The sequence below is a fragment of the Martes martes genome, assembly GCF_963455335.1.
Source record: "Martes martes genome assembly, chromosome: 12".
In the NCBI taxonomy this organism is placed as follows: domain Eukaryota; kingdom Metazoa; phylum Chordata; class Mammalia; order Carnivora; family Mustelidae; genus Martes; species Martes martes.
Genome location: NC_137900.1, coordinates 94895461 through 95033881, shown reverse-complemented (window position 1 = coordinate 95033881; position 138421 = coordinate 94895461). Strand labels below are relative to the sequence as shown.

Here is a 138421-nt window from a genome sequence, read left to right as displayed (position 1 = left end):
CGGGGCTAGACTAAATCTCAAACACGTGCTCCTTACACCCTCCTTCCGGATTTTTGATGTTCTCCCCAACCTAGGAAAAAATATGGGAACATTAATGGAAATCCCATATAAGGAGGCTGGGAGGGGGGGAGAATGTGAGAGATGCAAACCAGCCAGCCAATCGATGCCCTAGGAGTCAGCTTAGAAATCCTTTAAATTGACATTTTCTGTCAAAATCCCGATTATGACAACCGAGCCACTTTTTTTTTTTTTTTTTGATTTCAGGACTGCTTAGATCCTGGCAAACGTGTGTCAAGAATTTTAAAAGGAGCATCACTGCCAAATCCTCTTTACCAACCAGCTCCAGTGCCCCTCTTCCCACGTCTGCTTTCCATGCACACGCCGCAGAATTCCCCAGCTGTGGTCTGGGTGGCTAGAGACCTCCGGAGCTCCTGACCCCATGAGGCACTGATTTCTTTCCCATGCTCTGCAGAGGTGGGCTCCGGGGGCTTGTGATGATGCCATTGGAGCCCGTTTTACTTAATCCAGGATGGAAAACACAACATATAAATTAGGTAGCCTTCTTACCCTCACTTTACCGGTGGTCACCGAGGCATGAAGTAGCTAACCACTCGTCCCACGGGCGACAAGGGGGTGGCTGCATTGAACGGATTTCCTTTGGAGAACGATGTTCCAAGGTCACCACCAAACTCACTCTTCGTGTGACTGAACCATGGCCTGGTTTAAGGAAAAACCCTGTTTCCAAAAATAAAAATGGGGGGAAAGTGAGGAGTCACTGGTCTGACTTGATGGAAACAATCCACTGTCAGGATTCCTTAAACAGCCAGTTCTCCTGGTGCTGGCAACAATAGGATTTGAGCTACACATAGTTCTTTCAGGTTGGCCAAAAACAGTCCTGGGGGTGGGAGGAAGGGCTCCGTGCCACCCCGCCCCCTCCCCGGTGCTCCTTCCACTACCATATGCTTTCTGTTGCATGGCAACTTCTGTCGATGGCGGCTACCATGGCCCCATCACCAGAATCTTTCCCCAGCACAGAGCTCCATGGACAACACTCAGATCCAACAGATGGCCGAGTTGGTTAAAAAGCCCCGACCCATTTGAACACGTGTGGCTGTTTACAAGGGTTCATTTTCCATTGGGGCCAAATGGGGCTTTGTATGATCATCCCTGTGCTCTAAAGACAAGACCTTTGTGTCCATCCACTTTCTTGGGGGGCCAGGGTGGATAGCTTGTAGGGGAGGGGCCGTGAGGGCCAATGCCCGTTTCTCTCCGGGGCTCCGCACTCCCTGACTTGACGTCTAGGAGTAAATCATGCCGGTGACTGCAGGTGCGGGGGCTTCTCATCATAGCCGCACACGGAAGATGGTCACGTGTCAACTCAGACGGAGGAAATTACGTTCTTGGAGGAAAAGGGTATGCATGCAGCTGCTGCTTCTGACCTGAGTCTCATCTGGTGGAGACTCAGGGGAGCCAAGTTCTTGAGGCGTCATGATTCGGCCCGGATATGAAGAATGGCCCAGAGCTGTTCCAATTCCCTTTCTGGGAATCCTCACGAGGGAGTGAGTTCACCATCGCTAGACGTGTCCAAGCAGCAGCTGGCTGTCCGCTCATAGCAGACGAGCTGGCTGAGCTGGCCCCCAGGGGACCCCTCCGGTCTAGGAAGTCCCTGAGGTTTCAGAAGGGTGGCTGATGGCAGCTCAGCGGGGGCGCCCCACTGCCCGGCCCCCATTTCATCTGCCCAGCGGCTCTCAGGCCACCAAAGGGGGCCCCATGTGGAGTCTTCCAAGTTCTTCTGTCCCCAAATAGGCACTGGGCCAAATGACCCAAGTGGCTGCTGTTTCCACCAGCACGTAGTTCTGGAAATTGCTGGTGCCTTTGGGCAATTACTAAATGAACCTTTGTTTGGTCTTTGAATTGTTTTCTTTTCCCCGTCCGCACTCCTGGCCCTCCTGAGGGGTTATGCCGTTGATCGAATGGGCTCTGTGTCACTTATGTCACTGAACCTGTGTCCACCCAATTCCAAAATATCCATCCAGGCCAAGCCCATTTAGAGAGTAGATTTTTGGGGGGAGGCGGTGAGGGGAGCTGAGCAACGCCATGACATTGTGATTATTTGGTGATGTTGGCGAGGCAAGGTACACGCAGGGTCCGGATCAAGGGCTTTGGGCTGGGCGTCTCTTGGGTGTGACGGGGAGGATAACAAGGCAAGCAGGAGAGGGCAAGAGGGTGAGGGTTAGACACCGGGCCTGCAGGGGGACGGGAACGGGCCGGCTGGGGGTGCCAGTGGGGGCTCGGGCGCACACGGCGTGCGCGGTGTTTCCATTGCTTTGGTTTGAAAAGACAGCCTGTCTGTTTGAACAGAAATTACTGGTGGTTTTCAATTACTGCAACATTGTACAACGTTGTGACAGCGAGCTTGATAGCTCATTCTTTAGGAATCTGCGAGGATGATGGATGCAGGCGAGGGGGCGCCAGCAGTCAGAGGTCCCCCGGGGCTCCTTGGGTGAATCACAGTTCATCGTGACACGTCCTGCCGAGGGTGGGGCGTGAGGCAGGGGCTACGGGAGAGTCTTCCGTCTCCTCCATTTCTGGGAATGTTTCTCCCGAGGAGCGTTCCCAAGAGCTCTGCTGATCTCATCTTCGCTTCCCAGCCCACTCGCCACAGCTTGAGCAAATCCAGGCAGCGCGTGCCCGGACTCGTTCATTCATTCACGTGCGGCGCACTGTGGGTGCGGAGACGGAGCTGGAGGCCCCGCAGCGGGGAGCTCGGAGTGGGCGAGGTTTCCGAGGGCTGAGGAGACGGGGCTCCCTGGGTCGGGTGGCATGGGCCCCGGGACAGTACTACACACGGTTGACATGTGGGGTGCCATGCAGCCCTGAGTCTCTCCTGCTGAAAAACAGGAGATAAAAATAAGACATTGCCTATTTGGACTGTGGGATCCTAAAATTAAAGCGATCTCCCCATAACCTGTCTGCTTCTGTTAGCACAGGCTTCTGGAGGAGGCAGAATGCTGCTCATTTGAACAGAAGGGCGAAGGTGATGTGACGTGGGCAGACGTCACACGTGCCGATACAGTGTCATGGGAGGTGGGGAGAGCAGGGCCTTCCCGTGGGACAGTCTCTGAGGGGCCACGGCAGTCATGCCACCCAGGGCCCTAGAGCACTTGACTGTCTCTGGGGCACAAAGATCGAAAACAAGGGCTTGGCCATCGCTGTCTTATCAGACCCATCCCTGCCACCAGTCCCTGCTGCCATGACTGACAGTGACAGGTTTGGACTGGGGGCCAGGAGGAGGGAGGCTGTGGGAGCAGAGGAAGAGGGGGGAGCCATCGGGTTAAGGTGGGGAAGCAGAATGAGCACAACAGACCAAGGGCAGGGACTAAGCCGGTGCTCTGCAGTCAAAAGGGGCAGGGTGAGGTGTGGGATGCCGAGGCGCCCTCCTGCCCACGCCTGGCTGCCCCCCACCCCCGTGTCTGGGTGGCCTGGGGAGGCTCAGGAGCCTCACATAGGGTCCCTACACAGTAACATGCCCTGGAGATGCCCACGGCCCTCTCGTAACCTCCCAGAGGAGCGCGGAGGATGAATTCATCCTCAGGAGCCCCCGCCTCGCCCCTCTCCATCCAGCCCCTGTGCACACTGTTCGTGGTCCTGATTCCAGGCACGGTCTCAGCCGTGGGCTGCCTCGTCCCCTGTCCATCTGCTCCGGGCTGGAAGAGCCATGAGGACAGAGTTTTGCCTTTTCAGTTCTCCACTGTCTCCCAGCGCCAGCCTCGGTGGGAAGGCAGGAGCCGGAGGCTCCGCGCTGGTCCTGGATTTTCTGCACCCCTGACACAGGGTGACCAGAAGCACACTGTCCCTCCGCTCCTCACACCCCCGCTGGGGACCACTGGCCCCTGAGACTGTTCACGCTGGACTGATGAGGAAGTGCAAGTGACCAGCCAGGCTACAGAGGTCCTGAGCAACTCAGGGATGACTCGTGCCCAGAGCCCCCTGTCCCCGTCCCGGGGCCTCCCAGGAAGAAGGGGCAGAGCCCGTCTGAGTCCATTAGCTCTGGGGACTCTTGGCCCAGCATGAGACCCCTCAGCAGAGCTTCTGTGCCCCTGAATCTGTCCTACACACGTCCCAGGGCCCCGGCGCATCAGGAAGCAGCCAGACTGCTCCCCGTGGTTCCCCAGACGGGGGGCAACCTCAGCTCTCCGCGCTGGCCCGGCCCACCATCCCTCCCCAGGCCCAGCCCTGCCCTCTCGGAACCAATGTTCTAATGCGTCTGCTGCCGCCTCCTCCAGGCCCGCTCCCAGGCTCAGCCCTCAGTCTGGGCTGGTCCCAAACTTGGACCTAAGGATGCAAATCTGGTGGTGGTCATACCGCCAAGCTCTGCACTGCAGTGGGGCAGGGCCACGGAGAGACAAGGGCTTAGAGGCGGGAGGGACCGGGCCAGATCCTGGCCCTGCTCCTGGGGTGGGTGAGTGCCCCCCCTCCACTCAGCTGCCTTTGAGGCTCAGTTTCTCCGGGCGTGGCTCTGAGCTGCACAGATCCGCGAACCACCCCGGGTGAGGGCGAGGGGAGCCTCGGCTTGCCTAGGCTGGGCTGGGCCCTACCAGCACGGATGCGGCCATCCTCGCAGCAAACGCTGTGCCGAGCACCAAATCCCCCGTCTCTTCTGGACTGGAGCCTCGGTGCTGGTGTCCGGGGTCCTGGTCCTGGGGGCTTCCTCCTTCCCGGGGCGGGGGGTGGATGGGGGCCTCGGCGAGATGGCCTCCTTAGCTCTGATGGAGCCGGGGGTGGGGTGCTGGCATGTTCCTGTGGCCCCTGCTCGTGGCCGCTTCCCACTGGCCGCCCCGGGGACGCCACAGCCCTGCCTGGCGGGCCTCCCTCACCCCCGGGCTCCGGAGAGGGCGCGGCATTCTTGTCTTTCCCTTGGCAACACTCTGCTGCGCTCGAGGCTCTGGGGAGAACATCTGGAGACACGTCAGCGTGGGCCTCCGAACCGGGCCGGTGGAGGCTCTGCCCCAGACCTGGCCAGTCGCCAGGCCACTGATCGGCTCTGCGAATCGCAGCCGGAACCGTGGCAGGAAGGGGAGGCCCCGGCCGCAAACCCCGCCCTCCACGCGCCCTCCACCACCGTCCCTGGTCTTGTCGTTGACCCCTGGCACCCCAAACCGGACCCCTCCCCACAGCTGAGGGTGCAGTGTGGCTCCTGGGTGGGGAAAGGGCCTGGACCACTGTCCTCATTATGAAACTGTCATCACACACGAGTGCATCTGCCCTTCTCCGGAGCCGGCCTGGCCTCTCCCGCTGCACCATTTTCCTTTTGCTCTGTTTTTTGTTTTGTTTTAAGATTTTACTTATTTATTTGAGAGAGAGAGAGAGACAGAGATAGAGGAGAGGGAGAAGCAGGCTCCCCACTGAGCAGGAGCCCGACACAGGACTCGGTCCCAGGACCCTGAGAGCATGGCCCGAGCGGAAGGCAGACGCTTAACTGACTGAGCCACCCAGGCATACCTTGCTCTGGTTTGTTTTGGTGAGAAGCTGGGGTATTCACACCGCCAAGAGACCAGGAGACCCATGGCTAGCGTTCCCCATAGGCAACTTTTCGAGAGACTCATGTTTGAGAGATTTACATTTCCCGTCCCTCCACAGGGAGCCTTCTCCGGGGCTGCTCGGGCGAACTGTGCTTTCTTCCCCTGAAACGTGGGGTTGAGGACCCCCTGCCCCCGCATGTGGTGACGCGTGGCTCTTACAAGGGGCTTGAGCCGGGCACCTGGGTGGCTCAGTCCTTACGCGTCTGCCTTCGGCTCAGGTCATGATCCCAGGGTCCTGGGATCAAATCCTACCTGGGTTCTCTGCTCGGTGGGAAGCCTGCTTCTCCCTCTCCCACTCCCTCTGCTTGTGTTCCCTCTCTTACTGTCTCTCTCCGTCAAAACAATAAATAAAATCTTTTTTTTTTTTTAAGGGGGGCCCGAGGGCTGTGTGTCAGAGGCGGGTGGTGGGGGCTTTTCATGGGGCACTGCTTTGCCGCTTCCCGGCTGGCGCGGCCCAGATGGGGAGAGAGGTGGGGCGTCCTCAGGGCTGTGGCTCCTTCACTCTAGGGCCAGTGCCAGGCGGCGTTGTGTCTGTCCGTGCCACACACCAGCTCCTCTACCCCTTTCTCACTGCCCACTTCTCACAAACTGCTTTCTGAGGCTTCCTCAAGCATTCTCGTCCCAGGGCCCCTGCCGGATGTGCCCTCCCCTCCGCCGTGCTGGACAGGGCCTGTCTCTCACATCCTCACCAATACGGGGTGTCAGTAATCCGGGCTGTTTCTTCCTACTTGTCGGCAGAAAGCGCTCTCACGCTGGCTGACTTAGCGTCAGCCTGACGGTGAGGTTGAGAACCTTCCACACGTCTGCTCCGATCACCTGCCCGCTTCTCCATTCTCGAGTCCTCGGGCCCCACGCCGATGTGCACACGCTCCTTACACGCTCAGGACAGGAATCCCGCACCTGCCTGACGGGACACAACTCTCTCCTCCCAGGCGGGTGTTCGTTTTCCCCCGGGTTCAGGGTCTGCCATGGAGGTGAGGCCGCCAGCTCTCCCGGGCGCTGTCTGCTAGGCTTGCTGGGAGGCTCGTGAAAGTAAACGGCATTTTCCTTACCGTTTGAGCCATTCTGAGCTGGTGTTTGGTTTTTAACCCACATAAGATTTTCGTGGATATGAGCTAGAAGTTTACCTGGTCTCGTTTGTGTTTTGTTTTGATGCACAAAGAGCCAGGTGTCACCGATTCCCTACTGAAGCAGAAATTGCGTCCATCCAGACACGCAGGGGTCTGGTCCCGGAGCCTCTATTGCCCTACGACCCCCGCGCCTGTGTGTTCGCCGGCACACGACACGTGCAACTTTCACAGGACCACGGAGCCACAGTTCCGTGGAGGCTTGTTGATATCCTCTTACTCTGCTTCACGGTTTTTCTCCTCTGTATAATCAACCTGTGAGGTTGGGAGCCCTGTAGGAGCCCTAATTAAGCCTGGATTGAACTGCAGATCGGCTGGAAGAAACCCTACATCCGGAGAAATGGAGCAAGAGCGGCCAGGGTGCTCGGACCAAACAGCCTCGTCCAAGCCCCAGGTCTGCTGCTGCCCGCTGTGTGCCTTTGGAGAAGTCGCTTGACTTCTCTGGGCTTCGGCTTCTTCCGCTGTAAAATGGGGTCATAATGACACCAATACTGCTCCAAGGGTTGGTATAAAAAGTAAATGAGCTATCGTACGGAAAGCATGTGTGGAAATCAGACAGCATCTCTGTTAAGGTACAGAGTTACTGCGTTCACTACTAGGAAGGGAAACAAAACGCGGCCAGTTCTGCCGTGACACGCCCTTGACTGTACAGTCTATCTCCGTTTATTAGAATCAATATGCTAGAGCTTCGTCTTTGCAACAAGACAGCTCCCACCAGGAGGACACGGTTTTATCTTCGCTTACGTAGGTTTTCCTTTTTATCCCGCAGTAAAACTTGGAAACCTATGTTCTTCATGTAGGCTGTTACGGTCTTCAGAAATTTTTAGGAGCATAAAGGGATCTCGAGGCCTGAAGGTTTGAGAAGCACAGCTCTGCCTTCTCAGAAAGGCAGGGAAAGCTTGGGATAACCTGAGTAGAGGCTGGAGGGCGGCGAACATAGTCAGAGGCTCTTGCTGATTGAAAAGGAAAGGAGAGAGTCTTGCTAACCTGCGGAAGGGTGTGGACGTGGGTCAGCAGCAGGGGTCCTACGTGCTGGGAAGCCTGGGAAAACACCGAAGCTGCCTGTCCCTGGTCTCCACACAGTTGCGTCCCCGAGGCCAGGAGGGCTGGCGAGAACGCGGGACAGAAATACAAGACACAGACACCGCGCCAGGAGATGCCGCGCTGTGACGATTCCCTGACAAGCGGAAAATTCCACTTTGTAAATTCAAGCGAATCCAGCGGAGATTTATCAAGACAATTACGAGTCTAACAAGGTGGCCGGTTACAAAATGAACACTTTAAAAAAAATCAATATTTTTGTGCCTATTACTTTAACCCAATTAGCTATGTGCTGAGAAATGGCTTTGATGTGAGGGGAGGTCAGGCGGCTTAACCGAACCTGGGATGGGTGTTAATTTTATAAAAGCAAAGCAAACGTAGCCCAACAGTCACACAGGCGGTCTGAGCGGTGGGCACACGAGTCTTTGTAATCTCACTCTCTGCATGTTTCTCGTGTTTGAACCCTGTCCTAACACAACGACAAGGAGAGGTGCTGATAACAACAAAACCACGCAGACTTCGCTCCGAGTTCTGTTCGATTTTATCTCCCCATCGATTCCTGCGTCCTGCCCTCCTCTTCCTCGGGTGAAGATGTCTGTGTTGTCAGATCGAGTCGTTGGACGTAACGCTGCCAGAAAGGGTGGTGGTAACATCCCCCAGTCCTTGAACGTCTGACTTCTTTAGTTCTCAAACCAGAACGCTGGGCTTGGGAGGCCGGGTTGGGTGACATCCTCTCTCCGAATGTGGAAGGAGGAAACTGCGTCTTCTGCCGCCTGGTGCCGCCCGTAGGAGAAGGGACAGGGACCCGCTCCCACGCCTCCCCGGGTGCGTCCCTGCCTTCCTCACCGCGGCTCGGGGCGCCTGCGCCAGGCTCTCTCCGGGAACACGGGAACCTTCGCTCCGCTCCCGCCCACCTGGAAACGGGCTGCGCGTCTGGATCGGGCCTGGTTCATTGGTCTGGGTCTGGCGGGTTCTTGGAGTGGAACGTGGGCATCTCTCTGCGGCTCTGCGTCTTTCTGTGGCCCGCTTCTCCCCTCTGTCCTCAATGTGTCACTTGGGGAACATCTATCAGATGGCCGAGGGGCGTCTGGCGCCGTCCCCAAGGTCCCGACTTCTGCCTCGTCTTTCCGTGACTTTGCCCTTTAGGACGAGTTCCTGGCGCGGCACCTGGCCTGGTCTCCAGCCCATTTGCTCCTCAGATGTCTCCTTTCCGCTTCCAGCCCATCTATTTTAAATTCCAAGATCTCTAATTAGTTCTTTTATATAAAAGCCCATGCTTGCTTCATGGATCTGATAACCCCTCTTATCTCTCTAAAGGTAGTAATTACGCGTATTTTAAATTCTCCTTCTGTTGACTCAATCGGTTTGCTCCCCTGGGCGTCAGGGGTTCTGTCTCGGAGGCGGCGGGTCTCTTCCGCGGGGCTGCTTGCCTCGCGTGCTCGGTCGCGTGGGCCACCGCCTGGTCCGGCGTTAGCTTCCCCGCGGATCTCGCTGCCGCTGCTGCGTCTGTCTTGAAGCCTCTGATGGAAGCCCGGGAGGTCCGCGCACCCAGGCAAGGCGGGCGGGGAACTGCTCCCTCGGACTGGGGGTCCCTCGCTTCACCGCGGTCTGTGGTTTCCTGGTCACTGTCCTTCTATGGTGACCACCCTCTGCTTTAATCCGGGGACTCGGGGGCTCCCTGCCGTCCACGCCGGTGGGCAGGGAGCACGCAGCCCGTCGCCCCCATCCCACCCCTGTGTCCCACCTCCCCGACTCCTGATGGGGGGCGCTCCAGCTGTGCCGGCAACTGCCCAATCTGGGCATCTTGTGGAACGTGGTTCCCTCCGATTTTTTTTTTTTTTTTTTGGTATCTTTCTGTGATTCCTACAGAATTCTGATCCCCTGAATCAAAGACTCCTTTGTTCAAACTAATTTTATCTAGATTTTTTTCTTTTATTTATTTTTCGAAATTTTTTTCTTTTAAAAACATTTTTCTGACCCTTAGTAGGGCTGGGGGGGCATGTTTAGCTCCTCGTGCGACCGAAGGCCCCCGACTACTATTAATCAGCCTGTGGAGAGCGTGTTGGCCCCGCACGCCCAGCGGGCCCCTGGCCGGAGCCGGGGAGGCGCCGCGGGTCCCGCATGCAGGCCAGCCCCCAAAGCACACGGCGTCTCTTTTCCGCAGAGGATATCGTCAGGCTGAGACTAAAATGGGGGTCTGCCCGGCATTCTTAGACGGCACAATGGAGAATAACCAAGACGCAAAAACCACACAACTCATCGGTGACTCCTGGGGCCTTCCTCCGAGCGAGGGATGTTCCTCTGCTCCCCGACGGAGATGCTGGCCTCCCCGGGGTTCCACTGCCCCTTCGTGTCAGTTGACGACTCGGTTTTTCTTTTCTTTTCTAAGATTATTTATTTATTTAATTGACACAGAGAGAGATCACAAGTAGGCAGAGAGGCAGGCAGAGAGAGAGGGGGAAGCAGGCTCCCCGCGGAGCAGAGAGCCCGATGCGGGACTCGATCCCAGGACCCTGAGATCATGACCTGAGCCGAAGGCAGAGGCTCAACCCCCTGAGCTACCCAGGCACCCTGACGACTCGGTTTTTAAAAGACCGGCCTCCGTGCTGAGATGTTGTCAGGGACAGCAAACCACCAGGAGACTGATGCAAAGGACTTGGCGAGATGTGGTCCTCCAAGGCTCTGGGATGGATCTAGAGGCCTTAGCAGTGACCACACGGTGACAGATGTCCCACTCCTGCTGTCCGGGGACGGGGGTCGCAAGCTTTCTGCAGTGTGACACTCAGACACTCAGCCCTTCCGAGACAACCTGTTGCTCCAGATGCCGACCAAGTGCCTCCAGAAAGACGCCCCACCCGCCTGTCCTCCAGCTCCCGCCACACCCTCACCTGCGTGCGGCAGATCTGTGCCGTTTTAATTCACCTCCGCGCCCCCCAGCCCCCGCCTCCGGTGCGCTACTGGACGCGTCTCTCCCTAACTTGATCAGTTGCGGGAAAATTGAATCAGGGTGGGCAGATCGCTGGGCAGATCGCTGTCCCGTTCTTACCACGTGAATGTCAGAGGCCCCCGGGCGTGGGGACCTGCTCATTTCTACAGCTTCCTCTTTGAAAAGCAGATGGCGAGCCTTGGGCTTTATTGAATTTGTGTTTATGTCTGTGATGCATTTGACCATAGCCGGAGGGCGGCTGCCTGGTCCAATAGCAAATTTGGCCCATCAACGAGGTTGAAACCTACTTACCTGTAAGCAGCGGTTTGTTCTGGGGACGCGGCTTTGTCTTTGGGGGTGGCAGGGACAAGCCAGCGGTTGGACGAGCTCCTCCATCAAGGCCTTTGCGCCTTGGAAACGATTGCGGTCAGGGAGCCCGGCTGCCTTTGCGCCCATCCCCCTCCCCACACCCCAAATTCCACTTTCAGGGATTCATCCCGAGAGAACATAGGCCCAAGCACGAAGGACAGCCGTGCACGAGCGTTCAGCGCACCACGGCCCCTGCTACTTTAATTAAAAAGCAAACCCAAATATTTGCCAGTGGGGAGCTGGGCACATCGATCGGAGCCCCGCTGTGCTGGAACCCTTGAGAACTGGCCGAGGGGACAAGGCTGGACAGGTGTGCAAACAGCTGCTGTGCATCCACACGGAGGTGGAAAGGGCCAGAGTGAGAGTGAGAAGCACTGACCCATCCCCGAGAACACTGGGTTCCTGGGGGAGCCGGCAGCCCCGTTTCCGTCAGGAGCCTCTGAGAACCCCTGGCGACCGGGACTGGAGCTGGTGTTTGCCCCTCAGGGCCCAAAGCCCCAAAGCGGCACCTTCCCGACCACCGAGTGTCCGTCCGCGGATGATGGGCCAACAAAGCCGGGTCTGTCCACAGCACGGAATGTCACTCAGCCTCCGAAAGGAAGGGCACGGTGACACCAGCTACAGCGTGGGCCAGCCTCATCACGAGGCAGAGTGAAATAAGGCAGCTACGAAAGGGCAAATCCCGTAGGATTCTGAGGACCCCAGAGTGGTCGGATCCATGGAGATGGAGAGTACAGCGAGGGGGAGGGGAGGGGTCTGCGTTCCACGGGGACGGCGGGGTTCGGTTTAGGAAGATGGAAAGTTCTGAAGACCGGCAGGGGGGACCGCTGCACAAGAGTGGGAATGTGCCTCACGTCCCCGCACTGTGCACTTGTAAATGGTCACGACGGTGAATGTTATGTCACGTAATACACATACTAGACAAATAAACAATAAATAATGAACGGAAGTTAGAAGTATATTGTGAAAAGGGATGTTGAGAAAGGATTCATGGAACTGTTAATAGTAGTTATGTTCTTTGTTTAAAGATTTTATTTATTTGACACACAGAGAGAGAGAGAGAGAGCGTGCGAGTGAGCTCAAGCGGGGCATAAGCGGGGCATGGCAGGCAGAGGGAGGGAGCCTGAAGCGGGGCTGGATCCCAGGACCCTGGGATCACGACCTGAGCCAAAGGCAGACGCTTAACCCACTGAGCCACCCAGGCGTCCACATCCAATAGTGATTATTTTTTGAGGAGGGGATTCTGGGGGCTTTTACTTGCCCTCTGACCCATTGGGGCTCCTTTGCCTTTGAAAAGGAGGCTGTCCCAGCAGCCCGGCCCCTCCTGTGACCTTGACTCCATCACCGCCATCCCCCGGCACTCCCAGCCCAAAGTGAGATAAGCAAACAGGTGCAGAGAGGTTAAGTCTTGTGTTCCTGCCTCTCTCCCTCTGTCACTCTCACTGGGGTGAAACCCCGTTCCCGCGGGTAACGCTCATCTAACTGCCAAGGGACAGCACTCCCCCACCATGTCCCCAATGTCCCCCAGACACAGATGCGGCCGCTGTGCGTCACCTTCGCCTGGGGCAGGACCTCCGATGCGGTTTGCACTGAGCCTGTGAGGGGCCACCGTGCAGCCTCCCTGAGCTGATTTCCAAATGTGCCTGAGCCCGAGTGGGCAGGGGCCAGGGGGCTGGGGGGTGGGCCGCTCCAAACCTGCGGCCGGAGCTGTGTTTGTTTGGCTGAGGCATAAGGAGTGAGCGCCAGGCCAGAGGGACCCTGGCTGGGTGCTCCAGCCGTCTCCTGCGTCACACGGGGTGTGGCAGCCCCGAGCTGCTCAGGACCAGGGAGGGGCGTGAGGGGTGTGTCCCCCAGAGGTGACACCAGCCCCCAGTCTGCCCTCCACAGCCCGGTGTCCTGCTTCTTCCCCCAGCTAGAAGGCTGGATTGTCCCTTCCCAAGCCGAAGGGGCACAGCCTGCAGCCACCCTGTGGTCCCTGCGGAGTGGCCCAACCTGACCTGGCCCACGGGGCTTACGGCCACCCCCGCCCCTGCTTCCGTTCCCCCCACTTGCTACAACCCGGGGGCCAGGGCGCTAGCCAGGGTGGGCCTCACGTGGCAGAGCCATGGGGGATTACAGGCAGAGGGTGACAGTGTCGGAGAGATGCGGAAAAGCAAAGGGCTTATTAAAACGCTGAAATTGGTTCCAAATGAGGTCAGCCATCGAAGCGCCTTGGAGGGGAGCCAGGCGCTGAGCCGTGAGCTATGTTTATTTCCTGACAGGGTGCCGGTGATGCCCTGGGTGCCACCCCCAATCCCCCCACTTCTGGAGGGCAAATGGGACCCAAACACCAGGGCTGAGCCCGGCGGGCAAGGGAGCAGGGGTCAGAGGGCACGCGGGAGGGAGCTGCGAGGCCCAGCATTTGCTGCGTCTGCCGGGCACCCGGGGAGGGCAGGTGGGTCACGGGTTGCAGACCGGGGCTGGAGGACCGCTGAGCGCGGCTTCCTCACCCCGGCTCAAATTGCTGGTTTGTAAAAATCCATTAATGCAGGGAACCGCACGTCGCGGCAGAGGCCCTGCGATTGGCCCGGGTCCCTCCCACCCCCCGTGGGGCACAGAGCCTCCCAGCTTTTCTCCCTGGTTGCATTTCTTCCTTCCTCCTGACTCCAGCGGAATGTCCCTGACCTTGGCCGCCTCCCAGGGCAGCACCCTCCCCACCCCCGCCACCCCTTGCTAGAAGTGCACTTTGGGGTCCTTGACCTGGTACTTGGTCTGGCCCGGCCCCAGGGGCAGGCTGTTAACCTCTCCGAGGCCCGGTGTCCTGATATCTGAGGGCAGTCATGGTTCCGGCCCTGAGACTGGGGCGGGGGGGTGGGGGTGACCCAGAAGGAAGCTGGCGGCAGGCTGGGCGTGGACGCGCTTTCTAGCGCTTGCTGATTCTTAGTGCTCGGTAATTATGATTTCTGCCACCGGCTGCCTCAGCCTTGTCAACTGCGAGGGGAACGCCGGCACTCCAGCCCAGCTCCGAGCTGGAGAGAGACAGTGCCTTCGGAATCCTGTTAAAAATAAACGTGCGTACATAGGACACTGCTGTTTACTAAGAGCGGCACGGGTCTTCCCTCCTTCAGGAGGAGCAGCTCCGAGCATCTGCGGATCTCCCCGTAACCAGAGAGAAACGGAGGTGTGCTTGGCGGCCCGAGGCCCTGCTCGGGGCTGACACTGCCTCCCAGGAGCTCCTGACCCCCCGCGGGGCCCTTGCTCCCAGGCCGCAGGGGTGAAGCCGGCCAGAAGGTTAATAGTTATTGTGTCCCAGTCCTCTGGTGATCGGGGTGGAGAAGGGCTTCCCCAAGGATGCCTGGCTGGGATCCGGCAGGATTCGAACCCAGAACTCTGACATCCAGGTCAGTGCACCGTGGAGGCCTTGGGGTTTCAGCGCCCCAGAGTGTGAAGCCTCTGTTCCTTCCGCCTGTCTTCCAGCTGCAGTCACCAAGGCCCCCGAGAGGCTCACTCACAGCCAGGAACCCCATACTTGGCCTGTGCTGATGCCTGGGCCCCCTGCAAGGAGCCAGCCAGCCCCGCCCACTTGCCGTGGCCACTCCCTGATCCCGGTGGGGAGTGTCTAGAGCACAACTTGACCTCGAATGACAGACTTCTGCTTACAGGGCAGTTTGGAGAAGGTGGGCTGCCCCCTCTCCGGGGAGACCTTCAGGGGGGCGCCCCTCTTCTGTGCAAGGCGGCTCTGCCCGAAGGCCTCTGGTCCTGAAGCCAGACACCCCCTGGTGCCCCCTGACCACCAGCACGTCGTCCTCCCAGGCGCCGCGTCCCTCCGAAGCCTCCAGCAGGCTTGTCTGTCGCCCCGGGCCCGGGGCCTCCCGGGCTCCAACTTCTCCCTGTGCTCGGCATCTGTGGGTGACAGATTCTCGAGACGGTGCGCCCCAGGGCCTCCAGGGCCCAGCTTCCCCCTGCCCAGGCCTGCAGGCGGACCTGCCGTAGACGGGAACGGTCCATGGCCTCCGCGTGGCTTCCTCCCGCCTGGTTTGGCTTCGTAGGGCAGCCCGGTTCCCACGAGGCAGGAAGCACCCCGCCAGGGCCCCGGGGGCCTGGGATGATCCCTTGGTTCCATCTTCAGGCAGATACACTGGTTCCTTCCTAAGGAACAGGCTTCAGAGCCGACCTGGGCCCGGCACGACCTGGTCCGGGCTGGCCTCTGCAGATACCTGCGGACTAAACGTCATGCCAGCTGGTGACACCCCCGTGCGCCTGTGGTTGGGTTCTGGGTTTCTCCAAAGAGGGGAGGAAGAGGAGGAGGAGGAAGAAGGAACGGAGAGCGGGAGAGAGGGAGCCAGGAGACTGGAGGGAGGGACCAGAAGTGAGAGCAGAGGGCAATCAGGGAGAACTTCCTGGAGGTAGCAGCATAAGTAGTCCACTCTGCAGAGGAAGATGGGTGGGGCTGGGGTGTTGCACCAGGGCTGTGAGCCCCAATGGATCTGTGCAAAGGCCCTGTGGTAGGTGTTGGAGAAACAGGGCTATAGGCCAGCTGGCCTGGGAGGGTTCACGTTCAGGTTGGGCCCACTCTAGGCTAAGGGATGTCCTAGGTCTGGGAGTTTTGGTGCTAGGGAAGCAGGCCTGTTGCTTGCACCCTTTTCTTTGTCCCCCACAAATGCACCCTGTGCCATCTGGCCCCGCCCCCCTAGCGACGCACCCACTCCTGTTGGAGCAGCCGTGGCACCAGCTGGAGCGTGTGAGGAAATAGACAGGCGACCAGAGTGGGAACAGCAGGCCATGGAGAGAGTGTCTAAACACAGGGACTATGTGGGGACTGTCTTTTATTTTTAGCCTGAAATTGGTCCACCCTCTAGCCTCGTAGAAATGGCTCACTGGGCCAGGCCCGCAGCAGCAAAGTCTCGTTACTCACCGGTCACCTCGGCCAGGAGCTCTTGTGGTCTCGGTCTCGGTCTGCCTGTCCGTGGACTGAGTGGCAGGGGGCCCATCCTGCCGGCTGCTCCGGGACAGGACCAGACCTGCCGGCCTGGTGGTCAGCTTGGTGCCTGGCCGGAGGCATCTGGAAGGCCTTCTGGCTGAAGGAGGGGCCCCTCTGCAGACAGCACTTTAGAGACGACAGGAGGGAAGCAAATCAGCCAGTCGGCTCCAATTCCCACTGATGGTGCCCATGTGTCATTAGGGCCAATTAGGAGAGCGAGGGAGGCAAGGGTTTGCCCCAGGGCACGGGCTGGTGGGCGGGTCACCGGGACAATTGAATTCCCCACCAGACAAATGTGATTAGCAGTGCAGCCTGGGCCCACCCCCCCGAGGGCCGGGACATAAATGTCCCAGTGGGGCAGCCGAGCTCACCGCGCAATGCAGGTCCCCGGCCCCAGCGCGCGCGAGGCGGCCTCCATGTACGGCACGGCGGTGGCTGTCTTCCTGGTCATCCTGGTGGCCGTGCTGCAGGGCTCGGGACCCCCCGAGAGTCCCTTCCCCTACCGAGTACCCCTGGACCCCGAGGGGTCCCTGGAGCTCTCCTGGAATGTCAGCTACACGCAGGAGATGGTCTACTTCCAGCTCCTGGTGCGGGAGCTCAAGGCCGGGGTCCTGTTCGGGATGTCGAACCGCGGGGAGCTGGAGAACGCTGACCTGGTCGTGCTCTGGACCGACGGGGACAGTGCCTACTTTGGGGTGAGTTGTTCCCTACCCCCGCGCTCCTGACCTCGTGCAGACCCAGCCCCCACCCAGCCTTCATCCCGCGCTTACCCCACCTCAACCCAGCAGAGGAAGTTCTCCTGCCTCTCCGTTCCCGTTCCCTCTGGTCTTAGCCAAGTCCATGTTCCAACCTTGGGCGCCTCAGGGCTGCCCATCTGAGGACAAAACGGCAGACAGACGCCCGCCCTGGTGTCTGAGCACACACCCCGAAACAGAAGGCCTTGCTTCGGAAGCGTGCACACCAGGGACACACACACCACGTAAATGAAGGGACCGACTGCCCCCACCCTCATGGGGGTGGACCCCATGTCCCCCCACTGGTGCCAACACCACCCAGGACCCCTGAGCCTCGTGGTCACACGTGGTCGGGCGCCACACCGAGCGGGCACACCCAGTGCCCAGGACGCAGCCCTCGCAGCCCTAGCGCGCACACGAGGGGGAAGTGAGCAGGTGCGGACGCTCCCCCCGCCCCCACCCGGTGGCGGAACAAATCTACCCAGCGGACCTGAGATAGGGTGTGCTTTTGACTCCTGGCCTCCAAACTGCACCCCTCTTCCTCCTGGAAAGCGCAGAGGAAGGGGAATTTTCCCTGCAAACCGGAGATAGAGAGGTTTTGGGGCGCATTGCAAGTGATGGGGGGCGCAGGGGGCGGGGCCACCAGAGCCTCCGTGGGGAGGAAGCACCCACCTCTCCCCACCAGAGTAGACGTGGGAGGGTTAAACTTTTTTTTTTTTTTAAACTCAGGAGGCACTTTCTGTATCTGTAAGCAGAGGGGTTTCCTTACTTCACTCGAACGGGGGAACCTGCAGGAGCCGTGCAACCAGCTCCTGGCCGCAGGGCTCGGTTTCCCTATCTGAGGAGCGGGGACAGTATCACTCCCCACAGTTCTAGGTTGTGTGATCTCAGGCGAGCTGGCAGCGGCTGACATTTCTGGAGCCCAGCGGTGCTCCGCCAGCCCCCACGGAAACTCAGCCGGTGCGGCTGGAGGCCGAGCAAGCTGGGGACAAATGCTTGGGGCCCCCCGGATGGGACGGGTGGAGGTGCTGGGTGGGGGCCCGGATCTGGCCGGCCGGGCTGCACTGCTCTGTGTCTCATGCCGGGGGTGGGGGGGGTGCGTCACAGCCAAGAGACCTGGGGCAGCCCCAGCTGGGCACCCTCGGCCCTTCCCAGCGGAGTCCCCGGGCCCCCGAATCAGGAGCTCTAGCTCCTCTGGGGACGGCTTTTCCCGGCTGCCCCGGAGCTGGGGTGACTTCGCCCTCCCCCACACTGCAAGATTAATTTGCACAACAAATTCCTGTGCAAACAAATGTCAGACTTGTTTTTCCTCCGTGGCCCATATGTTCAACAAACAGATTCTAGATTTCCAGCCGAAGATCAAACTAACTTTCTACCTCTACAAAATGAGTCTGCGACTGAGCAGTGTCCCTTAGCGGGAGCTGCGTGCTGCTGTTTTCCTCCAGGGGAAATCTTGCAAACTCTTTTGCAGGTTTCTCTTTTTTCTCAAGGAAATGAAGACAGCCCGCTTTAGGTCTGGGGACAGGGTTAAGAAGAATCCTAAGGCCAATGGCTTGTGGTGCTTCGGAATGGGAACAGATCCCGTGGCCGGGGCCTGGGGGGTGGGGGGCTCTTCCCTCCCTCTGAGCATCCCCTGTGGGTGGCTTCTTTCCCTGCACTGGCCTGAAGGGCCCTGGGCGGCTGGACCTCACAGCCAGGGGCACAGGAGTCGGGGGGTGGGGGGGGCAGGTCAAGGTCAGCCAGATCCACCACCTACTAACGTCCCAGCAAAACGCAGCAGGCCCACTTCCTCCCTGGGCTTCAGTTCACTCTCTCCAGGCAGAGCTAGGGCTGGGCGAGGGGAGCAAGATGCCTGGGGCACGGTGTTTAAGGTGAGCTCGGTCTCGGGGGTGTGCGAGTTCCGTGTGGGCCCTGGGGAAAGACAGCCACCTCGAACCCCCCGCACTGGTTTCTCCCTTGCTTCCCGCATCTGGCCCAGCCTCCAAGCATCCCCTTTCTAAGGCTCCAGGTGCTGTCGGGACCCTCGGCAGACCAGGGGAGTGGTATGTGTCAAGGCACCCGTTTGCTGTCACGGCAGCTTCTTGGTGCTCAGAGGTCTGGGCACCTGCTCGGGGATGGCTTCTCCAGGCACACCGTCCTGGCGTGCTGGGATGTCCAAGGCCCGAGTCCCCACGTGGGGTCTCAGGCGTGCGGGGAGATGTCCCTGTCCCTGCCTACCCCCCGAGAATCCTGGCTGGCATCTGAGAGCCCTGCTTCTACGAGCAGAGGAAGAGAGTGGGATTTGAGCTTGATTCTGCCATTTCCAGGCAGATACAGAAAGAGGGAGTGACGCCCCCCAACACCAGGAGCACTCCCAGGACCCACGGGGCTTGAGCTCCGGCCCTGCTGCTTGGCTCTGGTGTGGACGGTTGCTTGTCCCCGCAGGATGCCTGGAGTGACGAGCAGGGGCAGATCCACCTAGATTCCCAGCAGGATTACCAGCTGCTGCAGGCTCAGAGGACCCCGGAAGGCCTGTGCCTGCTCTTCAAGCGGCCCTTTGGCACCTGTGACCCCAAGGACTACCTCATTGAGGTGGGTGGGGGCCCCGTGTGCCCAGGAGATCGTGGCGTACCCCCACGACCTAAGGCAGCGCCCTTGGTCCCGTTATGTAGACAGAAAGCCAGGGAGGGATCTCAGAGGCCCTTGGTGAGGACAAGGGACCAGCTCTGCCATCAGCCTCTGGTCCCTTCCGGAGGTCCTCCTGATTGACACGGAGCTGAGATATTTCTAGATGTGGGTCCTGCCCTGAAGCCACCAGGATCTTGCTCCCAACTCTCTTTCCTTCGGGTTCATCACCTCCAGATGGAATTCTGGAAAGAGCCCAGGAGACCTGGTTTCGCAAACTGCCCTTTTGCCGATGGGCTGCAAGGCTTGGGATAGGTCTCTTCCCCCTCCAGGCCTCATCGGTTGACCTGCCTGTAAAGTGCTGGAGAAGCAGGGCGACCGGCAAGGCCCTGGCAGTCCGGGAGTCTGGGAGTCCGGGAGCCCGGCAGTCCGGCAGTCCGGAGCCATCGGGGATCCGAAAAACCATAGGCTTCCCACACTGCTCCAACACACCCACGAGGGGAAAACTGCCCATCTTGGCCTTGGGGACAAAATTCTTTTAGGTTTTCCAGCACACGTTGGCCACGGTCACTGTGTGTCATCCTTCCACCTGGCCTCAGTGGCTACGTGTGCCAGAAAAGGAGACCGAGTTCCGATGGGAAGGACTGGCTCAGGGACCCACAACTGGGGACAGAGCTGGACCCAAAGCGTCCTTCCAGCACGCCGTGGAGTCCTCACAGTCCTGACCCACCTTCCCCACGGACGAGGCAAGGAGGGAGAGGCGGAGGACCCCCGGCAAGGACTTTGCACGGGGCGCAGCCCCAGCACACGTGCACGCCGCTAAGAGCCTCGGGGTGCAGGGGACGGGAGCCTTCACGGCAGGGCCAGGTTTCTGTAAACTCAGAGAGCAAAGGGGCTGCCCACCCCATACACACACACACACACACACACACACACACACACACACACACACACACTCTGGTGCCCGGAACACCCACAAGGCGTTTCAGGCCCGCATCCTAGCCGCAAACCCAGGCTTACGGTCTCGGCGGCACAGCAGGGGAAAGCCAAGCCCAGACTCTCACCTCCTTGGGTCTCTCTGTGACCTCTAGCCCAGGGCCGACTAGAACTTTCTGTGTCTGCCCTATCCGGCACTAGCTGGACGGCACAGACCTCCGAGCTCAGCGGGACTGTTGAGAAGCCCCGGTCTGGTGTTTTTCCTTCACATGGTTATTGGCTCCTCACGCCCAGTTGTCATTGGACCAGAGGGGACGACCCACACTGGGTCCCCTGTGGCCCTGGGGATGGTGGATATCTGAGGTGGGGTCAGCCGGCCTGGCTCATGGTGCGGCCCAGCAGTGGCTAGAGGAACGGACGTTTCGCGAGTGTAGATAGATTGTGTTTGCAAAGAAAACATGTAATTGGCACCTGGTGCCTGCTGCGGGCTGGGGATGATTGGCTAGGGACAGAATCTCAGCCGGGTCCGCGGGGAGCCTCGAAGACCCCCCTTCTTCACAGAGACAAGAGCCGGGCGGGTCACCTGCCGGGTCAGGTGGCAGGGATCTGGCAGTGCCTGGTTATGGGAGCCCACTTGGTGGGGGGGGGGGTCTGTGTGTCTCGGCTGCAGGATGGCACCGTCCACCTGGTGTACGGGGTCTTGGAGGAGCCTTTCGAGTCTCTGGAGGCCATCAATACGTCGGGGCTGCAGATCGGGCTACAGAGGGTCCAGCTGCTGAAACCCAACATCTCCGTCCCGGCCTTGCCCTCGGACTTGCGCACCATGGAGATCCGCGCCCCGGACGTCCTGATCCCCGGCAAGAAGACCACGTACTGGTGCCACATCACCGAGCTTCCAGATGGCTTCTCTCGGCACCACATCGTCATGGTACCTGGGGGGAGGTGGATCCCAGGGTCTCTTCCCGTCTCTGCTTCCCCCTGGCGCCTCCGAGGCTGCTGGAGAGACGTCCCTGTCCTGGAAAGCCGTCCGTGGTTCGGCTGGCCCCAGGGGTCCTCTCATTGCCTGAACCCAAGCCACCTGTCACCTGCTCACCCCCCACCCTCCCAGGGCGGCTGTCCTCCGTGCCCCTGCTGCCCAGACTGGACCAAAGGACGCTGATGTTTTGATTTCTGGGTCTTCCCCTGGGATTGGAAGGGCCATCTGTCTATCAGGTCATATCGCCTCCTGCAAAAAGGCAGCTCACCTCACAACTCAGTTGTTCTCAACACCCACCCAGAGACACCACATGAGGGCAACAGCTGTTGACTGCCCCGTGTCCCTGGCCCTGGGGGAGGGGAGGGGAAACTCACTCCATCCCCCCAGTAGCACACTCTCCGTGGAGAAAGTGCAGCCCAGAGAGGTTGTGTGAGTGCCCGAAGTCACACGGGAGCGGCCAGCCTGTTCCCCTGGGCTCAGGCTCAGCCTCAGGGAAGCCTCTATGTCCTGGCCCAGCCACGGCCACGTTCACAAGAGGACAGCTGCCTTCCTGTCCCCGCCTTATCGGGCAATGGCTGGCCGGGGTCCTCACGCCCTCGGCTCTGGAGCTCTCCGTGGGCTTTGTTTAGGGTTGGTGGCTCCCCCTTCAAAGCCCTGGGCCCCAGAAGCACCCCCGGAAATTCCTTCCCTTAACCGTCCCATTTTACAGACGGGCAAGCGGAGGCCCATGGGGGGGGCGTGGCTGCGGGCGAGCGGGCGGGCGATCGCGGCCCCAGGCTCAGTGCCCTCTCGCCCCCCAGTACGAGCCCATCGTCACCAAGGGCAACGAGGCCCTGGTCCACCACATGGAGGTTTTCCAGTGCTCCGCCCAGTTCGAGAGCGTCCCCCCGTTCAGCGGGCCCTGCGACTCCAAGATGAAGCCTGATCAGCTCAACTACTGTCGCCACGTGCTGGCCGCCTGGGCGCTGGGCGCCAAGGTGCGCCGCCCCTCCCCGGGACCCTCCCCACCTCGGCCCCCGCGCCCCGGAGAGCCTCCGAGCAGGCACTCCAGAAGGTGCTGGTGAGGCCTCCAGAGACCCCGCCCCGCACGGCCCCCACCCCCAATGTTGTCTCTCGTCCACCCCTTTGGGCCACAAAGGCTTTTTCCAGCCTTTGTGGCATTTCTATAGAAACAAAATTTGAGCGTCGGTCCTTGGTGGGAATCGATCTTGTTTCTCCACTGGACTTGGGGGTTTGTGCACCTGGTGGTCCTGGCAGGCAGCTGCCAGGGCCAGATGCCACGGCATTTCTATAGAAACAAAATTTGAGCGTCGGTCCTTGGTGGGAATCGATCTTGTTTCTCCACTGGACTTGGGGGTTTGTGCACCTGGTGGTCCTGGCAGGCAGCTGCCAGGGCCAGATGCCACGGCCTCCGCCGGCTGCACCCACGGGGTTCCCACCAGTGGCTCCCACCGAGGCAGAGGAGGGCGAGGCCAGGGTCATGCGGAGGGCCTGGGGGGTTAGGCTCGCCCCCGGGACACCAGCTCCCTCTACTCCCTGACCTCGCGAGTCTAATAGGGGTATCTGGGTGGACTGGTAGTGAGCTGCCTGTCAGTGGGAGAACATGGTTCTAATCCCACTGCCCCGCCAACACCCCCCACCGCAGCTCAGGCCGCAACAGCGGGGTGGAACCCTTGTGAAACGCGCCAGTGTGCCTGGGTCCGATGCCCTCCCCCACCCGCCCTCCGCAGGCCTTTTACTATCCGGAGGAAGTGGGCCTTGCCTTTGGGGGCGCCGGGTCCTCCCGATTTCTCCGTCTAGAAGTTCACTACCACAACCCGCTGGAGATCCAAGGTAGGGAGTTCTCAGCATGTGTTTCTACCTCTGCTTCTGTCCTCCCTCGGGAGTCCTCGGGCTTGAACGTGCCTGGTCTGGGAGGTGACTGGGGGGTCTGCCCAGCACGGAAGCCCCCTCCCCGCGGTGCAGTCTCCTCATCACCCACTGGGGCAGGTGTCCCTCTTACGCCTTTCCCTTGTTCCTCTCCTGAGACTCTAGTGGGCTCCCTGGGCTGGGACTCCTTCCTGCTGGCTCACTGTTGTACCCCACACGGTGGGGGCACCGCACCCCATCTTTCTCACAAGCACCCGTTGCCAGGTACCGCCCTCCGGAAAAGTCAGGCACAGACTTCTTGCGTGTCCATCTGCAGATGAAGAAATTAAGGCCCAGGGCTCAAGGGACCCCCACTGGGGCCACGAAGTGAGTAGGCGGGGTCAGGAGATCTGGGTCTAGGCCGACCATGACCTCAGTCATACAGCCGTGGCTGAACGGCCCTGGAACCAGCAAGGTTGGTCGGACCCTAGAGCTGGAAGGAATCACTTAGCTACTGGTCTGCTCCGAGTCCACATGGCCCACCTTCCTCCCCACACTGCTTCCTTGCTCAGTAGTGGGGTTAAGAGGTTCCAGGTCCGTGAGGAGAGGTCCCAGACCAGAGCACTATCCCCTGTTTCCCGGGATGTCCCACTTCTCTGAGGCTGCTCAGACCAGTAGCTGCCTCTCGTCCCCAACTGCCCCTTCCCAACGGGGTGACCGCCGGGACCCAGGCACAGCATCTCTGCCCCCTCCCCACAACAGGCTGGGCTGCCCCGCGGCACCTGACAGGACGGCAGGGGCAGGCCATTCCAGAGCCAGCGAGGCCCCTGCCTGGAATTCCCCCTCCGATGGCCTGGCACCTGGGAGGCACTGCCCCTGGGATTATCTTCAGGTCAAGGGAAGAGCCCTGGCTCACCCGGGGGCAGTGCTGGCTGGGTGCCCTGCCCCCACCTCTCAAAACACATCCCAGCAGAGCAAACCTACACTTGCATCTGACCCCCCATCTGGGATTTTCAAATCCGTGCTTTCGGGGCAACGGTGGCAAACAGGCTTTGCTGGTGGGCTCTTCTATGGGACCCTCCGCAGTGGCACGGGGCTCCTTGTCGGAGAGGCATCTGAGGCTGCCCGGGGCCCAGCAGGGCCGTGCTGTGCGTGTTTAGGGAGGTAGGTCTGCTCTGCACAGCGCTAGCCGCTCGATCGCCCCGTGCCTGCAGGTGCACAGCGGGAGGCGATCTTTTGGATGGTGATGCCAGTTGTTATGGGGTCAGAAACCGAAACGTTTCTGTCACCAGCACCAGCCCCTTCCACCACACGTGACCACATAGCCCTCTCCCTCTCCCTCTCCCTCTCTCTTTCTTTAAAAGGACGTTTATTTTCATTTGTGGAAATGAGGGGCAGAAATAGCCCGAGAGAGGAGAGCGGGGGAGCTCCAGCCTGGGTCCCACCGTGTCCCTCTCGAGCCTTGTGACCCCTACAGCTGTCCTGAGGCTGGGAGAGCTCCCACACCCAGCTCCCGGCTGCATGTGGGCACCGGGGCGTGCTCTGCCAACGGCTGCCGGCGAACTTCCCGCTGGAGGCGTAACTAATATTTTCTACCACTGCTGGAATTATCTGCAGCGCGCGGAGAAGGGCCTAAGTCAGCTGGGGCTTTCGCATGATATGGGATTTATTGCTCATTGAAAACCTGAGAGCAAATGGATTTTTGAAAACTCCTTAAGCGTCGGGGAGGTCTGTCTCTTCCTGATTATCTGGTTATATTTATGGATCCTTTGCCAAATATAAGGACGCTCTGTCACTTCACAAATCTGGAGACGGGCCGCTCGGCTATAAATATCAAAATGCCACAATTATTTCATTATTTAATCCCCATCTGAATTTTAACCAATTGCCTCTCTTTTTTATTATTATCCTCTGATGTAACCGGCCCAGAGACACAGCAGCTGAGTTTGGACATTGCGGGGGTCGGGGGGGGGGGGTCGGGGTGGGGGGCGCCAGAGCAGGGAAGGGGGAGGCAGAGGCAAGAGGGGGCGTTCTTGGATCCACCTTGGGGTGGACGAGCAAGGAGACCGCTGGGCCCCTGGCAACGCTCTGGGCTCAGATCCCAGCTCTGCCACTTTCCAGACCCGCGATCTCGGGCAGGGTCTTCTGCTCAGGCTGCGAGACTCAGTTTCCGCATCTGTAAATTGGGGAGGATGACCCTTCAGTTGCGTGGGCTCCCCTGCCTGTGTCCCAGCTGTCTCGTACATGCTGAGAGGTTGGGCCCGTGGCCAGGGCCCTGAAGTACTCGGGGACTCAGCTGACCAATTTCAGGCAGGGGCAGAGCAGGGGCCACTGGAGGCCACGTGGTTGTGTGGCTGTGCCCGTGGCTTCCGGCGTCCGTGACCTCTGACCATCAGCTTCGTGTGAGCACCAGGAGGCCTGCCCAGGGAGCTTCACAGACTCTCCCATTAGCAAACCACAAGAACCAGCAGGTGTGACCGGACAGTGCTGGGCAGAAGCACAGCGTTCTCCTTTGGAAGAGGCTCTTGACTTTGATCCCAGAGAGGCCCAGAGAGGGGCAGTGACGTGTCCGAGAGCACACAGCACCCTGTTGTTGACCAGGTGGAGCCTGGGGCTGTGCACGAGCCAGGAGCTGGAACAGCGGACACCGGCCCTGCTCTAAGGCTCCAGGCTCCTGCTCGATGTCCTGTGATGTCGTCAGATGCGTCCCCTGGGTGCGCCTTGAACTTCTGGTGGTCATCAAAGGAGTAAAGTGGGAGGCTGCGAGAAGGCTGCATCTTAGGTGCCTCCTGTCGGCTTCCGTACGCAGACTCGAGCGCTGCCCCCCGACCCCGGCCAGGGCACCGAGACTCAGCCGAGAGACGGGGCAGCCGTGGTTTCCTGCCCTCCCGTTTGCACAGATGCCCCACAGGTGGTCCTGCGGCCAGATTCCCGTCCAGATTCCTTTGCACGTGGGGAGGAACGTGGAGTCTTTGCAAAGCCAGCTGAGGAACCGCCGGCTTCCCAGATGTCCCCGATAACCCGCAGGCTGCTCAGCCCCAAGGACCGCAGACGCTGGGTTTTAGTCACCCGCCTTCATCCAGACTTTCCAAAGCATCCACTTAGTTTTCATAGAAACAATGTTTCTTTCTCTCCACGTGGGTGTCTCACGGGGCGTGTGAATGCCTGGCACAAACAGGTGTGGCAGCCCAGGCAGCTGGTTTCTGGGGCGCGCCACAGGTGGGAGCAGCTGCGGGGCGCCGGCGGGGCCGAGGGGGCCGGGGGGCGTGCTGGAGCCCAAGCACTGGGGCGAGGGCACCTCCGCCCACCTCCACCCTCTTCCTCCCAGGCCGGCGGGACTCCTCCGGCATCCGCCTGTATTACACGGCCGCGCTCCGGCGCTTCGACGCGGGGATCATGGAGCTGGGGCTGGTGTACACGCCCCTGATGGCCATCCCCCCGCAGGAGACGGCCTTCGTCCTCACCGGCTACTGCACCGACAAGTGCACCCAGATGGTGAGTGGGGCGGGGCGGGCTCCTGCCGCTCTGTAGCCCCGGCTCCCCGGCCGGCCGAGGTCCTGTGGGTGGTGAGGGCGGCTTCGGGGCTTTGGTTCCGCAGCCCTGCAATTTCCCCGCGGTCCTCCCTCCCCTGTGCACGCCAAGGAGCCTCTCTGTGGGCCTCCCTCTCCAGCAACAGCCTGCCCACCCCGGGCCCGGTCATGAGCCCGCCGCCTTGAAACGATGTGAGTAAAATCGTCGTGCCTTCCGGCTCCCAGGGTAGGCGGGCGGCCTGCTAGACCCCCCTGAGCTGCAGGGCCCCCTCCCCTCCCCCCAGACAGTCAGACGATACAGTGTTATATGCTCTCGTATGTGGTATCTGAGAGCAAACCAGCAGAACAGGAAAACCTCCGTCTTCTAACTTGCCTTTCGGCGGCTGCGTGCCCTTGCCCTGCATGGTTTCACGGGGCACCTCCCCAGGGTTGGACCGCTGAGCCCAGGGGGCATCATTCTCAGGGCTGTGGGAGGGTAGATGGGGCGCAGACCCCCGAGCAAACACTCCCCAGGTGCGGCAGAGACACCCCGATTCTGCACCCTCGGTGCTCCCCTGCCTCACCCAGCCCCACCTGTGCTGACCTGCCCCCGGGGTCACCAGCGTGCATCTGCCAACTTCTCACCTGTGGCAAGAGGCTAAAGGGAGGTCCTTGTATGCCAGGGACACGTTTTACCAGGTAGATCCCATAAATTGTCATGCACAGAGGACATGAGCTTAAATAAATCTCACAAAAACGCCGTCCAGAAAGTGCCCCCAAAACTTCTTCCCACACACGGCCCCGGTGGGCGCCCGGGTCCCACACCTGCCCAGCCCCCACGTTATCCATATTTCTAAATACTCCCTTTCATTCTAGTTCGGTGTGAGTTCCCCCGACTAAATTGTAGAGTTGAGGATCTTTTCCTCCGTCTCTTGGTGGATGTTCTTTCCTGTGAATTACCTCTTCGTAACCTTTGTCCGGTGTTCCTGGTGGGTCTTGTCTCGCTATTGGCTTCTGGGTTCTTTTTTATGATATCTGCGAATGCGCCGACACTTTCTGCCACACTGTACTTCCGCGTCCCACAGCACGCTGCTAGGGACGTGCTGTCACCCCCTCTTCCGGCAGGGGACATGAGTGGGGCTCACTGGGGCCAGAGTCCCGGCAGGTGCAGGGCGTGGAGCCGAGCGCGGCTCTGTCTGACCTCCAGAGCTCTGCCTACCGCAGCAGGCTGCAGGGGTGAGGTGTAGCGTGCATGTGCCTCTCCAGGGGACTCTGGGCTCCTCGTGGGCTCCCTGAGCTTGCCTTCCTGCCGTTAGGAGAGCAGACCGTCCGGACCCACAGAGAGACAGAGCTATTAGCTGTACAGGAGAGGAGCTCCTTTTGTCCGAGACCAGCACCTGGAGCTCTTTCCCGTGTCCCCAGAGCGCCCATCAGTGGGACACCTCCTGCCATGGGAAAGGCTCCGTGGCCTGGACCTGGAGGTGGGGGGGGTGACCTACTCAGGGTGCCCCAGGGAAAGGGGCCCCAGGACGCTGTGAGCCGTGCCCTAGAGAGCGCATCTAGGGAGGCCCACAGACCCGCCAGCTCTTGCCGGTCTCCAGACACTTCATGGCGGGGAACGGACTTACTCTTCTTCCCCTAAAGACAGTACGTTCTTGAAAATTGCGTCACGTGGGCTGCTCGTGGAAGGGACCCCACGGAGTCTGGCCTTGCCTCTCCTTTAGTAGATCCCCGAGGGGCATAAACTCGGCAATCAAAATGCTGGCGTAGCCGAGAGCAGTCGAGATACCCTTATCGAAATGGACCAGCCAAGGGGAAGTACAGCTTTGGGGACCTCAGGCCATGGGACGGCACCTTTCTGTGCAGTCACCAGGCTCCCGCATCTCCGGGCGAACAGCCAGCCTCCGGGAGTGAAACCCGGGGCCCCGCGAGCCCGCAGGGGTTCATAGGCCCCACTTCTAACTGTCACATGTGTGGCCACATGGTTCCCTGGTCCTCAAATCATTGCAAGGGGTCCCTCAGTTTCCCTAATGCCGAGGCAGGCAGCAGCGGGTGGAGGGCACGAGGGAAGGCAGACAGAGAAATCAGCCCGTGTGCGGAAGGCACCGCCCTCCGGGATCACCCAGTGACAGAGCCTCAGCCGAGGGGGCGCCCTGAGCTGCCGACAGCATGGACGGCAGCTAGCGGAGCACCGTCCTGTGCGGTCAGGGAGATGACAGGTGGTTGGAGAGTGCGCTTCAAGTGGGTGATCCACTTAGGAAATGTTCGGTCTCAACAAAGCTCACCTCAAGTTCACGAAAGCGGCATTTCCCTGGAAAATCTCCTTAGGCGTTAATGGTGAACCATGGCGTCTCGAAGGGACATGGTCAGTCCACGGCCATGAGACAGGAGGAGGTGCCCCGGGGGCTGTGCAGGGCAGCCAGAGGGCCTGCTGGCATCACCCCCTGGCGGGTGCTGCATGGGACAGCCTTGTCCCAGACCTGACCCTGTGGAGCAAGGAGGTCACACCGTGCTCGTCTTGGTGGCCCCCTGCCTGGGGTGGGCTCCCCTGAAAGTCTGTTGAGTAAAAGGAGAGTGGACTGAGCAAGCTTCAGGGGTTCCAGAGAGAAGGAAGCAAGCCGTCCACCCCCTACCCCAAGGCTCCAGGGGCTCCTGGCCAGGCAGCAGCTTTGGAAGCCCAGGGCGGTGACAATGACTTTGCCCTGTCGGCAACTCAAGCCTACTGAGTTTCCAGAGGGACCCTGGCCGTCCAGGGAGAAAGACGTTGGGCCCCATGGCCTGTGGTCGATGCCCGGAGCCAGTGGGAGGGCTGGGGCCAGGGTCCCCTGCGTGCTGGGCCCTAACACTGCCATCCCCTGCCCCGTAGGCCCTGCCACCCTCAGGGATCCACATCTTTGCCTCCCAGCTCCACACACACCTGACCGGGAGAAAGGTGGTCACCGTGCTGGCCCGGAATGGCCAAGAGAGGGAGATCGTGAACCGGGATGACCACTACAGCCCTCACTTCCAGGTAGGGGCTGCTTGGGGTCTGGTGGGGGAGCTGGCGGCTTCTTCTCTCTTCCGCGGCCATAGGAACACCCCGGTAGCGGGTCCCCTCTCCTGGGTCAGGCCCCAACACCCCAGAGCACACAGCAGCCAGCCCTTCCCTTTTGCGGATTCAATCCGGGGGAGGGCTCTGATGGTAGGTTCTGGCATGTGGCTGGTTGCAGATTTGAGGGGCCCTGGGCAGCCCGATGGTAAAGTCTGTCCTGGGTAATTACCTTCCTGATCTCATCCTTCCTGGCTGGAGGCCGCACTTAGCCAGTCCTCCTTCCCCCCGAGGGGCTGGGAGCACAGCCCCGGAGAGCCGGGGAGGACAGGGGGCTGGGAGCTGGGTCTGAAGTCTCCCTTTTGCCCATCCAGGAGATACGCATGTTGAAGAAGGTCGTGTCTGTGCACCCGGTGAGTGCCCAGTCAGGAATGGTGAGGCTGGGAGGGCTGGGAGCGCCCCCCAGAGGAGAGACAGAAGGGGGTGGGGGACGGCAGAGGCCTTGTGAAGGTCTTCTAGGACCGCATCCATGCAGGGCAGGGGCTGGGCTCATCCCGCAGTGAGACTCGCCAGGACGTCACAGGGAGGCCTCAGAGGGGCCCGGAGGAGGCAGCACCCAGGGTGACCTGAGTCCCCCTGCCTGACCACCTGGCCACAGACCCCGAGAGGTGCAGGGAGAGACAAGGGCATGGGGGTGACTGGTGGGGCCCCGGATGGCGCAGAAGAATGCCAGGTCAGGGACAAGGTGGCCCAGGTTCACCCATGGGCTGTGAAACCGCCCACCAGTCTGCTCTGCTGGGATCGGGGCACGGCAGCCGACAGGTAGTCAGTCCCTGGGGACACCCAGATTTTGACCCGCACATGTGGGGGCCCAGAGGACACCACAGGGCTCCTTAGTAATAGGCTGATGACCACGTCACATGACATAGCCAATAGCTCGGTCAAACGTGGGACAGGCCCCAGGTGTTACCCCCAGCTGGGCAGGTGTTGACGAACATCTATTGGCTTGGTTCCCCAGGGGGATGTGCTCATCACTTCCTGTACCTACAACACAGGGGACAGGGACCTGGCCACTGTGGTGAGTCACCTGACCTTTCCCTGCTGCCTGCTCACGGAATGTGTGAGGTCTGGGGTGGGGGTGGGGCCCCCATTCAGGGCTTTCTGTGATTTCATGAGGACAAGTCTTAAGTCCTCTCCTCGAGCACCGGTGGTCGGGGGACAGGGGGTGACCTCCCCCATTCATTCAGTAAACCGGTGGTTCTCAGGGCGTGGTCCCTGGCCAGTGGCGCAGCTTCTCCCAGGGAACTTGGTGGAAACACAAGCTCACAGGCTCCACTCCAGACCTTGAGTCAGAATGTGGGTGGGGACACGTGGCCATCTGGGGTTGAAGGAGCTCCCCAAGTGACCCTGACACCTGGTGGAGTTGGAGAGCTCCTGCCGTAAATGTGTCCGCCCTGTGTGTAGAGGCCGGGACGAGGGACACATGGTCTATCTCTGTCCTGGGGAGCTCCGCCCACTGGGGGAGCGGGGGGTGGGCGGGGGGGCAGGTGACAGGCAGAGTTAGAATAAACGCCGCTGGGGCAGGGGCCAGGGGGGAAGGGGGGAAGGTGGTCAGGTGGGGGTGGGGGAAGGCGACTGAGTGCCCCGGGCAGAGGGAAAGCTGCAGGGAGGCCCCCAGGACCCTCCGAGACCAAGTCCGCAGACTGTGGATGGTGAAGGTGAGCGGGCTGTGGAAACACCGGTCTTCACACCATTCTCCCCCACCCCCACTTTGGGGCTCCTGGCAACGACCAGACCGTGCAGGGGTGCGGCTGACTCTGCTCGGCAGGGGTGTGAACTGAGTGCATTTGGGCTGTGCTGTGGGTAGCCCAGGAGGGGGGTCCATCCGGGAGACACTGTGTCCCCCTGAGGCTAACTGTGCGGGCAGGTGGCTGCAGGCCGTCAGCCAGCCGACGCGCTCCGGAGAGGGAAAGGTCGTGCTGTTTGTGTCGACGCGTGGTCCGCAGACACCAGCCCGGGCTGGCCAGGCAAAGTGACCGCCTGCTGACAGATGCCAGTCATCTTGTTCGTCCCCGAGACCCCCCAGTTATCCTATGAACCAGGAGGCTCCCGGTGGAACAGACCTGGGGCTACAGTCCCTGGGACTCTGGTCGACCCCATGGCAGCCCACTTTTGGCTTTCATTCAGTGGTTTTTCCAATGGCTTCTCGAGATATAACCCAGGTACCCAGTAATTCACCCCCGAGTGTGCAGCTCAATGGCGTTTTAGTCTGTGTGCCTGTGTGTGCAACCATCCACACGGTCAAGTTCAGAACACAACAGGCTGTCTTTCCAAATGAAACCGACCTTTTGCCGCCACCACCCCCCAGCTCCCGGCAGGCGCTGTCCCTCCCTCCGTCTCTGTGGGTTTTGCCCCTCCTGGACCTTCAGCTGCAGGAGTCCTAGGCCCTGTGCTCTCTCAGGATGAGCGTCTTGCCCTCAGCATCTGTCACCAGGGTTCACCCAGGTTGTCATGAGAACTTCCCACCTTTTCACGGCTGAGTGACGTCCCTGTGTCTGGACGGACCACGGTCGGGGACCCATTCTCTGGGGATGAACATTCAAGTTGTTTCACCCCAAGCTTCAAGGTACGAGTCTCTGTGTTTTCACAGGTGACAGGAGGCTCAGAGAGGGAAGACACATGCCAGAGGTCACACAGCCTATAACGGGCAGAGCAGGGGTTTAACGCAGGGCCGTGCGTCTGCAAGGCTCTTGCCACACTGATCCTCCCTCCCTCTGGATCTGGGAGGGGGACAACAACTCTGCACCCATGGGCATAACCTCGGGGAGCAGGAGAGCTTTGCAGGTGCACTGCCCTGACCTAAACCCCGTGCCCCTTCTTCTACCTCAAGAGGGGTCCGTCCGTATAACAGGTGTTGGAGGGCAGTGCTTCTTCCACGCGCTGGGGCTTAGTCTAACGGCTCACCCCACCCAAGCTCAGGGACCCTCGAAGCCTCGCCAGGACCCCGTGAGGCAGGTGTCCTTGGGACGCAGTGAGATGGAACCACCAAGGGCCCTCGGCTAGCAGGGGCAGGGCTGGTCCAGGTGCCAAGGGCTCTGAGCTCTTGTGCCAAGACTCTTGGCAGGATGGCCACGTCTCCCCATTCTGCACGTTCTGCAGGTGAGCCCACTGAGGCCGAGGGTGGGAGCGGGGGACTTGCCCGAGCAGTGAGGGGGACCCCCAGGCACACACCTCCCACACTACTTCTGCGAGGGCCCTGGTCCCTGCCCACCCTCCCCCCACAACCACCTCCTCGAGGGAAGCTGGTGGCCCATCCCAGGATGTCCAGGCCCCGTGAGCACCCCGAGGTCTCCGACTGCCCCGGCTGCCCCACAGCCCCCTCCCAGGGGCCCCTGTGTCACTGCTGGGACCGAGGAGGGGGACGGCGGGCTTCCCACAGTGTGACCACCCTCGCACCTGAGAGACAGGGGTTTCGCGATGTGCTTTCCCCGCGGAGGTGGAGAGGGAGGGACGGCTCCCAGGAGCAGTCTTTCCCAGCTCGGGACTCTGTCTCGAGCGCTGAGGTGGGGAGCTGTGGGAGTCTGCAGGGTTGGAGGAGAGAGGTGACCCCCCCATCGCGGAGGCCGGGCAGTATGGCGTGTGGGGCCCTGGCACCCTAGGAAACCAGAGGACGGTACAGGGACACCAATCCACAGGGGCCCCGTAGGAGAGTTCCCGTCTGGACGGCCGACCTCGAGCAGCATCTACGAGGACCGGGGGCTGAAGCAAGCCCTCAGCTGCGCTCCTCGCTGTCTTTCTTTCTGCTGCCAGGGAGCAGATGCTGCTCTCCCCTCGGAAGGTGCCGGCAGCCAAACGCCTAGCCCCCATCATCGTTCACAAGCAGCGCGGAGCCTGGGACGTGGCACGGGGTGGGGGTGGGGGGGCAGGAGGCACTCAGTTAACTTGCTGGGGTCCCAGTTGGCTGTTCTCTCATCTGTCTCTGCAGAGTGCGGCGCGTTCCTCCGCCCCTCGCGATCCCCTCCCCCCTCCTCCCGCTGCCTCTATCCCACTCCTGCCGACACTAGGCTCCAGGAACAGGGACCAGGCCAGGGGCCAGGAGCCCAAGGTGGCAGGGAATGCCCACTCTGCCCCGTGCCACACGACAAAGCTGCAGGGTTGCCCTGCGAGGCTGCTGTGTGGTCCTCTAGCCACCGTCCCCGCTCCCGGAGCCCCTCCTCCCCTTAGAGCCGAGTTCTGGAAATGTCTGGCGGACAGTGCTGTGCCCGCGGTGTGAGGGGAGACCTTCCCTGCTGTCCCTGCCTCCAGACTCCCATCGGATGCCGAAGGGACCCCTCTTCGGCCAAGGTGGAGAGGCTCCGTCCACTCAGGCCTTGCTCCTTAGCTTCCCCGGACTCAGTTTCTGTATCCATAAAATGGGCACACTCGTTCCCACTCTCCTCGCCCTATGGTCGTTCTCTGGCTCACACGTGTGGCCCCGGAGACGCAGCTGCCGGCTGACTGGGTCGTGGTCTGACTTTCCTGCCGAGGGAGGCAGACTTCCGAGCAGACAGCGTCCTGCTCACTGAGAACTTGCCGAACCGGTGCGCGCACAGTCGGCGAAGGAGCGCAGGGTGCGCGCGTGAAGCGCGGGTCCTGACGGGCGCCCTCCCCCTCCCGCAGGGGGGCTTCGGGATCCTGGAGGAGATGTGCGTCAACTACGTGCACTACTACCCCCGCACGCAGCTGGAGCTCTGCAAGAGTGCGGTGGACCCCGGCTTCCTGCGGAAGTATTTCCACACGGTGAACAGGTGCCGGTCCCCGGGCGGGCGCAGTGGAGGAAGCCCGACACGGGCAGGGTCGGCCCCGGGGGAAGTGAGGACTCCAGGCCAGGTGCTGGGAGCAGGAGAAACAGCCAAGTGGCAGCGGCGCCTCCACTCCCCTCCGAGGGGCCCGCAGTAGACGTCGCTAGCCCGTCCCCATACGCTTCTGCTGAGCTTGGACTTGGCCCGAGAAGCCCCCTTCGGCCCAACCCTGGAGCAGCTGTTCCCAGCCCATCCAAGGCGGGGGGAGGCAGAGCCCGGACAGCTGGGGGGGGGCGGGGACATGTCACCCCCGGCCACCCCACTGACCCCCTCCCCAGCCTGGGCCTTGTCCCCTGCCCCACCAGGTTCAATGCGGAAGAAGTATGCACCTGCCCTCAGGCCTCTGTCCCTGAGCAGTTTGCTTCCGTTCCCTGGAACTCCTTCAGTCGAGACATGCTCAAGGCCGTGTATGGCTTCGCCCCCATCTCCGTGCACTGCAACAAGTCCACGGCCGTCCGCTTCCCGGTATGCAAGCCCCGTGGGGACTGGCCCCTCTGCACCCCGGGCCCCGCCAAGGACCCCAGCATGGAGTGACGGGGCTCCAATCCAAGGAGTGCTCATGCAAAACAGCTGGAGAAATCAGGGGGTGGCAGACAGGGCCCCAGACAGACAGACGGCCTGCAGAGGGAAGGACTGATAGCACTGCCAGGGAGGGTGGCTACCGTCCCCTGGGCGACACCACATCACAGGACTCAAGTCGGTGGTGTGAGCAGGGCGCCAGCAACGCCCCCAGAGCCTAAAAATAAAGTGCAGGGGGAGGGGCAGGTGAGAAGCCAAGCAGTCTGAAGCTGTAGGCTGGCTTGTCCCCTGATCTGGGACCCACTGGGGTTCAGAGGCATCTCATTTATTCCCGGGCGAGCCAAGCCCCAGAGAGCGGCTGGTGGAGGCCAGGCTCGTGCTGAGCAGGGTGGGGAAGGATCTGTGCGCCTGTGGGTCCGGGAGGCAGATTTCGTGCAGGCATCTGGGAGCCGGATTAACTGCTGAATTGAACAGTCCCGGCACCAAGGGCAGGGCTGATGCTGGCTGGCGGCCAGGACGCAGTGTGGACGCCTGGTGGGGCAGCCTTGTTGCGGAGGAGGGTCTACAAACTCAGCTTGCACCCGGGGGCTCCGACTGCGTCCTCTGGGGGCACCTGAAGTGAGGGACAGGGGGCCGGTGGGGTGGGGGTTCCGGGTCAGGACCCCCAAGTAGCAACCGGAGGGTAGGAGGGTGAGTTCAGTTTGGGACAAGGTGAATTTGAGGGCAAGAACCCAAGACGTCATGGGGGAGAGCGGCTGGGAAGGGGGTGCCCCGTCTCATCCCTCTAGCCTCAGTTTACCACCTGGTCCTTTCTCGGCAGGGTGAGTGGGATCTGCAGCCCCTGCCCAAGATCACCTCCAAGCTAGAAGAGCCCACCCCTCGGTGTCCAGCCAGCCGGGGTCAGAGCCCCACCAGCCCCGCTGTGGTCAGCATTGGTGGGAGCAGAAGCTGAGTGGGGGGTTGCCCCTCACTCCCCCCTCCATGCTGCGGCTGTGGGCTCACACCAGCTCTGTGCACCCCCATTCACTGAAGACCCCTGTTGGAACAGCTCTGCATGCCCAGGGTGGATGGACTGGGCCGAGCCCCAGCCTGAGACCATGGTCCATTCTAGCATTTGCCCCTCAAGGACCCCCTGCATGACCGAGAGGGTCCCATGAGAGTTCCTCTTGACCTACCTGGGACTGGGGTGACCAACACCTTCCCCACACCCACCTTGGGAGTCTAGAGCATGGTGTGCCCTCCCAACCCCCACCCCCGAAAACCCTGACTGTTGCACTGGGAGGGGAGCCACGCCTGGCCGTGGGGCGGACCCCCCCAGTCCGGCCCCCGCGTCCCCAGCCCCTGTCGATGGCGGTCTGTGTTGGTGTGTTGTGGGTACACGTGCTGCTTAAACGTTTCCCTGCAGAGTGGCTTGTGTGTCGCAGTGGGCGTCTTCTCTGTCGTGGGGGCAGGACAGCCATTCAGCTAGTTAGAGGTTTGCCCCGGGGGGCTGCTCCCTTGCAGGGTAAATAGATGTTTTTGCCCGCCTGAAGGGAAGCGCTCTCGCCACCACCAAAAGACCCAGACCGGGATCCGGGGGCCGGCCCCTTGGGGCAGGGCCCCGGCTGCTTTCCCGGCGGGGGGTGGGACGAGTGGGTGGACCCGGCTCCGGCCTCGGGCCTGCGTGAGAAGTGCTGTGCCCCCGTCTTGCTACGACACCCACCTCCCTGGCCCTGGGCTTCCTCCTCTATCCCATGGGACCCGTGCCGGCGGCGTGTGCGAGGCCGCAAAGCTCCCCTGCGGGCTGGTGCCCCGGGCCGCCCAGCACAGGCGGCGCCGCCCCCGTGGGAGAAGGACGAGTCTGAGCCGCCCTCCCACAGCGGGCGCTCTGCGCCGCGGCCGAGCCGGAGCAGGCCTCGTGCTTCCCGGGGCAGCCTCCACCTCCGTCCCTTCTGAGCTGCCTCCCATTTAAGGCCAAGTTTGGCTCCTTGACGGTTTCTGGAGGGAGTAACGGATGCGACAGTGTTCAGCCAGTTCAGCAAAAATGCTGCCCAGCCTCCGGGGGAGCGAGAGGCTGATGGATGGACCTCCCGGTCCTGCCCCCTCGGATAACGGCCGCTGAGCGGCTGCCTCTCCCGAGACCCACTTCATCACAGACGAGGACAAACGGGCCCAGGCGCGCTGCACTGCATCGTGTAAATCACGGCTTCCCGCGCTGTAAGTCACGCGGCGTGATCGCTGTGACACGCCGGCCCGGACGGAGGCTGGACAGCCGGCCGGCCCTACGTCTTCTTTATAGCTTCGGGTGACAGGTGCAGGAGAGGCCCCTCCCCACAAGCGCAGGCCTTGGGACCGCGGCCCGGAGCACAACCAGCCTGGGACCTTCATCTGCCGGCAGGACCCCTTGCCTCTGACCGTGGTGACTGCCAGCAGGGACAAGTGTCCTGGTCAGCCCAGGGCTGTGGGAAAGGGTGCCAGGGAGACCTGCAGGCCACGGTGGGCCAGCCGCACCCACGGAGCCCCTCCTGGCCACCATCACTTTGTTCCCAACCCCACCCCCAGCAACTCTCCAGGCTCTTCTGAACGGCTGGTGGGGAAGAGTGAGGGCCGAGCAGCCTGCCCATTCCTCTCTCTGCTGGGCGGCCCCGGGCAAGTTGCTTTCCCTCTCTGGGCCAGTCTCCCTTGCTGCCCTTTGAGGGGCACGGGCTGCCAGGGTAGACGGGAGGGACCCATCAGCAGTGAAGGGCTCTGAGTCCCAGGCTGAGGGGTGCTCACCCAGGATCAATGCTGGGAGGGGCTGGAGGTGGGGGGCGGGGAGGCCTTCTCAGTCCTCAGGCTCCAACCAGAGATGGTGAGTCTGCCTGGGCCAGCCCCAGTGTGCTGCCCGGTGGCCATCAGCCTCCTGTGGCCATTCAAGCCTGATTTTCAGCGGATTGACATGCTATAAAAGGAAACATTCAGGTTCTCGGTCACACCTGCCACATTCCCAACGCTCCATGGCTACATGTGGCCATGACCGCCACAGCGCGCAGCACAGACCCAGAGCACTGATTTCGTCATCGTGGCAAGTTCCACTGGGCGGTGCTGCCCTGGGGCTGCATGGGGGTGGGAGGCACATGTACCCGATGGGCTGCCGTGGGCCAGCTCTGGCTCGCTCTGCACAGAGCAGCTAGACCACTGCAGGGTGCCGGGATTTTCCACGGGGGCATTTTAGCAGGGCCAGTCTCCACGGCTAAGAATTGCCCTTCACACTATGGAAGGTCTGGCCTCGGGTCCCCCCACTCACGTCCCGCGCAAGGCATCAGCAGCACGCCCCATGGTGACCACTGGCCTCCGAATGCTGGGCGTGGACAGGCACCCAACACTGCTCCCCTCCCTGCCGCCAGCTGTCAAAGGATGTTTTGGTCCCGTCCCCCGCCCACCCATCCTGTCGTGCAGATGGAGACACAGAGCCTTGGGGATCCGTGCGGGCTCCCACCTTTTCCACTGCAGGGAAAGACAAAGCTTCTCCTCATTGCAGAACAGCCCCCCTTTCGTCCCCTCCAGCCCCGGTAACATGCACTGGAAACCACGAACGGTCTCCCTGAGACACACAGCGTTCGTCCTGTTTTCTCCCACACACCCACCCGGCCTCACGCACACAAGCCACACTTCCCTGCACTTCCCGGAGGCTCTGGGATGGGAGGCAGCCCGCGGCGTCCCAGGAGTCCCAGGCCAGAAACTCCTGCTTTTGTGGAAGATTCCTAACAGGGACGTGGGGAGCCTTCAAGGGAAGATTCTAGACGAGAATCCAGGAGGCCCTCGCTCCCTGCTTTGGAACTTGAGAGGGGCTGGGTTGTGCCCCACCCCTTGAAAACCCAGCTTAAGTGGGGTCTAGAAGCTGCCCTCAGCATACATTCTCATGAAAACCAGAGTTCTGGGCCCAAAATGGACCCAGGACCATCACAATGGCCCCCGAGGTGGCCCCACTGTCCTCTCGTCCTTCCAGTCCTGGGCCTCCCCCCTCCAATCCCCTCTCTTTCCTCCGGTCGGACATACTCATCCAGTCCCAGCCAGGGAGCAGGCCCTCTGGTGGGCTCTGGGTCTGGGTCCGGGCTGCCCTCGCTTACATTCCAGTAGGGGACACACACAGTCAACAAACACTTCGGAAGCAAACCGTACGCAGATGCTGTGAGCAGAGGGTGTGTGGGAGGGAGGCCATTAGGGACATCAGGGACAGCCTTGTTGAGAAAGGAGAAAGTGACATAAGTTAAAATCCCAAAGGAGGTGAGAAGGTGAGTCCCATGGGTATCCGGGGAGGAACTTCTGGCCACAGAACAGCCGTGCAAAGGGCCTGAGGTGGGGAACAGGGAGGAGGCTGGTGTGGCTGAGCTGAGTGGGCAGGGGCGGCAGGAGACGTGGGGAGCCAGTGGGCAGGGGAGGCCGGCGCATTCACCAGGGGTGAGGTGTGGCTGTGGGGCCAGGGTGGTAGCCATGGGGGGGGCAGCACGGGGTCGGGCTCCAGACGGAGTCAGGGGAGAGCCGCGGAGAGTCACCAGAGCATCCTCACAGACTGCCACGTGGGGACACTCCCTGAGCTCAGCCCAAAGCCCAGAGGCTCACTCTGTCTCCCCACCCCTTATCCTGTGCCCCGGGGGTGTCTGCCTCTCTTTGGGGACTTTTGCCCTCTGTCCTCCTCCCCAGTCAGGAACGAGAGCTTTGTCCTGCAGAGAGCTAGCACGTTCACTGGGGAGCCTTGGGCTTTAGGCCTTTAATTTGGGGGGACAGGAGAACAGGGAGAACAAAGCTGAGAGCAAGCAGGAGGAGCGGGAAGCAGCTCGCGCTGGGGGCGCGGGGGCCTGCAGGGCTCAGCCCGGGGAGCCAGCTGCGAGACAGCGGCCGGCAGCCCTCCTGCCCCAGTGGGTGGAAGCCGCTGGCTGCTGCGCTGGGTTGACGGTGCCCGGTGGCGGCTGGTGGCGGCTCCGCTCTGCTGAGCCCGTCACAGCCCCCAGCCTCGGCTCCCTCCTTGGGGCTCACGGGATACCCCAGCGTCTCCCACTCGTGGGAGTGGGGGCCTCACGGGGGTCCCGGGGCTCCCAGGGGTCTGCCGCTGAGATGACCCAGCCACCCGCCTCTCCCCCAGTGACAGGGGTCGGAACGGGCTGGGGGCCTCGGGCAAGCCCTCCGGCCTCTCGCGCACCCTCTCCCGGCGCACCCTCTCCCCCCATCCGGACTAGACAGGGCTCCACCGGAGCGGGCAGGAGGCCAGCTGGGGGCCTCCCGACAGAGGCAAAGCAGGGAGCGTGAGGACTCTGCCCGCCCCCCCCGCCCCGCACTCCCCTTTGCAAACGGGATGGCTGAGGCCCAGGTGAGGAAGGACACTGGCCTGGGGCACACGACAGGTGAGGCCCACCCCAGGACCTTAGCACGTGATGAGCTCGCTGTCTACAGTGCGCCTCTCTTTCCCTAAAGCTTCCATTGTCCCCTCCGTCCGCCGTGCCGGAGGGAGGAGAGCCCGTGCCAGCTCCAGCACGCGAGGCACCCAGGAACGGAGGGAGCCCCCCCACCCCTCTACCGCCTGGGCACTGTCCCACCAGGCCCTTGGTCCTCACTGGGGAGGCAGGCATCATCCCTCCCAGCAGGGTCCCTCCCCACTCAGCCCTGGAAGACCAGAGGCGCCCTGCCGGCCTCTCTGACACCCAGGCCGGGGCCGCGTGTGGGGATCTGGGACCCGAGCCGTCTCTGACGGGCCGGTGCAACCCGCCGGACAGGCAGGAACCAGCAAGACCGTCACGTAGGTAGGGGGCTTTCCACCCGCCCTGGGCCCTGTGAGCTCCAGGACTGCTGAGGCCGGCACACAGGTGGAGTCCGAGGGCACGGGAGCCCCCTCTCTCCTCGTCTTGACTCCCAGCCAAGCCCAGCCCTGACCGCCCGGACGTCCTGGCAGCGAGAGCCTTGCTGCTCTTGTCCGGCAGAACCTTCGAGAACAGGCGAGGCGACGGGTGCCTGGACGGGGGGTAGGAGCGGGCCTGGGGCACTCGGAGGTGCCGGCCGTGTGGCCTACCCCTGAGCTGCCGAGGCAGCGAGCCTGGGGCCGCGGCCCAGCCTGGACCTTCCTGCCGCCGGGGGGGACGCAGCAGGAGAGCTCGGGGGGCTGTTCCGTGGCCTCGCCCACATGTGACCAGTGCCCCTCCCGGAGAGGTCGGGGTTATTTCTCCCCGGCGGAGAAGCGGACACGCCAGCCGCGAAGGCTCCTGTCTCCGAGCGCAGCCCCTGGGGCAGGGGTGGGATCGGGCCTTGGGTCTGGCCCCCGCAACCTCAGCCTTCCCCTGCCGCCCCCAGGACGGGCGGCGTTGGGGGAAACATGTACACCGGCCCGGTCCAGGGCTCTGTGGCCAAAGCGCAGGGCCCGGGGAAGCAGGCCAGGCTGTCGGGGAAGCTGCCTCCCCTCCTCTCCATTTCTGGCTCCTCAGGGTCCACTCGGCGTCCCCCAGACCCTCTCGGGCAGGAGCCGGGCCCGCCTGGGGCAGGGCTGCAGGTGCCTGTTTGCCTGAAGCGTGTCAAAGCCAGAGGCCCAAGCTCCCCGGCCTGCGGTCTGGTGAGGGGGCCAAAAAGCTTTCCAAAGGCCATCTGAAACCCAAACGTCTTCCCACGACTTCAACTTTATTAGCCTGACCGGTTCCAGGGGTGTGAGCCTCTGAAATCACCCAGGGCCTGCCAGAGCCTGCCTACCCCCCATCAGCCGGCTGATTCTGGTGTGTGTCCGCGGGAATCCCGTCCTCCCCGTCCCCACGCATCTGTCGCCTTCTGCTCTCCAGAGGGTCAGGCTTGCCTGGGCAGGGCCGCACGGCGCAGCTTTGCTGGGGCTGCCTGGTGGCCATCGAAGTCCTACGGGTGTGATCCGGGAGGCAGGGGGGACGAGGCAGAGCAGGAGGGACCGGGGACGGCAGGCAGGGAGGAGGGTCACGCTGGTAGATGTTTGAGTTCCGAAAGCCCAGAGAAGGGAGTGAGGGAGTCGCTTAAGACCCTGTACGAGGTCCTCCCCCAGGACCACAGGACAAGAAAGTCAAGGACAGGAACCGCATCGCAGTCACGAGGACCGAGGCCGCGTTCTGTCCGCACGCCCCTCCCTTACAGACCTAACGAACGAGGCGCACTTGGGGCGATCGAGGCGGGAGGTGGGCCTTCCTCATGGGTGAGGGAGGGCACCGAGGGGAGACCCCTCCCACGCCTGCTCCTGCTGGCCTCGGGCATGGGCGGGCGATGGCCAGAAGGCGTTCGGGCGTGAGGAGCAGGTCAAAGCCGGAAGGGCTCTCGCTTTCCAGACTCCCTCGCCGGCCCACCCCCTGCCCGCCCCCTGCCCCGCGGCCCGGCTGCAGGGACCGAGCACCTGCTCTCTGCCTCCCGCCCTGCGCCCAGAGCGGACAGCACTAGTCAGTCCTCACTCTGTCCCTAATTCCAGATGCACCTTGAAACTCTCCGGGGCTGCCCCGCAGGCAGGCTGGGGTTGCCGGGCGGACCTCGGCCTCCCTGCTTTCTCACCGGGCTTATCGGGTACTAACTCGGCATCTTCCCGGGACCTTATAGGGGCCTCACGGTCCGCAGCCGGAGCCCGAGACCGTGTGCATTTGTTTTGGGGGAGGGGAAGGGTGGACTAGGGACCATCCCTTGGTCAGTGACCACAGGACGGGCCCTCGGGGTCTTCTGTCCCCTCGGCCGGCATCTGATTGTGGGATTGGCCGGCCTGGACTAAGAGCAGGGAGGACCCATGTGCGGGTTCGGGTTTGGGTCCGGGTCCTGGGTCAGGGAAGCGGGCCGTGTGTGGAGGGTCAGCGAGGGATGCGGAGCAGGTCTCGGCCTCCCGATCGGCAGAGGCTCCGCCCGTGCGGACATCAGTAGATCCCCTTCACCCTCTTGTTGTCGGGGTCAAAGGGGGACTTGAGGTGAGCCCGGGCAGGGTAGGTCACCCCCATCCGCTCCAGAGCATACTCCCCGCTCTTCACAAAGTCCAGCGAGACCTAATGCAGGAGAGGAGGGGGTCCCTTATCACCTGCTGGGTGCTGGGCTCATACCCACATGAGGCAAATGCCTCTCTGTGCCAAGGGTTCCCCTCCGGACCGAGGGGCTGTCCTGAGCAGGTAAGGCCCCGAGTGAGACTTGACCATGTGCGGCCCAGCAGAGCCGCTGTCTGGCAGCCAGTGGGGTTCCTCCCCCCAGGACACAGCACACCTCCTGCCCCAGAAGCCGCAGATCCCCAGGAAACTGGGCAACAGGAGACAGCCCGGTGTGCCCGGGCCCTGGGCATGCTGGCCTCACTCAGGGGTCCTGTTCTCAGCACAGAGACGACACCCAGGGCCCGGCCACGGACAGGGCATCTGGGCCGTGCTCTGAGACGTAGAGGACTCCTCTCCCAGCCATGCGGGACAGGTAGCCCGGGGCCCAGGACCCCCAGTGGCCCAGGGTGGGAGGTGCTGCGTCCCACCCCCTCCCGAGGCCCAGCTTGCACCTTGTCCCTCGCACCCCTGCCTGGACCATCTGACTCCCACCCTGCCTCCTCCTTGCTGACCCTCTAGAGTCTCTGTTGGGGGTGGAGGGTAGCCGCAGCCCAGAGTTCTCCGAGAACGGCTATGGCTCAGGCGGGAAAGCTCAGCCCCGGCTGGATGGGCTTCCCGGCCCCACAGCCGGAGCCTTCCATTGCCTCCGTGTCCCAGCTGTCGCAGGGCTCGCGTGGCGCTCCAGGGACACAAGCTGGTATGTCCATAAGGGTGTCGTGACAGTGAGCTCCTCCCCCTCCTCTCTCGAGCCACACGGCCCAGCCCGTGCCGTGTGACCCTCTAGGGATCCCCTTGGGGCCAGCTGGTCTGGCAAGAGCTTCCAGAACCCCCTTGGGCTCTAACCCCTCCCGGCCGTCAGTGGGCCCCTTCTCTGCCTCTTCCCCCCAACCAGCGTGGAGGGAGGAACGGGGTACGTGGCGAACTGTGCCCATGCCTGCACACGAGTCTGTGTGTGCACATGTGTGCACACGTGCATGTGCACGGATGCACGTGTCCCCCATGCCTGGAGCGTCTCTGGGATGAGGGGAGAGAGGACAGGAAGGAGGTCCTGGGAGGACGGTCAGGTGTCCAGTGTCCACCCCACGCTGTTGGTGCAGAGGGTGACCGCCCTAGGCCGAGCCTCTGTCTGACCCAGAGAAGCCTGGAGCTCCCAAAGTCAGATTCTTTCAGACAGAAAACGCAGAAACAGCCCTGACCCTGCCCGGAGACCCCCCAATCCACCCCCCTCCCCCAGCTTGATGCAGGGGATACATCAGGGGATACTTGATACATGCGTCCCAGGGGCATCTGGTGAGGAACCCGGCTTCCCTTGGGGGTGAGGGGCTCGACTCACCGGCCCACCGCTGGGGTCCCGGATGTAGCCGTAAGTGACGGTCTTGTCAATGGCGAATCCAAAGTCAGCCCTCCGGATGTGGCCCACCACTTGGCCATTTCTCCAGATGGCCTCCAGGCCGAACATGGGCACCTTTCTGGAAGAAGTAAAAGACAAGGCTGGGGCCCGAGCGCCCCCAGAGGGGGGACCTGTGCGGCCCGGAGCCAACCCAGCACCCCCAGCATGCCTGCGCCCGGGCTCCCGACCACGCAGAGAAGACCGCAGCTGGGCTCTGACTGCCGTGTCTGCAGACAGGCCGTGGGTATCTGGGAAAGGCCCACCTCTCCACTGGTTTTCGCTGACTTCTGAACAATTTAAAACCTTATGCCCCCGAGGCTTGCTGTCCTCAGCCTGGCACTCTTTTCACAGTATGACGCATCATCTAGCAAATGTCCTTTTCTGTAGCGCGCGTAAGGAATGAGTGCTGACCACACATTTTTGGGAATTCAGAACAGAAATCACAGAGATGATCCCGCAATCACAGCCGCACCAGCGCCCAGAAGTCACCAGCCAGTCTGGGCGCCTCGTTCGTGCTGTTGACCGAGAGCCGGACTGTGCCCGGGGCCGTGTTGGGGGAGCCAGGCTGGGACCCGATGCTGACGTGGCCGTGGGTCCGCGCAGGCAGGGTCCAGTGGCCTCTGAGACCGTCTGAGGGAAAAGGCTGGGACCGGCGGGGGGTCCGTGGCACATCCCGGCTCTTTCATCCCACCCAGTCCTGCAGAGCACGTGCCCAGGGCCCAGAGCAGAGGGGGAGCTCCCCACAACTCCTGACCATGTCCTTCGTCAGGACTGGACCTCCCTGGGCGCAGCTCTGGGTGGATCTTACGGCAGAGAACACCCGGGCAGGCGAGCCAGGCTGTGGCAGGGGCCGTTCCAGAGGCTCCGAGCTCCGGGCGTCAGGCTGCAGGCACTTTCCGGAGGCCAGCGGGCGGAGGGGCTCTGCAGACCCCAGATCCAGCTCCGTCCCCTCACCGGAGACCCAGGTGGTGGACAAGCAGCCTGACGAGGGCCCAGGTGACCGGAGCCCGGGGAGAAGCAGCAGGACGATGACAAGCCACAGCTCCGCTCCCTCTCTGCCCCCCACCCTCCTTGAAGCTCTTGACACTTCTTTGGATGGCTCCAGAAATCCGGGAGAAGCGCCTCCACCTGGGGCCTCCTGTCAGCAGCAAATCAACCAAGCCCGGCCCCCGGAGACCGTTGCTACCCAGATTCCGGCGGCGCCGTGGTGGGGCCGACACTAGCCTGGTGGTGTCATTTCAGAGTCGCCGAGCCCAAGTGGAATCCGGCGACAGCACGGGCCCAGCTCCCAAGGACAGAGCAGAGTGACCTGCTCAAAGCCACCCCTGGGTGGAGGGGGGCTGTGGGTCCCTACAGCGTGGGCTCTCCATCCCAGGCCAAGTGACCCTGTCCCCTGGCACCCAAGGTCTCCGTCTGGAAGTGGGGAGGGTCGTTTCTCCCCAGCCTCCCCCCATCCCCCACCTGCCACATCCCAGGCAGCGGGAGGATGGAACCAGGACACGGCCAGAGGTCACTGCGCAGTGACCGGGACTCTGGGACCTCGGCCTGGATCCACACCCATGGAGGTGGCTCTGTGGCCCACCTTTCTCTTTCCAAAGCTCTGTTTGAGGAGGGTGTGCTCCACCATGTCCCCGGGACACGGGACCGCAGCTACTCACTCATCCACCGTCAGGCACAGCAGGCGTCGGCGGAGGCCCTCGGCCCGCTGCTTCTCCAGGGCCTCCCGCCCCAGGAAGGGCACAGCCGACTTGAACTTGCAGGTGAAGGCCAAGCCTGCCTCCAGGGGACTGTCATCGGGGCGCAGGTCTGCGTGCCAGTGCCGGTAGCCTGTGTGGGGGAGGAGAGCCCGGGGTCGGTGCCCTGCAGGGGTGGGGGATGGGCTCCTCTGAAGGCTCCAGGGTGGGGGGAGGCATCCTCACCTGCACGAGGTGCCCCGGGCGAGCCCTCAGCCTCTGCACTGTCAGCTGAGACGCTGGGGAGGGACCCGGGGAACACATTTCCCAGGGACACCCGGGCAGAGGCCCAACCCAGCTATGGCCCCGTCCCCACCAGCCCGGGCAAGCACATCTCCCACTCGCCCTCCAAGTACAGGTGTCAGGGACCCCAGCACCATCCCCAGGCCCTGCGTGGGAGACCGCGTTCACGGGCAGCACAGGAAGGGTGCAGGGCGGGGGCCGAGGGCTGGGGAAGCAGGCGTAAGTGGGAAACGGAGCTGGGCAGGAAAGAATGTTGGGGGCGACAGTTCCGTGCCTGCGGCATGGATCTGGGCGGCCCACCGGCACCGCGCGAGCCCTACACACACCTTTCTCGATGCTCAGGGAGTCGATGGCCCGGTACCCGGCGTTGACGAGGCCGTGCCTGGCGCCCGCGGTCATCACAGCCTGGTACACGGGCACGCAGGCTGGCCTGGGCACGTGCAACTCCCAGCCCAGCTCCCCGACGAAGGAGAGCCTCATGGCCCGCACCTGGGGGGACAGGGCACGGCTCAGACGACCCAGCTCGGGGCCCAGCTGCCACGTACTGGTAGCCGGTCCTTACTGCCGCCACCTCGTTAGCTGGCCCCGGGCCGAGGCTGTTCTGCTCCCAGGGCATGGGGTCTCCAAGGACAGGGCTCCAGGCTCCGGCAACCTTTAAGGGGAAGAAGGGCGTCATTGGAGAAAGCGGACACACGGTTCTCAGGCCTCAACTCTTCCCAGGGGCTGTGCAAGTGTCCTGGGGAGGCCACAGCGAATGGCCAGAAAGTGTGCTGTCTCCCAGTTCTGGACGCTCGAAGCCCCGCATCCGGGGGTCAGCAAGCTGTGCTCGCTCCGGCAGCTCTGGGAGAGGGTTCTTCCTGCCCCTTCCAGCTTCTGGGGGCCTCAGGTGCTCCTCGGCTTGCGGTCACTGCCCTCCCTTCTCTGCACCACAGGCCTTCTCCTCTGTGTCCGTGTCTCCTCTACTTTCGTCTCTGATCAGGACACTTGTCACTGGAGTCAGGACCTACCCCGACCCTCGATGATCCCATCTCAAGATTCTGACGTCGATCCCATCGGCAAAGCCGGCAAGTTCCAATAAAGGCCACACTCACAGGGGCTGGGCGGGGCTTGAGACGCAGACCTCACCACCACGACCAGGCCGAGTCCCCCAGACTCCCTCTGGCCTCACTCTCCTCCCCGGTAAATGGGGTCAGGAGCCAGGCTTTGCCGGTTTTAAGAAGCGCTGAGGTGTGTTGGCGAGCCAGTCGCTGGGAGGTGGGTGCTCCAGCTCGCGGCTCACCAAGGCCGTACCCCGAGGTTTCAGAGGCATCAAGAGGGGAAGCAGCCCGGTGCTGAGTCGTCCCTGTGAATTCTCCCCAGCCTGGTCTGGGACCAAAGGCTCTGACCAAAGACCCAGCCTCTGTCCCCAGGACACAGTCTTCAAAGGCCCAGCCAGAAGCACAAGCAGGTGCTCCTTGGCTTGTGGCAAGCAGGCCAAGGGCGGGCCAGGGCTGGGAAGGAAGGCCCCTGCCCGGGACAGCCCCAGCCGCAAGGTTAGCGGAGTCTGCAGCGCAGACAGGCCTTGACGGAGAGCCGGGGAGGGGGGGGGCACCGAGCAGGAGCGGGCGTGTTGGGAGGGCGGGGCAGAGAGGCCTGCAGCGGGGTTGGAAACACCTTATTGCCAGGCTGCAGACACTGTGAGAGCTGGGCCCCAGGGGTCTGCAAAGGACCACGGGCCCCCACCCACACAGAGACGACAGCGTTATTTACACGGTGTCCCTGGGCCAAGTTCTGCATGCACACTCCGTCACCGGCTCCCTTCTCGGCCCCCCACAGTGGCGGAGACCAATGTGAACAACATCCAGGGGACGGTGTGAAAACAGGGCATCGTGCCCGGCCTGAGCACACGCATCTGTGCTGGAGCAGCTGGTCTCTGGGCACGTCCGGCCGGCGCACCTGGACGCCAGGCTAGCACGAGCATGGAGGCAACAACCAGCACGGGGCACGACTCCCTGCCCGATGGCTGGTGCCCAGGGACTTCTCTCCGCTCAGTCGCTTTGCTGGCATGTCATCTACACACCCGGCGACAGGTGTCTGCTTCCTGGCCTTCCCAGGCAAGTTCTTGAGCCCAGAGTGTCCCCACCGGTGAGGTTAGCCCCGGGACTGTCCTTGAAACAAAAGGGACACGGAGAGGACAGGGAAGCACAGGTCTCACGGGAGATGGAGGAGCTCATCCCATCACTGCTGTGAGCCCTAAGTCCCACGCAGCTCCGGCCGGATCCCGTCTACACAGGAGGGGGCGGAGGCCACTCTCCCCGACACAGACCCGGCTCCTTATAAATCTGACACTTTAATCATATTGCTGCCGAGGGGCTGGATTCTGAAAGCTTTTGAAACAGTGAACATTTGCTCTGAGTTGCCATTTCCCCAGGCCTCTCAAAAAAACTCAGAATTGACACAGAAAATGTACTGTTGACATTTCCCTGCTTCCCTAGTGCAAGCCGTGGGCCCCTGACAAAGATTGCCTTGTCAACGGGGTTCTAATTTTAGACAGCCCACAGAGGAGCTTGGGGCTCAAAGCCAATCTCATTTTGAAACAGGAGAAATCATTTTTAAAGCTCACCCATTAATGGCCCAGGATTTCAGGTTCATGTCAGACACATATGCTCCCAGTTAAGTGAGATGGTCAGCACTGGGGCTCAGCTTGAATTCACCAGTGGGGAGGGATAGAGCCATCCTGGGCTCTTCTGCACCTCCCAGGAGCCCCACAAGGCCGGGAGCTGGTTGGCCTGGCTCTGCACGGCACCCCTGTGCTTGGGCCCAGCACTCAGTAGGTGCGAAAAGAATACTTCCTGAATGACAGAGGAAAAGAGGGGCAGACAGACCTCTGCTTCTGGCAAAGCGAGGAAAAGAGTCTGGGGAATTCCAGGTGCCTTTCTACATTCACAAAATTACTCGTTCTCAAGACATCCTGCATATGTCTCCACTAAAGCCAGTGGAGTTGGGGGAGTCCTCTTTTCTTCTGAGCAGGGACATGTAATAAAGGGGGAAAGATGAGAATGAGGATATCTGGAACATCGGCTCTGGGTCAGCCAGACCCATGTGGGTCAACCTCTCCCCACCTCCGTGCCCCCATCTGATAGATGGATGAGGCCGGTGCTTGAGATCATCGAGTTCATGGGAAGCAGGTGCCTGATACACAGTCATCTGCCAGTAAAGACTGGGTTGGATTGACTTTAAAAGCAAGCCCCAAACTGAGGCAAACCCCCTTGCAAAACAGAGCGCCTCTCTCTCATAGTAACCACAGGCCCTGGCTGGAGTCACAAAATCATGGATGGTCATGAGGAAGGGCCTTAAAGCAGGTTTTATTTAAACCCTTTTCTCACCCTAAAGACCCCCCAAAATACTGCTGGAATTAATAAACATATTCAGCTAGGCTGCCCGATACAAATCAACACACAAAAATCAATAGCATTTTTCTACCTAAATAATGAACAATCCAAAAAGGAAATTTTTTCAAAATTCCATTTATAATAGCATCAAAAAGAATAAAATACTTAAAAATACACCTAGCTATGGAGGTGAAAGACTGCTATACTGAAGACTACAAAACTTTGCTGAAAGAAATGAAAGCCGATACAAGTAAATGGAAAGGCATCCCATGTTCATGGAATGGAAAACAATATCATTAAGATACCAATGCTACCCAAAGTGATGTACAGATTCAATGTATCCCTATCAAAATTCCAGGGGTACTTCTTGCAGAAATAGAAAAGTCCATCCTAGCATTCACAGGGAATCTCAAGGGACCTCAAATAGCCAGATCAATCTTGAAGAGGAGTAAGGCTGTGGGACTCTCAGTCCCTGATTTTGTAACTTACTACAAAGATCCCATGATCAAAACAGTGTGGTACAGGCATAAAAGCAGACAAATAAACGAGTGGAATAGGAAAGAGAGCCCAGAAGTAAACCTTTGTGTACATGGCCATGTGATCTTCAGCGAGGCTGCTGGGACCACTCCAGGGGAGGAGAGAGAGTCTCTTCAACAAACGGTGTTGGGAAAACGGCATCTCCATATGCAAAAGGATGAAACTGGGCCCTTATCTTGCACCATATACAAATTTTAACTCAAAATGGATTGAAGACCTACGTGTAAGTCCTAAAACTATAAAACTCCCAGAAGCAGCCAGGGGGAAGCTTCGTGACATTGGACTTCTTGGATATGACATGAAAAGCACAGGCAACAAAAAGCAAAATTAGTCCCATGGGACCACGTCTGTGCATCAAAGGAAACAGCCAACAGTGAAAAGACAACCTACAGAGTGGGAGAAGATACTTACTTATCATAGCCGAAAAGGGGTTAATATCAAGAATACATAAAGAACTCCTACAACTCAACACCCACACAACAAATGACCTGGCTAAGAAATGAGGGAAGGGCTTGAATTGATGTTTCTCCAAAGATGATATACAGATGAATAATAAGTATCATGAAAGCCTGGTCATTACCGCTAATCATTAGAGAAATGCAAACCAAACCCACAAGGAGATATGACCATTAGGACGACTACCATAAAAAAAACAAAAAACAAAACAACCACAAACAACACCAGAAAGTAACCAGTGTTAGCAGGGACGTGGGTAAATTAGGCCCCGCTGATGCAACTGCTAGGGAAAACGGGGTGGAGATTCCTCAAAAAAAAAGAAAAAGAAAAAGAAAAAGAAAAATAGAATGCGCACGTGTCTAGCAATTCTGCCTCTGGGTAGATGCCCCAAAGGATTGAAAGCAAGATCTGGAATGGACATTTGCCCACCCGTGTTCACTGCAGCATTACTCACAATGGCTAAGAGATGGCAGCCACCCAAGCAGGCACCGACAGCCCTAGATAGACAAAGTGGGCCCTATCCATACAATGGAGTATTATTCAACTATTACAAGGAAGGAGACCCCGACACCCGCCACAACATGGGTAAACCCGGCGGACATGATGCGGAGTGAAATAAGCCAGACACAGAGACAAATCCTAATCCAAATTCCACTTCCGTGGAATTAAATGAGTCAAAGTCATAGAGACAGAAAGTAGACGGCTGGTTCCCAGGAGCTGGGGGAAGGAGGGCTTGGAGTTGTTGGTTAATGAGTTTCGAGTTTCTGTTCTGCAAGAGGAAAAAGTTCTGGAAACCTTTTGCACGACAACACGAATACGGTTAACATGACCGGACTCTATACTTAAAAAAGGTTAAGATGGCAAAAACAGAAGAGCCTTTCCTCCATGGGTGGGTACCTAAAGCCCAGAGGGGCTGGGTGATTTGCACTTTCTTGATGTTTGGGACACCAGGAGCAAGGGAGAGGCCACAGATGCTGCTGACACAAGGAGGTGAGGGGCCAGCCTCGTACAGAAGCAGGAGGCACGGTGCTGGCCAAGAGTGGGGGCCCGGGTTTGAATCTGAGTCCCCAGGGTTGCAGCCCTAGTGACTGACCTCCCCCTGAGTCTCTTCTGCAAGCCCTGCCTGATAACGGTGTGTCCTTCAGAGGGTCCTAGGAGCCCTCCACCGAATCGTCCCCATAAAACCCCAGGCAGGGTGCTCACCATCGGTGAGGCACTGCTAGGGGCATGCCCATTTTACAGATAAGGAACTGGGGGCTCAGGGGCATCAGCCACTCACCCCAGGTCCACGGATGTCCTGGGTAATGTTTGCTCATCAGCTCCGGTGGCTGCGGGTCCTTCTGTAGCACAGACCCCCACGTGGCCGGTTTCAGGCCCCTGACAATTTCACGACCACTCGCAGGTCTTCCTAGAGATTCTACTACAGCTCTCCAGCCGGGACGAGCCCACTGCAGCCACTCCGAGGAAGCCCACGACTGGGAAGCGGCCGCGCAAGGGCTCAGCCAGGGCTTCCAACAGGAGCGCACGTGCGCAAAGCCAGGAGACACGCGCTCCCTGCCCTACACTGACTCACTCTCACTTCACTATTTTTGGGTGCTTGGATTTCAGTAAAATTTCGGGTGCTCGGGTGTTAGTAAGATGTGATTCAGGAGCTCGAGCTCGAGCTTGGGGCCTCGCTGTGCTCCCACCAGCTGTCCGTGGACATGAAGCCAGGCAGATGCTGGGTCACCGCTGCACTGGGTCAGGTCAGAGGCCACGCAGGTGCCCGGGGGCAGGGGAGGCCATGTGGCTCTGGGGGGATGCCCTGGGCATGCGTGTCACCAGAACAAGTCTGCAGTGTACCTTTCTGGGTAAATATCCCAGGAGAGCACAAGCAGATACACCCACAGACACGGGCCGGCACGTCCAACCTTTCAGATCACATTAGCTCATGGCAGTTTCACAAGTTTCCAGGCGTTTGGTTGTGTAACAGCACCCCCGACACACCAGGCACATTCTCCAACTGAGAACTGAGGATCCGAGGGCCCCCGGAGGCAGGGGACAGGCAGGGATCTGAGCCTGGGCTGCCCCTCTGCAGGGACCTGGGGCCATGAACCCACAGGAACAGGATGGGGGTAAGGTTGGCGACAGGTTCAAGGATCTTTCAAAGCCCCCTGGAGGCTCCCAAGACATCCTTGATTCTAATCACTTCCTGCTAGCGGACGTGCAGTTCCTCCCAGTGTCTGGTCCGGAAGGCCAGTGTGCAGCGGCGGTAAAGGTGAGGGAGGTAATTACGGTAGTAAAGACAGCAGTGATGGTTGTCATTGCTGGGGGGGCGCACAGTGGATGTGGTGGTAAGGGTGGTGGGCATGGTGGCGGGGGCTGTGATGTGGGATGGGGATGGTTGGTGGGGAGGATGAGTGGAAACTGAGTTCCAAGAACAGAATAGATACGAGGTGTGATGTTCAAGTCACATGTGGAGAATGCGACCCTCTCTAAGGATCTGAAAAGCTCCACAGACTGTCCAACCCTCAGGGGTCCTCTTCCAGGCCCCGGGAACACTTAATCGGCCACAGACCCTCCCCACTACGCTCCGCAGCGGACGGCACCCCTCCCCAGCCAGCCGCCGCCAGAGCCAGAGGTTCTGAGGCACCAGTCGGAGCTACAGCCCGTGCCGGACAGACGGCTGTCTGCCCCACCCAGCAAGGCAGGGCCGTCGGGTCAGAACACCCCGCGTCCCCTGCAGGGACTTCCGGAATCTCCCAAGCCCAGAGCTGTCCAGTCTCACTCCAGCCACGCCTGGACTTTACACTTTCGTGGCGAGAAGACATCCCTGTCCCCCAGGGGACACCGTGAACAGTGGCTGCGGTGTTGCTCTGCTGCACCCCTGGGACCTGCCCGTGGCCCCCGCGCTTTCCAGAGCCTCGACAATCTCCAAGCTCATACAACGCGACTTCAGGCGGCGGCTAAAACCCAGCTGGCAGATGTGGGTGCCGGGAAGGCTCTGCGGGGAGGCCGGAGCCTCCGACCGGCTGGGAAACCTGTGTGCAGGGGGGAGAACATTCCATCCCGAACCCAGCGAGCCCTCCGGCACCGCAGCGAGTGCGTCCCCCCGTCAGGAGAAGAAATTCAATTTCCTTCCAACCTGAAGTTAATTTTTAGAAGAAAATCACTTCCCAGCTGTGCCTCGCGACGAGCTTGCCGCCCCGCGTCCGCTGCTTTCCAGAGGGGCCCTCTGTCCGGGGCCGAGGCACCAGGAACACCACGTCTCCCCAGGCCCCCACACGGAGAGAGCGCGTCCCACCGGGAACCTTGCTGGCCTTGAGGCCGACACGTGGGAGGCGAGGACACCGGGTCAGCCGGCTGCCAAGGGGACCAGCTCCCTCCGCCCTTGTTTTCCTCTAGGAATGCGAGGCTCGTGCAAGCTTGGGGCCCAAGCATTTTGGGGTGTTATTGCAAGACAAGGACGGCGCTCTGCCGGGGATGCCACTCGGCCGGGGTCATCTGTTGGCCGTGAGTGTGGGTCACGGTGGGCAGGGCCCTGCTTACCCCCTCGGCCCGGGGTCTGGGCTCCGGCCCTCCTCGTTCCGTGCACTGTGACCTTGCCGGTTACACAGGCACGCATTCCTCTCCTGCATCTGGCTGGCTGGGATCCAGGGACCTTCCATCAACCTTGGCCGGGCCCACCCCTCTGGCCCCGGCGCCTCCTCACACGGAGGGATACGGCGCCAGAACGTGCTGAAGCCGGTACAACGCATTATTCCGGAGAATACGAAATCCCCCCGGATTCAGAGAGAGTTCAGCCTGTCTGGACAGACTCATGAGACAGCTCAGAAACGATTTTAGGTATTGTCTAGGCTTTGTGCTGCCATTGGGAAACCGAGGCCAGGAGAGGCGGTCCCAGACGGTCGGGGCAGGACGAGAAGCCAGGCCTGCAGGCCCCCAGCTCTGCTGAGCACGGGGGTGACTTTGTTCCTGACCTTTGGGTTCTGGGAGGACTGTGCTCCCACCTCCCCGCCTGGCTGGGAGGCCACCACGGGGCCGGGGACAGCCCAGGTCCCGCAGCCTGGGGGCCTGCCTAGCGGACTTCCCCGGCCCTCTTACTGGCCAGTGAATAGCAGTCTTTATGTCCTAGGCTTGGACTATCCTGGACCATCGTGGGGTCTGGGCCACTTGGAGGTCAGCAAAACCCGTAATATCAACACTGAAGAAACTAAGCCTTTGCTCCCTTCTGCCCACGCCTCCTCGGCCCTCGGGAGAAGGCGGTACCAGAGGCAGGACTCTGGCACATCTGGGGCACAAATTCCCACACCATCTGCTGCACCCCTCTCAATGCCTCTGCCCCTCATGGCCCTCGTCTCTAAGAGCTGGGCCTGCCAGGCCCCCTGGGGACTCCCAGCCCCCTAGGGCAGGACTGGGTCCTCCTGGTGGGCCACACAGGGCAAGCAGCAGTGACCTGACCTCCAGGTTACTAGACATGACTTCCAGAGAGCAGCAGGGAGGACGAGGAGGGGCGAGAGGACGGGTGTGCGGCACCGCCAGCGCCAAGGCCGGGATCTGCACAAAGATGCTGTAGCCGGGCACTATCCCCCTAAGGGCCCCACGGCACCTGAGGACGGGGATGCAGGTGTGACCCCACAGGACAGTGAACCCGTGTGCTTGGAGATCGGCTGTTCTAAGGAGTGAGGTGGCGTCACCCGGGCCCAGGGCGTTGGTTGGTGCGGTCCCTTGCAGGGGTTTCTGGCCGGCCGGGGAGAGGAAGGAGTCTCTGCTGGCTGCCCCGGGGCATGTATTCCTCTAGTCCTGCCAAGGGGGCCAGGGTGCAGGGGGATGGGGGACCCCCGTACGAGTGCAGAGCCCCTCCCCACCCAGCACAGGGACACCGGCTGCCCAGGCTTGCCAAGACTCCCTTCTCCCTCCTAGGAAGGCGGTCCCGGCCGTTGCAGGGCAGGCCGTGCTGCAGAGCCCCTCCTGCCCCCAGCCCACCCCCGCTAGGCCGTGAGCCCGCCTCTTCGGCCCCAGAGCTTCCGGGTCCAGCCTGGGGCCCGGCACCAGGGGACTCCTAGCCAACGTGTCCGGAATTAATTCTAGAGCCAGGTGGGGGTGTAGGGGACCCGGGAGGTGGAGGTGGGAGAGCACGTTCAGCGCTGGGAATGCTGTTCGGGCTACAATACCGGGCTCAGGGCAGAACCTGGATTGGCCCGATGTGAGCCGAGGGTGCTGGTCTCCTGCAGACGGGACCCGGCTTAGCAAGCTCGGTACTTTGGCACCCCTCGTTCCCCAGAAGGCCTGGGATGGCACCGGGCATGGGAAGGAGGCAGAAAATGCCGAAAGATGGGCAAGAACATTGCACGGAGTGACTGGAAGCCGGGTCTGGCTCCGGGCCTGAGGAGTCTGCCTTGGGCCGGTCATCAGAGCCGCCAGAGGCCTGTCACCCACGGGGAGCTCAGCACGGGGCGATGCCCAGGACAAGGAACGCCCAACCGTGGCCGTGGCTCGAGGTGGGAGAGGGTCACATGGGTTTTCAAAGTGGTTCTCAGAGGACATTTAAAGGAACCAGAAAACTGCTACAACTGGGGACCTGGTGGGTCCGTCGGTGAAGTGTCTGCCTTCGGCTCAGCTCACAACCCCGGAGTCCCGGAATCGAGTCCCGCATCGGGCACCCTGCTCAGCGGGGAGTCTGCGTCTCCCTCTCCCTCTGCCCCTCCCCCCACTCCTGTTCTCTTACGCTCGCTTCAGTGAATAAATAAAATCTTAAAAAAAAAACAAAACCCTTACAAGCACCATCAGGGGATAAAGCTGGGTGTGCAAACCATACGTGGGCAGTCCTGCTCCTGTCTTAGAGCTCACGGGCGAGGCCAGGAGAGAAGATTCTGTGAGGAACACGAAGCCCCTGACGTGGGCTCGGCTGCGTCCCGCAGAGGGACGGGCGCTTCCTTCTCCCTTCCAACTCCCCGTGTGTGGGTCCTGTCCCCACGCCAGCACGGAGCGGGGAAGGCTCAGAGAGGTCAACGGTCGCCCCCGAAGGGCTCGTGCTGAACGTCAGCTCTTCCCCAGGCCCCCTGCCCTCTTCGCCACCACGCGGCACACTGATGGTTGGAAACCAAACGTTTGTTCACAAAGCAATAAAATACGTTTTGACAAAGCCAGGAAGGCCTGTTCCAGAGGAGACAGTGAGGAGAAGCGACCCCGTGGGCGTCCTGCTCCCCGACCCGGGCATCCCAGGGCACCCTCACCTCGTGTCTGGGCCTCCTGTTACCCCAGGGAGGGGTTCGTCCTGCAGCCTGGTCTCGCTTCCCCTCCGTCCCAGGTCTGACTCAGCCTGGCTCCCGGGCCCGGCTGGCCAAGGTGCAGACAGACAGCCACGGGCCAGGCCTAGGGAGGTGGCCGGGGCTGCAAAGGGCCAGTCCCCGGGGCAGGAGGCGGCTGCAGCCACTGGCCAGGAACCAGTCCCGTCCCGGGTGCCTCTCTTGGAGCGGCCTGGGCTGGGAAGGGAAGAGCTCCTGCCTGGTCCTCTCTCCCACCGCCCCGAGCCATAGGCAGGCCGAGCAGAGTGGATGCCAAGCCCCTCAACTCCCCTTCACGCTTGCACAAGCCAGAACCCAGGCCCCACGGGGGCTCGGGCGCAGCTGCAGTCAGAGCCTGCAGGAGGCCGGCCGGGGCCTGGGGGCGCGCTGCGCTGCTTTCTCGAAACACGCACCCCCTCTGGTCCTGGCAGGCAGCTCTGCACCAAAGAGGCGGGAAACAAGACAGAGACCCTCCTCCACCCCAGCTTCCTGTCCCTGAGCTCACTGCTGAGACAGAAGGCAGGAACAGAGCCGGGTCCGTGCTCCCTGGCTCTGCAGGGTGGCCTTTGTCCCCACCCTCTCCAGCAGCCCCCCTCGCCACCTCAGCCCCCTCACCGACATCAGTGCACGCTGCTTATTTGCTCATAGGACCCAAGCTGGTCCCGGAACCCCAGCCCCTCTGCAGGCCAGGATCCCACTCCTCACCAACATTCCTGGGTACTGTCCCCACCCACCCATGACGAACGCGGAGAAGTGGACAAGGAGCGGAGCCCCCAGCCCGGCTGTCCGCCCACCCGCCCCCGACAGGCACGTCCGTTTTACTGACACGTAGCGGCGTGCTTTCCTATCTGGCTAGCTGAGGGCCTCGGGCAGTCCACCGCCCTCTCTGGGCTCGGTTTCCGACATCACGAGCTGCTGCTGGGCCTCGGTCAGACCCCGGCCACGAGCGCCGCCAGCCTGACCGCCACGCGGGGCAATCCCAGACCAGCCCCTCCCCTCCAGTGAGCCTGCCCCCTGGGGACACTCGCTAATGTCTGGACACATTTTGGGTTGTCACAGCCGGGGGTGCTCCTGGCATTGAATGGGGGGGAGGCCAGGCATGGGCCAGATACCATACAGTGCCTGGGACGGCCTCCAACATAGAAGATCTTCCCAGAGGCCCACAGTGGTGAGGCTGAGAAAACCGGTCATGGAAACTTCCTGTCGTTGGAAAGACCATGAGGGCACGCGTGTGCCGTGGGGAGTCAGATCAGAAACCAGGCCACTTAACTTCCAACAAGGATGTGGAGGGAAGGGACGGGCTGACCTCGAGCTGGTCCTGGCCCGGCCCCTGGTCTCCGAGGAAACTTCCAGCCAGAGCCGGGTCCAAGGGAGCCCGACATTGCCCACCATTCCAGAGCTTTGGGTCCCAGGACCTGGGCTTTCTGGGGCTGGGGCAGGGGTTGTGGGCCCCCCCCCCGCCCAGGGAACTGCCCCCCTCTCCCCACACCCACAGTGCTGGGCGGGCAGGGGTGGGAGGACACTAGGGAAGGGCAGGCGTCTCCTCAGGGTGCAGAGCTCTGCTGTCCCCAGCCCTGTCGTTTCCGACGTGACAGAGGGAGGACACACCACCCTGACCCGAGAGGCCATGCCCTGTGCCTCCGAGGAGAGGGAGGCTGCAGGCAGCCGTGTAGGTGGCAAGGCAGAGGCTGTGTTTCCTGGCAGGAGCCTGGGAGCGAGCCCACCAGCAGGTGCCAGGCACCGGGCAGAGCCCCGGGGGGTGTGGGGGGTGGGGAGTCTGACTGGGACCCATCACCCCTCTGAGCTCTGAGCAGCTTGTGGGCGGGAATGTCTAGTCCCCATCTCACAGCAGGGAGCAGAGGCTTAGACCGGCTCCCACGTCCAAGCCCCGGCACACGGCTGCCACCCACAGCCCAGGAGAAAGCAGCCAAGTGGTACCTACCAGGTGCCCGGCGGCTCTCACCAGTTTGTGGGTGGAAAACGGAAAAGCCTCGTCGCTCAGGTCCGCATCAAGCACCTCCTGCAGAATGGCCCGGCTGTGAGCAAGAACAAAGTTGGTTGATTAGTCAGTCAACAAACACTTGCTGAGCACTCATGCGCATGGGCCCTGGGCCAGGAAGACGCCGGGGGTACTGCAGTGACCAGGTCGAGTCCCTACCCTTGTAAGGCAGACGAACGACAGACAGGGTCTTCGTAAAAGCACATCAAGATGAACACGAGCCAAAAGTGGAGTCAAAAAAGCCAGGACAACGATCGGGGCGGCGAGCCCAGCCCGCGTGGAAAGCAGCCTGACGCACTCCCAGGGCAGCGACCCAGCCGTCTAAGACCCACGGGTCCGATGGGCAGGAGGCTGGTTTGTGAGCTCTCTGAGGGCGGGCGTTGCCCTCCTCACCTCCCCCACCTGCCCCCACAGAGCCCCGCTCTCACACTTAACAGGTCACCTGAGACCTCGCTGGGCCCGGAGCCCTCAGTACCCAGGAAACCCTCACTTCCTGGGCACCTTGCCCCCTGGCCTCCTGCCAGGCCTTCGTTTACTCCTTGGTGCACCACCCAGGTCCCCGGTCTCTGTTCAAGCCTTTGCCATCCTTTAGGTCTTGGCTCAGCTGCCACCTCCTCTAGGAAGCCCTCCCTGACTCCCTGAGTCTAGGTCTGTGAAGCTTGGACACATTCCCCAACAGGGCACCTCCCACCTGGGTTGTACCCGCCCCCTCCTCCCTGAAACCAGGTGCTCTGTGACAACAGGGCACAGGGTAAATCGAACTGATTGACAACAGCCCAGTTTTGCGCCCTGGGGCGGGCTCCCCATTGGCAGGAGACAGCCCTGCAGGGGGGTAGCGGCGAGCGCTGGGGCTGCAGGGTAGCGCCGCTCGGAGGGCTCCCCACCCCAATGCCACCCCCACGGTGCTGGAGCTGCCCACCCACGCCGGCCCGAGGTGCCCAGCGTGCTGCAGGCTGCCTGCGCCTTATGTAACACACGCCCCCGGCACCCACGTGGTGCCAGCCCCCAGAGAGCCCGTCCCCAGTCTTCCAGGAGCACGTCCTCTCTGCAGCCCCAGGGATGGCCCATGTGTCCCTGCAGGGGCAGGAGGCTGGAGCTGCCGCCCGGGCTGAGGACTTGAAGGGGCTCAGCGGCAGCGCTGGGGGTAGCTCTGGGCACTGATCTACGGACAGGGTGGGCACACAGGTCTGCGGAAGGCAGGCTGGGGCCCAGGAGGCTGTCCCTCCACCAGGCAGGTAGCGATGGCACTGGAGGGCATGGGCCAGAGATGCCGGTTCGAGTTCCGACTCCCCTTACTGGCCCCTCACCCTCACCCTGTCCTCCACGGGGACTGCGCTGCCTCCTCCCAGGGCCCTCAGGAGCATCAGTGAGCCACCGGGACAGTGACCATTCCCTTCTGCGCGGTCTCCACCAGACACACGTGGTCACTTGAGTTTAACTGAATTAAAATTAAATATTCAGTCTGGCCACACACATGTCAAGGGCTGAGGGGCCACCGACGGCTTAGCGGCTACCGTACTGGACCACCCAATTATGGAACATTTCCAGAGAGTTCTTCCGGACCGCAGGTCACTCAGCACGACCCATGGTCCGGGGGCTGACAACTCCAAAGGTGTAGCCCCACTGGGGGAGCCGGCAAGGCAGACACTCATGCGGGAACGAGGCGCTCTTGGAGAAGGAGAGGACACTCGGAGCAGGGAGCGGAGGAACTGCCAGGGGAATGACGAGGCTGTCACCGGCGTCCGCCTGGAGCTGCTTCTAATGAGGCAGAGGAGGCTGACCCGTCCCCCTGGGGCCCTGCCTTGATCTGACTGCCCACATCCTCCCTCCCCTGCCTACCCACCTCCCCACACTAAAAATAGCCCACTGCTGGCTGACGGCTCAGCGGTAAGGGTGTGGAGGTTTCCCCGGGGGACGGACCAGGACCCCCGGTCCTGTTCCGCCCACAGACGGAAGCCGGCTGGCCCAGGGAGAGATGAAAAGCATCCCACCGGGTCTTCAGGTTCCTCTCCTCCCTTCCTGGCTCCACACGCTCCCACCCAGCTGTCCCACAACACCCCTCGAGTCGTCTGGAAGCACCACGCTGCCAGACCCAGCGGCCAGTTTCTGGTCCTCATCCCACTTGGACCCACCAATCCTATGGACACAGCTCGTCACTCCCCCCTCGAAGTCCCAGCTTCTCCGGCCCTTGCAGCAACTCACGCAGCTGCTGGCCTCCTCCCCAGCCCGGCATTGAGACCCTGTTGGAGCCCAGTCCCACCACGTCTCTGCTCTGCTCAGTCCCTCCACTCAGAGAAAAAGCCCCTGGACCTACAGGCTCTCACCTCCTCTGCTCTCCAAGCGCACCTCCAACCATCCTGCTCCGGCCGGCCCCACTGCTTTTCCCTACACGCCTGGGCACACCCCTGCCACAGGGCCTTTGCACCTGCTGTTTCCGCTGGCCTGGAACCCCGCCCCTCCAGAGAGCTCCAAAGCCTGATCCCTCATTCCCTCCAGGGCTGTGCCCAAACGTTCCCTTAGCAGATACTGGTCAAACACCAGACAGAAGCCGATCACCTTTAAAGTACGTGACCTGCTCAGATTCTACACATTTGTTCAGCAAGCAGGTCCTGCCTCTCCGCTGGGCGCCCCTGAGCAAGGCCCACACAAAAAGAGCTACAACACAGCCTGGGAGGGGAGGCTGGCCCGTCCAGGACCCAGCCAGGGAGCTGCTGGCTTGGTCAGCCCTAAGGCACCCGGGAAAATGGACCCCGTAGCAGGGTCTGAGCGTGCAGCCCCCGACCCACTCTTCCTCTCGGGGGCCAGCTGTTCCCACCACTTTTCGGGAACACATCCTTCCTTTGACATGGGCCTCCCCTGCACCTTTCCATCCGGCAGGGTCCACCGCTCACGAGGCGTCTCTCCTGCACCGACGTGCACCTGGGCCGGGGGGTCAGTGATCGAACACCTGAGCCAGGTGCAGAGGGTCTGTGACTCCTCAGGAAGGGCCAGTGCTCAGGGTCCGCAGCTTTCTGACAGCCTGGGGGGCGCCCATGCCCGGCTACCCTGAAACTTACTAGCTGCACCACCCTGGGCGAAGAGCTCTACCTCTCTGTGCCTCTTTCTTCCCCCAAAAGGGCGAGAACAATTAGAACTGCTCCCAGGGCTGTTATCGGTGGTTTCAGGAGAGGTCAGTGCAGGGCTTGGCGAATCACAGGCGCGCTTGGTGGTGGTTAACACGATCGATCTTTCCCACGGTCCCCCGCCCCCGAGTCCTTTCCCGGAAGCCCAGCTGGGGGGATCCCTCCGGAGGGCACAGCTGCTCCGGGGCCCCTTTGCCAGGGCCCCCTCCGTGGCTCCACGCACAGCCCACAGCTGAGGACCTCGCAGGCTCTGATGCCTCGTGGGTGGGCAGGCCGCTCGGCAAACACAGAACGAAGGAATGACTGGGTCACCCCTCGGCAGTCCTAATCACCGGAGGTGATCGCGGAGGCGTCTGGGGCGGGGGCAGTGGCCTCCGTGCCATACTATTCTCAGCCCCGGCAGCAGGTGGAACCCCGGACTGGGCTGGCTGTGCCCACTTCGAGATGGCATCAGTAACTCCCAGACTCCATCAAAGACCCAAAGACACCCCCCAACACCCACACGGGCCCTTCTGTGACCCCGGAACCCCCAGATGCCAAGTCGCCGAATGGTTGAGTCTGACGCTCACATTAAGGGCTTCTCCGAGTTCCAGCGCTTGAAGATTTAGCCGGCATGGCACCTCTGGGCTCACCAGAGCGTCTGGTGAACCAGAACATCCCGTTCTGGACCCGCAGTGGTTCTGCCCGCACGACGCAGTCGGAGGGACGGGGGGCTGGGTCCCAGGGCCTGGGTGCCCCCTGCTCCTCACCTGGCTGGGCCCTGGATGCTGATCATGCCCAGGTCCTCGGAGCCGTCGATGAGCTGGCACCGGAATTTCTGGTCCTGCAGCACCGTGCTGATGTGAGCCCAGTTGTGCTGGGCCACGGCCCCGCCCACTGCCAGGTAGTAGCCGTCCCCTGGAAGAGAAGCACCGGGCTCGGGGCAGGACGGCAGCACGGGGCCGGGGCAGCAAGGCCTCTGGCCTGAGGACATATTTGCTCTTTTCTCAGCAGTGAACAGCACAAGGCAGAGCGCAGGGACCCTCTCTGGGGGCCCTGGCTTCTCAGCTGGAGGGGGTGGGAGGGTGGGGGCGGGGGCAGGGGGCCAGGGTGTAGGAGCTCCAAGGGCTGCACATGCCAAGGGAGCCCTCTCCTGGGACAGTCTGCGGCTTTCGCCCACTTCTCAAAGGGCTCCCGATCCAGGAAAGGGGACGCGCTCCCAACACCAGCACGCCACAGGGAGGCTGCTCCGTCTGTCTGTCCATCTGTGCCGGGCAGCCGTGCGGGAGTCCCTTTTCCTCTCTGGCTCTCATTTCTCTCCATACTCCCCTGGCCCCTGGTCTCCAGGTCCCCCGTTGGCCTTGGCAGGACTTTTTGGGGCCAGGCACTGGGCTGGGCTTTATAGGCAATATCCCCTTGATTCCCGGGAGGCCTGGGGGGCTCAGTCCATTAAGCTTGTGCCTCCGGCTCAGGTCATGATCCCAGGACCATAGGATAGAACCCCGTGTCAGGCTCCCCGCTCAGCAGAGGACTCTGCTTCTCCCTTTCGCTCGGCCCCTGCTCGTGTTCTTTCTCTCTCTTACTCTCTCTCAAATAAATAAATAAAATCTTTTAAAAAATATGTCCCCTTGATTCCCCCGAGGAGGCTGATGCTCATCACCACACCCGGATTTCAGAAAAGGAGACTGAGATTCATGGAGGTCACATGATAGAAGATCAGACTCTGTCCAGTTCTGAGCCCACAGCCTGGGCCACACTGCCACCAGGGCAGGGAGTAAATGGAGGGCGGCCGGCCTCGGCCCAGCATCCTGGGAGAGCCGCTGCCCTGGGGATCCGGGACCTGGGATAGCTGTGTGGCCTTGGGCCCGTCACACAGCCCCTCTGAGCCTGCATACTCTCATCTGCAGGGCTGCGGCTCCTGGGGCGGGTGGGCTCCCGCTGGTCCTGCAGCATCTCCGGGAGGAACCAGGGGAGGAGGGCCTGGGGGTGGTGGGGTCCCCTCCGTCTCAGCTTTCTCGGTAGCTCCCCTCACATCGGCCTCTTTCCTTCCTCATTAATTCCAACAGGGCCCCCGGCCCCGGAGCAGTGGTGTCTGGGCAACCCCGGAGCTCCCGGCCACTTCCACATCTGCTCAGTGGGGACGGGCCTGGAGCTGGCCTTGCGGGCCAGGTGACACAGCCACCGTGGGAGGAGCCTCAGGGAGGGGCCCAGAGCTGGCAGCCAGGCTGGGTCTGCTCTGGGAGGCTTCCTCTTCTCGGGGTCCTGCACGGCAGCTGCTTCTCTCGGCCCTGGACACTGTTGGCTCAGCCCTCGCAGGCCCAGCACCAGCCCTGGACCCGGGCGTAGCTAGTGGACACCATGGAGATGGCCAGGGGGCCTGTGAGGCCGGAGAATCCCCCCAAGTGCTCTCCTTTGGCCCTTCCCAGGGGCTCCCCCACATCTGTGGGGCAGCCCTCCACCATAATTAAAAGGTAGGCACGCCTCACTCGCCCTAGCAAAGGAGGGTGCCGCTGGTGGCCACAGGCTGGGGATGAAGCGGCGCGGGGCCTCTTGCCCTTTCTAGGAGCACCTGCTGGCGGTGCTCTCATGTGAGATTTCTGGGGCTGCGCTGGGGGCCACCAACGGAAGCTTGGATCTGGGACCGCAGGGGTAGGAGCAGAAACAGGGGCTGCGGTCCCCACTGCCCTCCTCCCGCCCCGGCCGGGTGGGCCCTGGGACACTGCTGACTTTGGAACCCCATGTACCATGTACTGTTCTGCTCCCCTAATCCCGCTGCCCTCCAGATCCAACTCAGAAGCCTTCGCCTCCAGGAAGCCCTCTCTGAATACCAGAGCTACAGGTACTTCTTGGCAAACGGCCGGGCCCTGGGTCACCCGCAGCCCTGTTGTCTCCTTCATCCCCACGTCCCAGAGCCACCTTCGAGCCTCTTCTCTCTGCGCCCATGGCTGTGGCTTTGCCCAGCCTGCAGCACCTGTGGCCTGGATGGCTGGATCTGTCCCCTCCTGGCCCCAGCCCCCAATGCTACGCCAGTCCAACCTCAGCACCCCCACCCTCACTCCCATGCCCCTTAGGATGGTTCTAAAGCCCGTCAGAGCCTGCCCCATGACCCCTTGGTTCTGATACACTTGGCTCCACTCTTGGGCCAGGACCCGTCCTCGTCCAGCCCCCGGCTCACTAGGGCCTCGCAGGACCTCAGCCACTCATCTTCCCGGACCCTGCTCAAACATCCCCCCAGTCCAGGAGGCCCATTTACCCCACCCCAACCCTGCACCTCCGCCCCCTCCCCACAGTGGCCTGTCCAGGGACTGGCGTCTGTCTCCAGCCCACAATCTCCCTCCAGCCAGGACCATACCCAAAGGATGCATGCACCTTTGCATCCTTTGGACCATGGGGCTGGGCAGAAAGGGCTGCTCCTCAAATCCCTGCCACCTACCCCTCTGGGGACACTTCGCAGGGACACTACCCCACCCCCAGGAGGACCCTGTCTTGGGAAACACACAGGTCTTGGCACCAGACAAGCCTGGCCCAGGGGCAGTTCTGTGACTCACTGGCTCCAATTCTTACTTGTCTGAGCCTGTTTTCTCATCTGTAAGATGGGCAGAGCCGCACGGGCCCCCACAGGACTGTTGAGAGCATCCAAGGATAAAAAAAATCTACTGTCCAGGTTTGATCGCGGTTCCTCTTTTCTCTTAAAACTGATGAGCACAGGGGGAGACAGAAGCCAAAAAGACAAATCAGCCTCCAAGGGCCCCCTCCCAACCCGTCCCTGGGCTGGGGACTCTTTTTTTTTGTTTTGTTTTGTTTTTAAGATTTTATTCATTTGACAGAGAGAGATCACAAGTAGGCAGAGAGGCAGGCAGAGAGAGAGGAGGAAGCAGGCTCCCTGCCGAGTAGAGGACCCTGGGATCATGACCTGAGCTGAACGTAGAGGCTTAATCCACTGAGCCACCCAGGCGCCCCAATGAGCTGGGGACTCTTAAAGGACATTGGAATTCTGACAATGTCCTCTGCCCCAGCCCCGACACACCCTGTGACTCTCTGAAGCCACCCGAAGGACGTGAATTACTGGGGCTGCCGGTGCCAGAGAGGTGGCCGTGGGTGGACCTGGCATTTTCTGGGCACTGTCCCTCACCAAAGACCCGAAGCGCTGGGTCCTGAGGCCACAGTCAGCACAGCTCAGGCCCTGACCTCAGGTGGACATGGCCGAGAGCGCAGTCAGCCAGCACGGAGTCCGGGGGCTCGGGCCCCAGCCGGGGAGCCAGGGGCGACAGATTTTATTTTCTATTTTTCGGTTTTGTTGCAATGCCTTCTACGAGCACATTTTCCGTCTGTGATATGAAAGATCAAGCGAGCTCACGTTTGGGATCGACAGCCGCTTTGTAGACAACCTTGATCGAATGCAAATCGCCACATCCCCTTGACTTAACAGTGATCTGATGTAACAGCTATAATTACCCCCCCTCCATCTAAAACATGCATATTCATGGCAGGAACGGTACAGTTTTTAAGGCTGAAAATAAAACAAAGTCTGCACGCCACCAGTTTGCTCGTGTTTGGCCATGTCCCCGGGCCCGTCAGCACGATGCAGAGCCTCCCGGGATGTGACGCAGGCGTCCTCGTGCCTCCCCTGCCATGCACGCTTCCTCCGGCGGGCTGAGCGCAGACCCCTCCCGCCCGCCCTCCCTGGAGAACTGGCGGTGCTGGAGCGCAGAAGCACCAGCACCTTCTCTCTCCCCTGTTCCGGAGCCTGCCGTCCCCGAGCCCCGGCAAGGCAAGAGATCCTCAAACTCTCGGGCCAGGAACCCCCCAGAATCACCCCAGAAGGTGCATCGTGGGTGCACCCTTAGGCGGTGGCTCAGTTTACAACCTGCTTTCACGACAGCTCCCCGTTCCTGAGGCTCGGAGCGGAGGGACACAGAGTCAGGCCAGACATCACCTCCTCCGGGAAGCCTTCCTCATCCTGGCTCCGCTCCTTCCCGTAGCCTCCATGCTCCCACTCTTTGCCCTCCCAGTGTTCTAATGGTCTCCTGGCCCGTCTGCCCGTATGGTGGTCTGTCCGCACCATGAGCTCCTGGAGGCCCCAGCCAGCCTCCCTCATCCCCTGCCTCTGCCCAAGGGTAAAGCCTGTGTGAGCACCGGGGGAAGGAAGGGGGATGAGCTCCTTCACGAAGCACACACGCTCTCGCTGGGCCCACCGCATTCCTGATTTCTGCACCAGCACCGGCAGGAGGGAGGGCCCCCCACGCCCTACCTGCCCCCCCCCCCCGCCCCCGGTAAGACCACTCACCCAGGCTCACAGCCTCCAGCTGGCCAGTGCTACCCGGGGACATGCTGTTCCCAGCAGCCACCCCAGAGGCCCGGGAGTCCCACCTGCCCTCAGCACCCCTGTCCACCCTGAAGGACTCCATGGCCAGCGAGGCAAACTTGTCCCACCACCCCTGCTCCCCACCAGAAATACAGACTCCATGCAGGCCAGGACATTCTCAGTTGGGTTCGTGGCTATGCCCTTGGTGCCTGGCTCGCGGTGAGCGCTCAGGAGCTAGTACTGAACTCGCGCGCCTGCCCGACTCAAGCACGCCTGCTCCTCGCTCCGCCTCCCTCTCCCAGGGCCCAGGCCAGAGCCTGCTCGCACACGCTGGGGACCTGACTGAGTCCCGTGGAGAATGGCCTGCCTTTGTCGGCCACACAGAGCCAGGCCCGGAGTCGGGGGGCTGCTGGCTTCTCTGAACAGGCCGAGCACTTCTAGCCTACTGACCCTTGCCCTGGACGGCACAGTCAGCCACACAGAAACTGCATGGTTGATGCCTTTCTCCGCTGCAGATCCAATCTCACAGAGGTGACAACGGGGCTCCCGCCTGGAGAAAGAGGGGCTCCCCACTCTCTGCGAACCTCAGCCATCTCTCTTGTTCCCTAGCAGAGACTCTCACAGGACTAGAGATGAGACTGCTCCAGCGGGAACCAGGGGGTAAGGGCAGGGGAAGCGGAAGTGAGGGGAAGCAGATCTGGCTCAGGGCCACAGTCAGGGCTGCAGACAGGGAAGACAGGTACTGAGCTAACTGTCCCTGGGAGCATGCAAGCAAATGTGAAGGGACTGCAGAGGGCCACCCTGTAACAGCTTGAGTACTGAACTGCCCATCTTCCAAGGACCTGCCCCAGCCTGAGTTGGGATTCAGCACAGATGAAAGTCGGCCCCGCACAGAGGCTAGAGACAGAAAGGTGCTAACATCTCCAAGTGAGCCTCCCCCCCCGGCTCACTCTGTTCTGGGCAGACGCGCTGAGCACCCCCACGGCGTGGCTGCTCTGAAACACGGCGGTCTGGACAGGTTCAAAGACAGAACCACGGAGCACTAGAGCTCAGTGTCACTGCCGGAACAAAGCCGACGTTCAGCCTGAACCGAGACCTCTCGTCCCCCAAGTCCCATCCGCTGCAAGCACAATAGGGAATTGCAGCCCTCCCCGTCCGCCCACCAGCAGCAGCCACGAACCCCAACACGGCTCCACCGGCGGGACACCGCTCACCTTCAAATGCAGGGGCCAGGGCGGAGGCCTGGGAGCTGGGGGCCAGGCGGCTGACGGTCAGGTCGCTCTCGGTGCCGCCCCTGTGGTTCAGCATACAGGTGTACACCGTGGAGCCTGGGGGCAGGAGGAAAACCCAGGCTGTGTGAGCCGCTCAGCCGGGCAGCCTCTCGGCACTCCCAAGTCTACATAACCGCGTGACAGGAGGCCCTCAAAAGGCCTCTCCATGCAGTGACGCCACCACGACCCAGTGACCCAGAGAGGGAAGGGCAGGTCCCCCAGTGCTGCTGTCCCCCGAGGAGGAAGGGTCCTGAGTGGAGGTTCTTTCTTCTTGAAATGCCTTGAGCTGGGACCTGGACTCCTCCCATCCCACCCACCACCATGCTGGAAGGTTCTCAGGAGCAGGGATGCTGTCTCACTCACTCTGGGGCGCCCATGCTGGCTGAGCTGAGGCTCCCAATGTGTTCTGAATGAATGACTAGACAGATGGATGAATGAGGAGGGGGGGAAGGGGAAAGTGGATGGAGGGGTGCTGGGCGGGGCTTGGGGGGCAGAAGGCAGTGTGTGGATCAGCAGGAGCTTCTAAGAGGAGGTGAGCAGGGGGTGCATGCGTACGTGGGTAGATGGGTTGGTTGGCTGGGGAACTGGTGTAATGGGCTTTGTGTCCCCCCAAAATGATATGTTGACATCCCAACCCCGAGTACCCGTGAACGTGACCTTATTTGGAAACAGGGCTTTGCAGATGTAATCGCATTAAGATGGTCTTTAAGGCGGGCCCTGATCCAGTATGATGGTGCCCTTACAGGAAGAAGAAAACACAGCGAGATGCCTGTGTGACATCGAGGCGGAGACCGCAGGGACGCACCCACAGCCAAGGAACCCCAAGGACCATCGGCCCCGCCAGGAGCTGGAGAGGCTACTGACGGTCCTACCCATGGTCTCAGAGCAAGCACAGCCTTGCTGCCACCTTGATCGTGACCTTCTGGCCTCTGGATTGTAAGACAACATGGTTTGCTTATTTACAGCCACCAGTTTGGGTGTTTCGTTATAGCAGTCCCAGGACACTAATACAGAGGGGATGGGTTGAGTTTTTAGGTGGATGGACATGTGGGTGGAGCGTAGGTAATATGAAAGGAGATGAAGATCCGAAATATTACACCTACAGGTAAACATTGTTCCTTCTTTTCTTGAGACTCAAATTTATCTGAGCATCCTGTATTTTCATTTCATTCTGGAAACCTTGTCTGGGGAGAGCATTCCTATGGGGGTGACAGTCTTAGGAGACATTTCCTGAAGGCCTGCTGCCTTGTATCCTTTCTGGAACAAAGTAAAGGAGAAGGAGGGAGGGAGGAGGGGAAGGAAGGGCAGGAGGCGGGATAGAAGAAGGTGCAGGGGGCCTAAGGGCTGGGACTTGGCAATGAGGGCAGAGGGGTCCAGATGCAGGGGCATGGGGCCAGCCTCAGGGGCAGAGCCATGAGCTAGAGGAGCCCAGAGGGGACAGGTTCAGCCGGCCAGCGTAGGTGCCCAGAGCGCTGTCCTTGGAGTTCTTCCTGGCACTGGAGTGGGAAAGGAGCATGGTCCTTTGGAGGTCATACCTGGGGGTCGGTTGACATCAGCAGAGAACAGCCAGTCGGCAGCCTTCCTCGCATCCAAGCCCACCAGGTAGAACTTCCCGAAGTAGGACATGTTGAACACAGCAGCAGCCCCTCTGCAGGCCAGACACTCCTTCTTGATCTGTAAAGTTCCACGGAGGAGGGATGCTGTGAGAGCTCTGAGATGTGCCTCCTCTGGGGAGCATGGGCTCTTTGCAGGGCTCTTTGCTGCACACCTGCTCTTAGGGCCCCCTTTGGCCCTCCCAGCTGGAGCACACCATGACCATTCTTCTCAAGCACAGGGAACGCTCTCCAGGGTGGCTCATACGCCATCAAAAAGGCAGTACGTTCAAAAGGATTAAGATCACACACAGCATGTTCTTGGAGCACAATGGAATTTCATTAGGAGTCGACAGTAGGAGGAAAATTGGAGAGATCACATATAAGTGACATTAACCAACACACTCCTGAATAACCAAAGGATCAATGCAAACATTCACGGGGAGTTGGAAAATACATTGAGAAGGATGCCAGTGGAAATGCAGTACATAGAACTGGAGAGAACGAAGTCAGGGCCGTGCTCACAGAGACCTCACAGCTGCAAATGCCTCCGTGGAAAAGAAATCCTCAAATGGATGCCTCAGCTTCCCTCTTGGAGACACTGGAAAAAGAAGAGCGAAGGAAAGATGGAAGGGAAGGAAAGAAGCAAGCTGAAGGAAAGATACAATAAAGACTAGAATGGAATTAAGTGAAAAAAGGGAATAGGAAAGTTGAGAAAATCAGCAAAAGCAAAGTTGGTTCTTTGGAAGGATCAACAAAATTGACAGACCTTCAGTTCGACTCACAAAGAAAACAAGAGTGAGGACTCAAAGTACTAAATCGGGAATGAAAGAGGGGACATCACTACCCACCCTACAGCAATAAAAAGATTATAAGGGAATAGCACACGTACCCGTCCAAAACATGTGAGATAGGAAATGCATGAATTCCTAGAAAGACACAAGTAACAAAAGCTGAAGAAGAAATGGAAAATCTGAACAGATTCATAACAAAACGAGATTGGGTTAATAACTCAAACTCCCTATAAAGAAAATCCCAGGCCCAGATGGCTTCCTTGGTGAATTCTATCAAACATTCAAAGAAGAATTAACGCTGAGTCTTCGCAAAATTAAAAAAAAAAACAAAAACATAAGAGTAAGAAATACTTCCTAACTTGTTCCACAAGGCCAGCATTACCCTAATGCCAAAAGTGGTCAAAGACGCCCCTAGGAAAATGAGGCCAATATCCCTCATGAAAACAGATACAAATACCCTCAAGAAAATACTACTGAACCAACTCCGACAACATGTAAGAATGAACACACACCACAATCAAGAGGGATTTCTCCTGGGAATGGGAGGTTGGTCGGTCATCCCCAGATGAGCTGATGGAAAGGAACACAAAACAGAAACTATATGATCATCCCTATAAATGCTAAAAAAAAAGTACTTGATAGAATCCAACACCTTTCATCATAAAAACAGTCAATAACCCAGGAATAGGAAGGAACTTCCTCAGCCTGATTAAAAGCATGCACAAAAATTCCACAGCCGACATTACACTATAACAGGGAAAGACTGAAAATGCCCCTCCTAAGATTGGAAACAAGATAGCTGTTTGATCTGCTACTTCCACTCAGTACCGTACTGGAGTTTCTAGTCAGTACAGCAATGAGGCTAGAAAAAGGAATAGAAGGCATCAGGCTTGGAAAAGAAGGAGCAAGACGATCTCTATTTGCAGGTGACATGATCTTGCATATAGAAAATCCTAGGAACCCACCAAACAACTATTAAAACTAACAAAATAGTTCAACAAAGTGGCAGGACACAAGGTCAGTGTACAACAGAGAAATACAAACTATTGTTTTATTCTTCATTTCACTAACAATGGACAATCAAAAATGAAATTAAGAAAATAATTCCACTTACACCATCAAAAAGGATTTGTAGATACTCGCACATAAATTTAACAAAACAAGTGCAAAACTTATACTATAAAAACTCGGCAATATTTTTGAAAGAAACTAAGAAGACCTAAATGAAAGGAAAGACGTCCCATGTTTACAAAATGAAGACTTGACTACGGCCAAGATGACAATGCTCTCCAAATTGATCCAGATTCCACACAATCCCCACTAAAATCGCAGCTGGCTTCTTGGCAGAAAAGGACAAACTGATCCTAAAATGCATACGGCAATGCAAGGGACCCAGAATACTTACAACAATCTTGAGAAGGAAGAGACTCATGCTTCACGATTCAAGACTCATTACAATACTGTAATCGAGACGGAGGGCATTAACACAGGACACGCATACAGATCACTGGCATGGGGCTGACGGTCCGGAAATAAGCCCTCACGGTTATGGCCCACTGATTTCCCACGGGGACGCCAAGGCCACGGCCAGGGGGAAGCAGTGATCTTCAACACGCAGCGCCGACACAGCTGGACGGCCGCACGCAAGAAAGGAAGTTGGACCCCTTCCTCACACCATACACAGACCCTAGTCACAGTGGGTCACGGACCTAAGAATAAGAGCTAAAACCACAAAATTCTTAGGAGAAAATATACGCATCCATCTTCGTGGCCTTGGAAAAGGGTGTTAGGAAATGCCCTTCGGAAGCAGAAGCACAAGCAGAAAAAGGAACAACCCATCAGTTGGACTTGGCCAGAACTGAGACCTTTTGTGTGCTGCCAACACCACCACCAAGGAAGGGAAGACAACCCACAGAGCGGGAGAGGATACGTGCCAGGCATAAATCTGGAGAGAGACGTGTACCCTGAATAGAACGAGAACTCTTCTGACTCAGTGAAAAGACCAACAACCTCATTTAAAACGAGCAAGGTATCTGCATAGACATTTCTCCAAAGCGGACGGAGGAATGGCCAGTGAGCACATGGGAAGATGCTCCGCGTCATCGGTCGGTAGGGAAGTGCAACTCAAAACCCCGAGGAGAGACTCTCCACTTCACACCCACCAGGACGGCTAGGATCAAAGAGTCGTAAGTGGTGGCGAGGCCGTGGAGAAGTCAGAACCCTCCGCACGTGGGCGGGGTGTGAAACAGCGTAGCTGCTTTGGAAAACGCTTGGCAGGTCCTCAACACGTTAAGTGGTGAGTTCCCCCATGACCCAGCAATTGCCGGCATCCACCAACACTGCTAGCATGTACCCACGAGAAATGAACACCTAGGTGCACACGAACACCCGTCCATGCACGATCCTAGCGGCACTGTTCACAGCAGCCGAAATGTGGACATAGCTCGAGTGTCCGACCACACACTGTAGCATGTCTGTGGGATGGAAGAGTCCCAGAGCATGGAGCAAAGATGCCCGGATACGCCCGAAAACGTGGATGGACCTGGAACCTTCCGTGCCAGGTGAAAGAAGCCAGGCACGAAAGACCATGCCCTAAAATGTCCCAGCGAGGTGAATCTGTAGGGACAGAAGGAGCTTAGTGGCTGCCTGTGGCTGGGCATGCGGTGGGGAGAGGGTGGGGGGCAGGGGTGCTGGCTAGCGGGCCGGGTTTGTTCTGCAGGTAGACAAAAGTGCTCTAACACCCGCTTGTGGGGACGGCTGCTCTGCCCCGTGAGGCCACTAACAAGCACGGGACTGTATGCTTGAAATGGACAGGTTGTATGGAACGGGAATTCTATCTCGATTAAGCTGTTTTGTTTTGTTTTAAAAAAAAGAGCTTGACTTGGGGCGCCTGGGTGGCTCAGTGGGTTAAAGTCTCTGCCTTGGGCTCGGGTCATGATCTCAGGGTCCTGGGATCGAGCCCCACATCGGGCTCTCTGCTCAGCAGGGAGCCTGCTTCCCCCCTCTCGCTCTCTCTGCCTGCCTCTCTGTCTGCTCGTGATCTCTGTCTGTTAAATAAATAAATAAATAACTCTTTAAAACAAAACAAAACAAAAGAGCCTGACAGCCCTGCTGCAGATGCCCCAGCCAGGTCCTCCCCGTTATCCGCGTGTTTTTCTCCTTGGTCTCCCGTCACCGTGCCCCAGGTTCTTTGCTCTGAACACGTCACCTAGCTGCCAAGCCCAGGTGCCAACCTGATTTTGACGGCAGAAGATGAAACTCTGGCAGCAGAGTTGCCCCCGACCGACCACTCACTGTGCGTCAGGGACCCGTGTCCCCTCCTCCCACCCCACAGTCCATCCACCAACCCGGACAAGGAAACTGCCGCGAGCCTCCTCGCGCTCAGCGCCCTCTGAAGCCCGGGAAGGGGACGAGGTCGGTGGGGGGCGCCGCAGCGGGAAGGCCGCAGACGTGCCCCGGGGCCAGGTCGGTCTAGCGGTGCACGTCTGGTCCGGCTCCGTGTCCGGGGGTACCGCGTGGGTGTATCGGAGTGAGTGGTGAGGACAATTACACCAGGGAAAGCAGTCAAGGCCCTGGTCAGGCTTCCCCAGGAGAGCTGAGCCCCCACCTGGCCCGCGCCACTCCGGAGCCCCCCCGCCTCCACCCTCTGCAGACACCCCTCCCCTCTGGGGCGCTCCCGCACCCGTCAGGTCAGGCTCCGCGGGAGCCTCGCTGACGCTGCCGGGGCTGCAGAGCAAACCCAGACCAGTCTCCGGGCTGAGTCTCGTCTCCCCGGGCTGGGGAGGTGCCAGCGCCCAGAACAAGTGCATGTTTCATCCTTTGGGACCGTTCAGGCGCATTTGCGGGGGCTGACTGAAGCCACCCAGCCAAGCTGGCATCCCCTCGGGGCTCCCACGTCCCCGAGGGCCAGACGTCCTGCCGGCCCTAGGCGGTGTGGGTGCTGAAGCGCCAGACGGGAGCCCCCTCGTGCCCCGAGAGGCGGCGCCGGGATTCCGGGAGCTTCTGGAGGCACGTGCCTCCTGCCTCCACTTCCCAGGCCCTCCCCCGAGCCTCCGCCGGGAGAACGAGCTTGGGGGAGGCCACGGGACCACCTGCAGGCTTTGTGAGGCTCGGTGCAAAACGGAACTGCGGACCGCGGTTCCAAAAGTATGCACAGTTTCGAGATGGCGACAGCAGAGTGTTAATCAGGGGGCAGGGCCCCACTGAGCCCGGGCCCCAGGTGGTCTCGTAGGCTCACACCCAGGAAGCCGGCTGGCCGCCTGCCCCCTGGGGCCGCCTCCCAGGCCCCCACATTAGGGGGCGGCTGAGGCCGTGCTCCTGCCCCGGGGGCAGCCACCGGGACAAGAGCTGGTCCCTGTTCTGCTGGGTGATCCCTTTACCAAATGGCTGGGCCGCTCGGCAAGGAAGCTGGTGTCGTTTTCTGCGGAAGCCACCCATGAAAACGTCTCTGCGTGGTGCAGACTACGGGGGGTGGTCAGGCCCCAAGTCCTTGTCACCCCCCCGGAGCTGGAGTCAGGCACTCAGGCCGGGGCAATGAGCGGCCGGGTTCGCCATCTGACCAGGCTCAGCTGCCCACTTCTGCAGCCGGGAGTACCCTAAGCAGACCCCAGACCGTGGACCCTCTGCTTGTCCCCTGGAGGGGCCCGTCTGGGCTCTCCGTATCCTGGATCTACGCTGCAAGAGGGAGGGAACCCACCACGCTGGGCCTGGAGGAAGGAGCGAGTCACTCACATGGTCTCGCACGAGCTCACCGCAGAACAGCTCCAGGGCAGGGGGGTCGAGGCTCAGAGAGGGGCAGCCCCTGGCCTGGGGCCACACAGCCAGCCCGTCCCGGCTGCATGAAGCAGTAATGCTGTCCTCAGGCCTATCCGCGGGCCAGGCCAAGCCTCGGTACGGAGCAGGGCAGCGGGGGAAACATCACTGAATTCTCCTCAAAACAGAGTCAGCCAAGCATAGGGGTGCACAGGACGGAGCCCCCAGAGCCTCCGGCTCCACCAGGGATGGGGGTGGGGGGCTGGGCACTGACCACGTCGTGGTGCGGCGGAAAGTCGAACGTGTACTCGTCCCCAAGCAGGCGGCCGTAGGCGTAGTCTCTGTGCGCCTGGTTTCCGTAGGCCCCGTAGTAGTCGTACTGCAGAACCTGGGGGACGACACATGTGTCACCGTCCTCCTACTCCTCCCTTCCCTCTGTCCTTCCCTACACGCGCACGCACACGCATACGCGCACACACACGCGCTCGGCTTGGCGGGCAGGGAGCCGGCTCCCACAGGGGCGGGCATGGGGCGGGCATGGAGCGGACGATCTGGTCCAACCTCACCGAGCCGCCTTCTGGAGGGCTGTGCTGTGCGTGCGGGGGCGGGGGAGGGGACGGGGCTCAGGCCGTCCGTGATCCCTCCCTGGGATGACACCCTAATCACCCTGGTGGTGGGTCTGAGAGCCGGTGTCGGGCTGTGCCGTTGGGGCCCAGAAGGACGGAGAGCAAGTTGGGTGGGGGCAGGGTTGGGAGAGACCAGGGCTGACGGGGAGGCAAGGGGTCGCTCAGGGCCCCCGTCAGGGCTTTCGGGGCAAGGCTAAGGCAGCGGGATAAGGCCCCGGCACCAGCCCATTGAGGGCGACAGAGTTGAGGGTCCAACGCCATTGCCATGGCAATCAGGACCACACCACGCTCCGAGGGCCTCAGGCTTCCAGGGACGGAGCTCCTTTCTATAGACGGGAAATGGAGGCAGAGAGCTTCTAGCTTGCCCTAGGTCACAAGCAAGGACCAGACAGGCCTGGCATAGACCTGGGGGCAGGTGGGCCCCAGAGGCTGAGTCCTCCGCGGCCACTTGCCGTGGCCTGTCCTGCACCTGTCAGCAGCTCTGAGATGCCCACAAGCCAAGAGGCCCCGCCCCACCCCTGCCGCTTCTGAGTGAGCCGGTCGGCTGTCACCTGGCAGCACGGCCACCCCGCCCAGCCTCCTTTCCCCAGCAAGAGCCGAGTGCAAGATTCTGACTGCGCTGGGCCGCTCGGCTGCCCTGGGAACCCCCTCAAGCCCTGGCATCTGGGGCGGGGCCTCTGCACAGTCATCTCTCTGCCCAGCAGGTGCAGCTCCCACAGGCCCCTGAGGCCCCAGAACGGACATTCCAGGTCGCTGTAGCCTGGCCGGGCATCCGGGATTTGGATGTCACCTCGTGCCCTCCCAGGTGAGAAGGTGCAGAGCCTGCCCATCTCCAGATCAAGGGAATGGTCCCGATCCCTGCTCCGGTGTCCTCTATTCTCCCATGGGACAGGCCAGCTGGCATGCAAAGGGCTCTGCCCAAGGCCCATCCTGTCCTCGTGGCCCCAGCCTCTCAGCCTCCTGGGGACAGGCCTGCCCCCCAGCATCTTCGAGAGCCTGTCTCCTCTGTCCTCAGGTGTCTCACGGTTTGCCTGTCCCTGCAGTGATTCGGACCTCGAGGGGAGCTCCGTGCTCCTGGGCAGGGAGCAAGGGTCTCTACAGGCCGATGGGAGACGGGGCCAGTGACCGCTGGGCCGTAGCGAGCTCTGCTTTCTGCCTCGCTTGCCTCAGGATGCCCTGGGAGCGGCCTTGGGCCCTGGGTTGCTATGGAGATGGGAGGAGGTTGCGCAGGAAGGGGACTGGGAAACAGAGCAGCGGGAGAGGGATCTCAGTTTGCACAAATCTGGATCAAATACTCTCCCTCCGACTGAGCTGGAAGCATCACCACACCTGCTCCAGCAGACCCCAGCCCCGAGCTTTATGGGCGGGACGGCGCGGCTTCTCTTTTGACGGCCCCGGGGCCAATGGGAGGCATGGGGGGGCGGGGGGAGCCCCCAGGAGGGCACCAGAGGCCAGGAGGCTGTGAAATCCCAACTTACAAACTAACGCAGAATGCCTAATTTGGGGCTAAGTCCTCCTACTAACATAAAATACCAGTTGCAGTTGCCAAAAATATATGAACAAAATTATGAGAAGACGCGCTAATTTCTCCTACACACGGGCGGGGGCTGCGTTGTGCACGGCCTCCTCACTGTGGCACACCAGCGTTCTCCGGGCCCCAGGCTTCTCAGAGCCCCAGAAGGCCTGGCTGCTGGGGCCATGAATGACAGCCCCGGGGGACATCAGCAGGGGAGGGGCTTAGGGCAGAGCCGCAGGGGCTCAGCCTTCCTGCACACAAGATGACTCACCCTCCCCACAGACCCCACCTGGGCTGGCAGCCGCAGGTGGGATGGGGGACGGTCGTGGAGGGGGACCCGGCCCAGGGGGCCTACTCACCGGAGCTGTGCCTTGGGGAGTAAACCATCCCGGCCGCTCCCAGCCCTGTCGCTCCTGGAACACACAGCCTCGGGCGAGTAGCTCCTGGGTAGGGGTGGGGAACAAGCACCCTTCAGGCCGGGCCAGACTACCCCCAGGCAGGGCAGCCAGTGACCCCCCAGGGAGCAGAGGGCAACGAGGTCCTCGAGGTGGGACCCAGGACCCCATGCCTGCCCCAGAGCCCCGCCCCAGCTCCCCCTGCCCCACTCCAAGAGTCCCAGCCTACTGAGAGACCTTCTCCTAGGGACAGAATTGCACCCCCAAACTCCTATGTTAAAGCCCTAACTCGCAGTGGGGCTGCATTTGGAGACAGGGCCCATGAGGAGGGGTTAGGGTGGAGTGCGGTCATGGGGTGGGGCCCTGATCCCAGGGTGGGAGGGCCCGGCAGTGCCGCCCCCAACAGGGTGGACACAGCAAGACGGCAGCCCTGGGCAGTAGGAAGACGGGCTGCACCTGCAGCCGGGCAGCAGCACCGGGCTCTGGGCCTCCCGGGCTCCAGAACAGGGAGAAGGGATGTCTATGGTCTCAGCAAGCCCCGTCTGCGCTGTGTTGTTCCAACAGTGGGAAGAGGCCAGCAGTCTCCCTCCTAGGTGCCCCCCCCGCCCCAAGAGAAGTGACAACAGGGACACAACGGGGCTCTGCGCACCCCTGCCCACAGCAGCAGGTGGCAACCGCCCAGCAGCAGACGGTCGGTGACCGAGCGCGGTGACTCCGCTCGGCAGAGCAGGGCCCGGCCCTGAAGAGCAGTGGCGTCCGACACGCGCCGCACCACGGGCGAGCCTCTAGCACACGGGCCGGGAAAGGAAGGTCACGTGTCGCTCGGCTTCCCTCACATGCAATGCCCACCGCAGAGACAGAAAAACCCGGGGGTGGTTTTTCTAGGCGGGGCCGGGGGCGGGGAGAATGGGGAAGCCCTGCGTCACGGGCACGCGGTCCCCTTTCCAGGGCGGTGATGGCCGCACAGCATCGTGAATGTCCTTATCTCCTGAATCATGCGCTTCAACGCGGTTGAAATGGCAAATTTTATGTGTCCTTCACCGCGAGACAAAAATGTAGCAGCCTAAATTGGTTTCCTGGGCCCAGCTCACACGTGCCTGCGTGCGGGGACCACCCCCGCAACACCGAGCAATTCTCAGACACCAGGACTGTGTCCAAGAATCCGGCTCCGTTCCAATGCTGTCTGCCCCGGGACGGTATCAGAGTCCCCGGGTGGGGGCCACGTCCCTCAGGGCTGACCCCCACTCTGGGCTGTCACCTGTGCTCCGGCCGGGGGCCAGGCCCCCCAACTCGGGTGGCACAGATTCACTAGAGCAGCTCACACGGCTCCGAGGCTGTTTCACCCCCTGGATCGCCGGTGCACTGCAGGAGGTTAGAGCTCAGGGACAGCCAGACACAAGCGGGACAAGCGGGACGTCAGGCCAAGTGTGGGGGAGGGTGTAGGGCTTCCGGGCCCCTCCGGGCGCCACTCTGCCCAAATCTCCACGGGCTCCCTAGCCCAGAAGCTCTCTGTGCCCCTCCTTTGGGGTTTTTAGGAAGGCGTCATTACACAGGCACAACTGATGGAAGCAGTGGCCACTGGTGATTGAGTCCACCTGCCGCCCCCCCTTCCTCCCCAGAGGCCAGGGGTAGAACAGGACGTTCCGGTCCCCTAATTGCGCGGCTTCCAGCCGGGTTCCCTGGCAGGCAGCCTCCTTCCTTAGGTTGGGCCCAAAGCCACTATTAACGTAACAAAAGGCACCTTTATGGCTCTCATCACTTAGGAAATTCCAAGGGTTCGGACCTTCCTACCAGACAGGGAACTGGACAGAGACCGTACCTATTCCTTATTCTAAGTCACAATATCGCAAGGACACAGTAAAGTCCTAGAGCGGCAGATTTCTTTGAAAATCAATTTGGTCTGGGGAAGGAAAGACAACCGCCGCTCGCGTTTGGAAGGGGCCTGTGTCCACCTGCGGCCCCGCCCAACAGGCAACGGGGCCGGAGCCCCAGGCTGAGCAGCTCCAGAAGCTGGGGCTGGCCGGGGTCCCGAGGCTCTGGACCGGCCGCCTCTGCGGCTTCCCGTGGGCCACCCAGACCCCGAGCAGGGAGGGAAGGGGCCAAGGTAACACTGCCAACCGGTGACACCCCAGAAATGTCCTCTTCGGACATCCACGGGGGCAGCAGCTGAGGACACAAAAGATCACCTGCAGTGAGTGGCAGAGGCGTGTGCATCGGGGGAGAGTCCCCTCCCCAGGAGGGAAACAGGGGGGCTAGGCTCTTCTAATAAAACAATGCATGGCCGGGACGCGTCATGGGCAGGGCTGACAGCGTGGGAAGGCGGAATCGTGAGGGGATTCAAACTCCTCCCTGGGCACGGGGTGAGCTGGCTCCTGCGCGTGCCCTTCGGGCAAAGCTGTGCACTTCTGAGCAGTCGTTATGAGCCCCCCTGTTTCCACGGCCAGCCAAGCAAGCCCTATGTTCGCTGGGGAGGCCATGGAGCCCTCAGGATCCATGCAGGGTGAATAAAGACCCGGGCAGGCTGGGGAGAGCCGGAGTCTGTGTGGGGTCCGAGACCATTGCTGGCCCCCTAAGCTGAGCCAAAGGGCAGGGCAGCCCGGGAACCACTGATGTCTTTGGGCCTCTCCCCAGGAGGTGCAGGGGACACTGGGTCCCTCTGGGGTCCAGGTCCTGGAGTCCCAGATGAAGGAGGTTCCTTTATTCAGCTCGACACTCCCTGCTCCCGGAGCCTGCCCCTCCTGCCTCCCCCCTCATCTACCCATTCAACAAACGTCCCCTGAACAGTAGTATGAGTCAGGCTCTGGGCTCCGCTCAGGAACCAGAGACACGACAGCACAGCTCCCCAGCCCACGGCCACAGAGAAGCAGAGCTTGCAAAGGCTGGGGGCACAGGGCAGGTGCCTGGCCTTTGGGGGGGCCCGCGAGAGTGCACAGGGCCAGGCCCCAGGAAGGGCATCCGATGGTGGGTTTTATCATACAGGTAGAAGCTGGCCAGGGAGGAAAGGCAGCCGAAACAGCCCCCCTCCACCACCCCCCACCCCGAGCAGGAGCACGTCTCCACGGCACACCCTCCTCTGACATGGGACCTGCTGATGCTGACACCCACCAACGCACCTGCCATTCCGGGGCCCTGCCACCAGCAGCCAGCAAGGGCTCTGAGCACATTCTGCCGGGAAGACCCTGGGAATGACCGAGCCCCCCATCGCCTCGCCTGCCCAGCAGCTGGGGCGCCACATGCCCTCCGGTCACCCCAGTCCCGTGGGCGTCCTGCGGGTCACCGCGCTCGTCAGGGGGCCGTACCTCGTGCAGGGGGTCGGTCCTCATGTTGCGTCCCGCCAGGGGCTCGTCGTGGGGGAAGACCACAGAGTAGTTCTTGGCGTAGGACTCGTGGCTGCGCTCTCGGATCCAGCGGCGGTGGTCCGTGAGCCGGGGATGGAAGCGCCTGTCGCGGATGGAGGGGCCCGTCACTGCTGCACGGGCCCGGGACGGGAGGGCTGGCCCGGGATCCAGGACAAAGCTGGACCCTCACCCCTCCGCCAGAGTCCTCCCCGAGGCGTGGGCTCAGCAGGGGGGCCGGGCTCTGCTCTCCTGCCGGGGCTCTCCTCACTGCGACCCCCGCCCACCACACCAGGCTCCCTCCAGCCTTCCTGAGGCCACAGCAGTCAGAGCCTCCCAGCGGCTGGTCCATCTGGTCTCCGTGGACAGCCGTGGCTGCCCCAGCCGACTGCACAGCCGCCGGCCCACCTGTGTCCGGGGCCCCCAGCCCCACCCCCGCACATACCCACTCTCAGACCCCCGCTCGGACCCGCCACCCCGGCTGTCCCTCCCCCCACTGTCCACCTGCTGGCATCTCACGCATCCCCCAGGCCCTAGGTCCTTGTCCGTGTTTCATCCTCCCAGTGATCCCTGTCCCAGCCTCGTCAGGGCTAACTGACGCTTACTCTGCACACAGTTCTAGAGAGCAACGTTCTGCCTGGGGCAGGGGTGAAGCTACAGACAGGAGCCTAGGACTGCGGATACTATCACTAGGCATCCCGAGGATGCCCGGAGCTCCCGTCTGGTGCAGGACCAGGGCTGAGCGCGAGTCTGCGGGAATGTCTGCGGGAACCTCGCTGTTCACCCCGCAGCCCCTGGAGGGAGAGGAGGGCGAGGGAGCCACGGAGCTGGGCCAAGGGTCTGGGGACGGTTCCTGGACGAGAAGCGGTGTGCAGGGCGTGGGTCTGGAAATCCGCAGCCGCCGTTGGAGGGGCGGAGATGGGGAGGCAGGAGGCTGGGAGGTCTGGCCTCCGCTGATGGCCACTCTGGTGACTCCCGCCAGTCACTAGGAGCTGACGTGGTTCTCCTGGGATGGGACTCCTGACCCTCCCATCAGCTTTGAGGGTGTGAGTCCTGGACGAGAATGGGGATAGGCAGCTGGGGGGTCTGGGGAGCTGGGTTCCTTCTTTAGGCCTCCAGGACGTTAGAGGAAGCCGGACCCAGGGCAGGCCTGGGTGATCCCAACACTGACAGATGTGACCCCTCCGGCTGGCGTCCCGCCGGCCAGCACCGCCTGCCTCTCCGCTCATATCTGTGCCCGTGTGCGCATGGCAGGGACGCGGGTTCAAGTTCAGCCGGAGCACGACTGGAGACCGGCAGGGGAATGGACCACGCCCTGTGTCCACGCAGACCTGGCCGCGGTGTCCATCCCATGAGCAGGTGGGCAGGGGGCCTGCGGCCAGGGCCAAAGCCAGGGCTAGGGTCCAGCCACCCTCCTCACTCAGAGAAGGAATGACTCCTCCTCCCCACTTATTGGGACCCCAATGAGTTGCGCTAAAAATCACAGCTCGCACTCCAGACCCTGCCCAGGCCAAGCACTGGGGTGAGCACCGTGCATACGAGACTCAGACGCACTCTGCTGAAAGGTGGGTCACTGCTCCCAACCCACAGATGGGAAAACCACCTGCCTGAGCCACGAGGGTGGCTGGACTAGTTCGCTGCCCCCGCCTCGATGCACCAGGCCCCAGCTCTTAGGGGCTCCCTCCCCGTACCCTCTGCCTCCTAACCCGTGACCTCCAGGCCCCAGCCTGCGAGCCATAAGCCAGCCCACGAGATGCTCCTGCCAGGGAAGGCAGCCGACGGACGGAGGGAAGCCCAGACCCCCTTCTGCCCAGGCCGGGGCCTTGGCCAGCCCAGACCTAAGGCCGCCCGCTGACTCCAGGACTGTGCACCCCCTCCCTGCTGGGCCTCCCTCAGCCCAGGAGGGGTGCAGGCAGGCCAGCCTCGTCCTGCAGCCGTGGACGCCGCGGCACCGGGAAGCTGCCCCCCGAGGCCCGGGGTGAGCCCTGGCGGGTGGGTCTGTTCCAGGGCCGAAGCACTCGCCTGCCGGGGAGGTCAGAGCCCGGCCCGGCTCCGGCTCGTGCCCTGCATGACCAGCAGACAGGCGGCCGCCCCCACCGGCGCCTCCTTTCACTGTTTGCAGCAGGAGGGGCTTGGGCCGGCCCGTCCCCGAGGCTCCTCACAGCTATCGTTTCTGGAACATTCCTCTCTTGGGAAAGCGTGGGCGCAGCCCCAGTCAGGCTCTGAGGCAGCCACAGCGCAGACTGCCGTGCCAGGCGCCGTGGAGGGGGTGGCAGTCGGGGAATCTCAGTGTCTGTCTGTCTGTCTGCCTCTGTGCGGGCCAGATATCCCCCTCACACACACACCCCACCCCCGCAGTGGGTGTAATGTCCTCATCAAGCCAGGAAGGGGCAAGGTTAGCAGAGCAGGGGGCACGAGCTGAACCACCCCTACGGGGCCGCCCGGGTCCCCCCAGGGAGGCTGTCTGCCGGGACCAGTGACGGTGGAGCGGGGGCCCCTCCAAGCTGCTGCCTGTGGACCCCAGCCCTCTCAGCTCCCACCCTGCGGGCCGTGGCTGGGAGAGTCTCCCCCCGCACTGCCCGTCGGCGGAGGGTGGTGCAGACCAGGCTGCCCCCAGCTCTGACGTCAGCTCCCCTCCACCTGGGCTCGGGTCTGTCTGGGCTTCCTTGCAGACATGCTTCAGAGCAAACTACCGACCCAGACGCATTCGCTGCTCCCAACACTGGCAGCACGTAGCGTCATGACCCGGGGGTCCCAGAGAGGCAATGGCTCGGCCTTGGGTCACACTTATCCCTATCACCGGATGGCATCTCTGCTCAGGGCTGTCTGCCACCCAGCCTCCGCCTGTGGACGGACAATAACCAGTGCAGCCTCGCTTCCTGGGCCACGCGTGCGGTCCCTCCTGCTCCCCAGGCCTCAGTCGCCCCATCTGCAAAGTGGGATGACGTGATCCCGTTGTTGATCCTGGAGCTATCCGGAGGGTCAAGCAGGACGCTGGCACAAGAAATCCCGGAAGCTATCAAGGGCCGTGGATCTGCCAACCCCAGGCCCCTGCTGACACCTCTTCCAAGAAGCCCTCTGGATTTCAGGGAAGGCTCCTTTCTAAAGAGCCCTTGCCATGTACCCCACTCTACCGAATCCTGGGGCACAGGTTCTGGTAGACACTCGCCTGATATCATAGCTGTACATGTCCTTCTCCGGGCGCCCGTGGACAATCCAGTGGGCCAGCTCCCGCCCACAGCCTCCGCCCAGCATCATTCCTGGCAGGGGTGAAGCCAGAGGTCTGCCGTGGTCCCGGAGCCCTCACCCAGCGCCCACAGCCGGCATCACCCCTCCCCTAGCCCTGGATCTCACACCTGGGGTGTTGTGCACCTGCTAATAGGACCTCGCCCCTCCCTGCCAGCCTCCTCCGCACCACCCCCTTGCCAGGATCCACCTCCGCTCTGTCTGGGGGAGCTGGGAGGGGCAGGGGCGGGGGTGCAAAGTGGCGGCCCTTGCACTCACCTGCACTGTTGAAACCACAGCCCAGGTAGAATCCTCGGAGTTCGGGCGCCTCCCCCATGAGGGGCTTGTGGTCAGGCGTGAAGGACTCTGGAAGGAAGGGGGCCTGACGCTGCCTCCAGGCCACGTGCCTCCAGGGCAGGGTCTCCCGAGACAGCAGTGACCAGAGTGGGGTCTGCTGGTGCCTCCTTCATCCAGGCCTTCCCCATCCTCACGACTCAGCTCAACGCCGCTTCCTCCGGGGAGCCTCCCTAATTGCCCCTGCCACATTCCCAGGCTCCTCAGCATTTATGGCCAGAAGCAACCAGCTGGGAGAGGACTCTGCCTTGCAGAGTCCAGGTTTGTCTCACGACTGTCACCATTCTCCTGCTGGTGAGGGGCCTCTCCCCAAGCCCCCGTCACAGGGCGAGGCTCTCCCTCACCGCGCCACCTTCCTGCTGTGTCCTGCTGCTCGTCTGTGCCCACTGGACCAGGAGAACCGTGAGGGCAGGGACCGGGCTTCACTCACCCCTGTGTCTCAAGGCCTAGCACAGGGCCCACCACACAGCAGGTGCCTGATAAATGTTCGCTGAATGAAGGAATGATCCTAAGTTCTTTGGGAGAGGGACGGGGGCTTCTGCTCCTGCCTGTTGCTGGCGGGTCACCCGCAGAGGCCAGGGCATGATGGCGAGGGACCCTCGGACATCATCATGAAGAGCTGAGCTTTGCAGACAGTCCTGGGTTCGAACCCTGCTTTACTCCTTCCTAGCTGGGTGCCCTTGGGCCAGTCACTTCTCTCCGAGCCTTAGTGTCCTCATCTGTAAACCTGGGAGCACAGCACTTCCTTCCGGGGCTGTGAGTCAGCCCATCTGCAAATACTTGTAGCCCCCGTGTCTGTGCTCCAGGCTCGGCTCTGAACGAGACCAGTCCCAGCCCTCAGGGAGCTGACCAGACAGTGATGGATGCAGGAAATAAACAAATAAGCAAAAGAGAATGTTTGGTAAGAAAACAGAGTGGAGGAGAGGGTGGTGAGGGACTCCTGACAGCCCTTCCTGACAGGTACCACGGTCACCAGGGAGAGATGAGGAAACCCTGGGAGGCGGGGTCTCTCTATCCCAGTCCCCTGCTAGTGAACCCTGGATGCCGGAGCGACGCTCAGGGCTGCCCGGCCCCCGGCCCAAGTTCCTAACCTCTGTGCAGCTCTGCTCCCTGCGGGGGGAGCAGGCCTGACCTGGGGGGCGGCATCTGAGGCCACTCCCGTCTATGGGACCTGGGGGAAACTTCCAACCAGCTGGAGAGGGGGACACCCCAGAGAGGGGGAAACCCCAGAGGTCTGAAAGACAGAGTTGGGGTGGCTGAGGGAGGGTCAGAGAAGGCAGAGAGCATCAGGACGGGAGCTTCCCAGGGGGCCCCATGAACCCTTGGGCAGAGCGGGGATGTTTCCCACCCGGGGCCATGGGAGGACAGGAAGATCAGAACAGCCTCATGGGGCAAGTCAGGAGAGAGTTTCGGGGTCGAGAGTCTCTTGAATGTTTAACAAATGACTCAAGCCTGTACAACATGAGGCTGCAGGAAGACGGGATGTCTGGCTGCACAGACAGGGGCCCCCACCTTGGCGGTGACCTCCGGGACCTGGAATGGGAGCTCTGCCTGCCCCCAGATTCCCCAGAGTCAAGGGGGCCTGGGACTTCCGAGTTCTGTTCTGGAAGCCAAAGGCCGCTGACCGCGCTTGTGCTCCCCGGCAAGAGAGAGGCTGATCTCCGCCGTGAACCCTCCCTCCCAGGCAGGAGACCAGACACAAGATGTCCTCACAGCACCTCGCCTTTGTGGGAGCAGTGACTGCCCGGGCTAATTAAACACGATGCTCCCGGGTGACCCGCACTCCCGGGATTGTCTCGGGCCTGTGCTGCTCACCGCCAGCCCCTCGCAAGCCCGGGGAAGCCGCTGGGGGGTGGGTAGGCAGTGAGACTTCGGCCCACGGCCCACGCCCGGTGCTTCTAACCTGCTCACTACGGCTGGGCTTCCTGAGAGCTGAACAGATTAGAGCCGCCCTGGCTGGCGGCCGTGTCGATGCCAGGGGCACGGAGGGAGAGGGCGGGACTCCTGCAGGCCACGGGCCCCCGGCATCAGAACCTGCCCCTCTCCTGGCCCGGCCTGCCCCTTGCTCCCTGAGTGGCTGTGGACTACCCCTTCCTCCCTAGCCTCTGGCTGTCCCCTTCCCCTCAGGGGACTCACAGCAGTTTGCTGGCCCAGCCGTGCCCTGCACCTAACATGTGGCTCTCCTTCGTGCTCCACGCCTGCTGAGTAAGTGCTCTGTCACCCATTTCACAGAGGAGGACACTGAGGCACGGGAACTGAGTCTCAGACACAAACTTTCCCCTTGGGACAGCACCGTATCCTTCAGGGACTCTCTCCCCAGCCCTGATGTGGGCCAAGCTGGCCCCGCCCATTTTCTGCCTTGATTGACGATGAAAGAGACCCCACACGTGCCAGGGAGGAAGGGGGGCAGAATAGGGCGCGTGTGGTTCTGCTGGAGCCACGAAAGGGGTGGTGTGTGTCCTGCCCGCCCGCGGCAGGGGCAGCCCGGGTCCAGGCCTGACATAGGCCAGATGCACTTCTCAGCCAGAAGGACCCTGGGATGCCCACCCCCAGCTCCCAGCCTCCCCACTCACCAGGGCCGCAGACCGTGGACTTGACCCCCGTCTTCTCCAGCACAGGGACGCGGTTGACGGCTCCCTCAATGTGCGGGCTGAACACATCCCAGTCCAGGTCAAAGAGGCCAAAGGCAAACTTGTCTGACACCTGCGGGGGGGCAGGCAGGGGTGCGGCCCTGTGACAGGGAGCTGAGCCCGGCCAGCCCGCCCCGTGCTAGCAGAGGGACAGGGCTGGGCTGTGTCCCTCAGGCCTCCTCCGCTGACCGCTCAGCAGGGCCCGTCCGCTCCCCTTCCCCGTGTTGGCCCAGGCCCCCCCTTTCTGTGCTGGATTGTCGCCGTGGCCTCTCCCTGGTCACGGTCACCTGACCCCCCACTTCCTCCGACCCATTCTCCTAAGTCAGACCAGGCCCTCTCTTGCTCTCAAGCCCTCCATGGATCTCCGTGGCTCTCTGTGCCCGACAAAGCCCTACGAGGCCCTGTCCATGTCCACCTCTGACGCACGGCCACACCGGCCTGCCTTCCGTTCTTCGAGAGGGACGAGCCTGACCTGACCTCAGGGCCTTCACCCCTGCCTGAGGCAGCCCCTCACCCACCGGCTCTCTCTGCAGGTCTCTGCTCTGCCGTCAGCTCCCCGGGCCGCGGCGGGGGGCAGGGGGTTGCCCTGCCTGACCAGTGTGAAGGGCATCCCTCCACACCACTTGGGAAGAAGCTTACTGGGCTTCTTCCTAACCTGCCGGCTCCATTCAGCACACAGATCCCCACGGCTTCTTGTTTATTGTGGGTCCCCCCACCTAGACAGAGGCACCCCGGGATAGGGACTTTGATGTTGGTCTCCCCCGGTCCCCGGGAAGTAAGACGGCATCTGACCCAAAGCTGTCATTCAGTCATTCCATTTCTGCATGAAGCCAGGAGTGAGGGTGGCCCGGGAATGCTCGGGGGAGCCGAGGGGGCGGCCGGACCTCAGGCAGCCCCCTGAAGCTGCCGGGGGGAGCAGCCAGGTCTGGGGGACGCTGCTGCCGTGGGGGCGGGGCCTCAGGGGGGTTTGCTGCGGACACCGGGCTTTCAGGTTTCTGTCTTCCAAAGCCATTACTTTCCATTTCTGCAGCCTCTATTACTGTCGTGAGGCCAGCCCTCTCCCTGCCCCAGCTCTGGGTCTCCCCGTGTGCCAGGCTCAGAGAAAAAGGAGTGAGAGGACCTGCCGCTTCTCAGCGGGAGGGTGGGTTTCCTGTTAGAAGGCTTCTCCACGCTGAGACGCGGCCCCCAACCACCCCCTCCATCCCTTAGTGTCTCACCTCCTCCCAGAAGATGGGGTTGGTCTCATAGCCGCCCACAGACAGGGCGTCCCCTTGGAGGCGGAGGTAGACCGAGGCGTCGTGGTCACGGACATTGGGCATGTTCTGGAAGGCAGAGCAGAGAGGCCTCGGGGTCAGCCAGGGCTGGGCGGTCCCAGGCCCACAGTGGCCCGTGGCATCTCCTCCTTATTGTAGGCCTCAGGTTACACGGTGGACAAACCACTCTCCCCACTCAAATCTCTCCTTCCCTAGACCCCATAAAACAGCAGCAAAGAAGTAAGAAGGAGATGAAGGAAGGAGGGAAGGACAAGGTCTAAGCCACAAATCCCGGGGAACCATGGCGGGACAAGAGCCCGCGGAGCTCTCCAACAACACCGCGCACGCCAAGCCGAGTAGGCACCCCTGCGCGGGCCTGGGCACGGCAAAATGCCAAGTCGGGCCGGTGCGCACCCTCCAGTCCCCCCCATCTGTAGAGTCCTGGCTTGTGGCAACCCAGCTCCCTCTGCAGGGCCCGATGGGCAGAGTGCACGGGGTGTGTGTGTGAGTGTGTATACACACGAGTGTGAGAGCGTGTGCATGTGTGTACATGGATATGTGTGTAAGTGTGCACATGTGTGAGTGAGAAAGAGTACATGTGTGAATGGAAAGGCCAGGGTCTCTTCAGAGCAGTGAACCCGGGTCCCCTCCATCCCCACCCAGCACGGCCTGGAGCCTGGCCTGGGGACAGCCCTGAGGTCTGGAGAATGGGGCCCCCACAGGCTCTGGTCTCAGAGGTGTGAGGGGTGGGTTTCCGTTCCCCTCTACAGCAGCCTGGGGACTCTATCATGGAAACACAAAGTGGCCTGTGGAAGGTTCCAGACGCTAATGAAGTGGCCTGTGGAAGATTCCAGATGCTGACATAGGGGCCCTCACCAAAGAGGACAGCTCACCCTCATCTCCTACAAGATGCCCTCCTATCCTCCATCTCCAAGCTTCCAGTCGGCCTGCAGAAACTCCCCCTTAAAACCCATACCAGGAACTTCAGAGCTATGACAAGGTTGGGTCCATCAAACAAGAGACCATGGAAAAGGAACAATCCCAGATGAAGAAAGAGGTCTCAAAGTGAGAGATGATCATCAAAATGAAAAATGCAACTGAAGGGTCAGATAAGACCATCTTCTAGATATGAGGCCAAAAAAAGATGAAGAAATTGCAATCAGGAAAGAAAAAAATAAGGAAATCACAAGGGCAGCCCTAAAGGTCCAACATCTACCTTACAGGGGTTCCAGAAAGACAAACAGAGGAAATGGATTAGAGGAACGTCAGAGAAGCAATCCAGGACAATTTCTCAGATTAAACACCACAGATCTCCATATTAAAGGGCCCACCAAGCCCTGTGCACGCACAGGCAGCACAGAGGCCATGCTGGGGTAGAAACATCGGAACCAGAGGAACAGACGCGTCCGGAAGAATGGCACAGCAGTCCCGGAGGCCAGAGGGCCTGGAGCCAAGTCTCCAAAATTCTGACAGACAGTTTTAGATGGAGAATTCTAGACCCAGTCAATCCATCAATCAAGTGTAAGGAAAGAATAAAGATTATTTCAGACATCGATGAACGCAAAAGTGTTTACCCGCCATCTGCCCCTTCTCAGTAAGCAACCAGAGCACACGCCACAGATCCAAACAGAAGAGGAGAGAAGAAGGCTCCAGGGTCACAGCCGAGCAGAGGCCACAAGGCATTCCTTCTAGAATGGAGATCAGAACAGCTGGAGGGTTCCTCCAGGGGAGGGGAATGGGACTTACAGACTGTATGTGATTTCCCTGGTGTGCGGAGTGCTGCAGAACATATTCTTGAGAAGTAGCTGACAGTTGAAATGTTTGGGAGGACAATGGGACAGTTAGAATATAAGTGCACATATCCTCAACAAAATACTAACAAACTGAATCCAGCAACAGAGAAAAGGATTATATCCTATGGCCTAATGAGATTTATCCCAGGAATGTAAGGTTGGCTTGACATCTGAAAACAAGTCTTTGTAATACATTGTATCAACTGAGTAGGATGAAAACCCATCATTCCAATAGATGGCGGAGAAAGCATTTCCAACACATTTCATCACAAAAACACTCAACAATCTAGAAATAGAAAGGAACTTCCTGACAAAGGGTATCTAAGAAACACCCACAGCTAAAACATACTTATTTTCAGCTTTTCCTCTAAGATTAGGCCAACAGAAGGATGTCTACTCTCAGTACTTTTACTCAGCCTCGTACTGGAATTTCTAGCCAATACAGCAATGAGGCAAGAAAAAGTATTAAAAGGCATCAAGCTTGGGAAAGAAGGAGTAAAATGATCTCTATTTGCGGATGACATGATCCTGCATGTAGAAAATCCTAGGAACCCACCAAACAACTATTGCAACTAACAAAACAGTTCAACAAAGGGGCAGGATACAAGGTCAATGTACGACAGACAAATAAAAACTATTGTTTTGTTTTTCATTTCATCAACATTGGACAATCAAAAATGAAATTAATAACTCCACTCACATCATCGAAAGGAATTTTTTTGAAGATTTTATTTATTTATTTGAGAGAGAGCGTGCACACACATGAGCACAAGCAGGTGAAAAGGGAGAAATAGATTCCCTGTTGAGCAGACCCCGATGCGGGGCCCGATCCCAGGACCCTGAAATCATGACCTGAGCTGAAGGCAGATGCTTAATGGACTGAACCACCCAGGAGCCCCCATCGAAAAGAATTTTCAAATACTTACAAATAAATTTAACAAAACAAGTGCAAAACTTATACTCTAAAAACTTGGCAATATTTTTGAAAGAAACTAAGAAGACCTAAATGAACGGAAAGACGTCTCACGGTTACAAAATGAAGACTTGACTACGGTCAAGATGACAATGCTCTCCAAATTGATCCAGATTCCACACAATCCCCACTAAAATCGCAGCTGGCTTCTTGGCAGAAAAGGACAAACTGATCCTAAAATGCATACGGCAATGCAAGGGACCCAGAATACTTACAACAATCTTGAGAAGGAAGAGACTCATGCTTCACGATTCAAGACTCATTACAATACTGTAATCGAGACGGAGGGCATTAACACAGGACACGCATACAGATCACTGGCATGGGGCTGACGGTCCGGAAATAAGCCCTCACGGTTATGGCCCACTGATTTCCCACGGGGACGCCAAGGCCACGGCCAGGGGGAAGCAGTGATCTTCAACACGCAGCGCCGACACAGCTGGACGGCCGCACGCAAGAAAGGAAGTTGGACCCCTTCCTCACACCATACACAGACCCTAGTCACAGTGGGTCACGGACCTAAGAATAAGAGCTAAAACCACAAAATTCTGAGGAGAAAATATACGCATCCATCTTCGTGGCCTTGGAAAAGGGTGTTAGGAAATGCCCTTCGGAAGCAGAAGCACAAGCAGAAAAAGGAACAACCCATCAGTTGGACTTGGCCAGAACTGAGACCTTTTGTGTGCTGCCAACACCACCACCAAGGAAGGGAAGACAACCCACAGAGCGGGAGAGGATACGTGCCAGGCATAAATCTGGAGAGAGACGTGTACCCTGAATAGAACGAGAACTCTTCTGACTCAGTGAAAAGACCAACAACCTCATTTAAAACGAGCAAGGTATCTGCATAGACATTTCTCCAAAGCGGACGGAGGAATGGCCAGTGAGCACATGGGAAGATGCTCCGCGTCATCGGTCAGTAGGGAAGTGCAACTCAAAACCCCGAGGAGAGACTCTCCACTTCACACCCACCAGGACGGCTAGGATCAAAGAGTCGTAAGTGGTGGCGAGGCCGTGGAGAAGTCAGAACCCTCCGCACGTGGGCAGGGTGTGAAACAGTGCACACGCTTTGAAAATGGTCTGACAGTTCCTCAAACAGTTAAACATAATTACTATATGATTCAGCAATTCCACTCTAAGATATCTGCCTAAGAAATATTAAAACACATCCACACAGAAATGTGTACATGAATATTCATAGCAGCATTATTCAAAACAGAAACCACTCGAATGTCCATCAACAGATAAATGGAAAAATAAAATGTGATCTACAATAGAATATTATTTAGCCATTAAAAGGAATGAAATTCTGATAATGCATCACACGGATGAACTCTGAAAATGTCAGACTGAGTGAAAGAAGTCAGACCCCAGAGGCTATATATGGTCCAATTTCATTGTATTAAATGTCCAGAATAGGAAAATCCACAGAGAGAGAAATCAGATTAGCAATTATCTAAGGTTGGGGGTAGGATGGGAAATGGGGAGTGACTGATAATGGGTATGGGATTTGGGGGGTGAAGGTCATGTCAACAGAGAGACCAAAACATAGACGGAGGCAGCGACAGTTACATAGGAAGCTGAGCAACCAGAAAACAATTAATAACTCCAGGAAACACAAAAGTTCGATGCTGTTTGCTCAGGAGTTAATAATATTTCCACTGTCAGTATACTGCAAACCCTGACTACTTGATTTAACCAATAAGCAAACCAAAATCATTTTAGAAACTGAGCAGAAGTAGGGAAAGAGCACATCCCCTGTGGCTCTCTGGCACCGAGGGAACTGACTTCTCTCCTGGACCCTTACCCTGGAGATGGGCACATCAGAAGTGACTCCTCTGTCCCATCTCCGAGGACATACAGAGACAAAAGGGATAACTTGGCAGATGCCCCCCCCCCACTCCAGTGTCCTAGCTGTCCAGCTCCTCCATAGACCTGGAATAAGAATGTCCGCAATGAGGGGTCGTTGGAAGGAGCGCGTAGGAAGTTCTCGGTAACTGAACGCTTCGGAAACAGAAACAGTGAGATCATTACCTCTGTTGTCACTACTACTCTAAAAACAAAACAAAACAAAAACTGGCGTTCCGTCGAGCAGGACAGTGGGGACACCTGGTGGCCAGGGAAGCCCCTGACTTTCCTTCTAGCTCCTGGGGCCCAGCACACTGAGCTGCCCTAGAGTGCCCAACGCGTCTTGTCACCTCCACGCAGAAGCCCACCCTGCAGCTATGACCTGGTCTCACTGGTGTCCCTTCCCCCCAACCTCACTCTGCTCCCTTTCATTGTTTCTCCTCTCCCCCACTCCTTCCAAATCCTGCTAGCTGCTTCCTCTGGGAAGGCTGCCTGATAGCTCCAGCATTCCCTAATCTCATCCTCTGGGGCACCCGCCAACTGGACCACCCTGTGCCCCGTGGTCCTGGCCATCGTCACCCTCACCCCAGCTACCACCTGAGGAGTACCTGCTACAGCCCAGGAGCCACATTCAGCCCTTCCTCTCCGACATGGGCTCCTCCCTCAGCCCCACGCACTCAGTACCCTTATTGTCCATCTTGCAGAAAAGGAAACTGAGGTCTACCCAGCACTATGACTGGCCTGACTGGGTAACGGAGGAGCTGGGATGCAGCCCCTGAGCCTGAGCCTTCCTATCACCCGGTGCCCGGGTACAGCAGTGTCTGCAAAAGCAGGTGCAGGCCGGCAGAATGAGGACCAGCCAAGAGCACGGGACCCACTGCAATTGTGGGGGACACACACACCAGGCCCGGAGAGGGAGGGCGCCAGGTCACAGAGCAGCCGGGGCAGTGCTCGACTCGGATCCAGCTGCGGGCCAGACCTTCAGAACTGGGGCTTCCTAGGACGCACAGCCCTGTGGCCACCCAAGAAGTATCCCTCCACAGGACACAGCCTGTCCCCAGCCCTCTGGAGCCCACTGTGGCCTGAGGGCGACCCCTGGCGGCCACCTGAGGTCTGTGCTGCATCCCATTAAACTCGTTCATGAACCGGGGAAGCCATGTGTCAAGGGAGAGGGGCAGGAGTGCGTGGGGAGCCCGGCACCTGCCCCAGCCCCTCAACAGTGTGGTCCCAGTGACTAGCCAGAAGCCAGGCTCATCCCGGCCAGGACCCTCGTTACTGGGTCCCATCTCACACTGTCCCACGTCCACCCCCTCAGCCCCCCTGAACTGCCTTCAGGTCCTGGGCTGCTGGGCTCCCACACTCTGCTCCCTGGGCTTGGAGTCTCCGGAGCCCCTTCCCCTGGCCTCTGCAGAGCCCCATAAGCCTGCTTGGGAATTGCCCCTTTACTGGTCTGTACCTGCCCCCCAGCTCGACCCCGACCAGAACTGGGTTCTTTTCTCTTTTACAGCCCTGGTTTCTAGAATAGGGCCTGGGACGCAGCAGTCAATGTTGGCTGCTGAGTGGGAAGAAGGAAGGAGGGTTACATGGAATGGTGGGTTAATGCTTCACAAATGGATGGATGATGAGTGAGAGAGGGAGGGAGGGAGGGATGGAGAGAGAAAGAGAGGGAGGGAGGGAGGGACGGAGGGAGGAGTAGTCATGGACAAGGTGATCATTGACAAGGTGACAGGAAGCTACCAGCCCACACCACAGTGGGACAGTGGCGGGGTGGGGGAGATGAGAAGGGGAGAAGAGGAGAGAGGGCAGGGGTGCAGAACCCTCTGTCTTCCTTGGCAGGGCCTCTCCAAGCCCCCAGGGAGGATCTGAGGGTCTGAAATCGGCGCCTCCGACACTGGCACCCAGGGCACATTAGGGAGCGTCCAAACACGTACAGGTCCCCTGAAGCAGCACCTGGAGCTCGGAATGTGCCCACGCCCCAGACGGGCTGCACCACGCAGGACACGCAGTTGGGCCTCCCTGAGGAGCCGTGCCCCGAATCAGCACCAGGAGGTTCCCTCATTTACCTCTGACCCCACCCCAAACACCCAGTGTGAGGGTACCCATTTCCCAGATGAGGTGACTGAGGCTCGGGGTGGAGAGGGAACTCACAGGGGTCACGCCACCTGCGAGCATACCTACCTGGATGCCCTCGATGCGCTCGGTGACGACGTAGGCGTGGTGCATGGCCACCAGCGGGACCTTGACTCCAGCCATCCGGCCCACGGCGCTGGCCCACACACCTGTGGGCGGGACAGGGACAGGTCAGCTCTGCAGCACCAGGCAGGGCTGCCAGCCCAGTGGGCAGGGGGAGCCTCTGCGGGCCTGTCTGTCCCCCCCAGACCCCCACCCAGAGGCACGCCAGGCTTAGGAGGCAGCCAGCATGGCCACCCGGGAGCCAGGAGAGACCCCTGCCCACCTGCACAGTTGACCACACAGGGCGTCTGGATGGAGCCGTGCTCTGTCTCCACAGCGGCCACGCGCCGCACCCCGAAGTCGTCCGTCCGCACGCGGATGCCACTCACTGGGCAGTTCTCGATGACCTGGCAGCGAGAGGGGCTGCTTCCAGAGCCCAGCAGGGCTCAGTGAGGGTGCCCACCGCCCCCACCGTCACCGGCTCCCCACCACCCAGACGGGACCTGGACCCCTGCTCCTGCTGGGCCCGCGTCCTGCGACACCAGTGAAGTGGGGTGACCCCAGCACTGGAAGCTAACCCCACGCTCCCGACTCGGAGGATGTGTCCCCAGACACACAAGGTCTTTCTCATAAGGTGACATCTAAAAAGCAAGGCTGGCTTCACTAACGGGCGTTTGCAGTCTAGTCTTCCAGACCACGGAGCAGTGTGGCTGGGTTCTGCCTATAAAAACACGTCTTCCTAAGAAATAGTTGGGGCATGTAAAACTGAAACGTCAAACTTCTCCTTTCTGATGTTTGCTACAATGATGTGCACATCTGGATAAACAAGGAAAAGCACAGAAGAGGTCCCGAGAGGACACGCTGGTCTAGCAGAGCCCCGGGTCCTCTGGGCTGGGAGCAGGGGACGCAGGCCGGGCGGGCGGTACCTGTGCCCCCCGAGCAGCAGCAGCCCTGCTGAGGGCGGTGCACGTGCCCGCGGGGTCCATGGTCCCGTCCTGCGGCACGTACAGGGTCCCGTACAGGTCGTCCACGTTCATCAGCGGATACAGCGCCTTGGTCTCTGCGGGACTCAGCACGTGGGACTCCACGCCATAGGCCTTGCCCAGCTAGAGGGCCCGAGAGCAAAGGGACTCAGCCCTCAGGGTGCAGACCCACCGGCCACCGTCCTCCCCGCCTGCGCCTCCCAGAGTTGGCTCCAACCCTGCGTCCCCCAGCAAGCTGCCGCCGTCCCCTGGGCCATCTCCGTGCCAGGGTGGCGGGAGGCTGAGGAGCATGAGGCCCACGCCAGGCTCCGGGCCGTCCCACGGTCACCCAACTCGGACCCAAATGACTTCAAGCCCCCCAGGGGTTGGCGGGTGCTAACCAGACGGCTGGCCCCCCGCAAGAGCGTCCACCAGGCTCGGGCGCATAGGAGCCTCCTCTATAAGCGACCACGAGGCACGCGCACGGGGACTGCGCGGGGACTGCTCGGGGACTGCGCGGGGACTGCCCGGGGACTGCTCGGGGGCTGCCCGGGGACTGCGCGGGCGGTGAACTTGAGGGCCGGTCCTCCAGCCCCGCCAGCTCGCCGGAGACCCAGCCCTTCCTCCCACGCCCGGCCGGAGGAGCAGGACAGGCCACGCCCTCGCATCTGATTGGCCCAAGGGCAGCCAATCGCCTGGCCCCAGGCGGCACGACCAGGACAGGCTCCGCCCAGCTGGAAGCCCGCGGGGCCCGTGAGAGTCTCCCGCTGAGAACCGAGCGCGAGAAGGGGCGGGGGCTTCTCGGCAGCGGGGGCCTTGGGCTCCTGGGCTGGGGCTGGGGGCCGCGGGCTTCCCTTAGAGGCCTCCGTCCCAGCCGGTCACCGAGCTGGGGGAGGAGGAGGCAGAATGGGGCCGGCTCCTAGACGCAGAGACCCAGACCTGCCGGGGTGAAGCCCGCGGCCCCTGCCTCCCCCCGCGGCCCCGCGGCTGGTCCCGCTCGCTGGGCCCCCCGCACAGATTCGGTCGGCGCCCCAGGAAGCCAGACGGCCCGAGCAGCCTGCCGCACCCATGTCCTGGGATTTGGCGTCCAGGCCTGGCCGCTCCGGGTGGGCCAACAGCACCGCACCCCAATCCAAGGGTCGTCCGCAGCACGAGCCTCTCTGTCAGTCTCCCGCACGACCGCCCTCCCCAGGCCTGGGAGTCCGGGGTGGGGGCAGAGAAGTGTGGGCACTGCCTCCGGGGGTAGGATTTCACACGCATCTTGTCTCCCATGAGCACCGAGCTCGGTGGCCGTAACAGCTCCGAGTACCGGGCCTCTCCCGTGTCTGGGGCTCGCTGGCACCGGGCTCCACAACATGGTCCCATTTTAAAGGCAAGAAGGCCGAGGCACAGCCACTTGTCCCAGACGGCCCAGCAACAAGGGCATCTGGGTGTGTTGGTAACCCAGATCGGTCAGAGCTCCTTCCCCCAGCCCTGCTGCCCCAGCCCCCCAGGATGAGGAGCACCCCTGCCACCAGCAGCTCCCCACCCCCGGTGGGGGCACACCCACCGACATGAGCCTCTTGTACTCGTCCAGACGCTGCCGGTTGGATGCTATGAACAGGCCCCCGTTCTGGATCCAGCCTGTGTGCAGCCCCGTCTCCTCCTCCAGGTCTCGGCTCACCACGCGCCTCGTGTGGGCCAGAAGCTCCACCTCCACGTCGCTGGGCCGCAGCTGCCACAGCAGGCCTTGCCGGGAAGGGACACCGTGAGTCCCCGACAAGGCGATGCGCCTCCCCCTTCTGCCCGGCACGCTGGGGCTCCTGAAGGTCAGGCAGGGGGCCTGGGTCTTTCTCTGCAGCCCCTGGGGGACTCCGGGAGGCTGATGAGCCGGAAATCCCAGGGTCAAAGCTGATCTGGGGGCGACCCTTCTGGCTCCTGGGCAGCTCACACTGGGGTAATGTCAGGGTCCCACTTATGGAGCACTTCCTGTGTGCCAAGCCCAGGGCTGAGCCTGTCACAGGATGACACGGCAGCCCCAAGGGGGAGGCAGGATGGTTTTAGAGTGCAGTTCGATGGCACCCAACAGTCCCACGCCCAAGACAATAGAGCAGGTAACGATGGGGCCGGGACCCCAAGCCAGGACCCATGGAGGCCCACACACACATCGTCCATCAACAAAGTGGGGAGTGGGCGACCAGAGCCGGGGCCGGTGTGATGGTGAGGGGAGAGGCCGGCCGGCCCAGCCGAGACGGGACAGCAGGAGGGCAGAAGCCACGGTGTGCAGGCCGTGGCATGCCTGAACATCTCCCAGCTCCCGTTTAGTGCCCTCACGCCGGTATCGCAGTATCAGCCGAGGCGGAAATGCGCCCCCCCAGCCGAAACTGCAAACTTCACCCAGGCCCAGGGCTCAGGCAGAAGGCTGGCTGCCCTGGTGATCTGCATACAGTAGGTGCTTACTACATGCCCACTGGTTATTTAGGAGGACGAAGATCATGCATGCTTGCCCATGGAGGGCATTGCTCCTTGCCCCGCCCACGCTCTATGCCCCCCTGTGGACGCCCCTCACCCCCAGGGGCCCCGTCTGTTCTTGGAACAGACAGCTGCCCGGCTCCCAGCTCCCGTCTCAGCTTGGCTCCCTCCTCCCCACCATGGCTCTTCAGAGGCACCGGGAGCAAAGGGGGTCCCTCCATCTGTGTGCCTTCAGATGACCCCACATCGTTTCTCCGTGTCCTTCCTCCTCCTGCTCAGCTGCATCTAACAAGTCTCTAGTCGTCACCCCGGAACTGTCCCCTCACAGAGTCCGGTCCCTCCTGGCCCAGACCTGCCCTGGCACCACCACCCCGCCCCACCCCAGCCCAGCCCCCGCCTACCCCAGCCCCTACCTGCCGTGTGCCAGGTGGTCCCGGAGGTCAGCCTCTCCCGCTCCAGCAGCACCGCCCCGCTCACACCCAGCTTGGCCAGGTGGTACAGGGTCTGGCAGCCCAGGCTGCCCCCTCCGATGACCACCACATTGGCTGTGCTGGGCAGGGGGCGGCTTGGGCCCTGGGCCACCGCCGTGGGGCCCTGGGCCTCTCTCAGGGTCCGCTGGTACGGCACGCTCTTCTCAGTGGTGGGGCCGGCTCGGCCGGTCAGCGAACGTGGCCCCAGGTCCCGGCGAGAACAGGTGGTGGCCACACGCAGGGCTCTGCTCAGCGAGGCCATGGGGACTCCAGGCTCAGGGCCACAGAGAGCTGGGGGAGAGAGCCCAGGGTTGGCTGGGGCACCAAGGGGCATAGTGGGGGTTGCACCAGGTGAGACCTGGAGGACCACCCCCGTACTTTCCACCTCCGCCACCTCCCTGAGGCCCCGATCGCGTCTGCACCCCAGCGCGGGTGTACTGAGGGCCTGGAGGCATCATCGGCTCTGGGCGGATGCATGGCGACCATGGTGGGATGCAGAAGGTCCCTGCCCACCCTGGAGCTGGGCCCATGGGCGGACCCAGGCAACCGGAGGCTCCTCACCCCTCCCCCGGTCTGGGAATGAACATTCTGGCTCCCCCGAACCCAGCCCCCACTTCCCACCATGGGAGCCACTCCCAGGGATGCAGGCCTGAGGGAGCAATGTGTCGTTGAGGCCCGCTGGTCGGTGGCGGGGGGGCGGGGGCTGAAGGACTGAGCCCCATGAGGCCTTTGTAGGAACTATGATCTGGCAGCTGGGGACAGAGACCTGCTTGTCTTCAGGCCCCAAAACAAGGCCCGTGTCGGGACCCCTTGCTGGCTAACCCTGCCACCTGCCGGTCTGGAATGGCCTGCCTCTGTCCCATCACTCCCTGCCTTCTGGGGGTGGGCCCGGACAGCGAATGGGGCTGTGACAGAGGGTGGGCACTGGACGGCTGCAGGGGACACAGGGGAGGTGGAGGGAAGGGACGAGATCCAGCTTGGGGAAGTAGGGTCACCCGCAAGGGAGGCCAGGGAGGAGGGCAGGGCATCTGAGAGCTGAGGACAAGAAGCTCAGGTCTTAGGGGGACCCAGGACCTGGAGAAACGACCAGCCAGAGTGGGAGGGGGGAGAGGGGGGCTAGAGGGGGAGGGGTCCTGAGAGCCCCTGGGGCTCAGAACACTTCCCGGGGTGTCTCCCTGAGCACCTGGCCACATGGGTTTACGTTTAAGGAAGAACCGTGGCACAGCCCTGGGCTGGCGGGACAGGCGGGGGTTGGGGTCAGAGATGGAGGAAGGTAGCAGCCCCCAGGGGGCACCGCCTGCACACAGACCATGGGAGGAGGGGAAGCTATGTGCATGGGTGACCCCTCCCTGCCCCTCCCCCAGCTCCACCTCCTCCATGTCCCCCAGTGGCCCCCAGGGCTCACCTGGAACGCCCCCTCCTTCAGGCAGCCCTGCCAAGCCAGAAAAGTCTCATAATTACAAGAATGTGACAGGAAGCCCACCTCCAAAGGAACAAAGGTGCCAGAGAGATGGCTCCCTGGGGGTGTGTCCTGTCCAACCTGGGGAGGAAAGGACACCCGGAGGGGCCTCCTGGGCCCACTTCTGGGGGCAGCAGGACACGTGAGCGGGATTTAGTCATGAACTCACCTGCATCAATAGTAATGACTGATACTAACGCACTAATTAACCTAAGAGTCGACCACTGTTTGCAAGAGGGTCCCACAAAAGATGCCCTAATGAGCATCCCTGTGACGCTGTCTCCATTTTACACGGCAGGAGACCAAGGTACAGGAAGGCCCTCCAAGGTGGCCAAGGTCCCAGGGCCACTCTGGCCCAGCTCGGGGAGCAAGTCAGGCCCCATGCACAGCCCAAGCCTGCAGGCTCTCCTGGGGCCTGGTTTGGGGCAGGGGAGGTGGGGGGAGCTGAAGACTCATCGGTGGGGATGCGGGTGAGGGGCCCAGTGCCCAAGCTGGTCAGGGCTGCCCACACCCTACCCAACAGGGACCCCTCCCAGGAGAGTGAGGGCAGAGGAGGGGCAGAGAGCTGCGATGTATGAGGCTTCGCGGAGCAGGTGTGGTGGCGGGGGGCATCTCGGTCCCTCCACCACCCTTTGCCCCACGGTCTGACAGTCCACCTGCCCTTCTGCCCGCAGAGGTGCCCTGGGCACAGGTTGGCGCACCCCTGGGCCTGTCTCTGTCCTTACCTTTTGTTCTCGAAGTTCCCTAATGCTCCAGGAGCCCCGGAGAGTGGTGCCCTACCTGTGGAAAGTCAGCGTTCCGTGGCTGCGGGCACAGTCAAGGCTGGGCACCTGACCCCCGCGGCCCCCACCCCCCGCACTGCCCCGCGCTCCTGCTCCGCCTCAGGCCCGGCCTCCTTCCTCCCTTCAAACTCGCTGGGGCCGCTCGCCCCGGAAGTGGCCACCTGCCCCCTCGGCGCACCCTGGCCAGGCCGGCTGTCCCAGCTGGGGGCCGGCTGAGGGTGCCCCTCCCGCCAGGAGCAGCTGCTTCAACATTAACTTGCTCTCCGGCCCCTCCACCTCTCTCCCGCCCCGTCCGCAGCGTGTTCCCTGCGTCACCAGCGGTGAGGGTGCAGGGCAGCCTGGGGCTGGGGGCAGGGGCCGGGGTCGGGGCCTGAGCGACAGCTTCACCTGGGCTGTGCAGTCCGAGCCAGAGTCCACGTCCTCAAAGGCTGCGGGGTGAGGGAGGCTGATGGAGAGAAGAGCGGGCCCAGCCTTCGCCTGGTGAAGGAGGGCGGGAGTGGCGCCAGGCCCCCGCCGCGCACACGGGGACCCGAGCTCGTGCCCACCCAGCCAGATGGTCACTGCAGCCAGGGGCAGAGAGAAGTCCCGGCCAGCTCCGGGGCTGTCCCAACCCCGCCCGCCGCGGGGGAGGAACCGGGCCCCGCTCCCCCCGAAGGGGCGTACCTCCAGCCGCCACGGCTCCCCTGGGCCCCCAGAGGCCTCCCTGTGTCCCGCCCAGGGGCTGCAGGCTGCCCGCTTTCCTTCTCCGCTGCGGCCTGGCCGGAACCGCCGGCCCCTGGCCCCGCCCCCGTCACCGCCCCCCGCCCCCCCCGCCCCCTGTCACCGCCCCCCGCCCCCGCGGGATGCGCCGCCCACCGCCTCTGGCTTCTCCCTGGCCGGGGCAGCAACCCAGCCTGGCTGTGGACGGGGTGATGGGGCGGGTGACCTCACTGCCTTCTCTCTAAAACAGGGTTGCAGGTTCGCCGCCGGTGCCCCCGCGCACCCCTGCTTGCCTCTGCCTGTCTGTGCCCCCGGTGCCCCCACCTGAGCTGGGTAAGCCACAGGCGTGTGCCAGGCCCGGCGGTATCCTGCGGGCTCCTCGGGAGCGGATGCAGGGCCCCAGCGAGCGCCAGCCCGACCAGCGCAGGGCTGCTCACCGCCCTCAGAGGCAAGCGGGAAAGTGCGACTGTCTGCCTCCCGCCCTCCAGGGCTGCTGGCCCCCTCCGTCGTTGCTGGGTGGCCCACGGCAGAGCGCCCTGCTCCCCAGGCCAGGAATGCCTGCCTCCATCTGACTGCTGGGGAGCACTGGGACCAGAGAGGGGAGCCAGCTTGCCTCGGACCACACAGCAAGCCGTGGGGGCCAAGGGCATTCTGTCTACTATGCCCAGAGGAGACACCCAGAGGCAATCCAGGAGCAGGACGTACTTATACCTCTGGGTGTGCGAAGAGTCAGGACGGGTGTTGGTATAAAAGTGGGCCTCCTCTTCCCATGGATCAAAGAAAGAATTTAGTTAGTAATAGAGCAATGTTGGCTACTAACAGAGGGGAGCCAGGAGCAACACATTATAATTAATACCGATGAGACAAGTAATCATGATCTTTTTTGCATTCTTTATTTCAATTTCTTAATTGTCCGACTGTCTTGCTGCCAGTTTCTCTGTCCTCTGCATTTACTGAGCACCTACTATATGCAAATCACGGCTAGAAGACCCAGAGACAGCTAAGGCCCTTGAGGGGCTCCGGGTTCAGGAAGAAGACAGATTCAGGACGGTGGAGTGGGGGGGTAGCCATGAGGCTGGCTGGGATGGGACGCTTCCCGGAAGCTGCCCTTCCTTCCAGCATGTGTGGGGAGGTGGCCGGGCTCTGGCCTGGCCAGGTGCTGCTATGATTCTCAGTCCCCGTCATGTGGACAGAGACTGTCACTCACTCCCGGAGGAAGGCTGCCCCAGCAGCGTGAGGCCTCTCTGGCACCGTGCACAGGCTCAGGGCACAGAGACCAGCCTGGTCACTCCACAGAGGGAGGTCCTGGCCAGTAGCGTGGGGCCAGGCTGCGCTCGCTCGATAAGGGGAAGGACAGGTCAGAGAGGGTGACAAAGGAGCATGGCTGCATCCCCGCCAGAGCCCTAGACAGGAGGGGCACAGGCAAGGGACACAGGGGTCCCTACAGCCCCAGGGCAGCGGCCGAGGCAGCCCAGACCTCTCCTGGCCCCACACGCAAAGAGGAACAGCTGGTGCAGAATGGTGCCAACCCAGGCGAGTGGCAGAGTCGCCTCGGACTTTGGACGGGGGCGGTGGCTGGAAGGGCGGGTGGCTTTGGTCAGTGCTGTCGGAGATGGGATCGATCAGGCCACTGCTCGGACCTGGGAGGGGGGATGGGCCACCTCGTCTCCCCTGGGCGCTGGAGGACACGGCTCTAGCGGGGGACACCGAGGCAGGGTCCTGCTGCCAACCTGCCGTAGCAGCTTAGGCGGGTCTCCTGTGGCCGAGCCTCGGTCTCCCCATCTGGGAAACAGGGACTATACCCCCTGCAGTGTCAGTTTTAGGGAAGTTTTGTCATTTATTTATTGTACATTATCTTCCACTTTTGGCGCACTTTAAAGAAAACCATGGTGCCAAGGGAAGTCCCAGTGGACCCTGGAGGGTGAGGGGTTCCCTCTGGTCCCTCCTGCCCCTGGACCTCCCCGGTGGCAGGCCGTCCCCTGCCCAGGGCCTGCAAGCACCTGGGCCAGGCTCCTCCTTCCCCAGGGCCGCCCTCTCCACAGGCCTCAGCAACCCCCTTCGCCCCTGCTGCTGGCCAGGCTTCCGGGACAGAGGGAGGCGGCTGAAGGCTGCCCTCTGACTGGACAGACATCCAGGCTGGAGCAGGGGGCTGGGCCGGGGGAGGAGGGTCCCCTGAGGAGCTCTGTGCGGGGTCCTGCAAAAGAGGGACAGTAAATACCAACAGGACAGCACTTGCTGACATGGGACCCAGGGGGAGGCAGCGGCCGGCCTGGCCCCCGGGGCCTCTGCGTGGTGCCCTGAGGGCCCTAAGCGGGGAGGGGAGCAAGCAGAGCATTTTACACGTGTCCTCTCAGAGGAAAGAAATGACTGCCGCCACACAGAGCCAAGGGGGGGCAGACCCAGACAACTTGGGGAGCAGGGAAGTTTCCAGAACAACTTTGACAGCTGGAATTACACTTCCAAGATTTTATTTCTCCAGTAAAGACCCTCAAACACACCACATCAACTACCCCCATGCTTTCACGAAGACGGGATGTTTCATCATCCGGTGCTCAGCGGTGGTCCCTCTCTAGGGCCAGGGGTCTCCTGCCCCCTCCCCACACACTCAGGGCTGCGGCCACCTGGAAGCAGGTGTCCCCAGGAATGGAGGCTCGAGTGTCCCTCGACCCCTGGGACACTCACGGCGGGGGTGGGCAGCCTCATGCAGGGCCCCGGGGCCCCCACTTCACCCTGCGACTGGTTCCACAAGTTATCTGTGGGAGCACCGGCGTGGCGGGTGGAGCTGATCATTCCGGCTGCTGCGTCGTGCCAGGCCCGGCCGGGGGTCAGCACCCGCAGCTCAGGCACGACTGCCCAGCGGGGAGACAGGACGCAGCTTCGGAGAATCTTCCTGCCAAGGGTGTTGGGAGGCGAGGATGGGGAAACAGCGGCCACGGGCACGAGACCCCCACTACCACCACCCGGACCCCCGACCCCATCAGCCAAACCCTCCAGGCTCTCACACTGGCCGCCCTGAGGGCAGGAGGCCTCCCCAAGCCCCCCATGATTCAGGCCGTGCTTACAACTTCCTATGTGTTGCCCTGGAGATTTCCTCTAAAAATCCAGGTTTGCAAGCTCTTCTAGAAAAACTGGGACACACAGGCCGGTCTGGGCGCACACCCTAGCCAGAGGCACTTAGATGGGCCTGTTTTGTCCAGTTGGTCACTGTCCCTACCCTGCCACTTTGCCCTCTTACACTGCCTGCTGGCCTCTGGGCCACCTCCAGGCACTGCCGCAGGTAAAGACGGCTTCCTCTCCCGCTCTGGGGGGAGCGGAGCACCCCATAGCCAGAACCCAACCGAGGAAATGTGGGTCTTGCGGTGAATAGAGAGCGAGAGGCCTGTGCAGAGATGTCTTGGGCCTGGATCTGAAAGTTCTCTGGGCGCTTAGGTGGGGTGAGCCACTCACGGTGGGTGGGGGGCTTGGTCACCGGGAGGCAGGCAGTCAACCCTCCAGGACGCTGAGCCTTCTCGGGAAATATCGCCCCTGGTGGTCACATGTGAGTACGACACCCCGGAGAGCAGGACCCGGAGCTGGGACGCAGCCGCAGGAAGGGGGCCTGCCCAGGGAGCGGACTCGCACCCGGGCAGGCTGGAAGGTGGCCCCACCGGGACCGACAGCCTGGGCTCAGCCTGGCTCTCACACTGTTCTCCTGGAACACGGCCCTGGCAGGGAGCTTCCTTCCTGATGGCTCTTGGCTTTGTCTCGGTTTCCGGGAACAGCGTGAGACGCCCTCTCTCCTAGTGGGATGTGTCCATTTCTCCCTAGAATTCTGCCATTTTTTCTCTTGGATATATTTTTTTAAAGATTTTATTTATTTATTTGACAGACAGAGATCACAAGGAGGCAGAGAGGCAGGCAGAGAGAGAGGAGGAAGCAGGCTCCCCGCCGAGCAGAGAGCCCGATGCGGGGCTCGATCCCAGAACCCTGAGATCATGACCCGAGCCGAAGGCAGCGGCTTAACCCACTGAGCCACCCAGGTGCCCCTCTAGATGCTGTGACGTCTAGTAAGCTCAGGAGTGTTCTAGCTTCGCATTTGACTGTCCCTTTTTGTCATGAAATACGGACCCTCTTCATCCAGAGGGGGTGCTGCTCCGTGTCTAACCCTCGGCCCTTGAGGTGGGGGCGCCGGCTGAGGTCTCTGGTGTAAACATCCTCACCAGGGTCGATGTCACGCTGCCGGCCAGGAATCACAATCTGGAGCCGGAAAGCAGCGCACGGGACCGGCTCTCGCGAGCCAGTTTACACATAAGAAAGCTTTCTGTCCCGAAGTGCTCTAGGTCTGAAACCGACAACGGTCTCCGCCTTCTCTGACGCCTGCCTGGTGCGTCCTACCCCACGGCTCTGCTTTCAGCATTTCTGTGACATGAGGTCTCGGGGGTGTCCAGGACATTCCTACTTCGGAGTGTGACACGAAGCTGCGACCTTCCCCAACAGGTGGCACCGGCTTCCCCCAGGAGCTGGCGGAGCCGAGTGCGGGACCCACAAACAAGAGGTTCTCACCAGGCGGGGCTGCCCGTCTCCACCCTGGGAGCAGGCTCTGTCGCTTTCTGCTGAGCCTGCCGAGGTCACTAACCAGGGAGGGAAACAGGTGCACGCACACAGCATGTGGGATAAGGTTTAGGGTTTACAGGTTGGGTCAGAGGAGACTTCTCCTAAGGAACAAAATATGCCAGACCAAAAAGTCACCAGGGTAGTTGAAATAAAAACCTCTGTTCTCCCCCAAGTGTGCGCAGTTTTGCCCCCATACACGGCACAGGTAGAGCTCGCTTATGTGAGTGAGTGGGGAATTACTCGGGGTGCTTTTCAGGTTCCAAATAGGCTCGTATCGTGGAGAGTCTGGAAGCTCATCGTCCTTTTCCCCATGAATCCAGATTATTTATCCGTCCTAAGACATGCCTCAAGGGGGTCTGGCCACCTGTCTTGGCCCCGCAGCCCCTTTATGGTCACGGATCTTCATCGGCAAGGCTGCTATTCACCTCCCTGCCTCCCCCATTCTCGCATCCTTTTAGGGTAATCGGACCCAAAATAAAGACTACACTTCCCAGCCTTCTTTGCAGCCAATGGGAGTTGGTGAGTGAAACTCCCAGGTGTCCTTCAAAAAAGAGATGATCATACCCCTTCCCCGCCCCTTCTCCTTCCTAGTGTCTGGAATGTGGATTCAGAGGTTAGAGCTGAAGTCCCATCCTGGACCATGAGGTGAACTTGTGAGGCCACACCCAGGGGACCAAACCCCCCCCCCCAGAAAGACCTGGGTCCCTGACACGGTTAACCAGGGTCGCTACCCAGACTATTAGGTGAGAAAGAAATAACCATCTCTTGTCTTATAGGCTGTCTATCACTCACGGCCAGATCGTCATCCTAACAGACCAAGGCTTGCATCGATCAGTGGGGGGCTCCGGAGCACTGTGGCTGGGGGTCCCACTGGACCCGTCTGATTACAGCTCCAACAGCACAGTGAGTGTCAGCATGTGGAATGATTATCCAAAGAGAATCCAGGTGAGCAAAACGCCCACAGAGATCCCATGGGCACTCGTCTAGGGAAAGTAAAAGAGCAAAACTAAATCGTTAGGGAATATAAACATCGCAGCCATGACTAGAGAACAGGAGTCCGAGTTGAACTCACAAACGTAAAATCTTATCAGGGGACCTCCCCACCGCCATCCCCTCCTCCAACGGTGGGGACGAGTCACGGGCAGACAGAGCCATTGGAACGAGAGCTGCAATTTAAAAACCCTGTAATTTGTGCCCATTTAGCACATTTGTAATTTTCTACTTGGAAAAATTACATTTTAAACAGATAATTTGAACATGCTTAATGGAGACATAAACCATTGTTCAAGGAATCAATGCTTTGTTTCGGCCTGAAAGAAGGAAAGCCTACCTCCAGTCCTCGGCTCTTGTAATACAAGCGGTCAAGGTCACTGACTTCAGTTCAAGTCCAGTCTCAGTAGTATACTACAAGTTGTGTTATCAAGTATCTTTATCCTTTAAAATTTAAGGATAAATTTGAAATATTTTATAATTTCCTTTTTGGTTATTAATGATTTAGAAGTAGGTTTCTTAATTTGCAAACATACGGACATTTCTTGTGTATCATTTAGTAGTAAAACACTGATTTCTTTTTCTTCTTCTTCTTTTTTTAGGTAGGCTCTATGCCCAGCGTGGAGCCCAACGTGGGGCTTGAACTCACGAGCCTGAGATCAAGACCGAGCTGAGATCCAGAGTCGGACGCTTAGCCGAGTGAGCCGCCCAGGCTCCCCTTCGTTACTGATTTCTAACCTCACACCTCATGGTGAGTGAGACTCACTATAGGATTTGAAATCCATTGAGATCTGCTTTCTGGGCCAGTATGAGGTAAATCATCACGGAGATGGTGTGTACTCTGCAAGTGTTCTGTACACGCAATAGCTAATTACGTTATTCTACTCTCTGTTCTTACCTTTTTTTGGTTTCGATGTCTGCTTCACTTTTTAGTTACAGAGAGGAGAGAACGTTGTATTAAAACCTCCCATCTATGATGGCTGGTTCGTCTCATTCTTTTTGCTCTTCCGTCAATTTTGCTTTATGTATTTTGGGGTTATATTATGAAGAGCGTACTAGTTAAAAGCTGTGATTTTTCTCATCAATAAGAACTCTATCGTTACGTAGTAAGCCTTTTAAAACTAGTGACAACTTTGGTTTGTTTTGCTCTAAAATCTATTTGGCATGATACCAAGTTTTAAATTGTCTGTATTAGTGACTTTTTATCTTTGAAGTCCAGGGTTAATCGCTCTGTGTTAATTTGTCCTAGGGTATGGTATACCTTTACATTCTTTTATTTCTGAAAAGTTAACAAACCAATCGAAATATTTGTCCCTTTCTGTGATTTTGATTTCATCCATGTGTGTTAATTTCCCTTTCATGATGGGGGTGTTCCTCGACATGCCCAGATTTGCACAGGTACCCTGTTCTGGCTCCTGGTCTCCAAGGTCCTGGAGCCAATGCCTTGAGTGTTGGAATCCCTGGTGTCAACCCCAGAGGGCCTGAGATCCTAGCAGCCACTTGGCGTTGGCTCCAAATATCTGCTGTGGCTTCGTGTCTCTCCTTTCTGGGACACGTCACCTTGTTCCAAGCTCAGCCTCTTCTCCTCTTGCGTTCTGTATGGTGTCCCCATGTTTGTAGTGCAGGACTGGAGAGAAGTGCCCACCTCACCTCAGGAAGTGGGTGGTTCCCGTGTCTTGTCCAGGGAACTTTCCTAAAGCTCCACACGGCGGCCTCTGCAGTGGCCCCACGCAGGGAAGTCCACTTTGTTGGAACTAAGGGGCACGATGCCTTGGTTCCAGAAGAGCCGTACAAGCGTCAGGCCCTCTGACCAGAAGTGTGCGGCTCTGAGATGCTTTCCCACATTCGGAGGTGACCTCAGGCAGACAGGCTCCTGGTCCCTCCTGGCCTCCACCCCCGTCCACACACAGGCCCTTGAGGAGGCCTGGGCCTTCCCACCCTTCCTGGGTCTGGACCCCACGGCAAGTGCAGCTGAGGTTCTCCCTTAAGGCTCCCCACCCCCCAGCACCCCTCAGTCCACCCACACTTCCCTCCAGGCACCAGGGCTCTCCGCTTCTTGGCCTGGGGCTCTTTCTGACTTGCTCAGCTCTGCTCAGGGCAGCCGGGGACCACTGGCCCAGGGGCCGCTGAGCAAGCATCTGGGTCTGTCCATCCCCGACGTGGGCATGAGAACTCAGAACAGGAGCTGGCTTTCAGGGGAGGTGGTGTTGGGACAACCAGGCCTCGCGGGGCCTTGTGCCTGAGAAATTTGCTCAGAGAGGGGGCTGCTCCAGAAAAGGCAGCTCCCCCTCCCCCGTCTGGTTCTCAGGGACCTTAGAGTGAGCCTGCACTCTGGAGGCTGGAGCACTCTGGAGCACTGGGTCCCGGAGACCTGGACTGGGGTGGGACCCAACACTCTCTGGGTCACCTCAAACATCTGCACTTGCCTCCCTGGTTTGCAACAAAACCTGACACTTGCTGAGCACCAGCTGTGCACCAGGTTCCAAGTCTCAGTTGGTTCTCCAAACCCTGATGTAGACCCCGGGGCTGGTCACCCACCCCATCGGTATTTTCCTGTCCCCTCAGTAACAGGGAGAAGGTGTGGCCATGTGTCCAGCTTAAGTCCTGCAGTGCCCAGCTTCTGCCGCAGCCAGGAGTGGCCATATGCCCCAGCTCCAGGTAAGGAGCTAACTGTGCTAACCTCTGCCTCTGCCCACAGCCTTGATGGCAGGAGCTCCAGCAGCCACTTTGGACCATGAGGCCACAGCAAGGATAGAGGTACATGCTGAACAGGGGAGGAGCCTCCGTTGGGGGGGGGGGCACCAAGCCATCCCTGGTCTCCCTTGTCTGGACAAAAGAGAAGTCAATCTCGGCCTGACCGTTCTGATTTTCTCTGTCATAGGCCACAGACCCAGTCTCCAGAGAGAATATTATTTTTTATCTCCAACATATACATATAAAGAAACAGGCTCGGGAGCTGAAGGACATGACTGAGCGGCGGGGCTAGGGTTGAATCCCATCCAAATGGGAAGACAGAGGCACTGCCTTGGGCCTGTGTCTGACCCAGGCCAGTGTACCCTGGGCTGACCACGTGTAGGTGTGGCAGTTTCTGCTGGACACAGACAGAAGGCTCCAGCCATGCCTGCAGAAAAGAAGTTGGTTTATTTGCAATAAAAACTGTGGTCTGAAAAAACCTAGTGGCAAATGTACAGTTTGTGTTCCATTTGGGGTCGTCACCAGCTGTGGGACCCCCCAGATCCCTGACCCGCATGCATCAGGCTCCTAAGTGTTCACAGCTCATCTCAGGCCCCAGGTCCAAAGCCCCTCCAGAGGGCCTCCCATCTCCTGCTGAAACCACCCACTTCCCAGCCTGCCCCCCAGCCCCCCAGCCCTGCCTCACACAGTGCAAAACCCAGCCAACCAGATCCAGGTCGCAAAGCAAACAAAAACCGAACAAAACATTCACAAATGCCAGGGTTCCGACGTCTGTTTCCTCAGTGTCCTTCATTGTCGTGATGACTTGTTTCACGATGACCTCAAATATACATCGTTTTCTTGCTATTATAAAATATCCTCCTTATTATTCACATACAATGGAGCTTTGGATGAAATAATTACAAACTGTTCTCTTCCCTTAAAAAACAAACATGTCAAACCAAAAACAAAACAACAAAAACAAAACCTCTTTGACAACAGTAAACACGAAAGGGGCTGGCTGGCTCCCCCCACCCCGACCCCAGGCTCATGGCTGGGCCGGCCGAGCCCAGGGTTGTGCGCAAAGTGCTGGGTGCACCCTGATGATGGGGGCTGGGGGCTGCTCTCTCCGAGACCTGCTCTTTGCTTCCCTCCCCTTGGCCCTCTGCCCCCAAACGCGATCCTGTCCACCTGTAGGCAGCCTTCTCTCTTGCCCTTGCTGCTAACTGTCCCCCCACCGCTCCCCACCTCCTCCCCATTCTGGGACATGCGGCCTGGGAGCCGAGCCTGGAGGCCACACAGCTGACTTCAAAGAAAGCCCAGGAGTGCAGAGTGGCAACAGCTCCCACCGCAGCGGGGGCTAGCCTTCCCCACGCCCAGCCTTGTCCAGTCTCCCCCCGCACAGGGCAGGGCAGCCCAGCAAGGGACAGGGGACGCGTGCAGCCAGGTCTCTCCCACGGCTGTGGCACGGAGCCCGCGGGGAGACAGCGTCCCTTGGTCTCATGCAACATCCAGGTGGAGGTAAAGGGTCTGGACAAAACAGCCAGAGCTCAGAGGCCAGGAGGAGTCAGGAGGGGGAGTCCAGGGGGTAAGGCCTCCCCCAAGAGCCCTTATTTCGAGCTGACCACAGGCCCAGATCGTGGGCTGCCGGAGGAAGACTTGCCAAGGGCTAGAACTAACGTCCTGCGCAAACGCTGGGGAGACCCTCAGGAACCACATTGCAGGACACAGGAGACCCAGAAGGGCCGCCTGCCGGGGGGCACTGGGGGGCCTCCTCTTGGAGGGGAATGTGAGCAGCAGGACCTGAGTGAGGGGAAAACTCCGTTTTCTTCTCACCCGTATCAGGATTTACAAACGGTGTGTCCACCTGGCAGCAGGACAGGACAGACACACTCCTGGGATTCGGGGCAAAGAACAGTACCGCTGACCGGGAGCAGGGTTGACAACTTCGTTGCTCGCTAAGGCTCCCTCTCGAGAGGGGGACCTGCCCTGGGTAGTCTCTGCACGCCCCTAGTGCGGAGCGCCGGGAGGGGGTCAAGGGGCCCGCACAGACCCCCTAGCAATGCTCTCTTCTCCTACCCCCGAGCATGGCTGGGGCTGAGCTGGGGCCGGGCAGGGCTGTAGCAAACGGCTTGGCTCTGGTCCCTTCTGACCCTCTAGGCCCAAAGCCTCCCCCCGGGAGCAGCAGGAAGGAGGCAGGCTGAGAGTCACAGCTGAGCAGGAGGGGCTGGGGGAGGTCCCCTCTGCCGTCCCAGGCCTCCCCGGGATGGCACCTACTGTTCAAACCTAGGCTCCCGAATGCCGTCTCAACAGGACAGGGGCAAGAAGAGCTCTGGCCTCAGCCGTCATCCGGAGCCCGGCTCAGAATGCCACTGGTGCTCCCTCTCCTTGGCGCTCTGGTGGTGGCAGCCACGGCAGGGCTGGCCCAACTCGCCTCTATGTACAAGTAGCGTACCCAGGACAGGCCACTGACGGCAGGTGGACAGCAGGCCGGTTCCCATTTAGGATTTTGAACACCCTCCCCATCCCTATGGACTGTTGAAGGCTGGAAGGTTGGTGGGCATGTCCCCTCTGCGTCATGGGGCTAGAGACAGACTTCAGAGCTGGACTCTCACAAGAAAACCCACGAGTCCTATCCATGTCGTCGCTGTCACTGGACGCCCTCCTCCTCTACGTACGTTGAAGGAAACCAGCCAATCTGAAAAAGATGGCAAGATCACATGAGAGTGTGTGTGTGCCTGGGGTGTTGGGGGAGGGCCGGGAGGGGCTCATGGAAATGGGGGAACCTGCAAAGGGCTGGCATTCTAAGCCGAGAAGCCTGGTGGAGCTGCGGCCCAGGGTAGCAGTGACCCCAAATGCACAAGCCCTGAGCAGTTCAAGGTGACCAGAAAATAATTCAATCCTCCCTGGAGGAAAATTAGAGCATCCCAAGTCTCCGTGGTGTTTTCTACACAAGCTCATCACTCAGTCAGAACAGGATGGCAGGAACTAAGAGAAAACATAGGTAACAGAAACCAGTCCACAGTCATCAGTCAGGAAATGTAAGTAACTGTGGCACCCATGTTCCAGAAAGCCCAGGATAAAGCATAAAAACATACCAGAGAACTGAAACCAGAAACCACCTAGAAATAGAAATCCTAAAGTGGAAAATAGGACTGAAATTTGGAACCCAATAGGATTTAGTAACAGATTAGACAGAGAGGAAGAGAGTATCGGTGAACCGGAAGATGGGCCAATGGAAAGCAGCTAGATGGGAAATAAGGGAATGGGTGGAAAACACGTCAAAGAAGGTCAATGACATCCGGGCTATGATGAAAGGACCTGACACCCATGGGAATACAGCCCCTGAAGGAGAAAAGAGAAAACAGAGCAGGTACACAGTTGGAAGAAACACCCAGAACTGATGAAGGGCATCAAGCCACAGATTTAAAAATCTCAACAAATGTCCTGCAGCGTGAGTACGAGAAAACCATGCCCAGGCACATTATAGTAAAACTGATAAAAACCAGAATTTTTTTTTTTTTTACATGTAACCCCCCACTGGGGAGTAATAGCAAAATTTCCTGCAGAGAAGCAATGTTGAGAAGTTGGCTGGCTCTTGGGGCGCCTGGGTGGCTCAGTCCATTAAGCATCAAACTCTTGATTTTGGCTCAGGTCATGATCTCAGGGTCATGGGATCGAGCCCCAAGTCGGGCTCTGTGCTAGGCGTGGAGCCTGCTTGAAAGTCTCTCTCTCTCTCTCTTGCTCTCCCTCTGTCCCTCCCTGCCCTTTTAAAAAAAAGTTGGCTGGCTCTTTACAGAAATGATGGAACCGAGGACAATGGAATGACATCACCAAAGTGCCAAAAGAAAATGCTTGCTAGCCTCAAATTTATCCCCTAGAGAGCACTATTCGAAAATGAGCTCGACATGATTCCTCACGAAAAGGAAGCAGGTCCCCCTGGAGGGACGACCAACCCCCCGGGGGACGACCAAGAGAAGGGAAGGCTGTTCCCTTACAGTCGAATGCCACCTAAAAAGCGTTAAAGAAACAATGGCTGGAAAAATCAACCATGATACAAAAAAGTAATGAGACAGTATTCATCAATGAATGGTAATGATAAAACTCGTAGGTGAAAGTTAGATGTGGAACAGGATATTTAATAATTTCTAAGTATTACCCTGGAAGTTACTAATTAATTACAGTAACTTCACAGTGGAGGAACTCGGCAGATTATCACCTTAACCAAATGATCAAAATTAATGTCACAATAATAGGACAAACTAACGTCATATGCCTCTGGATAAGACACTGCAGTACTGAAAAGGATAGAACATATGTACTATGTTCCTACTGGAAAAACATAATACATAACCTAATCATGAAGAAATGGAGGAAAAGTCTACAAAACTGACTGGCCCATACTCTTCAAAAATGTCAAAGTCATTTAAGACCAAAAAAAGCTGAGGATTGTTGTAGAACAGAGAGAGTTGAGGGCCACAGCAGTAAAAGCAATTCATTTAGGTGGACGAGACACGGTTGGGACACTTGCTGACATCCGAATATGGACCGTGGATTAGATAATCATATGCTGTCAAAGGGAATGTCTTTGATCATAGGACAATGAAGTATATAGGGGCTGGGGGAAAGGGTAGGACTTCTGCAATTTACTATTGAACAGTTAAGAGAAAGGTAAGCAGAGAGGGAGGGAGGACACAAATGATAAAGCAAACGTGCAAACCACTCTTAATTGCTAAATCTGGGCATGTGAGAGCTCTTTGTGCTACAGCAACTTCTCTTTAGGCTTGAAATTGTGTCAACATACATTACAAACATTTTACAATGAGAACGTAAAAAGAAGAAAATGAAATAGAGGTGTTCAGCTCTAACAAAAACTAAGAATTTATTAGTAGCAGATTCACACTCAAAAAAAAAAAAAAAAAAGTACCTAGAAGGGGGAATTTCAGGCAGCAGGAACATGGTTTTGGATGGAAATACAAGAAAGCAGGAAAGAATGGGGAGCCCCGGGTGTTTTCTACAGGTAAATATGTAGTAACTCTAAGCAAACACTAACTGCTTAAAACAAAAATAATGTCTCACGGGGCTGAGAAATATGAAGAATTACGATACACGACAACAGCTGCACGAAAGCTGGGAGGAACACGGTGCAGTCAAAAGTTGTACCGTCTCTGCGTCATCTGGGAAGGAGTAAATGTACTAATTTAAAATGGCTCTCAGAAGTCAGAGTGCACACTCTAATCCCTAGAGTAACGACCTAAATAATAGGAGGAGAATGTGTGACTCACAGACCCGCCAAGGGGCCAGGAAGTAGAAGAGCAAAACAAAACAAAAAACTGATTAATTGAAAAGTAGGCAAGAAAAGAGGAAAAAGAAGAAATGGATGTGACAAATAGAAAATAAACAGAAAGATGACGGCTTTGACTCCCAGCAGCTCAGTAATTACATTAAGTATAAACGGGCTACACACCCACTAAAAGGCAGAGATCGTGAGATCAGACTAGCTCCACGATTCCGTTTTAAGGTAACATTTTATCTTACATCTACCTTCTGTTTTAAGGTAACATTTTACCTCACATCTACCTTAAATATAAGAATACAAAAGAGCTGGAAGTAATACAAGAGACACTGAGGTCTGCCACACACAGCACTAACTTCCCCCACAAAAGTCAGCTTGTTCTAATAGCACAGTAGCCTTTAAAGCAAGAAGAACTACCACAGCCAAAAAGAAACACTTCACAACAGGGTCAAAGCAACGGGACTATCCACACCAGCAGGCTCTAGACCAGCAGATCTGAGTCACCCGGGAAACTGGAAACCAAGGCCCATTTTGACAGCTAGTGGTTCAGCCCTTCAGGTCAGCTGCCTAAGACTCAGTGGCCTCACACTGAAGGGCTATGGGGTGGAAAATGGATCTGACCCCAGGCCTCCAAAGGGCAGCCAACACGCTAGGAGGAGGCAGACGGGATCCTGTCACCTGGCAACGGAATGGTGGGCAATGGGAGCCAAGGCAGGCGGACCCTCCATGGCCCAGTGTGCCCGCCTGCGGGCAGCGCGACCCCAAGGATAGCTGCCCGTTTCCAACTCTGCCCCATGTGGGGCTCCAGTGCCCAGTTGGGTGAGTGCTGACAGAGCCAGGTGGAAGCCAGGGCATCCAGACAGGGCTCAGCCATGGGGAGCCATGGAGTGTTGCAGGGCCACAGGGTGGACAGGAACCAGAGAGTCCTCAGGAAGAGCAGGTGGGAACACGGTGTGCCCCTCCCACCTCCCCAGGGTGTAAGTGACGCCAGTGAGGACTCCTGGGCCCCTGCTCGCTCCTGCGCTCTCTCGGCTGCACAGGGGGCTTGGTGCACACAAGTAACGTGAGGACTGCGTGTGACGCGCTCCCCTGCCGTGGCCACAGAGGACCACAGGGCAGGACTGAGCACAGATACAGCGTCAGACGGGTCTGGATGCAGCTCCGACCGGGACAGCCCCGGTCTGCAGCTCAGAGGCTGCGGGCACGGTGCTGGGGCAGGAGCACTGAGATGCCAGCCTGCCCAAACCTGGCCCAGGCTGAGCCAGGCCACAGCTGCCCCACTCACCCGTCCGTTGGCCTCGCCCTTCCACCAGCCCTGGTCTCCGCCGATGCGGCTGTAGATCTTCACCACGTCTCCTTCCCGCAGCGAGAGCTCCCGCATGTCCCGGGCGGCGAAGTTGTACCTGGCTACGGCCGTGCCAATGACACGGGGCGTGAACACTGTTGGGGGAGACGGGCAGGGTCACACAGCGGGCGGCGGGGCCAAGCCTGGACCCCCGGTGCCTGGCCCTCTGCCCGCAAAAAGGTTCTGAAAGCACAGACTGCTTTCTAACTCTATCCAGATCTACAGGCAACGGCCTCTTGGAGCCTCCCATGATGGCACCCGGAACAGGCGCCAGCCACAGTGGGGGCCGTCACAGCCAAGTGTGATCACAGGATCAGAGCGGAGGCTGGTGTTCTGACCACTACAACTCTCGCAGGGCCTCCCCCTGCATGCCTGGCGCACCAGCGTCACCTGGCCAGCGGTCAGCTGAGTGACCGCTGCCCAGCTCCCAGCCTGCACTCTGATGGAGCCCCTGAAGCCAGACCCCAGGGTCCCGGGGCCCAACGTCCAGATCCCCAAACCAAACTGGACACCTAGCTAGACCAGCTCAGTGGGGGACCCAGGAGTCCTGTGAGCAGGGGACAATGTCTGTGATGGAGGGGACGCACACAGCGGCTGGGGAGGGACTCTGACTCGGGCAGCGGAGGGCCGAGCAGTCGGGGCCGACTGGGACCCTGTCCCCCTACCTCCAGGGCCCGCCCAGTGAGGCCCGCCCGATCTGCGCCCGCCTTCACCCCAAGGGTGGCCGCCCAGCTACTTGCCACTACCAGAGGCAGAGCTCTCACAAGTGACGAGGGACAGCGGCTGCCAAGCTGGGGAGTGGCCGTGGGGGTGCGCGAGCCTGAGAGGCGATGGCAGCGAGGGGGGCGTGCCAAGCATGACCGCGTCCTCGGCCCTGCCCCCGTGGCCGGCCCTTCCCTTCCCCGGCCCTGGCCCCTCGGCCCTGCCCCGTGCCTGGCTGCGGGCAGCTGTGGGCGGGGACTGCGGGCCGGGCCCCCCCACGCCCCGAGCACCAGCGGTACCTGACCAGAAAGGAGCGGAGGAGCCCTGAGAAGCAAAGGTGAGGCCCTGAGGACTGAGAAAAGAAAAGTTGTAGGAGGCGCAGGAAGCTGCAAAGAGGCGAGAAAGGACGTGAAAGCGGGCCGGTGTGCTCCCGGGCGCGTGCAGGCAGAGCGCAGGGCGGGGGGCTGGCCCGGGCCGGCGACGGGCAGCCTGACAGCCTTGGAACAGCCCCTCCCTCCACCTCTCTGGGCCTGTTCCCTGGAGAATGTGGACCACCTCCTCCCGGCGGGTGGGCTGCCTCCAGGGTCTCAGAAACTACTCATCCAAGGAGCCGGCCCAGCGCACACCCGGTGCTCGCTGGAGGTCCACGGTTCCTCTCCCGCCCTGCTCTACCCCGGCGGCTGGGGATGGGGGCTGGTGCAGCGGACAGTCGTGGGCTGGACTTCCAACACTCTAGGCTCGCCCTGCCTCTACCTCCAGGTGGGTCTGGAGCGAGATGCTCTCCTGTCCTAGGTGATGAGCCCGGCCCGCGGACGGAGGCACCAGCTCCGGCTCCCTCACAGTGAGGGCCTCGGGGGCTGGGGTGCACAGGGAGGGATCTAAGGACAGATGGGACCTGCTCTGCTCTCTGCCCATGCTGACTCTGGGCACGGGTACCAAGTCCCGGAGCAGCCGCCAAGAGCCCACACTCCCCACCTGTCCTGTGGACCAACTGGGACACCGCGGCTCAGGAGGGTGCCTGTGATGGGCCGGGGGGCCTGAGCCACTGCTCCCGGGGTGGGGGACTGGGCAGGGGCTCCTGGCGTCGGTCCCCCAGAAAGCCTTCCTCAAGCGCAGGGAGGTAGTAAAAGCCAGGGTGGTGGGAAAAGGGCAGACCGGTCACGTCCGGGTGAGCGCTGGTGTGCCGGGCAGGTGCGGGCATTACCTGGGGACCGGCTGGAGGCCCTGGAGGCTGCGCGCTCCTTGGACTTGTAGGGGTACTTGAGCGTGGTGTCCAGCTGCTTGAAGCTCTCCTTGAGCGAGTGGCACTGATAGTACTCCACCAGCTCCTGCAGAACACACATGCTCACTGCTGCTGTCACCGCCTCCGGGAAGTCCTCCCAGGAGCCCTGGCCTCCCTCTCCCGCCTCAGTTTCACTTGGCACTCGTCCTCTCTGCCCAGCACCCCAGCCAGGGTGGGTGGTCCATATCTCAAAGACCACCGAGCCAGCGTTTCTCTCCAGCTGCTGCTCAAGGAAAATCAGGGGTGATCGCCAGGACCAGCACTCAGAGGCTCGGTGCCGCTCTCTGATGGAGAAAGCCGGAAACCCCACGCGTCCGACAGCAGGGAAGGGTTCCCAGAAAGAGCAGCAGGTGCCAGTGACCGAAGGCCGTGTGGCTACCAGCCCGGGGAGGAGAGGGTTGTGCCAACGGCCAAGTCTACCGCCTTGAAAAGCAGGCTGACAGCTCAGTATGGCTGATGGTTTTGTTCGAAAGCCGTGGTAAAACCCACACCTAAGCTATTCTTAGAGGTCGGGAGGACTCACCCAGGAAGGTTCACACTGGGTTTTAGGGGGTGGGAGACCGTGGAAACTTTTCACTTTGTGCTTTTCTGCGGCCACAGCGAGCCATCTAAGAGCTCAGGGGCCGGAGTCAGATCCTCTCGGTACACGGGATGCTCGTAATTTAGAAAACGCACAATAGGTCTCACTTTAAAATCACGTTAAGATGGCCTGTGCCTGCCTTCTGGCTAGGGAAGGGCGCAGCGGGGGTGCAGGCCGGGCCTCCCCCTCACTGTGCACCCCTGGGAAGTCTCTGGGGGCAGGAGTCCCGACACGGGGGCTGTCCTGAGGCCCGAAACTGTCCCAAGGAGCCCTCCAGACACATTTCCCTGGGTCTCCCCCTCAGAAGCCCCTCGGGCCCTGGCGCTCTGTGAGTGCGGCCCGCTGGGAGCGTGGTGCGGGAAGCCACTCCTCCTTGGTCTGGCGGTGGAGGGACCCCAGGCCCTCCTCTGACCCCGTGGACCAGGCCACGGGAGCCACAGGACCACATACCAAGAGGCTTTCAAACTTCTTCGCTTCCGTGATGTGGACCCAGCTGTCCTTCTCCACCACCTTGATGTGCTTCACCTCGTCATGGAACCTGGTAAAGGGTCCGGGCCGCCGAGTCACCACTTGGGCCAAGCCCCGGCCCACCAGGGCTGCCCCCGCCATCCTCACCTCCTGGGCTGGCGTCCTCGGGTCTCCGTTCAAACGTGACCTTCAGAAAAGCCTCCTCACGCCCCCTCCTCCCCAAATACCGCTCTAGCCCTCGCCGCGGCTACCAACGCCAGACAGACATCGACAGAGAAGGAAACACCCCAGCACCCACTGAGACTCTAGACACGGAAATCCTCAGCAAGCCCCGGCGAACTGAGTCTCTGCCCCGTGCACGCCTACGTAAACCCAGTAATAATGATTTTGGGCCCCTGGGTGGCTCAGTGGGTTGAGCCTCTGCCTTCGGCTCAGGTCATGATCCCAGGGTCCTGGGATCGAGCGCCGCATCGGGCTCTCTGCTCCATGGGGAGCCTGCTTCCCCCCCACTCTCTGCCTGCCCCTCTGCCTACTTGTGATCTCTGTCTGTCAAATAAATAAACAAAATCTTAAAAAAAAAAAAAACTACCACAATGATTAAAAAAAAAAACAAAAAAAACAGGAGTCTACACAGCACCCAGCGGGCCACTCTGGAATGCAAGGCTGGTTTAACAACCAGAAATCCACTAATGGAACAAACAACCGGCAAATATCCCCACACCGGCCAGCCAGCAGCCCCTCCTGGGGAGGGGAGGGTATTTGCCGACCACCCAGTTTCTCCGGGACTTAAAGTCAGCAGGGGCAGGGGGTGCTCATCCCACCCCCAGCTCCTGGACGGCTCTCAGCCCCACAAGGCAGCCCTGCAGGCCAGGCCCCCAGCAGGTGCCACGTGAACTCCCATCAGGTGAGTGACGTCTCTGCCACTTCCCAGCTTGGTGTCAGCCTGCTGCCCGCACCATGGACCGGCCCCACGGCCCGCACTCCGCTGCCAGCCCCTAACCTCTCAGGACATCCCTGCCCCACTCTGGCACTGCCCTTGGGTGGGCTCTGCAACCTAGAAAGCCGTGGCACCAGGCCCAGCCCGAGGCTTTGGGCAGGGTGTTCACATGTGTCCCGGGCCCGCGACCCTGGGCACGCCCACCGACACGCTTTCATCTCCAAGGTGTCCTGCTTCAGGCAACGAAGTCCACGGCCACCCCCGACCCATGGGGGCATGGGCTCGTGGTCCAGAGTGGCCCTGGGGAAGGGGTCTCCCTGCCCCCCCGGGCCACCACGTACTTGATGCTTATGGCAAAGCGTTCCGCCTCGGCCGGCCGCTCCCTGATTAGGTAGGTCCCGCTGGCGTGCGATTTGAGCAGGTTGTCCGCCTGCTGCCGCTCCATGTTGCCCGCAAACCTAGCAGGGGGACGAGGCCGGGTGTTAACAGGGCGCCTCCTGGAGGACACCCAGGCCTCTACGACACGCCAACCTGGAGCCATGGCGGGAGGAGGAAGCTGAGCCCCTGTAGGGGGGGCGCGCACGGGGTGACATCATCCTGGGGAGGAATGAGGCCCCCCGACCTCAGCCCGGCCCCGGGGGGTTTTCTACACAACCCGATCTGCGAGAGGGGCTCCACGCAACGTGCGCAGGAGAGCGAATCTGGAAAAGCCGGTCCTAACGAAACACGCGGGGGCGGGGCTCTGACTTCCGCTGCTACACGCGGGAGTCCGCCTCTTCTCCGTTAACGGGTTTCGGACAGACTGACGGACTGCCGCCTCACTGACGGGCAGCCCAGCCCAGACACAGTCAGGCGAGAGCCACCGCCCCCCCCAAACAAACCCCTCCCACGGGCACCACCCGCCAGGCCGACCGGGGACTTGGGTGCACAACACGCAGCCGGGCTGGAGCCTGCATCGGGAAATGAACTTGTCTGTCACTCCCTCCCATGCGTGTCACAGACCAGTCCTGTCCCTCGACCCCAGACGTGAGCGAGGGGCGCACGGCACCAGGGGGACAGACCTGCGGCATCTCAGGTTTGGAAGGGGCGGCCAAGCGCAGGGGCGGAGGAGGCCGGGACCCCGAGGGTGCGGGTGTCACACCACTGGGCATGGGGTGAGCCCCCAGATGGAAACCCCGAGGCCAGACGCCCCCGGGGAAGGGGTTAACCACACCTGAGCTGCCCGTGGCTCGGTGGCCACTGCACGGCATGGAACATAGGGAGTCATGACCACCTAGGCCGGTCCCTCATCCAAGACAGTCTGGTGGAGCCGTAAAAGCCGGGCCCCCGAGCTGACCTGTTCTGCAACTCGCTCCCAGAACGCCTGCCTTCAGGCTCTCATTAACCAACCGCTCAGGTTCTCATCGAGCTGCCCCACACGGACATGTGTGATTTCACATTTGGCCTTAAATACCCCACTTTCCTATATTTTCTTTGATGAAGCTCACGTAAAAAATTAAGGGGGGCTTCATTCTCCCACGATAACCTGATGATCTGTTTTCACGATGGGGAAAACCTGCCTCCCCGGGGCCCCAGTCATAGGGCCGGCCAAGGCTCAGCCATCCCCAGACACAAGCCTGAGGCAGCTGGGGCCCCCACTCTGCCTGCTCACGGGCTCACGGGACCACCGCGACCCCCCCACTCACCAGGGGTAGGCGGTATAGTCGATGTCGCGGGATGGCGGCCGGCTGATGGGCGGCTGCGGGAGAGAACGTTCAGGTTAACGTCCCCCGGGGGGGCTGTCCCAAGTGGGGCCAGAGCGGGCCTGTCATGATCGGGGACATGACCCTCGGGCCCAGCACGGGCTGCCGTGGTGTCTGTGGACTTAGCCCCGGAGCCCTGGGCTGGGCGATCCCAGGGGGTTTGATGGACTCTGCAGCGACCAAAGGCTAGGGCACGGGTCCCTGGGGAGGGGTGACCGAGGGCTGCAGGAACGTCCCAGCAGAGACGGGAGCACGAACTACAGCGAGAGTTCTGTGCCACAGAACTCTCGGGGGCCGGTGTTCTCTTGTGGGCAGCGGCCTGTCCTCCAGGGGGCGGGCCACACGCTGGCCCAGCAGCCTTGAGACCCCACACCGTGCCCTCACCAGCCAGAGCCCCCACGCTGGCCTCCCCTCACTGTGCCACAGGTCAGGCAAGGCCTTGTGCACTGCCTGGCCCCTCCCACCCCATTCACCATGTGGGGAAACTGAGGCCCAGGGCAGGGATGGGACCTGCTCCAGGCCACCCAGTGGTTAGGGATGTTCTTCCTCCTCTGTGGTCCGGTCCCCTTGACACGGGCGGATGGGGCCAGAGGCTGGCGGGGTCTGGAGGGTGTACCAGGGCTCCTGTGGTGTCCCCTACCCCCTCCTTCTCCCTCTGGAGAAATTCCCTCTGGCACTTTTAAATGCCCTTTTTAGAGGGCGGGTGGAGGCAATTCCGTGATTCACGACTGACTGCTTGACGCCTTTTGTAACAGGAAGATTCGCGCCACACTACTCAGACGAAAGGACTTTTTTCCAAATATCCTGAAGTCTGGCTCTTAATTCTAATGTTCGGGAGAGCGCTCTCCCCTGTAAGTTTCCCTTTCTGCAAGGCCAGAAGACTGAGTCCCTAAAATTTGAAGAAAGGCAACGTCTTTGGTCTTCTGTCCATTACAACGGCTGCAGAAATGCCCATTTTTGTGTTTCTAAAACCATGAAAAATGCTGCACCCAACTAGCTGAGCGATTCAGGCCGACGGCACCCCCTGCCCCTCGGCCCCCCAGTCGCCAGCTCCGGGGCCAGCTCACAATGACCGCCTGGCAAGGATGTGCTGAACAGGCCCGAGTGACCCCTCAGCCTCCCTGCCGCCATGCCCCAGAAGCTGCTGTGGGAAGTGCTCACCCTTCCGTCCACGGGGCAGGGCTTCACGGATGAGCTCGGAAAGTAGCCTGACTTCCTGGTTTGCACCAGCCGACCCTGGAAGGAGACAGACAGTGGGGGCCAGGCCGGGCCAGCGGGAGTGCAGCCGTGCGGCTCAGCTCACTCTAAGGACGGGGTGAGGGCAGGTCCTAAGACGAGCACGTGCCGGCAGCACCCCTGCTGCGGCCTCAGCTGACCGCCTGACCACCGGGCCAGAAGGCAGGGGGCACCCCCACTTTACAGATGAGAACACTGAGGCCCAGAGAAGTAGTTGAGAGACGCTCGGAGCTGGGGCTAGAGCCCCGCCCCCGGCCGCCCTCCAGTCCTCCTAGCGACAGGGCGCTTCTCAAACGGAAGGGGTGCGCCCACGGGGGAGGGGGTCGGATAGAGCCCTGGGAGGGTCTGCAGGGGCCGGGGCTCGGCCCCTGCTCCTCCCGTCCCCTCCCCAAGTCCTCCTGGCAGCTCCGCTTCGGCTTTCCCCGTGCACGACGGCAAAACCTCTCCGCGAGACCACCCAGGACCGATGGCTCTGGGGACACGTGAGCCGGGGAGCCGGGCCACGGGGGTCAGAGTGGGATACTCTGGGCCGCAGACCCTCGTCCCTCCGGCGCGCGACGGTGTGCTCTTAGCACAACAAACTCATCAAGAAGCAGGTAGTGACAAAGGACCGTCACGAAACAAGTGGCGGCAGTCACGGTCACGGCAACACCAACAAATATTCACTCTGAGCAGGTCTCTGTCCCCCTGGTCGGCCAGCTGGGCCGCGCGCCCCGAGCTCCCGTGGCACCATGCGGACCCCCGTGGGTCTCGGGGGCCGGGGCAGGTGGCACAGGAGGGCTCCACCTCTGAGGGCCTGTTCACAGAACAGGGTCGAGGCTCCAAACTGTGACCAACCCGGACACGACCTGTGTCCACGTCTGTCTCGGCTCCCCCACGCGGCACCTCCTGGGGGGAAGGCGGTGGGTCTCGGTCACGGTGTCTCCCCGTGCCCCACCCCGGGGCCAGCGTGAGGCCTGACTGCCCTGTCGCCGCAGGAGACACACGGGAGGGGACGCTGGGCTCCTCCCGTGAAAGCAGACACCCCGAGGTACACAGGGCTGGGGACCCCCGAACTCCTGCCCGGGAGGGAACTCAGGTCTTGCTGCCAGCCCGCCTCCCTCCACCGCGGGTGGCCCCTCATCCCCAGACCCGCCCCTCGGGGCCCCGGGACCCACCTCCCACCACTGAGACTCGGGGTCGCCTCTCAGCAGCTCGATCACGTCGCCCGTCTGGAAGGTCAGCACTGGCTTCCCCGGGGGAGCCGGGGTGCCGTGGTAATTCTGCACGGCCACCATCTTGGGACCTGCAGGCACAGGGCAGGATGGGGCCCGCGATCGGCGACTCAGTCCTGGTGGCAGCCCGCCCACCACTGACCTCGGCCCCGAGGGCTCCTGGGGGACGGACCCTACGTTCTTTCCATGAGACTCCAGGTCCCCTTGGTAAGTGTCGCAAGGAAACCGTGGGACTAACGGATTCCGGGGCCTGTTACGGCGGCCACTTACCTCAAGTGGCAATTGCCGTGTTTTCCCCCAGCCCCTGTTCCAATCTGCGACTGAGTCCGTGTGTGGACTAGGACACGGGGTACCCCTGAAGGCGGAGACGGGGGGCCAGAGCGAGCGAGGCCCAGGGGCTGGCTAAGGCCACCCACAGCTGGCTGGGGTGGCTCTGGGGCTGAAATGGGGGTCCTGGCTGGGCGCTCCTGGCCCGAGCCCTGCTCTGACCCTGCCGGCCGCGTGTGGGCCCGTCTGCAGGCTGGTCCCGACACGGGCGTCCCCCGGCCACAGCGTGGCTCTGGTGTTGCTTCCTGGCGTTCGGGCCGCAGTGGCCCGGCTCAGCTGTGGCTCGGCCCGGGATGCCATCCACCCTCAGCAGTCAGAAGCCACACTCCAGGCACGTGTGCAAAGCAGGGGACACGAGGACATGGGGAGACGGGCAAAGGGACAGCAGCGGCTCCTCTGAGGCCCACCCTGCGGGGGGGCTCCCAGAAGGACCCTGACCCTCTCCATGCTGGGCAGTCATCAGACACGACGACGGCCCCCGGGGACGGGGCCGCAGAGAGAGCACGCTCCCTGGGAGCCTGGAGCCCAGAAGGCCGAGTGAGGCCGGGAGGTCACAGTGGCCCAGGCCCGAACCCGAGTGGCCACGGACCCGGACGGCAGCGGAGAGGGGCCGAGTCCCACAGACTCACCAGGTCCTGCTCCGGAGGCGTCCTGTGAGGGCAAAGGACAAACCACAGTGATCAGGGAGGGCTGCCCAGGCACCGACACCCCCATTCCCCGAGAGAGAAAGGTCGAGGCAGGGACAGGGGGAGGAGGGGGACACATCCCAGAGTCCCACAGGTAGCTGTGACTCGGCTTCACTCTGGGACAGCCCCTCCCCTATCTGACCTCCATCCTCCACCTTGGTGCCCCTCCATTGTCCTGGGACATGTATCCATTACCATGAACTCCCACCTCCTCCAGGAAGGCTACCCTGACTACGCCAGCCCTGGGGGACCTCCCTGCTCTGAGCCTGGGGCTTGTCCTCTGTCTGGGACATGTCCTGCTGCCTGTGACCCGACGCTAGCTCCTCCCTCCTCCCTGAGGGCATGTTTGTACCACACACAAGCCTCAGCAAACACCCCGTAAGTGCCGGTTACTTTGACTGGATCCCACAGCAGGGACGTCTGCCCTAAGTCAGCCCTCAGAGGGCTCTCAGCCCCATCAGGATGGGGGCTGGTGGGTGGACGGCTGTCCCAGAGCTGGGTACCCACAAGCCCGGGGCAAGCAAACAGGTGGGCAGCCGGGCCAAGGTGACGCGGTCAGGGCCTCCTGGGACACGGGGACCCACTTCTACTGAGGGCGGCAAAGGAAACCGAAGGCCCCAGGTGAGCCCCAGAGGGCCGCGTGCCAGCAAGGGCGGCCGCAGGCCCGGAGAGATCAGGAACAATAGGGCGTCTCTGGCTCGGGGATGCGGGGCTGCGCGGGGTCAGAGTGGCGGGAAGGGAGCAGCGCGGACTCACCAGGTCTGCAGGGGAACCTGAAAAGGAAGCATGTGACGTGTCACCACCAAGACCCCGAGGTGGGGGGCCCCACCCACAGGAGCCCGGCTGGCGACCAGGAGCGTCTCCATTCTGCCGGCACGTTGGGAGCGCGGGCTGTCAGGGCTCCCCGGGGAACACAGACGGGCAAACGGGCTTCCCGCCTGGGCCGACTCCGCTCCGAGGGTGGCGGGCGCCAGAAATCCCCGGGGGACGGTGGGCTCAAAGGCAGGCCTACCACGCCTGATGAGGGCCGCCTGCCACAGGCAGGTGACAAGAGGCGTCAGGACGCACACCACCCGTCTGCCAGCAGGCTCCCCGACACGGGGCGCCTCCGCTCGTCCGATGTCCCAAAGCTTCTTCCTGCCTGCCTTGGGGTGCCCCCCGGGGAGGAAGCAGCACCCGCTGGGCCCCAGCCATCCAGCCAGCGGGGCCGCCACTCCACCGCCGGGCAAAGCAAGGACCACAACGGCTAACGCGCGTGGCTAATGTGACCATAACGCCATGTGACACGGTGGCAGACGGCTTTGGACAGACGCTTTCTGACAGCCCCTACGGCCCCATGGGCACTGGGCAGGGAGAGGCAGCGCTGTCAACGGGGCCCACAAGGAGGGCAGCAGCAAGGCTTCCTGGGGAGAGGCTCTCTGGGGGGGCAGCGCCATTCTGGGACAGCCCGGCTCTGGCAGCAACGGTTCAAGCCGATTTGCTGTGGGTCACAGGCACTGCCCAGAGCCCAAACCCAGCACGGACCGTGAGAATGCTGGACCAGCATGGAACTTTCTAGAATAAAATTTTTTAATGAATAAAATCTTTTAATGACGTGGGGAGGATGCCCATGATAACTTCGGCTTATAAAAGATATGAAATTGCCCGTAATTGTAGGCATGATGAAAAACATGCGAACGTGAGAAAGGACTGGGTGGGGAGGGGCGCGCCGGAGAACGGCAGTCCCGTCTGGTGGGGTCATGAGTGGACGATCTGCAACTTCACTCTTCTCTCTGTTTCCCCAACTTTCTATGGGAAATGAGTATTTTTAATAATCAGGAGACCAAAAACCCAAAAGATTCATTCTACAACAGAAAACTTAAAATATATCGCAACACCACCTTTGGCTATTTTTTTTATAAGTTCAGGGGTAATATTTATTTTCTCCTTTATTCAATTTCTTCTCTTTTTGTCCCCAAATTTTTGGTAAATAATTATGTTACTTTTAGGATCAGGAAAAAAAAAAAAAAAAGCCAAAAGGGAACTGTCCCGTCGCCGGAGTGAGGGAACACGGCCACCAGAGGGCAGTATCTATAGGCACAGCTGAAAAGCCGTGTTTGTGCCCATGGGCTCTGGCCCGGATTTCCAGCCCAGAGGGGGTCCCTGGGGCGGAGGGGGCTGCGTCAGGCCTGTGGCCGGAGGAGGGGGTCTGCCTGACCTGTCAGACCCTCCTCCCAGTCGGGGCGCCGGGCCAGGGGTCACAGTAAATGAAGAACGGACAAAATCGTCTCTTCTGCGGGCAGTGTGTGGGGACGAGCGGGCCTGACTCAGTTTTCCATCTGCCTGCAGGCAGCTGACCCTGTCTCCAAGTGCAGCTTCCCCAAGCATGGACACAGGGCAACGGACTGTCTCGGGGCATAGGGGAGGATCGTGGGTGCCCACGTGAAGTGTGGGGGGCAGAGCTGACCCTCGGCAGGTACCCCGGCTCCCAGGCTCACGCCACAGTGTCCCCACCTGATCCAGCGCTCAGCCAGCCCTGCCTGGGGCGGCTCCGAAACCTTCAGAACCATCTCGGGCTTTCTGGCTGCCCGTCCAGCTGCTGCAGGCTGGGCGCTCCCCCAAAGGCCTCCCCCCAGAGGAGCCTGGACAGCCTGGATGTCAGTCGGGCAGGCTCAGGTTCCCTCCCCTCCCCGAGCCTCAGCTTTCCCCCGACACGCGGGCACGAAGAGCACGGGAGCCCCGTCGGTGCCGTGTGTGTGCGTGCATGCGTGTGCATGCCCACGTGGGCACACTGACATGGCCGTAGCCGTGGCTCAGGAAGGCCAGACTTGTCTGGGTGCAGGAGAACCAGGAGTAAGGAACAGTCATGACCGGCACGGCTCTATGATCAGAAACCACGCAACTGCCATGAATGTTCTGTGCCCATCTGGGGGTGGAGGCCCTACAAGTTTAAAACCGGAATGGGACCGGGTGCAAAGAGGCAGGGAGAAGCGCGGGAGCCCCCCGGTGAGGAGGGAGCACTAGGGCAAGGAATGGCCCCACTGGCGGGACCCCCTGGTGCTGGGTGAGCTGGGGCAGGTGTCCTCCCCTCTCTGGGCCCCGGTCTTTCTCATCGGGTCCCTGCCCCGTGGGGTCTCGGTGGTGGGACAGGAGAACGTGCAAAGAGGGCCAGGCCAGGAGCAAAGTACAGGGGCAGCTGTGAACCAGAGGACCCACAGCTTGGGGCGGGGCACGGGCGCTGTGTCAGCCCAGGGGCTCGCGTGCGGGGGGCCGGGCGGGGGAAATACTCACTGATCTTACAGGGGGGCGTCACTTCCAGACACTCCTTGTGTGCCCCGACCCCACACCTGGTGCACAGGTAGCCCTGGTAAAAGGTGCCCCTATGGGGGTGGGGTGGGGGGAGGACACGAGCACGACTCTGAGCCAAGGGCATGGCCCAAAGACCACCAGGCCCACCTCACCATCTACCCCACGGATCGCCCGGCCCTCGAAGCCCTGGTCCCCTGAGACCCTCGCCCTCCTGTGCGGCCCGGTGCTGACTCCCCTCCCAGACCTCTGCTGGCCTTGCCGTGCTGCTGTGCACAGCAGGACTGGGGCATCCGCAGGGACGGCCCCCTCCCTTCCCAGCTGGATCCGAAACACCTGAGGGCCCAGATGGTCGGACACTGAAGGGACACTCCCCAGCTCCTCTGGGCCCAGCACAGGGCTAGCCTGGAGGGCAGAGGAGCAGGGCAAGGGGGACACAGGGCAGACACGGCACCAGGCTCCCTGAGGGCAGGCAGGTAGGGGCCGGGCCAGAGGGCTGCCTCACCTGAGGAACATTCTACAGGCTTTGCAGTTGGTGGTCTTGTCAAATGTGTACATCTGGAAACTGTGGTGGTTGGCATTGGCTTTGTCTGGCTTGATGTTGGACCTGACCGGAGGAAAAGAGGCCCAGACTCCCTGAGCGACACGGAGCCGGGGCAGACCTGGGGGCCAGCCAGGCTCAGGGGCAGGCTGGGCCAGACGTCAGGAGGCCAGGCCTCAGGCTGGACCTGCCCCGACAGCCCGGGCAGAACGAGGGTCTGGGTGGGGGCTCGTGGGCGTGCCACGGTGACACGTGCTCCTTCGGGGAGGACGGTGAGGGTTTCTGGCACACTTGTCACAACTCAGCCATGTACCCTCAGGGATCTCACCGTGCGCAAGCCCGAGATTTAAAATCTGAACAGACAGTGCGCTGAGCTCAGGGTGAGCCGGAAGGCTTAAGGGGGGCTCGCGCTGCTGTCCGGCGTTCATCCACTCAGAACACGCCCACGACCAGACGGCACAAGAGCTGGATGCACGGGAGGCGACAAAGGAAGGCCGGACGGGAGATGCAGAACCCGAGGGTGTTTACCAGGGAGGGGGGCGCTCCTGCCCGGGGGCCCCCAGCCTGCCTGACCCCAGGACCCACTCTGGCCTCAGCGGCCAGTGTGTCTGGGGACCCCAAGGATCCCTTCTCTGTTGGATGTACAGGGGCTCCTTCTAGATTTCGTGGGAAAAGAGCCCTGCGCCTTCACAAAACGGTGGCGGTCCGGCCGCCCGTAAGGCGTGGGGGACTCGGGTCACCAGGCGTCCACCGGCGCCGCAGCCGCCCCCGCCCCTTACTTCCTCGCCGGCCAGCCGTGCCAGGCTCCGCCTCGGGGCCGCAGGTGTCCCGGGGGAGGGGCACCGGCTCCAGGCAGATTGTCAAGCAGCGAAGGTGCGACCGAGGTAAGCCTGGGCCTCGGGGTGACGCGACCCGTCTCGGTCTCGGGCGTCGGAAATCGGCCCGGCCCGCGGGGCACCAGGGCGCGCGTGGGTCCGCCCGGCACTCACATGGCCATCGCGAGCTGCTCCATCCACCTCCGCTTCATGTCCTCCGTCTTGCAGAAGAACTGGAAACCCTGCTTCCCTTGCAGGTGAATCAGATAGAAGCCGTACGACCACTGCGGGGGCAGAGGGGCAGGCTCGCAGCTGGGCACAAGGGCTCACGAGCACCTGTGTACCGGGCCCTGGCCCACCCCTGATGTGCACACGTGTATATGGGACACCTGTGGCCACACTTGTGTGTGCACATGTGTGTATGGGACACTCGTGCCCGTGCCTGTGTGCACACGTGTGTATGCGTCATTCGTGCCCGTGTGTGCACATGTGTGTACGGCACACTCATGCCTGTGCATGCATATGCACCTGTTTACGTGCATGTACCAGGTACTCATGCCTGTGAGTGCACGTGTCTGTTCATGTGTATGTACCAGGTACTTGTGCACACCCAGGTGTGCACACATGTGTACCAGGTACTCGTGCCCGCGCCTGCCCATATGTGTGCGTGTATGCACATGTGTGCACGCATCCCTCTAACAAGATGTCGCAGGACCCCTCTCCCGCCCGCTCCAAGCTGTGCCCTCCGCTGAACTCCGTGGGCTCAGCAGGCCGGTCTGTGGGTCCCCAGGGAGCCTGTGCTCAGAGCCGCGGGGGCCCTTCCGCCACCTCGGTGCACCCACTTTCAGTTCCTAACTGGGAGCCTAAGAAACTCCCCGCTCTGCAGGGAAACAACCACCAAACCAAGGCTGGGAGCGCCTGCGCCGGAGCCAGCGCCCGCCAGGCCCGGCCGCCTCCAGGGGCGTTCGAAGGGGCCTGGGAAGAAAAGTGTGGAAAGTCTGAGCCCACTGGTGTGCGAAAAGATGGAAGGAGAAGGGAGGGGGGAGGAGACAAGGAGTGGGGAGGGAGGGAGGTGGGGGGAGGCGGAGAACGACCCCGCAGTGACGACACACCACAGCCCTGCGATGACACAGCCTGCAGCCTGGGGTCCTTCGCCTCTGGGCAGTGGGAGAGGGTGGGGCCGGGGCGGGCGGGGGGCCCTCATGTCCACCCTCTGGGACGGCAGCGAATGCACAGCAGCGTCCGGATGAGGGCCCAGGGAGCAGGACGAAGGAAGAAGAAAGCCAGGAGCCTGACCCTGCCCGGGCCCAGCCGGGGTCCCCACTGCCGTTCAGGCTCGGAAAGGAAGGGCCGGCTGGGCCCTGAGGGGATGAAGGCAGAGGAGGAGAACCCAGGTGCTTACCATTTTCCCGTGAGACTAGGAGGCATGAGCAGAGGGAGGAAAAGGGGAGACAGGTCGTTAAGAGTCTCAGCCTGGCCCGGCGCCAGGTGCCACAGCCCAGGACCAGCCACCGCAGGGGCAAGGCTCTGCCTCCCACAGGAGAGGTGCCAGGGGCTGAGACCCGGGAGGGACTGTGCCTACGGGCCCAAGCCTCAGGAGGTGTTTCAGACATCTGAGCGTCTGAAATGTCCAGCAGGAGGGTGGGGTTCAGTGGGTCACCCCGACAGCCCTTCCAGGTGGAACCTGCACTCTGTGTTGCGAGCTCTGAAGCCCAGAGTCCGGGATTTTTAGCACGTTGGCTCCTGGCCCCCAAATCTAGCCAGGGATGGACACAGCAGGTGCTCAAGCCCTGGGGCACAGTGGCCTCTGCTGAAGCAGGACTAAACCAGAGGGGGAGGCAGCCACACCCACACCCCTGGTCCCACCTCCCAGAGTCAGGGCGGCAGTCTCCAGCGGCCGCGGTCTCAGGGCAGCCGTCAGGGCCCCGCCCCCAGCAGCCCTGGCCCGACCCCAGAAGCCCCGGCCCCACCCCAAGAGCCATTGCCCCCCGAATCCCAGCAGCCCTGGCCCCGCCCCCAACAGCCTTGGAGACTCCCCCCAGGCTGGACATCGGAGTGGAACACCCCACAGTCAGCCCTGCCCAGAGCCCCCATCCAAAGAAGGCTGCTTGCGGCAGGGGCCGGCGTGGGCTGCAGTCAGGCGGCCACAGTCAAACTCTGGCTCTCCCCAGAGCTACCCTGCAGCCCCCCCCCCCATCCCCATGACGCCCACCCCCAGGCAGGAGTCAAAGACAAAGGGCCAGGGGAGTGCTGGGCTTGGCACAGAGCCGTGCTGTCAGCAGAAGGCACCGTGACAAGAGGGTGACAGAAGGGAAGGTGGCCCCTTCACTCAGCAGAGCCACCAAGTCAGGGTCAGTGCTGACTTCCATCCCGGCTAACCCTGTCGTCAGAGCCGCCCTCGACACCTCCCTCAGCCCCGGAAGGCCCTGCCGTCACCCGCAGGCGCCCCAGGGCCCACCTTCTTGACGTCCTTGTTGTTGGTGGGGTCGTCGGTCATCTTGTGGAAGAGCAGCTCGATGACCTCCTTCAGCTCGTAGCTGTAGCCCCTCCTCTTGCAGACGATGACCACCTTGTCGAACAGGAACAGGTACCTGGCCCAGCAGGGCGGCCAGGTGGCCGTCAGCACACCCAGGGGCCCGTGCTCCGAGGCCCCGGGGCGACCGGCGAGTGCCTGGGACGGGCGGCAGGAGGACTGTTCCCTCTCCGAGCCGGAGTCCCGTCCCGCTGCCTGGCTCGCCGGCCTACTCGGACGCCCCAGCAGGTCTCAGCTGCTCCATACAACTCCTCCAGGAAGCCCTCCTTGGCTCCCCACCCCCATGACTCAAGGTTCATATGGGCTCCTCAGGCCTCCATGCTCCAGCCCCCCCCAGTGCCTAGGAGCCCCAGAGGGACAGGCCCCCTATCTACCATGGCCCCTGCCACAGCCCCAGACCTTGCACAGAGCAGGTGCACGTGGAGGGCTCTGGACAAGCGGGGGCCACGCTGGCTCATGTGGAACCTTCGCCGTCACCTGCCTGGGCAGTCCCTCGCGGGCACGCAGCCAAGAGCGCGTGGGGCCGCTCTGCCTCTGCCAGCCCTGGGAGAGCCTGGGAGCTCACAGGCCAGGGCTCTGGCTGCCCTCTAGCCCGGCCCAGGGCCACGGACGAGGCAGCCACTGGCTGCCGTGGCGGGGATCGTGTCGCAGAGCAGGGAGGAAGCGAGTGAAGCAGAAGCACGCGGGGCTGAGCGGGCGGGCAGCTCCCTCCACGGGAAAGGCTGCTTCCAGGCCCCCGGGGAGCGGGCCCGACTGCAGCCCGGGGCCGCCGGCCCGCTCACCTGTCTTGCTTGGTGTGGTTCACGATGGACCGGACCTTCAGCTCCCCGTCGATCTTCGGCCTCCCATACTCCTCCAGCTTCACTTGCTGGAAAGAAAGGGCCCGGCGGTCAGCCCCAGCGCCACAGCGGGGTCCCACCTGCCCCGCGCCGACGCGGAGAGGAAGGGTGGCGGCCGAGGGCCCCTCCAGGTACGCTGCCCGTGGACGCGGACGGCAGAACCGGGTGAAGCGAGCCGGCGGTCGCCGGCTGGGGTGCAGGTCGGGGTGGGAGAGGACGGCGGGGACGGGGGAACGGGCCCTACCCCAGCCCTACTGAGGGAACAAGGAGCGATTGACGGCCTGGGTCGCGGCAACAGGCCGCCCTTGTGTGGAGCCCAGAGCCGGGCCCAGAAAGAAGGACCAGACGCCCAACCCTGGGAAGCCAGGCCGAGGAGAACAAACAGCGCCTATCAGAGGGAGGGCGGGCGGGGCCAGGGGGTCTCCAGCCGGGCTTCCCCCCCCCCACCCCCCCGCGGGCAGAGGCTTCCAGTCCAGTCCCTCTCGGGTCTGCCGAGATGCTGCCCTGGCTTGTCTCTCCCCTCTGCTCTGACTCAGAGAAGGCGCGTTTTGACGCGTGCCCTGCGTGGCTTGCAAAGAAACGGCCTACCGGGACAGGAAAGGGAAGAAGGGGATGTTCCAGCACGCTGACGGGGCGGGGCCCGTGGCGCCATGACAGGCAGTTCTCAGCGGATTTCTGGGTTTTCTGAATTTTGCAGGAGCCGCTGGACGGAGGCTGAGAGAGCACAGCTCCGGGGTCACACACGGTAGGGTGAGGCCCCTGCCCCGCTGTCTGCCTCCGGGCCCCTGCCCCGTCTCCTCTGCCTGCCAAGGTGGGCTTGGCAGAGACCCGCAGGCCGAGCGTGCACCCTGCCCCCAGGACCGGCCCGCGTGCGCTCGCCGCCGCTCTGTTCTTTTTGTTATTTAAAGAACACGATGGTTCATGTCTAGAAACTTCAACCACCCCAAGACTCGCATCATGTAGTCCTTGGAAAGCATCAAGGGTCCCCGGGGAAAACATGACAGCCCCGGACCCCACTGGGGGCTAAGGCCACGGCCAGGGGGCTGGGGCACCTCTATCCTTCCCCTCCTTTACATGTGGGCATTTCTAGCTCTTCCTAAAAAGACAGAACACTGGGATCACATCATAATGCTGTTCACACACGCTTCCGTGTCGATGTGCCCTGGACAGACTCACCCAGACTCGGCCAATTCAGGGGGCCAGGCAGGAAAAGGGTCGGGGGCAAACCCAGCGGGCTCAGCCGGGTGACTCTGTACTCAGGCGATGCTCGGGGATGTCTGGGATCCCCAAGGGTGGGGTGCACAGACAGGGGTGCTCAGTCCGTACAATGCACGGCACAAACCCCACAACAGAACGCGGCCTGGCTCCAGATGTCAGCGGTGTTGGGGTACAGAAAGCCTGGCTGACACATCCAGCAGTTCTGAGAACTTGCCACAGGCTGGCAGAGAAGCTCGTCTGCTTTCCGGGACGACCCAGCTCCTCTTCCCAGCAGGCCACAGTGGCTCGCCCGATGCCCAAGGCTGAGCCTCTGATGAACCCGGCTGGGGAGAGGGTCATGGGAGGCCTCAGCCCTGCCCAATGAAGGGAGGGGTGGGGAGAAGCCGAGGGCGGCTCCCAGACAGAGCGGCCAAACCTTCCCCACTGTCCTTCCTGGGGACAGCAGAGCTCCGGGCGGGCAAGGAGCCTCAGGGTCCCCCAGGAGCCACAACCTTCTGTCCTCGGTCCAGGCCAGGGAGGGTGGGAGGGGGTCAGTACCATTCCTCCCCCAGCGCCTGCCCCTCGGCGAGAGGGCCACCTCTGTGCACGGCTGCACCGACGTCCCCGACCCGGACGGAGAGAGCAGGGTCCCCGCCGGCTTATTTGATACGGAGATCGTGGGAGTAATTCTGAAATGTGGTGTGAGGTCCTAATTAATCTCCACTCTGTGGAGAATCGGCCACACTTACCAGGTTTTCTATAGAACTCTGGAACTCGCTGATTTTCTTCAGGGTCTCCTTGTCCCGTTTAACTTCGTTTATGTACATCGCTAAGTCCTGAGAGCAACGGAGGTGGGGGAAGGGTCAGCGGGCCGACCCCCACCCCCAGCCCCACGGTCAGAGCACCTGCCGCCAGCCACCGCAGCGGCGGGCCTTCGAAACCCCACCCGACACACGGGCAAACTGAGACGGGGAGCCGACCCGCACGGGTCCGGGGTGAGAGCCAAGCCCCCGCCTCCTGGAGCGGCTTCTCTCCGCCCGGCCGCTCGACCCCTCCAGCTCGGACTGGAAGGAAACAGCACCTAGACCTGAGCAGCCCGCTTCTCGGCTCGGGGGGAACGGGCACCCGGCAGGCCCCGAACTCCCGTGGAGCCGTGCAGACCTGGGTGACCCCGTGGTCTAGCTCTGGCTGTCCACGTGCCGCTGCCCTCCCGCCGGCCACCAGGGGGCGGTGCCCGCAGCAACCCGGGCAGCCAGCACCAGCCTGGGGTCTAGGGCACCCCAAGCCCTGTTACGGAGAATCCAACCGGAGGCACTGACCCCCCAGCAGGGCAAGCTGCCCGAGCCAGTTCTAGCCTCCCCTCAGCACCTCCTGCCCGTTCCTACAAGGAGCCCGCTGGTGGGGCAGTCGGAGGCAGAAATGTTCCAGGACGGGCCCGGCTCGACAGCGATGCCAGGGTTAGGTTAGGTGATAGGGTCGAAGCCACAGATGGAGAGGGACCCCCGCCCTCTGGAAGAAGCTCGCCCAAGAGGGTACAGAGGTCAGCATTCCCCCTGGGAGGTGCTGGGGACGTTGTCGTCCCCCTGCCCAGCAGCAGCACTGAGGGGACCTACCCTGTGCTGGGCATTGTGCTTGGCTGGGGACACAGGTGACCATGATCAGGGAGCAATGAGCACGAAGGGGCGATGGCATTATCCCAGCATAGCCATCCCCGCGGTGGGGGACAAACCTCCTGGGAAAGGTCACCTTGCAAAGACCAAGGATGTGCATGACACGGCCGGGTGACAAGGAGGAGGTCCAGCCCGAGCCCACAGAGACAGAAGAGGATGGGGCACGTACAGGAGTGTGGGGGCGGCCAAGCCTCCCTGGGATTGAGGGCATTAGTGGCAAACACAGCTGCACAGCCAGGCACGTGGGAAGCCTTAGCCCGACTCAGGGGGCAGTGGGGAGCCACAGAAGGCTTTAGAGCAAGGGAAGGGCTGAGCTCTCCTTCCAGGGACTTAACCTGCACAGTGGCTTGCAATGGACATAGCGGGGAGGGGAGAGGAGGCGCCAGGGCGGGGTGGGGAGGGCATTTCAGAAGCAAAAGCCATAGGCTGGGGCAGTGGGCAGCACAGGGCCAGACGGCCCAGACTGAGTCCAGTGCCTGGAACCTGGCAAGAGCCGTGGTGGGCGGTTGGGAAAGCAGGCGGAAGGGACGCCCAGGGAAGTCGCCACAGGCTGGGGAGGTCAGGGACCTAGATGCTTGGGGCGAGTGCCTGAAGCCCCCACCACCCACCTTCTCTGCCCTGGGGCAGCACCCACCCCCCACCCCCTCTGTGCCCCCCTCCCCCGCTCCTGTCGTCTTCCCAGGAAAAGCTGAATCTGTGGTTACA

At 60.9% G+C, this 138421-nt stretch overlaps 3 protein-coding genes across 5 annotated transcripts in view; 1 reads left to right on the top strand and 2 right to left on the bottom strand.

Moving 5' to 3' along the window:
- Positions 1-16382: 16382 nt before the first annotated feature.
- DBH (dopamine beta-hydroxylase) lies at positions 16383-36408 on the top strand (the record flags this gene model as incomplete). Its single annotated transcript, XM_080820064.1, has 12 exons — positions 16383-16700; positions 19164-19310; positions 20950-21207; positions 22056-22232; positions 22986-23088; positions 26432-26598; positions 29479-29622; positions 30015-30053; positions 30659-30718; positions 34300-34427; positions 34787-34946; positions 35821-36408. The coding sequence occupies 12 exons, from the start codon at positions 16383-16385 to the stop codon at positions 35950-35952; spliced, it is 1833 nt and encodes a 610-aa protein (XP_080676190.1). The 3' UTR covers positions 35953-36408.
- Positions 36409-41602: 5194 nt separating this feature from the next.
- Positions 41603-102805, bottom strand: SARDH (sarcosine dehydrogenase). Of its 3 annotated transcripts, XM_080819831.1 has the most exons (23): positions 102730-102805; positions 102454-102511; positions 102010-102064; positions 99769-100116; positions 98454-98632; positions 96869-97048; positions 96226-96349; positions 95949-96049; positions 89121-89225; positions 87847-87976; positions 85199-85285; positions 84864-84954; positions 81659-81800; positions 78324-78407; positions 76097-76210; positions 70220-70358; positions 68628-68741; positions 62879-63026; positions 58951-59044; positions 46705-46867; positions 46061-46229; positions 44346-44481; positions 41603-42976 (listed from the first exon to the last, which is right to left on the bottom strand). In XM_080819831.1, the coding sequence occupies exons 4-23, from the start codon at positions 100085-100087 to the stop codon at positions 42851-42853; spliced, it is 2745 nt and encodes a 914-aa protein (XP_080675957.1). In that variant the 5' UTR covers positions 100088-100116; positions 102010-102064; positions 102454-102511; positions 102730-102805; the 3' UTR covers positions 41603-42850. The 3 variants fall into 3 exon arrangements, with proteins under 3 accessions (XP_080675957.1, XP_080675956.1, XP_080675958.1); XM_080819830.1 differs by lacking the exon at positions 102730-102805 and having other exon boundaries at positions 102454-102592; XM_080819832.1 differs by lacking the exons at positions 102010-102064; positions 102454-102511; positions 102730-102805 and adding an exon at positions 101231-101249.
- Positions 102806-111464: 8659 nt separating this feature from the next.
- VAV2 (vav guanine nucleotide exchange factor 2) overlaps positions 111465-138421 on the bottom strand; it is a 160317-nt gene continuing 133360 nt past the window's right edge. Inside the window, exons 12-27 of the mRNA XM_080820146.1 lie at positions 136796-136882; positions 134793-134878; positions 133936-134068; positions 131652-131761; positions 130627-130728; positions 130107-130195; positions 127593-127609; positions 126780-126801; positions 125767-125894; positions 124535-124609; positions 123317-123369; positions 121973-122089; positions 120677-120764; positions 119569-119692; positions 117603-117757; positions 111465-113719 (exon numbers count right to left, since the gene is read on the bottom strand). Coding sequence (XP_080676272.1) covers positions 113672-113719; positions 117603-117757; positions 119569-119692; positions 120677-120764; positions 121973-122089; positions 123317-123369; positions 124535-124609; positions 125767-125894; positions 126780-126801; positions 127593-127609; positions 130107-130195; positions 130627-130728; positions 131652-131761; positions 133936-134068; positions 134793-134878; positions 136796-136882 — 1434 coding nt within the window. The 3' untranslated portion in view covers positions 111465-113671. The remainder of the gene's footprint in view (positions 113720-117602; positions 117758-119568; positions 119693-120676; positions 120765-121972; positions 122090-123316; positions 123370-124534; positions 124610-125766; positions 125895-126779; positions 126802-127592; positions 127610-130106; positions 130196-130626; positions 130729-131651; positions 131762-133935; positions 134069-134792; positions 134879-136795; positions 136883-138421) is intronic.

Excerpts from the sequence above, each read along its gene's own strand:
- SARDH (XM_080819831.1), bottom strand. The coding sequence starts at position 100,087 with ATGGCCTCGCTGAGCAGAGCCCTGCGTGTGGCCACCACCTGTTCTCGC. Across the intron at positions 87,977-89,120 it reads ACCCCATCTTCTGGGAGGAG|GTGTCAGACAAGTTTGCCTT; the intron begins GTGAGACACTAA and ends GCCCCCCCGCAG. Across the intron at positions 76,211-78,323 it reads CTCCCCAAGGCACAGCTCCG|GTTCTGCAGTACGACTACTA; the intron begins GTGAGTAGGCCC and ends GTCGTCCCCCAG.